The sequence below is a fragment of the Mus musculus genome, chromosome 17 (assembly GCF_000001635.26).
Source record: "Mus musculus strain C57BL/6J chromosome 17, GRCm38.p6 C57BL/6J".
NCBI lineage: Eukaryota > Metazoa > Chordata > Mammalia > Rodentia > Muridae > Mus > Mus musculus.
This window is the reverse complement of record NC_000083.6, coordinates 31,376,172-31,491,128: the sequence shown is the minus strand read 5'-3', so window position 1 is coordinate 31,491,128 and position 114,957 is coordinate 31,376,172. Positions and strand designations below refer to the sequence as shown.

At 49.4% G+C, this 114,957-nt stretch overlaps 1 protein-coding gene and 1 long non-coding RNA gene across 7 annotated transcripts; one reads left to right on the top strand and one right to left on the bottom strand.

Moving 5' to 3' along the window:
- Positions 1–14,819: 14,819 nt before the first annotated feature.
- Positions 14,820–105,024, bottom strand: Pde9a (phosphodiesterase 9A). 5 transcript variants are annotated; one of them, NM_008804.4, is made up of 19 exons: positions 104,773–104,895; positions 76,958–77,028; positions 75,772–75,849; positions 70,841–70,884; positions 47,909–47,963; positions 47,221–47,291; positions 42,678–42,762; positions 37,649–37,727; positions 36,001–36,075; positions 31,968–32,054; positions 31,124–31,228; positions 30,868–30,950; positions 29,402–29,558; positions 24,661–24,774; positions 21,231–21,335; positions 20,320–20,448; positions 19,275–19,370; positions 17,850–17,971; positions 14,820–15,204 (listed from the first exon to the last, which is right to left on the bottom strand). In NM_008804.4, exons 1-18 carry the CDS (start codon positions 104,839–104,841, stop codon positions 17,870–17,872), a joined length of 1,605 nt encoding a protein of 534 aa, NP_032830.3. In that variant the 5' UTR covers positions 104,842–104,895; the 3' UTR covers positions 14,820–15,204; positions 17,850–17,869. The 5 variants fall into 5 exon arrangements, 4 of the variants coding, with proteins under 4 accessions (NP_032830.3, NP_001157220.1, XP_017172808.1 ...); NM_001163748.1 differs by having other exon boundaries at positions 14,820–15,201; XR_001782057.2 differs by lacking the exon at positions 30,868–30,950 and having other exon boundaries at positions 14,970–15,204; positions 104,773–105,024.
- Gm9902 lies at positions 56,007–58,762 on the top strand. 2 transcript variants are annotated; one of them, XR_003952419.1, is made up of 3 exons: positions 56,007–56,208; positions 56,376–56,471; positions 57,949–58,762. It is a non-coding gene; the product is annotated as a predicted gene 9902 (long non-coding RNA). The 2 variants fall into 2 exon arrangements; XR_003952418.1 differs by having other exon boundaries at positions 56,011–56,208; positions 56,376–58,762.
- Positions 105,025–114,957: the final 9,933 nt, after the last annotated feature.

The following is a 114,957-nucleotide window of genomic DNA, read 5'->3' as shown; positions in this document are numbered from 1 at the left end:
CTGGTCTACAGAATGAGCCAGAGCTGCACAGAAAAACCCTGTCTTGAGCCCTGCCCCTCAAAGATTTATAACCTATAAGGGCTGCTGACAGACATGGTCAGACAACCTGAGCTTACCAGAAGAGGCTCAGGCCAGAGAAATCTCTTGGAAGAAACAGGCATCAGTAAAGATGCCTGCATAGGCTCAGATCTCCTAAACTGACCACAGGAGACAGTCTCCACCCTGACAAGCTGCTTGCAGGCTGTGCAGCACACTGCAGATTTCAAGACTCACCCATGCTGGATGTGGGCTTCGGTGATGCAGCTGTCTTTGAGTCATTTCTGCTCCTGCAGTAACCCCAATCAAACTCACCGGCTCACCATGATGGCTTTGGTGGTGTCCTTCCTTACTTTGGGTTGCTGTTGGTACCCCTTCTGGGGTGCAGAGCCATCCGTTCACATTTCCCAGGAACAGTCTCACAACAGGGGTCAGTAACAATCTTGGGTGTTGGTCTTCTGTGTTGTTTGACTCAGGGTGTCTTGGTTCAAGGTTGCTTTCTGTGCTTGAGCTGGCTCTTGAGTTTCCAGAGTGTCTGTCACCAATCTTCCCAGTAGAGGCAGGCTGGGGTTACACACGTGTGCACTGCTGTACGTGGCTCACACCTGGCTTCTGGGGACTCAAACTTAGATAGCTAGGCTGGCCCAGCTGGCACTTCATCCACAGAGCCTCCCAGCCTCTAAGTACGTTCTTTTAATACAGATACTTTCAGTCACACTGTCAGATTTGCCCATGGTTCCTCAGGATGACGTTATGAGAGCTAGCTCTCTCCATTCACTCTTGCTTTAACGTGGCTAGCTGGCAAGCATGGAACAGGAAGGAGGGCCGGGCGGAGAGATGGTCTCCCGTGAAAGCCACGGGACACGAGCTTGTTTTCTTACCTGCGAAATGAAAGCTGAGTAGCTCTCGGCGACTAGCTGTTAGCTTGTCCATTTTTGAAACAGACAATTACAAAACTAAGACTTTGACATGTCCCCAGAAGCTGTAGCTACCGAAGGAACACATCTCTGGATGCCATCAGGCTTGGGCACATATCAGAAGTCTGAGGCTGCATCTGCCCCAGACCAAAAGGCTGGCATCTTGATGCAGAGGGCCAACAGCCCTGATATACATGAATAATGAATAGAACTCGGAGGGCTGGAGAGTTGGCTCGGTGGTTAAGAGCACTTGTAGTCCTTTGAAAGGACCTGGGTTCAGTTCCCAGCACCCATGTGGTGGCTTATAACCATCTGTAAGTCCAGTTCCAGCTGATGTAGCATCCTTCTCAGACCTCAGCAAGTACCAAGCATTCACACTGTACATAGACAGACATGCCGTACACAGGCATACACGCAAAGCAAAACATCCATACATGTAAAATTTAAAGAAGATAGGGCTGGCGAGATGACTCAGCAGTTAAGAGCATTGACTGCTCTTCCAAAGGTCCTGAGTTCAAATCCCAGCAACCACATGGTGGCTCACAACCACCCATAATGAGATCGGACACCCTCTTCTGGTGTGTCTGAAGACAGCTACAGTGTACTAATGAATAATAATAAATGAATCTTTAAAAAAAAGAAAATTTAAAGAAGATGACAATGAAGATGGAGGAGGGGGAAAGGAGGAAGAGGAGGGGGAGGAAGGAGAGGAGGGAGAGGAAGAGAGGGATTTGGAGGAGGAGGGGGAGAGCGAGGGGAGGAGGGAGAGGAGTATCTGCTTTCACTCTGTCTACTTCCCCAATTTCATCTTAGGTGTGCCACCCCCCACCCCACCCCCACCCCCCGTGGCTAGCTGAGGGTCAAATCCACATCTGCTCTCTTCCCATCTGGTCATATCTTCTGGCTAGGGTCACCCTACTTCAGTTTCCCCTTTCCCATATTGAAACCTGCCTGTGTTCCCGTACTCCCTGGCCCCCCGCCCAAGTTGCCGGCTGTGTACATAACATAATGCTATCTGATATGCAAAGGACCTGGACCATAAATGCCAGCCACCGTGTGACTGAATGCTCTCAGAACCATATTAAACAGCCAGAGCTCGGGAGAAATTAATAAGCTTTTTAATTAAAGTAACATGGCCAAAGTGCTTTCATTTCAATAGACAATTGATATAAAATTAATGAGATATTTTACACTATCTCATCGTACTTGAGTGTTAAACCTGGTGGCTTTCTGCTCTTTCTGGGGACCTTGCGAGACACAATAGCTCTGGCCATCTTCATAAAGGAATTGTGCTATAGACCCATGATGGCAGAGGTATGTAGTCACACCGAATGCAGTACTTCACACTGTCACCAAAATACACCAGGGAAGACAGGATCTGCAGTCAGTGGAATGGCCCTGAGGCAAGGTCAGGGCTAGATGGCTGGGCTCTTGAAGGATCTGGAAGCTGACCAAAATCATTGACTTTGCCTCCGAGTGTTGGTCACCCCCAACCTCTTTCTCCCTTAAGTTGCTGTAGGTCAGGGTTGCTTTTAGCAGAAAAACAGAGATGAAGCATCCAAACTGGTAGGGGCAAAAAGAGAGTGGAAGGTGCCGGAGGCTGGGGAATCGGTGCTTGGGAGGATGGGAGGATGGAAAGTTCTAGACAGGGGTGGTGACGGCTGCGTGGCAGTATGAACGAACTCTTAGCAAACTACACCTCAGGTAGTCAAAATGATAAATGTTGTGTTATGTGTACAAAGGATTCCATGCATAGACACACTTTTCCTTGCATGATTGAACTCTAACCGCAGGTAGCCATTTCTAGAGGACTCTGAAAACGCTGACCAAGAGTCTCCAACAACACAAGACAGTCCTGGTCCTCAGTGGCAGTGACATCTGGTTTAGAAGCCCTAGGGACATACCTTTAGTGGACGCCTAAGGCACGTGGGAGCCACATACATCCTGACCTGTTCCCTGCTGAGACAGCACACTCTCAGACGCTACTAGGCAAGGATACCCAACATGGGGATTAAGCTATTCTGCCTAAGAGTGTGGTGAGATTAAGACACCTAAACCTGGCTTCCCAAATTCCACAGCCTGTTGCCATACAAAGAAAAGTCTCTCTCCTTTCCCCCATCTACCCCAAGACACGGTTTCTCTGTGTAGCCCTGGGGGTGGTAGTGGCAAAGTCTTAAAGGAGTCTAGGTTGCTCTAATTTGTTTTGTAGCTGAGGCTAGCCTTGAACTCCTGATCCTCTTACATTTGCATCCTAAATGCTGGGGTCATAGGTGTGCATGCTTCCGCACTTAGCATGGATGACATTTCTGAGGAATTTCTTGACCTCTTTGTCCTCAGGACAAAGGTGTCTGGTGACCTGGATCCAGTCTTCAGCAGGAAACTGGTCGGCTCAATTGGCTTGACCTCTGTCACCAATGTAATTTCACAGTGGTTCTCTGTCCTCTGCTCTGGGGCTGCAAACCTTCAGTTTCTCTTGCTGCATTGAGAGGAGAGCCGTGGTCTCTGGCTCCCTGCAAAGCTCCCTGCCTGGTCCCTGCACCTGCTGAGCTGTTGAGCAGCAGTCTGCCTGGATGAACTTTGATTCCCCACCTCCCACCCTGCCAGGAACTTTTCCTTTCACACACTCTGGCTGTTTAATATGGTTCTGAGAGCATTCAGTCACACGGTGGCTGGCATTTATGGTCCAGGTCCTTTGTATATCAGATAGCATTAAGTTATGTACACAGCCGGCAACTTGGGGGGCGGGGGGGAGCAGGGAGTACTGAAACACAGGCAGGTTTTAACATGGGAGAATGAAGGTCTGAATGTTTGTACACTCAGTCCTTTTCTTTGTTCCCTGTGACCTGTGCTCTGCTGCTTTGGGGAATGATCTAACACTTCTCCTTAATTGTGTGGGAATAATGTTCTTTTTGGCTTTCTGAATTCTAAGAGGAGATAGAGGTCACTTTTATGCATTTTACTGGAGCCAGAGCCTAACAAGGTCCCTCTGTGAGTTCATCTCCTGCGGGATTTCTTCCCTAAGGGTCCTGGATAATGGCAGTCTAACACATCATCCCATAAGCCCACAGCAGGAAAGAGATGGCACAGAAAACTGGGTCACCCAGGAGGGTTTATGAGTCTAGCTTCAAAGATGGGGGAGGTTAGAAAAACCCATTTTCTAACGCAAAGGGCACAGGCAGCTGCTGCTTGCTTTAGGTAGCAAGGCCAAAGAGGAGCTTATTGCTCAGAGCAGGCACATGCGCTGTAGGGAGGCCTGACCAGTGAGCAGCTTTGCTCCTTAGCAAAGGCAAGGACAGAGAGGATCGCAGTTATTCTGCCAGCGAGGGCTACACACCACACGGAGCATCCCACCCACTCAGACACACTCTTTTCCAGCACCGTGAAGTGTGTGCCACGACAGTGTGTCACAGTCAACCAGAGCCCAGGTAACCTAGTTTTAAATGATCCATGGTTAAGAAAGATTCTCAAGGGAAATTAAAACAAAGACTGTGAACTGAGGAGAAATGAAAATACATTGTATCAAATTCAGCCCCGGGGCTCGCAGCTAAAGCCTAGCTGGGAAGGAGATTTACACCGGGAAAACCAGAAGGGAGACAAAAGATCAAGTCTCTTAACTAGACTTCAATCCAGATAAGAAGGACCAAATAATAAACCCAAACAGATCTGAAGAAGGAAATCTAGGAAGTGAAATTAAAAACAACGCAAGAAGTCTGCAACAGAACGGAGCCGGCCCTTTGAAAGGATCAATACGCATCTTGCAGGGCTGAGAAAGGAGAGGACCAAACGCTAATAATAATGGGAATGGAAGAGACTCTGCGGCCGGCCGCAAGGGTGTGACCAAGGGACCCTGCAAAGCACCCACACCTGTAACACTGACAGCTTACAGAGAGGGACCGACTGTTGGAACTGCACAAATTAGCAAATACATCTTCCACAAGATACCGATTTCAAAAGCTCCTTCCACTATGAAATGGAATGATTAAAATGTACCATCACCACTGCCTGGCAGTGGCCGTAAGCCTTTAATCCCAGCACTTGGGAGGCAGAGGCAGGCAGATCTCTGTGAGTTCGAAGCTATCCTTGTCTTCATAGTGAATTCCAGGACAGTCAGACTATGTAAGAGACGATGCGTTTCAAAAGAAATAAATAAGTAAATAAGTGATCCACTTCTTGGGGCTGGAGACATGGTTCAGGGGTTAAGAGTACTGTCTGGTCTTCCAAAGATCTCAGGTTCAATTCCCAGCACCCACATGGCAGCTCACAACTGTCTGCAACTCCAGTTTCAAGGGACCTGTTGCCCTCACAGCAATGCACATACAATAAAATTAAATAAATTATTAAAATGTACCATCAACAGAAACACAGCTCCTGCCTCAAGGGGAAGAGGAGACAGCTTATTCTGGAGCTAAATGTAAATGGCCGTGACCCAGGAACACGAAGTTTACTCTGGATACTACACATTCCAGCACTGTATCAGTCCTGTGAAGTTTTTACAGTAATGGAACAAAGCAAAGCTTAAATCAAGGCTCTTTAGAACACATTTGTGGGAATATCAGATAGACGGTTGGGGTGCGGGGGTTCAGCAAAGCAGGGAACCCCTGCCATGGCCTTGACACTGTTTGAGGGCACTTAGCCTGTGGGTGGGTAGAAGGTAGGGGTCTGTTTGTATGTTCCAGAAAGATTTAACTAATAGTCACAGGCTATTATATCACACACAGAGGTGGCCAATAAATGGCTCTGAGGAGGCTAAGATAACCCAGGATAATTTGGCTCTGGACCAGCAACATTCCAACTCCCCCAGCTCAGAGGTGGCAATGACTCAATCAACCTGATAGAATCTTTACATGGGTGTGGCTTTTTCTGGAACCCTCAGTTCATGGCCCCTCTCTATTCTCTCCCCCCCCCACCCCAAAGCCTATTGTTATTCCAGGCATTTGAAGAGGAACTGGCACCAACCTTTACCCCCTTTTGCAAAAACGCAGAGGAGACAGAAGCCCTTCTCAATTACTCTATGAATTAGTGTTGCTTCACATCAGAGAGACAATAAATGTCCATGTAGAAATCCTTAGCTAAAGACTAGCAACACTTTTATTGATTCTCTGAGAGTTTCCCATCATGTACTCAATCGCAATCCCTCCCATGTCCACCCTGCCTTGTGACTTCCCCCTACCCCCAAAGAAGCAACAAATAAAAAGAAATAAGAAACAAACGAGTTCACTTTGTTTTAACTGCATACTCTCTGGAGGGTGGTTAGACTCCCGTGGCCTGCTCCTAAGATAGAACTGTGTCCTCCGTTCCCACGCCTCCACCAGGAACCATCAATTGTGAAGAGCCACTCTTTGGCATCTTCTTCATTCTTTTGTTTGTTTGTTTTGCCATTTTAGACAGGGTTTCTCTGTGGAGCCCTGGCTGTCCTGAACTCGATTGTAGACCAGGTTGTCCTCGAACTCACAGAGATCCACCTGTCTCTGCCTCCTGAGTGATGGAATTAAAGGCGTGAACCACTACACCCACCTGGCTCATCACTCTCTTAATTTTAAGAGTTCTCTTTGGTGGCTTCCTGCTAAACTGTTACTTTTGTAGGAATAGGGGAGGGGTGGGGCTGGGGTGGGGGAGGGTGAGATAGAACCCCTCCTTAAGCTGCTTTGCCAGGCATTTTGTCACAGCAGTGAGACATAACCGGTACAATGATATGATCGCCCGTGCTGGAAGTCCCAAAGAGTCCGCAAACCCTATGAAACAAAACAGCACAACAAAACCAAAACTTTATCCCTTCCCCAAACGTGTCAGCTTAGTAAGTCAACAGGACACCAGAGAAACGACACAAGTCAGTTATGTTTCTACCAATGAGCATGTGGACAATTGCCAGTTACGGTCTGGGTAATTGTTACATGTCTAGCCTGCCATTTTGTGCTTTTACTAATGGCATAAGGAAACTTTCTCAATACCCTGTTACTAGAATTTTCTGGGCTTTGTGCTTTGTTCTGTGATTGGTTCTTGGAAACCAATCACAACAGAAGTCAGTTAGAACTGGCGCACACCTTTAATCCCAGCACTTGGGAGGCAGAGGCAGGCGAATTTCTGAGTTTGAGGCCAGCGTGGTCTACAGAGTGAGTTCCAGGACAGCCAGGGCTATGCAGAGAAACCCTGTCTCGAAAAACCAAAAGGGAAAAAAACCTGCTTTGTATAATTAGCCACAATAAGCTTGGACCCAAACCAACCACGAGGTAGCACTTCCTGCACCTGTGTATGAACTTTTATTGTATACGCTGCCCCTGGGATGCACCCCAACATAAGAGAGACATCCGCACCAATATAAGAAACTATTTGGAAAAAAGACTTCCATTTTGAGTAGTGGTTGAGTAAAGTTTAAGTTCCCAAGACCTCCCTGGGAACTGACATCCTACTTGGCAGAGAGAGTCATGTATGTGGATAACTGACATCCTGGTTGACAAGTTAAGACATGAATGTAGACAAGGCAAGACCCCTGTCACGTTGAATAGCCCAATCAATGGGAGCAGGATAAGTGTACAGCAAAGATATGTTCCTAAGATAATCCCTTATCCCTAAATCCCGATTGGTGGAATAACACGGCACAGATGTTTGTAGACTTGACTGAGATGGGTGTTCATGTGGTTTGTGAGATGACTCCTGGACCCCAATAGCCTTAAAGGTATATTAGCATATCTCTTCACTCAGGAAAAATAAATATTGAAGTGTAAACCGACAAAGCATGTCTGGACTAGAGACTTAAAAAGTAGAAATAATAATGAAAAAAATAAATATCTAAATGAAAGCAGAGACATACCTTGTTCCTGGGTTGGAAGATCCAGTTTTTCAAGGATGTCAATTCACTCTAAGTTGAAATATACATTTAATTAAATGTCTATGAAGACACAACAAAATTACTGTAACTGTCTTCAGGCACACCAGAAGAAAGAGGGCATCAGATCCCATTATAAACGGCTGTGAGCCACCATGTAGTTGCTGGGAATTGAACTCAGGACCTCTGGAAGAGCAGTCAGTGCTCTTACTCATTGAGCCCTCTCTCCATCTAGCCCCACAACAAAATTTTATAAACACAGGCAAGATAATTCTGAAATACAGGAAGACTGCAATGGTCACTACTGATTGTTAACTTGATAGGGTGTAGAATTATCTGTGAGACAAGTCTCCCGGTTTGCTTATGCAGGGTTATATTATGTTCGATGAGGTGGGACGATTCACCCTAAGGAGTGGGCGGCTCTGCTCCCTGATGGGGAGCCTGGACCCATCAAAATGGAGAAAGTGAGGTGAGCGGAACAGTAGCAGCCGTCACTCTCTGCTCTCTGACTGCATCTGCAGTTGTGACCGGCTGACTCATGTTTCCCTTGTCTCCACCTCCTTACCCAGTCAGTATAAAACTTAGTCTGTATAAAACCTGAAGTTGTTTTTGTCAAAACATTGTATCACAGAGACAGCAGTAAAGACTAGTGCTAGGTAAAGAAGGAGGGGCTGGAGAGAGAGCTTGGTGGTTCAGAACATTGGCAGCAATTCCAGATGGCCTGCATTTGATCTCTAGAACCCATTTGGTAGCTCACAACGGCCCTAACTCCCATGTGAGGGGGCGTCTAGTGTCCTTCTTCTGGCTTCCTTGAGCACTGCACTTACTAGTTTGCAGACCTCCATGCAGGCAAAACACCATCTCAGTTAGGGTTTTATTGCTACAATGAAACACCATGACCAAAAGCAACTTCGGGAGGAAAGGGTTTGTTTACACTTCCATAGCACTGTGTATCATGGAAGGCAGTCAGGACAGGGACTCACACAGGGCAGGAACCCGGGGGCAGGAGCTGATGCGGAGGCTTACTGGCTTTGTCTACATGGCTTGCTCAGCTTGCTTTCTTATAGAACCCAGGACCACCAGCCCAGGATGTGTGGGGCCCTACCCCATCAATCACTAATTACAAAAAGGCCCTACAGGCGTGATTACAGCTCAGTCTTATTGGGGGCATTTTCTCCAATGAAGCTCTCTTCCCTCTGATAACCCTAGCTTGGGTCAAGTTGACATAAAACTAAACAGGCCACACTCATACAAGTAAAAATAAAAAAACGTCTTTTTAAAAAGAGGGCGAAATAACTAAAAGCTTTTTTGAAAAGAGAAAGCAACATGGGAGGAATTAGGTTACCTAACTTAAAGAGCTATTGTCTTGTTGTAACAAAGTTGTGTGATCCTGGTAGATAGAAGTCAATGAGCGGGTTTCCGTAGTGTAGTGTAGTGTAGTGTAGTGTAGTGTAGTGTAGTGTAGTGGTAATCACGTTTGCCTAACATGAGAAATGTCCCCGGTTCAAAACCAGACAGAAACAAAGGTTGTTTGTTGGGCTGGTGTCACTGGGGCTGGAGAGAGAAGAAAAAGTGTCTGAAGACAGCTACAGTGTACTTACATATAATAATAAATCTTTAAAAAAAATCAATGAATGGAAAAGAGCCAGAAAAATCCAGATACAGACGACCACAGGTATGTTCCACTGGCTTCTGAGAAAACAGTACAGGCAATTCCTGTTTTAGTTATATTCATAACTTTGTGATACGCCACCCTGAACAGGGCAACTTATAAAAGAAGGCATTTAACTGTGTTCATGGATGCAGAGAATTAGAGTGACTGCCGTGACTGGTATTTCCACTGAGGAGGAGAGCTTGCCTATAGGCAGTGGGTGGGTGACACACAGAGGCCTCTCCTGCCTGGCTTCTCTCCAGGTGGCACACTCTGCTCAGAATTTATCAGAGAGGACTGTCTGTCTGTCTGTCTGTCATGAGTGTTACCTCCTTAGCGCTGGACACCGGCTGGTGACAGGTGTCCCTGCATACTAACCTGTAGCGGTAACCATCTCCACAGACTGGTGAGCAATCTGTTGCTCATCATATCTTCTGCATGCTCACTGGCAGGCACATCTGGTGTGCTTTGGATTTTTGTTGTTAAAAATTAACTTTAAATAAGGATAATGATGACGATGACAAAACCAAACAGGAAGCCTTGAGTTCTCATTGCCACAAATCATCAGACATTGCACAGCCTAGCTCTCCACCGTACGTGTCCTCCCTGTTCCTGAAGGTCACCCAGATCATCTTTACTTTCATTGTGTCGGCTGGCAGGTCTATAAAACTGCTGGATGCTGGACATCTTCCTCTCTCTAAGCTCCCTTGCTGTCAGCTGTGAGCAAGGTCAGGGAGGTGACATGTGCATGCATGTCCATGAGTGGACATACATGGGCACTTATGTACATGTTTGATACATACCTATAGGAACAGTCTTCTGCCCAGTGATATTTGCAATGTGATTTTTGTCTCCTATGTGACTGTGTAGGTGAGTGATCTCAGATGTCCACCTCCTTCCCTCCCTCCCTCCCTCCCTCCCTCCCTCCCTCCCTCCCTCCCTTCCTTCCTTCCTTCCTTCCTTCCTTCCTTCCTTCCTTCCTTCAGCTCCTAAGAAGTCGTACCCATGAAAATCATCCCTGAAGGTCAGGATCTAGGAAGTTTGTTTGATTTTGTTTTTGTTTTTAAGCTTGATTTTTTTTTTAATGTGAGTACACTCTCACTGTCTTCAGACACACCAGAAGAGGGCATCAGGTCCCCATTACAGATGGTTGTGAGCCACCATGTAGTTACTGGGATTTGAACTCAGGACCTCTGGACGAGCAATCAGTGCTCTTAACCACTGAGCCATCTCTCCAGCCCTGTTTTTGTTTTGAGACAGGGTTTCTCTGTGTGTCCCTGGCTGACCTGGGACTCTCTTTAGGTGGGCCTCAAACTCAGAGATCCACCTGCCTCGGCCTCCCAAGTGCTGAGATTAAAGGAGTGTGCTTCCTGGTTTCCTGGGAAGTGGTTTTTGCAGGGCACCTGCCTACATGAGCAATTTGGATCACCCACAATCAGGATGTAACACTGTGATAGGGGCCCTATATCCTGTGGGTCCAGGAGAAACTGTGTGGAGTAGTTGGTATCTATGCTGACATCTGAGGGGTGGGGGTGGGGGAGACCTGGAGTTCCTGGCTGACTCTGAGATGTGAGGCAGGTCACAGGGCAGTTCCAACGACCGAGGCAGGAAGGAGCCCAGGTAGGACTCTCACCCATTAACCTGGCCAATTCCACATATCTTAGGCATGGCAATGAGACTTAGCATGAACCAGGAGATCCTAGGATGCAGCCCAAACTTCCCACACACGGAGCTCATGGGTGCACCCAGTGCTAGGGGGAGCAGCACAGACAAGGAGAAGACCCATCAGTGACGTTGGTAGTGTGAGGTCTTCAGAAGGGCTGGGACTTACAGCTGGGGAGTAAAAATCCCGGCCTCAGCCCAGGAACAAGGTTGGGTCACCTTAGAGTACACTGAAGGACAATAAGACCAGGAAGGGGAGGGGGGCCCAGGAGGAGGGGTGAGGCTGGATCAAAAGCTTTCAGACAGATGGTTAGGGAAGGCCTTACATCAGGTATTGGAGGAGAGTGGAGACAGAGCGTCCTTCCCCCATCTAGGATGAACTTTATCCAGGCAAGGAGATGGTGTGAGGAGATGCAGGCTAGGCCGGATGATGGGAGTGTCCTGCGTTATCCACAAAGCACTGAGTTCCATTCCCCGGGGGGGCAGGGCATGAGGGAGAGGGACTGAGAGATGGGGAAGAGAAGGAGGGAAGGGGAGCCGGAGGCAGAAGCAGCCCAGGGGAGCAGTCACTTGAAGCCACCCAGAAATGTTTTTTTATCTGGAGCTTCACAGATGCAACTGACCTTTGACCCAGAGTCTGGAACTCTGGGAGTGAACTTTCTAGGGGAGAGGAGGCTGCTGCAGCTGCACAAAGACAGCAGAGGTCGGAAGCAGCAATTTTGTGTCACCTTTGGACAGGTGCTCATTGCCCCTATACACCGTGCAGGGATAGAGCACAGCAGACAGGCTTCCTCCCAGTTCCCAGGCAGGAAGCCAGGTGTCTGGGTGGTCTGCTGCAGCAGGCTCTTGAGGGCCAGAAACGCATCTGTCTTCCCCCGGGGTGAAGAACACGCAGGATTCTGTGTCTCTTTCGTCAGGTGCTACACTCAGTCATTGGACTCCATACCCATGACCTCTTAGTGCCATGCTGGGGCACCAGAACATCCCAGACTGTCGGTTATGAAAATATAACAATAACCACGAGGTTCTGAGTTCAGAAAATAAAGAGCCCCTGTGATCGATAAAGATGGTCCCACGAGGAAAATGAACAAAGGTTTGGTTTCACTGAAGAGGAAAGCTATATGGGCAGTGAACAAACAAAAACTTAGAAAAGGTACAGACCCCATCGCCATCTGCAGTATGCAAATTAAGGGGTGGAGCATCCTCCTTCATAAGGCATGCTGGGAAGCCAGAGGTATGACTAAAGACTATGGGGAAGGGTGGCCCGAGTCCTGCCCAACAAGCTAGAGACTAATTTATCTGAGAAGTGAGCAGGGACGGCTCAGAGAGCTCTGTGGTGGCATAATTAGAGTCTGGTGATGGCGGAAGACTAGCACCGTAAGTTTGTTAGCTGAATGGTTTAAGAGTTGCTTGTGGGGGCTGGAGAGATGGCTCCAGTGGTTAAGAGCACTGACTGCTCTTCCAGAGGTCCTGAGTTCAATTTCCAGCAACCACATGGTGGCTCACAACCATCTGTAATGGGATCTGATGCCCTCTTCTGGTGTGTCTGAAGACAGCTACAGTGTATTCATATATATAAAATAAATAAATGATTCTTTAAAAAAAAAAGAGTTGCTTGTGCAGAGAGGTTACGTTACTGAAGCGATATGGGCAGGTTGGAAGGCATTCGAAGGCTTCCTGAGTGACCCCAGTTAAGTCTCCAGTCTCTGGTCCTCCTGGTGTGGATGGGGCAGTATATATGTTCACAGCTCTTGTTAACCTCAGGCTGGGTGTGACTCTGGGGTCTTGGGAGACTCCCAAGTCCTAATGTCTAAGGACAGAAGCAGGTCCACCAGTCTTCTGCATTCTCCCTACCAGAGCAGAGTCCTAGTCAGTCTACTTTGCTAGCTGGCCACTTACTTAGACTGGTCCCCTTTCCTCCCCTCCCCCATTCATTCCCAGAGGGCTCAGGAATCTCCTACTGCAGTCAGTCAGGATCCCAGGCCTGGGGGCAGGGTCGGGTGGGGGAAGTCCTTGGTGGTAAGGTGGGAAGAGCAGATGGGACTGGAGGGTCTTTTTCTGGTCAGCGTAGCAGGTGACTGTCCTGTCCTGCAGGGTGACAGAGGGCTTCTGAAGTTCCTCTGGATTAAGGTGACAGACAAAAGCAAAACCAAGAAGAGATGAGGGCTGAACCGAGTAGGTCAAAGGAGATGGGAGCAGTCGCTGTGGTAAGAGGCTGAGAGGCTGAGGTGGAGGGCTTGAAATCCAAAGGCCAGCCAAAGGCTAGCCTGGGTTACATGGAAAGTTTGAGGTTAGCCTCAGCAACATGGTGAGGAAAATACACACACACACACACACACACACACACGAGTGTGCATACCCCACAAAGACAGAAAGAGAGAGGGGGAGACAAAGAGACAGAGACAGAGAGACAGACAGAGAGGGACAGAGGCAGAGAGACAGAGAGGGTCACTACCCCCAATGAATTATTCAAAAACGAGAAGTAACATTCTAGAACTCACCCAGAGGGATAGGTGCTTCAAAGAAAGCCAATCCAGTATATAAGGGTCCCAACAGTGGACCAACTTCTCATGGGGTGACCCCTCTGATGGGTCCTCTGGTCCCTCAGGGGAGTAGTGCTGGCCCTGTGTCTCAGGAGATGGCCAGCAGCTTCTCCATGCTTCTTGTAAATTGAGATTTTAGAGTCCAGGTACATGAGAGGACAAGGGAGCCACGTAAGCAGGGTGTGTGTGACTTTGTGGCCTGTAGGGCTCCCTGTGCAGCCACCATGGGACTTGGAATGTCCCCATTGTCTGTCTCCAAAAATGAAGGACAGGGCATCTCTTCTTTTGGAACAGAGTCCCACTGAGAATTTGAGGAGTAAATCCCAATTCCCTGTGGGCATTCAGCAGATGTCACTGTCCAGGTGTGTCGGGGGGGGGGGTCTGTCTGCCACATCACCATTCTGGTACGTGGTACCTCAGCCTCCCTCGCTCCCCAGCTTCTTCTTTCTTCTTCTTTCCCTTTCTTCTTCTTCTTCTTCTTCTTCTTCTTCTTCTTCTTCTTCTTCTTCTTCTTCTTCTTCTTCTTCTTCTTCTTCTTCTTCTCCTCCTCCTTCTCCTTCTCCTTCTCCTTCTCCTTCTCCTTCTTCTTCTTCCTCTTCCTCTTCCTCTTCTCCTCCTCCTCTTCTTTCTTCCTCTTCCCCTTCCTTCCTTCCTTCCTTTCTTTCTTTCTTTCTTTCTTTCTTTCTTTCTTTCTTTCTTTCTTTCTTTCTTTCTTTCTTTCTCAGAAATTCGCCTGCCTCTGCCTCCCAAGTGCTGGGATTAAAGGCGTGTGCCACCACGCCTGGCTCTTTTCTTCTTCTTCTTCTTCTCCTTCTCCTTCTCCTTCTCCTTCTCCTTCTCCTTCTCCTTCTCCTTCTCCTTCTCCTTCTCCTTCTCCTTCTTCCTCTTCCTCTTCCTCTTCCTCTTCCTCTCCTTCTCCTCCTCCTCCTCCTCCTCCCCTCCTCCTCCTCCTCCTCTTCTTCTTTCTTCTTTCTTCTTCTTTTTCGAGACAGGGTTTCTCTGTGTAGCCCTGGCTGTCCTGGAACTCACTCTGTAGACCAGGCTGGCCTTGAACTCAGAAATCCGTCTGCCTCCCAAGTGCTACAATTAGAGGCGTGTGCCACCACTGCCCCGCACTCCCCAGCTTCTGTACACATCACTGATATCTTCCCTCTGTTCATAAACACAGGACACATGCACACCCCTGTACTCGGGCACCGTTCTGACATTTAATGTGGAATTTACATGATCCCTCACATCCCATCCCACGGTTCATCCACATGAAGATTCATCCAAGGGGAAAACCAGAGTTCTTGGAAGCCCGAGTCCAAAACCCAAAGAAAAAAAATACAGACCCATTTCTGTATAAGAATATATTATTTAAAAGACAGTTTAAAAATAAAAATTCTGTACAGCATCGTGAATTCCTGTTTTTATATCAGTGAACAAAATGGTTCTTAGAAAACATGGTCTGTAGCAGGTCATCAGGGGTCGTCTGGGCGTGACCATCCTTGTGTGGAAGATCCTGGGAAGCCTCGCTTGGCTCTGTCCACTCACAGGCCACAATTCATCTGCTCTAACTGGTACAGTCTGCTGGAAAAAGAGGAAAATGGCATGTTTTTCTCTGCTGGGCCTGGAGGGAGATGGCACAGCCACAGGACTGAGTGGGGATTTGAGATGGTAATACCAAACATGCGAGAAGAAAGCAGAAAGACCTGGGCTGGGGAGTGCTAGGAGCCAGCACTGCTCTTGCAGAGGACTCAAGTTCTAGCCCCAGCAAGTACCTGTAACTCCAGTCCCAGGGTATACAATGCCCTCTCCTGTTCTCTGTGGGTACCTGCAGTCATGTGCACATACCTGCACGTGTGTGTACATGTATGTATGTACGTGTGTATGTATGTATGTGTGTGTTAATTTAAAAATAAAATAGAGGTGGAAGGATGGCTCAGTGGTTAAGAGCACTGACTGCTCTTCCAGAGGTCCCGAGTTCAATTCCCAGCAACCACACGGCGGCTCACAACCATCTGTAATGGGATCTGAATGCCCTTCTGGTGTGTCTGAAGACAACTACAGTGTACTCACATAAAATAAATAAATAGGGCTGGTGAGATGGCTCAGTGGGTAAGAGCACCCGACTGCTCTTCCGAAGGTCCAGAGTTCAAATCCCAGCAACCACATGGTGGCTCACAACCATCCGTAACAAGATCTGACTCCCTCTTCTGGAGTGTCTGAAGACAGCTACAGTGTACTTACATATAATAAATAAATAAATCTTTAAAATAAATAAATAAATCTAAAAATCAAATTAAATCAATCAATCTTTCCTATTCTCTCTCTCTCTCTCTCTCTCTCTTTCTTTCTTTCTTTCTTTCTTTCTTTCTTTCTTTCTTTCTTTCTTTCTTTCTTTCTTTCAACAGAAGTAGGGCTGGAGAGGTAGTTCAGGTCTTCCAGAGGACCTAGATTTAATTCCCAGCATCCACATGGTGGATTATAACTGTAATTTTAGTTCCAAGTGATCCAGTGCACTCTTCTGACCTCCACAGGCAACACACACACACACACACACACACACACACACACACACACGCCACACACACAGAGCCAAAGGGGGCTACTAACTGGAGAATGAAAGAGAACCCTCTGGCCAGGACAAGCAGGTGTGGGGGAGGGGCAGGAGCAGAAGGGATAACGGTGCACATGTCTGAAGACACCAGGGTGAAAACCATGACTTTGTATATGAATCTAAAAAATTAATATGATATAAAAGAATGAGGTCGGGGCAGGGAGATGGCGTAACAGCTAAGAACAATGGCTGCTTTTGGGTTCAGGTGCCAGCACCCACGTGGCAGTCCACAAACACCTGGAACTCCAGTTCCAGGGGATTCAATGCCCTCTTCTGACCTCTATGGACTTTAGCACACACATCCTCAGGCAGGCAAACACACGTACACACAAATAAAATAAACTGGAAAAAAAAAAAGAGCTTGTCAGCCATACAACCCACGTGGGCACAATTAAACAATGTCAGTGCCAGTTTCTTCTCAAGAACATGACCTGGCTTTGAGGTTCACTGGATGGACACTGCAGTATGGAACAGCAGTTCACACCACTGCTCAAGTCCCAGTATCGGCATGGTGACATGTCATCAGGCTTACAGATGACAGCTCTGGGGTTCACACACGGCTGCTGCTCAAAAGACTTTACTAAAAAGCACGTCTTAGGCTGACATTTTTGCTGCTTCCCTTTCAAACCCAGCTTCTCCAGCTCCATGCAGAAACCCGAGGCTTATTTCACAGACCTAACAGCCATGTGCTTAGTGAGAGGCTAGGGAGCGCTGGAGCACGAGCTGGAGCAAGCGCTGGCTGATGGGTGTTTGGAGCACTGTGTCAGCAGATGTCAGGGGACATGCTTGTGGTGACGAAGACAAATGCTTTTAAAAAGCTCTTAATACTCCAGATGCACTTCACAGACTACTTCATCTAAAGAGTGGCACACATCCTGATAATTAATCCTTTCTCTATCCAAAGTGTGAACCCTTCCAAATCAGAGCCCAGGTTCTAATTGGGATGCACAGGATTAAAGTTTCACTTATTGGAAAGCGGACTTCATGCTGTGGTTTGACTCTGCCCTTGCCCTCTAAGTGTATCAGGCAATTGATACTTTGTATGTGTCCCTGGAGTGTCCCTGGTGCTTCTGGAGTGTTCTGGTGCAGATGCCCAATCTCCACTGTGAGGTTAAAGGTAAAAACACCTGACTGTACTATTTGGAAGGAGGCTGTAGGAGGCGATTAGGATAGGCAAAGGCATCAGGGTGGATATCCCATGACTCAGTTTCTGGTGCTTTATAAGAAGAAGGTGGAGGACCACACAGACACACACAGACACACACACACACACAGACACACACACACACAGACACACACACACACAGACACACACACACACAGACACACAGACACACACACACACACACACACACACACAGACACACATACACACACACACATGCATACATGCACAAATGCATATACAAACACAAGCAGAAGTGCACACACACATATTCTCTCTTTCTCTCTCTCTCTCTCTCTCTCTCTCTCTCTCTCTCTCTCTCTCTCTCTCACACACACACACACACACACACATACACACACACATGCACATACACACATATATAAACTCACTCATATTGCATGTACCCAGTCCTCCCCACATATAGAACTTCAGTGGCCTCTTACTTACTGCACACATTGAGATGTCCATCAGTTTGGAGGAGAATGGCCTTCACTGTCTTTTGCATCTCTGTTCTTCTCTGTGGTGTTTTCCGGGGCCCCAGATGTTAAGCTCTCTGTCTTCTTCTGCAACTAAGGGAACAGAGGTCAAAGTTAGTCCCTAGAGAGGCCTGGCATCCCTTCCCACTGAGCAGCAGAATGTAGGATTGCAGACTCAGGTCCTCTCAGAGCAATGGCTGATGGGATGGCTGTGATAGCAGAGGCCCCTGCAGCCTTCCTGTGGGAATCTGGCCTGGAATGCACTCTTGCTGTGGCCCTTTGGTGTGTTTTGCTCTTAGCCTTTTAGATTTTCAGAGCTGCCTTGTGCCTGTGGCAGGAGATGCCAACCAGGGAGATTGGGATTGCTGGTCTGTACTTTCAGTCAACCTGTATGAGTTCACCATAGGTCCATAACATGCCTGGCATTGCACACTGGGGATGTGTGTGGCAGATGTGGCTGAGGGGGATGTGACCAACGCCAGGCCACACCTGGGAAAGAAGGCAGAAAAGATGGATATAGAGCCATTCATTACTAGAGAGCCTGGGTAGATGGGTACCGAATAGGAAATGAGATCCCGAGGGGCATGCCAGGTTGGATGGTGGGGTCACGGTGGCCAAAGAGAGGTCTGGAGTGTATAAGAAGTGGGGGAAGTTTTCTGGGTCATGGATGTCCTGGTAGGACCATCAGGTGGGTGGAGAAAGACTACATCTGGCAGCCACATCGGGCAGGAGGTATGAACTGAATCCCTAGTGCCAGGTGTGTGGAAGAAGAGATGCTCACACAGGGGCTAAACAAAAAAAGCCATATTCCTTTTAAGAAACTGTTAAGAGGGTAGTGGCTCCTACCCTCTTTTGGGATTCAGCATCCATAGTGCCCTAAAACCTCTCTATCTTCCAGACCACAGGGGTAGCTGAGTGGCCCTGCGTGCACTGTTTCTGAAAGCAGGGACTTGGGCGCTTGCTTTGTTCCTCTGTCTTTTTCAATGCAGCCCTTACTGAGCAGGCATCCTGGCCGGGAGGAGAACACGGACATGGAGGTGCTAAGAGACACTGCAGAGGCAGTTCTCCAGGGCCACACGGCTGTGTGCTGGCTCTCATTAGCCAGCAGGCTCAGAGGAGCACTGCTGGGGAAGAAACTGCTTTTAGTCTGTGTATGTGTACACTGTCGCTGTCCTCAGACATGCCAGAAGAGGACGTCGGATCCCATTACAGATAGTTGTGTGTGAGCCACCATGGGGTTGCTGGGAATTGAACTCAGGACCTCTGGAAGAACAGTCAGTGCTCTTAACCGATGAGCCATTTCTCCAGCCCAAGGCTTGGCTCCTGCGCCCGGCCTTTGTACTGCCTTCCTGCCAGTCCCTGACCTACCTGCCTGCACCCTCTGCACTGCCTTTACCTCCTTCATGGCATCGTCCAGCTGCTTCAGCTCCTCGTAGTGTTCTCGGGACTCCCAGAGCGGCCGCAGCATGGTCTCCTCAACAACGGGGAAGAGCTGGAGAGCAGAGGGTTCAAGATCAGACCCCACCATCGTGTTAAGCTGTGAAGAACACTGGAGAAGGGCTGTCAGGCCCTTGTGGGTACTTGTGAGCCTCAGGGATATCACTCTCCAGTGGCCTCAAATCAGGGCCTTCAAGAGAAATCCAAGGAGTGTGTGTCTCCTAGCCAGTTCCGAGACCTGGAGACCTCAGTGCATCCTTACCCACCTCCCATCTCAGCCTCTGGCTCAGGTTCCTGTCACTCTTCGTAGGACCCCAGAAAGCCTACAATCTTCTCCTGTTCCCCACTCCTTCCAGTAGGTATGGTCCCAGAGGGGCTTATGATGGGGACAGATCTGATAAAATTCCTGGTGGTAGTCTTAAAAATAGAAACCATGTGGGTGGCTCTGAGATACCCAGGGAATGATGGACAGTGGTTAGAGGTGGGACCAATGGGGTGGCAAAAGATGAGTGTGTGTTTGGGAGCCAGGGACTGGACAGGACCCATAGGCAGCTTAGGACCTGGAAGGTGGAGGCTACAGAGGCTGGGTGATAGAAGGCTAGGATCTGGTTGTGGGTACCGATTCCTGTCGCTCCTTTAAGGTGAGGCCTGGAAGGACAGGAGAGCCAACAGCTGGTACAACTGGCTGAGTCTTAAAGCTGGCAGAGATGGGCAGTGGAAAGTGGGCACCGAGGGCCCGACTCACACACAGGGAGCTCTTTGAAGAGCACGGGGGGGGGGGGGGGCAGAGCATTTAACACAGCTGAAAAGAATGGCTGCCAGGCAACCATCACCATGGCAACAGATGATGAAGCTGTAGAGGGTTCATGCATGCCTGTGTGCACATGTGTTTACTGCTGCTGTACCAACAGCATGTACTCACCATGCATATCCTTAAAGTGCACATGCATGCATGTGTGCACATGTGTGTTTACTGCTGCTGTCCAGGCAGCATGATCACTCACCTTGGTCACTGTTTCAAACATTGGGATCAGGACAAACTTGATGAACCCAATTTGGGCTGTTGCTTTGGTCACTTTGTCTCGGTCCATGAATGGGGCCACAGGAAGGCCTTCGGACTTCTCACGGTCACTCTGCAGGGAACAGAGTGACGGTGACATTGAAGGCATAAAGGCCCGTGGACTTTGGGACACAGAGCAGTCCTGTTCTTAGAAGAACAGTACATGCTGTCTAGCTGTCTAGCTGTGATCCTCCCGACCACACAAAGGCAGTTCAGTGGTGAGGTCCCAGAGCCTGCAGCATAAAGGCTACATATGAGCCAAGGTGAGCAGGTTGAAGCTGTAGGGCCCAAGTCTAAACACAGGCTGAGTGTGTCTGTCTGTCTCAAGGGCATTCCAGGGCAGCTTACAAGGCTGAGCTCAATAGCTCCTTGTCTGCATCTCCCATCCCGTCCTAACCACTATCCTCGTTCATAACTACCATATGAACAATCTTGTTTGGATTCACCATAGCGGCTGCCCCTCCCCTTGGGTCTCACTTCTTGACCCTTAGCCACTTATCTTGAGTCTGCTTCCAAAAGTGTCTATAAGTGGCCATGGCTGGCAGTTCCACCATTATGGTTTTTCTGGTGGTTACAGTCTCACATATACAGTACACCCTAATCAGGGCTGGCCTTGAACTCCTGATCTTCTTGCCTCCCAGCTGCTGGGATTACAGGTATGTGCCGTTGCCATGCCTACTCAGAACAATGCCAAAGCAGAACGCCATTTCTGCCAGATATCTACACAGACAGTGTTGTGGGGGCTGCTGGGGTGTGGCATGCATATGCCAGCCACACTGGTCTGCTTTTTCAAGCGCAGCACTGTCCACAGAGTTGGAAGGGGCACCCATAATCTGATGGCTCCGTGTCTTTTACCTGCATAAAATATTCTTCCAGTAAACAGTCCACCCACGGTTCTGCCACCTCCATGGGACGGACTTCATTGGAGATATCACAGCATTTTATGAGAATCATCTTCAGCTGAAAGGAGACGCTGGCATTTAGGGCGTTGGTAGATACAGCACAACCACCGCCACTGTGTGGGTTGACTGGATCCGCCATCATAAGTGGGAAAAAGAACAGGATGGGCGGGGAAGGGGTGGGGGCTGGGAACTGGGGGGCAGTATTGGCCATCAAGACAAGAGGTTTTCTACCTTGAAGGTTACTTTTCCTTCTTTGTGTTCTCTCTCTCTCTCACTCCCTACCTGTCTCTCCCCCGCTTCCCCCACCCCCCACTGCTGCTGCTGTACTGTACACTAGGATCTTGCAGTCTGAATTTCCCAGATTCCTAGGGAAAGATGGGGACCCATCAGACACACACTTTTAGAATACCAGCTATAAACTGTCATGTTACAAAGCAATGGAGGAGCCACATGCCCTCTCGTGTTTGAAATGGTCTCACTCTACAGCTCAGACTGGCCTTTAGAACTCAAGGCTGGCCTTGAACTCCTTATCTTTTTGCCTTCCAGCTTCTAGGATGACAGGTTATATGGGTCACTAGGTCTGGTTGTCAAAACAAGAACAAAGCAAGAAGCTGCAAATTCAAGGTCTGCCTACGGGGCCAGCAGGGACAATTTGACGAGACTCTCGTCCCAAAGTGCCGAGTAAAAACAGGGTTGGGGACATGGCTGAGTGGTGCAGTGTTTGCCTGTCACACAGTAACTTCAACACCTTGACAAGTTAAGTAATTTTGTGACTGCGGAAAACAGAAGAAAAATATATGGAGGAGACACTGTCTTGTTCCAAACACAGAGCCTTCCTAATCAGCTTGTCTCCATGCCTGGGTCTACATGTCCTGCAGACACATCTCCCATAATGGCACCAAGTGTGTGACTGGAAGTGACTGTGTAGGTCAACTCCTGTCAGCTTTTAAGCCACCCCAGAGCACATGTCCCTTGTAATATTGTCTTGGGCCCACAGCAACCTCTTGGGTGTGGTCTCCCAGGAGGAGGTACCTTCCCCCCAGGAAGGAGGCTGGCTGCTAGCTGGAGCTCATCAGGCCCGGGTCACGCCAGTCAAAGGATTCTGCTGCACACGTTTTTATCCTGAGCTAGCTAGAGAACTAACTGCCTGGATGTGGGGGCTGGGATCCTGGTGCTCTGGCCTTGTGCAAGCACAAACATCACAAGATACTGTGACCTTCCTTCGTGAAAGTGGAGGCCATCATCCAGGCTCTGAGGGTGAACAGGCAGGAACATCTGTCTGAGGCATATAACTGTAGGCTACGGATCCAGGGTCTACTTGCTTTGTTGACAGTCCCATGTAGGAGAGGGAACATGGCCTGATTATGCACACAACCTTGTGTCAGCATAGCAGGGTGGATTAATTCTTTCACTCTGCCTGGGCCTTGAAGGACTTATAGATATTTGCTGTGCAGCCCCATTTTGGGTTCCTGGGCATCCATCCTTCTTTGCCACTCTGTATTGGAACTGGCTCCAATCTAGAGGCAGTTACAAGCTTGGTCTGGCTGGCCTCATGGGGGAACTGCCCCAGACTAGACATTGTGGCCTCGGTAGTGGCTGGGTCAGGCAGTTGCTATGTCTTCAGGCTGTGTTCTGGGCACTTCCACTTCATTGGCCCAGGAGCCTCTGGCAGAGGCGTAGACTTTGAACTCTTTCTCCCAGACCTTTCTTAGTCTCTCCCTGAGCCTTTGGGGACCCTGCAAGTCCATCCAGTCTGATCTTGTCGCAGGGGAGAAGTGGAGCTCTGGGCGGGGGTGGGGGGATGGGGGGTGGTATTCCTCTTGCACTTCCTCATCAGTGGGTGGGTGGGCAGAGCCTAAAGGTGTGCATGCTTTGGTCTGGGTTATCATCCTATCTAGCCACCTGCACAATGGGCAGCGTCCTTGACCTTTTGCATGTCACAAAGTCCTGAAGCTGTCACAGACAGAAGTAAGGTACGCAGGGTGCAGCCACCTTGCTTCCTTTAGCTCCTTACCATCATCCTTCATTCTTGGCTCTTTCCTTAGCAGATCTTACCACGGATCCAACATGGCTGTACAATAGCGCCCCCTTTTGTCTCTGCTTTTGCCTTCTATGCTTTTAGTTACCCAAAAATATATTAAATAGAAAATTCCAGAAATAAAGAGCCCATCTGTTTTAACCTCCTCTGAGCAACATAGAAAGATTTCATTCCCTCCACCCTACCCAGGATGGGGGTCTTCCCTCTGTCCTTGGTCCATTTTGACATGTCAACTGCCTATTATTTACTATGTGGTCCTCTTGTTACTCTGCCTTAGCTTGGTGTTAGGCTCTTCTGTGCCTGGATGTATGAATAAGAAAAAGCATGCTATACACAGGGTTTGGCCTTCCCATGGCTTCAGGCACTCACTGGGATCTTGAGAGGTATCCTCTATGGACAAGAAGACAACTGTACCTCTCTTCTTTCCTTGGAAAGGGGGTGCTCTTGAAGGCCCCAGCTTGGGGAAGACACATCCTCCCACTGTTTAGATATTAGTCACGAGGGCCCTTCCTTCTCTGTATCCCTGTCTGTTTAATGGGATTCAGCATTTTTGGAGTAGTGGCTCCACAAAGGCTCAGAGTCATGGGATGGAAGCCACAAATTAAGCCTTACCTACGAAAGGAACTCTCACCTACTGTCAATCAGTTTGCCTCAAGACGGGCAAAGTGGTGGTATTTGCTTTAAACACATTTACTTTATGTGCATGAATGCTCTGCCTGCATGTATGTATGTATGTATGTATGCGTGTGCAATGCCTGAAGAGGCCAGAAGAGGGCACCAGACACCCCCACCCTACTCCCCCCAGATCTGGAATTAAACATGGTTGTGAGCTGACATTTGAGTGTTGGGAACTGAACCCAGATCCCCTGCAAGAGCATCAAGAGTTCTTAACTGTTGAGTCAGCTCTCCAGCACTATGATACTAGTTTTAAAGAAATTAAATGGCTTAAAAGAGACTTTGGTACATGTCTCTGAAATAAAGCACAAAACAATTAACGTAATCTCTGAATAATGGGATATTAGTTGTTATTTATTTTGTTAACGAGTCTTACTCACTTGGAAATTAATTAATTTTCCAGTGCTGTGGATTACAGGGATGAACACATACTGGGTTTGCATTTTGGTCTTTTGAGAGGGACAGACACTGGACACACTCAGGTCATCTCCTTAAGGAAAGAGGCGGTACTTGAGTCACAGAATACTCTCCAGGAGGTAGCCTTGCCTACTGCTGGCCTGGGAAGGGTTGTGATACTGTAATCCAGTCCCTCCAATACTCCATGGCTAGGTAAGACACTGGGCTCTTGGGGTTTCTCACCCGAGTTCAGCTTTCTAAAGACACAACCTACCAGGGTCAGGTGCTCCTCGTTGCTGTAGTCAAAATTCTCCATCTTTTCTTTGAAAGAATCCATAATTTCAGCATGCCTTGCCATGTCGGTAGCCAGGATCAATGTGATCATCCCCTGGACAGTGAGAAAGAGGACACGGTGTCACACATACCAGAACCTCACACTCTGCTCGGTGCAACCATTGCCCCCACGTCTACAAGCTGCAGATCACAGGCCGACAGATGAGTCATCAATGCTCACTTGTGAAACCAAACAGATTTTAGCCAAGGCTAGAAGTCTCCTAGATTTTGTCACCAAGTCTGCAATTAGCCCTGTTCAGAGCTCACTGATGGGTTTTAGTAATGGGGTTTCCAAGATGGTTTTCCCAGTGCCTCATTTATATGTGACTATGTATAGGTTTTCTAAGTCAGAACATACCTGATAACATTCCCACTCTGAAGTTTGTAAATGGCCTTGAGGCTATAGCCGTGCTGTGGTTTGAACATGGTTGATGCCCTCCTAAACTCACGTTGAAATCTGGTCCCTGCGGTGGCTGTATTACAAGGTGGGATACTTAGGGAGTGTAGGGGTTTAACCCTCACGAAGCATTCATAGTCTTCCCCAACCCACCCAGCACTGGGTTAAATCCACAGAGTGAATTCTCACTCTTGTCTTGACTGTCTGTCTGTCCACATCCCTCACCAGAAACAGAGCAGGTGTGGATACCAAGCTCCTAGACATTCCAACCTCAGAACTGTGGGTGAACACAAACCTCTTCTCTTTTTACATTTCCCAGTCTGTGCAATTTTATAGCAGCTGAAACTAGACTAAGGCAGTTTCTTTGTTAACTAAATACTGGCTTAGGAAAAGTAGCATAATTTGAAACTATAACTTTCATTTCTCCTGCCTACCTAGCTTTCGGTGAATCTACGGTATTCTGCTTGTCTATATGTCCGCCCATCTTTCCTTCCATCCATCATCCATTCACCGTCTAACCATCTGCCACCCACCCACCCTCCAACTCATCCATCCATCATCCAACCATCTGCCACCCAGTCACCCACCCATCCTTCCTTCCATCAATCACCCAAGCATCTGCTGCATGCTCCTCCACTCATCCATCTGCATTCAACTCTTCCATCTATCTCTTCATCCACCTGCCCATCTACCACCAAGCCATCCATCCACCCATTTACCATCCATTTGCCACCACCCACCCATCATCTACTGTCCTATCCATCTATCCATCTATTATTCATCCATCTTTCCACCCGCCCATCATCTATTTGCCCCATCCATCTTCCATATATCTATCCATCCATCAACCATCCATCCATTTATCATCTATCCATTTCTTCATCTATCTATCCATCCACCACCAACCATCCATCCTCATCTATCCATTCTTCATCCATCCATCCATCACCCACCGACCCATCCACCATCCATTCATCTTCCATCTATCTATCCATCCATCATCTATCCATCCATCATCCATCCTCTATCCATCTATCTATCCTCAGTCTATCTATCCATCCATCCTCCATCCATCTTCTATCCATTCATCCATCCATCCATCCATCCATCCATCTAGCACCCTTCCAGCATCCATTCATCTTCGATCCTCTATCTATCTAACCTCTATACGTCCATCCTCTATCTATCCATCATCCATCTATCTGTTCATCTATCCTTTATTCACCCATCATCCATCTAACCTGTCTATCCATCCATCCATCCATCTTCTGCCCATCTATCCACCCATCCATCTATCTGTTCATCCTCTGTTTATCCATCCATCTATCCATCCATCCTCTAACCATCCTCTATCCATCCATCTATCTTGTGTATCCATCTATCCATCCATCCATCTATCCATCCATCCTGTCTATCCACCCACTCACTCATCCATCCATTCTCCACTCATTCTCTATCCATCCATCCATCCATCCATCCATCCATCCTACATCTATCCATCCATCCATCATCCACCCATCTATCTATCCATATCCATCCATCATCTATCTATCCAACCATCCATCTATCCAGCCATTCACCCATCCCACAAACATTTACATAACATCTTCATGCCAGGTGTAGAGCTTCACTCTTCCAGGAAAACAAGACCACCAGCCTCAAATGCTAATGTTGAACAGTCAATATGAAGAATCTCAAATGTGTATTTTTTGTGTGTGACATCACTTTGCATTTTGAATTATGAACTTTTTTCTGTAAAGACTAATATTAATAGGACATTTAGTTATCCCTCAAAATCTTCACTGACAAAACTATTTTGTGTGGGTAAGTGTGGGTGCACATGTGCTGTAATTAGTTCATGTGGAGGCTGGGGGACAACTGTGGCTGTTGGCCCTTGCCTACCACTGTTGTTTGTTGTAGTGTACACCAGGCTACTTTGCCTGTGAGCATCAGGTGATTCTCTTATCTCTGCCTCTTGTCTCCCTGTAGCTGTGCACTTCAAGATGCTGGTACTCCCTGTAACTATGTGATTATAGATGCTAGTACTGCTGCATCTAGCTTTGTTGTGAATTCTGGGGGGTCTGAACTCAGGTTGTCCGACTGTGAGGCAAGTGCTTTACTTATTGACCCATCTCCCTATTCTGTGGTAAAATGTTTTTAAAATGTGGATAAATGATTTTTTTGAGACAAAGTCTTATTTTAAAACTCATAAACTTCTGAAGTAGGCCAAGCCTTGCTATCCCCATGGTGGCCAGCATGAAGAAGATCCTGTTTCTAGGAATTTATTGTCTCCTCACCCAATTAGATGACTCTCCATCTCCTCTTGGGATGCTGCCTGATGTACCTTGCAGGGAAAGCTGCACACTAAGGGATGCCCCATGAGGCCCTGGGCAGTCACTGGGTGGCACTGGTCTGACCCCATCAGGCCCCTGGGCAGTCACTGGGTGGCACTGGTCTGACCCCATCAGGCCCCTGGGCAGTCACTGGGTGGCACTGGTCTGACCCCATGAGGCCCCTGGGCAGTCACTGGGTGGCACTGGTCTGACCCCATCAGGCCCCTGGGCAGTCACTGGGTGGCACTGGTGTGTGTGGCCATTACCCTTCCTCACATTGCCCTTTAGCCACTTCAGAAAAGGCTGGTTATAGTCATCATAACAACCTGTGGCACACACTGATAGGGTGCCTCCATCTGTAGGCAAACATGAAAGAAAGGGCGGAAGCCTACACATAGAGGAGAGAGTGGAGGGGGCTGGACTGGGAATCAGGAGTTCAATATTGACTGTCATAAGCACAACAGTTGGCTTGGAACCTCACAGGGAATGGACAAATAACGAAGTAATGTTTTATGAGGCGGGCTGCTCTTTGACAGAGCCAAGATTGTAGGTTCCCCTGGAGACGAATGAACATCTCCCCTGCATCAGTTCAGCTGTGTCGGGATGGAAGCCAGCCAGCTGAGACTCAAAGGGATGGCAACAGATGATTCCCAGAGGGCCTGGAGATGCTCCCTATGGGCACAGCCTGGATGGTCTTGCTGAGTATTACCAGGTATGGGATATAGTTTCTTGTAGTTCTGGGGTCTGGAAGGCCAGGATGAAGGTGCTGACATGTTCCCATTCTTCCCAAGGGTTGAGAGAAGCCTCCTTCCCGCCCATTATAACTTGTGGCAACCCATGACCTGGCTCTGTCTATACTGGTATCTGCCTCTATTGTCCCATGGCCTTTTACTATGTTCATGTCTCTGCTCTGCTCTGTCCTTTATAAGGACACTTGCCATTGGTTTAGAGCCACAGTCCCACCAGGAGATCCAACTGAAGTAGGTATGTGTGATGGTTTGCATATGTTTGACTCAGGGAGTGGCACTATTAGAAGGCGTGGCCCTGTTGGAGTAGGTGTGTCACTGTGGGTGTGGGCTTTAAGACCCTCATCCCAGCTGCCTGGAAGCCAGTATCCTGCCAGCAGCCCTTCAGATGAAGATACAGAATTCTTAGCTCCTCCTACACCATGCCTGCCTGGATGCTGCCATGTTCCCCTCCTTGATGATAATGGACTGAACCTCTGAACCTGTAAGCCAGCCACAATTAAGTGTTGTCCTTATAAGACTTGCCTTGGTCATGGTGCCTGTTCCCACCAGCAGTAAAACCTTAACTAAGACAAGTTATCCAAGTACAGTATGCCAAGACATCCCCCTTACCCCCAAATAAGGGCTCATTCATAGGTTCTGGGGGTCAGCTACCACTGAGATGACAGGAATCACTCTGGGTCCCTCCATCCCCTGTAAATGACACCAGTGGCTCAGTTATGGTTCACATGGGACTTCTGCATGGGGATGGCGATGTTTTAAGCTACTAGAAGTGTTTGTCTCAGGGCAGGGGTGACTAGGCAGGATAATCTGCTAGTATAGGTCATGGGGGAGATGAATGACCAGGTCCAGTGGGTAGCAGTAGCTGAAGCTACATGGCAGATACCAGCTCTACCAGGTTGCATGTTACATAGGTGCCAGTCCAGAAAGCATACTGTAGCCTTGGGCCAGATATTTCCCTTTCTATTCTCAGCTTCTTCCCTGACTGCAGGGACATAGGAGTCACCTTAAAGGGAGCCCATTAAGGTTGTAATAATAATAGCTGTGACATGCAAGTGACATCAGGGATATATGGCAAAGCCCATCTTCTTGGGGACCACTCTGGGCCCTGGTGGAAGAGTGGGCAACCCTGATGGGCACTGCTGTCACCAAACCTCTGAAGAGTGGAGCTCTGCTCTGAGCCCATGAAGCTCTGGCCCCACATACCTGCCTGATCTGCCTGAAGCCCTCGGGTGGCACACTGGCGAAGATGTTGCACTCAGGTCTTGCCAGGATCTGGAAGGCAATGGCGCAGTGGTGGTTCTCCAGCGGTGAGATGTCGTTGTAGCGCACAGCGAGTTCCGTGCGGGCATTGATCTGGTATCTAGGGTACGTGGAGAGAGCGGGAGGCTCAGACGCATGAACACTGGCTTTGGCATGTCATGGTGTGCGTGGTGGCTACAGAGGCTGGAGGGGCGCACTTAGGACCAGTGACCGGGTACCATCTGCGCACACCAGGAACTTCCTTCTGCTGCACCTGACTATAACTAGATATCCTGTGCCTTTAGGTCTAACCTGAGACCTTAACTCTCTCCCTGAGTGACGTCTTGAAGGTATCAGGGTTCTAAAAACTGCCAGGTTTGTCAGTATAGGGAAAGGCAGGATTTTGGAAAGAAGAAACAGGTTTATTCTCTTAGTGTCTGTCATCTGTCCATCTAAATATACATATAAAACAGAATCTCATTCAGTAGCACAGGCTGGCCTGGAACCTGGCATCTTTTTGCTTCTCTCCCAAGAGCTGAGGCTACAGGAGCACCCCACTGTGCCATTCTAAGGGCTGAGTTTTGAGGGGCGGGGTTAATGCTAAATGAAGAACTTTTTGCCAGCCTCTTGTTGGCAGCTGTGCCGACCACTGAATAGGTAGAATGGTAATAACAGATACGTTCTTGGGACAGCTCTTAAGGAGCACTCACAGCCACAGTTGGCATCTATCCTGTCCCGACCAGCTTTTGAGGACCCACACTGTCCTGACAAATGGTGGCAGTAGCCTCAGGTGCATCTGATGATGATGATGCAGGACCACAAAGATTCATTAGGGAAAAAACAAACAAACAAACAAACAAACAACCCTACGTGTCACTGAATGCAAGCTCACACCATGACGGTGGTCTGTCGGTCACATGTGGTAGCATTCTACCCAATGCAGACAGGAAGGGCTTAGTTAGTGTCCTAGATCTGGGCCCATCCTCTTGGCCTCATTACATGCAAATTCCTTCTGCTCTGTCCCAATGTATTAATCACCCTGCCCCACCCCCAGCCCCCTCTGCCCTTGCCTTTGGAAGCAGCCTGAGGAAGAAGCCTCCTGGCAGAAAATAGTAAGGAGACCTGCTGTCTCCACCTCGGGGAGGGGACAGGCTGCTGCTGCCCTGCACCTCCAGAGCCTGGGCTGACACAAAGGGACTGTGGCTGCCTGTAGGGTTTGGTGGTCTTGGAGGTTCCATTCCGGGGGAGGCCTAGGGCCCTGGACAAAGTCCAAAAGCTGGGAACTGCATCCTGCAGGAATGAGGGATGGGAGTTGGGGGGGGGGCTAGGTTGGCAGCTCTGTCAGAGAGCTGCTCAAGGGACAAGCCGAACTTCCCCTGAGAGAAGGGACACTTTTCAAAGGAGAACCGAGAAAGAAATCCCAAACGTACGTATTGTTGTACCCTGGGTGGTCCAGGTCATGGCAGATGGCTGCAGTCATCAGGACCAAGATGTCCATCTGGGAAAACTTCTCCTGGATCAGGTGAGAGTCAAGCGGTCTGTCCTCCTCATGGGAGGGCAGGAGGGGTGGGCGACAGACTGGGCTGCAGTGACAGGGGAGGACACGGTCCCCCCTGGGCTGGGGGAGAGGAGGACCTGGGTACACAGCAGGGTTAGGGACAGAGGGTAGGGGCTGTCAGGACCCACCTGGAGGCCACAGAGCCAGACCATACTGTACATCATCTGTGTCACACAGAAGCAGTGCCGGAAGTTGTGGAAGGGGTTGTTCCTGTAGTTGTCATGCACACAGAGCTGTGGGGAGGAAAGGGTGAGTCCCCTGAGCTTGGTGTCCCCTGCTCCTCTAAGGCTCCCGGGGTTTTGCATGCTCAAGCCCAAGGCCTTGGGAACTCCCAAGTTCACCAACACGGGACAGCGTGGTCCAGGAGCCCTGCAATCTACTACTACTCTACCATCTGGGACAGTGACTAGGGCATCCCCCAGGTGTCTGCTGAGCCACACTGGCGTAGGAAGTTGGGAGTGAATCAGGGAGCATTTCATCAGAATGTCTAGGACCCCGGGCCTATGGGATAATGAACAGGATTTCAGTTCTTGGTTAGAAGTAACATTCCATGGCTTAGAGAAAGATCTGCTATGAAGTCCTCCATACACCCATCTCACCATGCACACAATGCATAACCCCAGACAAATACGCTCTCGCAAACTCCCAGAGACACACTCTCACACCCACACCACCGCAGAGATATACACCCTCACAATCATATGCATCCTCCCAGGCACATGCCCAGACACACATGACACTTGCAACTCCACACACCCCTGCTTTCGTGCGCTATCTTGTGGGTCTCTTTCTGACGGTTGTACTGTTTCCTTGCTCCTCTGAGGGACATGGGGGGGGGGGAAACAGATGGGACAAATGACCTCATAGGACTTCCTTGATACCAACACCCACTCTACGGAAGCCCACCGCCACCAGGGCATGCAGGGCAGTTCACTCCAGCGTGATAGGGAGGAAGGGACAGGTCCTACTTACCAGCCACCTGCGGAGCGTGATTGGGTTGATGCTGAAGTCCCTGACCAGACCAAGGTCGTGGTACATATGTTCTAAACAGCTCAGCATCTGTGAGAACAGGACCAGGGGTCAGGGGTCAGAAGGAGGAGGTATACCAGTTTCCCCTCGTTCCCATGTACTGTCCTGGATAGTGCCACCAGGGTGACCTGGGAAGGTGAGTTTCAGCCGTGGATGAGAGAATCAAATTTTAGGATCACCCAGATGGACTGTGGGTCTGTGACAGCCTGTAGGTCTCCTGGGAGTGAAGTGATAAGTTCAGAAGCCCATGAGTATTCCAGGCAAGATAGCAACTCTGTGTATGCTGACACTACTTCAGAGGATGTATAATTTGAGCAGAGGACTAAGGGTCAGGAGGAGGCCATCCTCCATCTACCAGTTGACATCCTCCATCCACCTTGGGTGCTCAAGGCTAGATGGAAAGGGCTTTGATGAGCTGAAGTTTGCTCCTCTTATTGGGACTGGAGATGCTTTCTGATGTCTTCTTGATCTGAAGGGTGAACTGCTTGTCTGAACAAATCTCATTTCCAGGAATTTGGTTGTCTGTGGACACTTGGTGGGGGGCGAAACAGACACTGTATTTAATGCCACCAGTCATTTTGCAGGTCTCTGTAGACATCTCCCAGAGTTTTGACATGAACTAAGCCAGCAAGGAATTTGTAACCGAGAGAGCCTGGCGAGAGCTGCTTTGCTCTGGGGAGAAGGTCTCAGCGATTCAGATCTACAGTACAGAGCTGAGTGAGCCAGCCCTGTGGGCACGTGGCATGACCCCAGCAGAGAGCACTTCCGTAGAGGCCACATATCAGTGCTTGCCTGGTCCTGGGTACCAGTGTCCCAGTACCTGCACAGGGCAGTAGTTGTTAGTGCTCTAGCCTGGCCTATTTCCCCTGCATCTGGACATTGAACTGTGTCCCATGGACATAATATATTGAGGCCCCACTGTGACCCTCCAATGTGACCATATTAGGGATAGGTTTTGACAGAGGCAGCTAAGATAAATGTGGCCATCAAGAGAGGGGGAGTCCCAATTTGATCTGACCATGACTCCATAGGGACAGATCAGAACACAGACACATAGAGGTGACTGAGAGAAGATGCTAAGATGAGAGAGAATTCAGGAAAGACCAGCCCAGGATACCTTGACCTTGGATTTCCGGCTCCAGGGCAGTGAGACAATGAGACACTGGCGTTGTTGAAGTCGCCCAGTCTCTGGTGGTTTGCCGCAGCTGAAGCCAAAGGGCTTGTTATGTAATGTGTATGGGCTGGGCATGCCATAGATAAGGTGAAGCTGTGTGGCTACAATATTTCAGTTCTGTCAGGTGAAGAGTTCATTTGGAAAACAGAAAACAACCTCTTATTCAGACCTAGTAGGGCGAGCAGGGCAACTAAGCAGGGGGACTTTAGACTGTCACAGAGGTAGCTGCACATTCATCTTCCTTGAGAACCAACGACTTTGAAGCTGAAGGTCCCAGAAGGGCCTTCCTACAGAGTGACAGATGTTCTGATCTTGGCTTGAGGATGGCTGGTTCTCAGGCTGTAGGCAGCTTCTGTCCAGAACTTCCCGGCCCTGCACCATCCTGGATGTCAGCCCTCAGGACCCTTGGGCTCAGAGGCCCAGACAGTGTTCTGAGCCACCCTGGAGAGATGAAGCATCTGCTATGAAATCAGAGTTGCAAGATACAGAGAGCTGCCAGACTAAACCATCTGCCGCCACTCTGTGATGGATGCAGTAGCTTCGGAGCAGTAGTGACGGTCTGTTTCCTTGACATTCCTCAACCCCAGCTGAGCCAGTCAGCCAGGTGGTTCCCGGATGTGGCCATGAGTACTGAATAAGACAGAGAGGACTTATGAAATGCCAGTGGGTGGCCCTTCAGTGTGACAGAGCAGCAACCTTATTGTGTGCAGCCTTGGGATGGAGTCCCATGGATCAGAGGCAGCAGAATAACATGAGATCATATCCTGGGTTTCAGTTGAGAAGGGCTAGAATACTGGGTAGAGATGTGAATCGATGTGGCATGACACCCACCAGGAAAGACAGGTGAGCCCCAACAGGGCCCCGATGTTCCTTGACATCTCAGGGCTGGGCAGCTGCCCAGCTCCTCAGCGAATCTCCAGTTACACATCACTGCTGCCCACACTTGGATCTGCCAGAGGCATTTCTGGCTTACCACGTGATGGTAGTGAGAAACCGCCAGAAGCATCCTGTTAGCCTCCCTAGCCAAAGCTATGGGTGGTGGAAGACGTCTCACAGCTGGGTCAAGCTGTGAAAGGCACTCACCACGCCCACTCGCCTGCCCGGCAGAGAGCAGCTATGAGTACAGTCTCCAAAGCGAGGGCAGAGGAATCAAGCTCTGTCATAGCCTCGGGGACAACCGTCACCTTCCACCTCGGGTAGCACAGGGCTTGGAGGTCCCACGGAGCAGGTAGTGGTGGCAGAAGAAAACTCAAGCACTGATTTCTATGCAGTCATTCTCATGGGTGACTTTGGCCGGTTAAGGTCAATGACTATGTACTGGGACCTTCCTCAAGGATGTGCCAGAAGCAGGGCTGGCCACCTGCTCTATCTTGGTCTCCTGTATCTGTGCTCAGGGCCGTGTGACCCCACGCTGTCCTAGGAGGACTGCACAACTAAGATGCTGCCTGAACTTTTGATTTCTACATTCCAGCCCCAGCCCTCAGAGCTGGAGGGCAGACCCCTTGGCAGCTTAATTTCTGGTGGCTTGCTGATGGCTGTGCTTCCCAGGAAGTTCTAAGTAAGCTGGGCTGGGTTCTGCTTTTCTGTCTTGTTGTTGAGCGTGTACTTGTAGGGAGTGTGTGTGTGTGTGTGTGTGCACTCCTGTGCTCCTGAATGAGAGGTTCATATAGTATCTTTCTTTATTGCTCTCTGCCTCATAGACTGAGGCAGGATCTATCAACCAAACCCAGAGCTCACTGATAAGACTAAGCTAATCAAAATGCTCAGGCCGACTCAGCCTCCCTCCCGCTGAAATTACAGGCAACAGCCATACCCACCTGATGTCTACATGGGAGTAACAGATTCAAACCCTGGTCCTCACTGTGCACAGCAGGTTCTTTTAGCCACTGAGCATCTCACCAGCCTGTTCTCTGCTTTTCTGGCTAACATGCCCCAGTTAAAGGCCTTCTTACGCCGGGCAAGCAACATGTTGGAAGAAGAAATCTATTCGGGAAATTTGGGCATCCTCTTATCGAGAGGCACAGAGTCCCATTGGCTGTGACTGATCTTGTCAAAGGCAGCAGGGAACATTTTTGCCTATTTTTATATGTCCGTGCTTTAGAAAATCTGGGAAGAGTCCTTAGGTTTTGGCGAGCTGACCATAAAGAGCAACATATTCTTTTAGCCTCCATGTTGGTACTTCCTAGTGAATGAGAAATGTTAAAGAAACAGTTTCCTGTCACAAATGACTCCTTTCTCTGCAAACCTCATATCTCCGCTATCTTGTGTCCAGCTGCCCGGGGGGCGGGGGTGGGGAGGGCTCTGCTGGCGACTCTTCCCATGTCTCCTCTGGAGGCCCCTTTCTACAGGAAATAGGTGTTCTAAGCAACTGCTATGCTCCTGCATGCCTCCATCTTCCCACACCTCCTACAGATGTGGGTGCACCCAGCCCGGGGCCTGGGTCAGCGGGGCATGCTCCGGGAGCAGCCCAGGTGTGGCCTGGGTCAGCGGGGCATGCTCCAGCAGCAGCAGCAGCAGCCTGGGGCCTGGGACAGCTGGACATGCTCCAGCAGCAGTAGCCTGGGAGCCCATGTTTGTTTCCCTTGGGAAAGCCTCTTTCCTTAGGCTCTGTCTCCTGTATCCCCCTGAGCCTATCAAATGTCCATTTAAATTAAAATCTATAGATTTGAATTCAGGGGGTTATAACTTAAAAAAAAAAGACAGGAGAAATGCACAGGAGGGCTAGCCTGGGCTCAGTTCCCATTCATGCAATCCTGAGCAGCTGTTCCCAGTGACCAGGGAACTTGGATGTCCCTCACCTACCTCGTTGGGTTCCCAAAGCCAGACATCAAAGGTGGGCTTCCGTAGGGCTTCGATGGTCTCTGGGGAGAGCAGGTACTGGAAAGGACGGGAGTGGTATGTCAGAAGTCTGACACTGTGTATAGACTCAAGCTTGCCTTACTCTGGAGACTGTCAGTGGACTCCCATCTGTAGTGTCCTGGGCTACAAGGGGCTTCTTAGGGATGTATGAGAGATAGAAATATTCCTTATAAACCCTACAGGAAAACCAACAGAATCAACTAACCTGGACCCCTGGGAGCTCTCAGAGACTGAGCCATTAACCAAAGAGAATGCACAGGCTAGAATGGGGCCTCTGGCACACACATAACAAAGTGCAGTTCAGTCTTCATGTAGTTTGCTCAACGATGTGGGTGTGGCGGGGGGGGGGGGGGGGAGACTGTCATTAAAGCAGTAGCCTGACTGTGGTATCCATTCCCCAACAGGGCTGCTTTGTCTGGCCTCAGTGGGAGAGGATGTACCTAATCTGGCAGAGATTTGATGTGCCAGGGTTGTGGGATATTGGGGGTGGGGTGGGGGGAAGTACCCTCTTAGAGAAGAAGGGGAGGGAGGATGGGGGGATAGGGAGCTCTGTGATGGGAGGGGGCAGGAGGAGGAACAGCAGCATACATAAATAAAAGAAATATTTCCTATATTTGTCACGATAGCAATTTCATGACTACGTTCATCAAAACTCAGATTCCAAGAAGATGATGAGCTCTCAGCTGTCAATCAGATCTCAACAGTAAAAGTTAGGTTTGTCTTGCCGGGAACCACCCCTGGAATCAGCCATGAGCTAAGTCACACACTGGCTGAAGAAGGCCTTGGCCCGAGGTCGGCTCCGCCGGGCACTAAGGTTTCGGGTGAACTGTCAGAACTAAGGTTGATAGTCTAGACATGAGGCAGCAATAGCAAGCCATTCGGGCTAGCCTTCTCCATTTCCCTAAGAAGGGACTGGTGTGGAGGCCAGCTCAGTTTATTCCAGGACTGGGCTGTGTAATCTCCAGAAAGATCTGGGCCCTATTTCCCTTGGAAAGGTATTGATCTCTGGGATGATAACTCAGTGGATGGCTAGGACCCAGATAGAGCAAATCACTGACTAGTGGGCACTGGGGACCTATGGGGGTTTCCAGGAGGACTTGTGGGTGGCCAGCCTAACCGCAGAGTAACTGTGAGCCAGGGCTTAAGCAGAGGCATCTAAAATAACTTAACTCTAGGTCACAGCTACTTGACTAAAAGCTTGGCTTCTTTCAAAATTCACAAAAACTTTTGTGCAAAAAAGTTTTCCATAAAAAAATCTGTTCAGGAACAGGGGAGCCAGTGGTGCAGATTTTAAAGAAGCTTGTTAAAGTTTCTTGGCGGAATGTTTGTATGCAGATGTCTTTTACTGTCAGCTGTGGGTCCAGGAGGGAGCCAGAAGGGCCATTACCTCCATGCTCTGGAATCACTTCTCTAAACAAATGTCCAAGAGAAAAATATCCTGCCCGAGAACCTCCCATCCTTCCTCAGCCAGAGACAGAGATAGAGCGGGGCTGTTGTCACTGTGCAGAGTGATGGGCCAAACCTGGGTTCCCCTGTCCTGATGCTGGGGACACAGAGCTAAATTTGTCCCTGAGCCAGAAATCTATCTTACCTTGGGGTAAGTGGGGACATCACGTCGAGGTGTCAACTTCTTGTTATCCAAAAAACTGTATTTACATGGACAGTTGGTCCTGGAGGGCAGAGGGAGAACTTGGTTACAGCCATGTGCTCTGGCTCAGAGGCACTGTGGGTGCTGCTCAGGACACCAAAGCAAATGGAGCCCACAGCCACCAGCCAGCCCTGGGACCCTTAGCCCCAGCCCTGGAACACATAGACCCACCCCACTGGATTCATCCTGGGAGTATGAGTCACAGGGGCTGTGAGATGCTTGGCTCTCAGTCTGCAATAGGAAACACCCATAAAGCTAGATGCTAATGCAGTCAGAGTTTACTGTTAGTTTAGTTTCTACAACACCTTTTAAAATGGCACAAGTTAAAAAAAAATCTCTTTTTGTCTTCCTTTGTTTTATTTTTGAGATAGGATCTCATGTAACCCAGGCAGGCCTCAGAACTGCTATGTAATCAAGGATGACCTTGATTCTGACCTTCCTGCTTGGTAGGATGACAGAGGTGTCTTACCACCCCCAGTTTACGTGGTATTGTTTAGAGATGGAAGCCAGATTCTCATGCATAGCAGGCAAACACTCCACCAACTGAACCACGTCCCATACTTTTTTTTTTTTTTTGAGATAGGGTTTCTCTGTGTAACATTGGCTGAACTAGAACTCACACTATAGACCAGGCTGGCTTTGAACTCACAGAGATCTGCTTGCCTCTGCCTCCTGAGTGCTGGGCCTAAATGTATGTGCCAGCACTATCCTGCTCACAGCAAAACATTTTTATTCTCGAAGATGCGGCTGGATGTGACGGTCGGTACACACGTGTGATGTCAGCACTCAACCAATGAGGCTGAAGAATCATTTGTCTGCAGCCAGCCAGGGCTATAGTTGGAGATCCTGACTCAAAAACAACAAACAAACAAACAAACTAAACAAAACAACAAACCCAGGAGAAAACCAAAGAGAAATCCCAATGTCTTCCATTTTCTCCCTAAACCCCACACCCTGGAAGCCACTCTGAGAACATCTTAGAGTGTCTTTTCAGAAGGTTCTTTCTTTTTTTAAGATTTATTTATTATTATACATAATTACACTGTAGCTGACTTCAGACACACCAGAAGAGGGCGTCAGATCTCATTATGGGTGATTGTGAGCCACCATGTGGTTGTTGGGATTTGAACTCAGGACCTTTGGAAGAGCAGTCAATGCTCTTAACCGCTGAGCCATCTCGACAGCCCTCAGAAGGTTCTAAGGCATGGAGGACACACATGGCTACACTTCTGAGCCTCCCAACTATATTTGGTGTTGGGTTAAGAAAAAGAAGAGATAAAAACCCTACAACCTGGAGGGTTAAAATTGAATCTACTTATTTTTCACAACATTACAAGTGAAAAAAGATCACAGAGCAGTAGATTAAGTTTCTTTTCCTTCAAAACTAGATGAACACACCTAGAAGGGGAAAAACCCAGGAGTCCAGCTTTGCAATAGATTTCAACTGAACCAGTGACCCCCCCCCCGCCACCCCCCCCCAGCCTCCAGCTGTGTTGTCTGAAGTCTCCCATGAGCCTGTGCGGTTTCCCAGCCTAGAATCATAAATCTTTTCCTTTTGAAACACAGCCTTCAGTTGCCTCTCTCCCAACTGCACCACTTGCAAAACCTACCAGCTTATTGTGACAGTCGCTGTACCAAGGGGATTCTAACAGATTTAGCAAATGTATAGGATTTGCTCTAGGAACCAACAGAAGGAGCCAATCAAGTGCTCCAGTGAAGCCATCTGCACCTCCACCCTGACTATGAGAGGTCCGCTCTGCTCTTGGCTATATAGGGTAACATTGTTTCTCCTTCAGTCTCTCCTATACACACATCCTCACTGTGTTCTGTTCAACGTTCTGTCTTCTGCCTTCCCTGAGAGCATATGGAAGCCCTCCCAGGCAGGAAGCTGACTGCTGGAATCCAGCTCCTTCCTAGCCACTGAGGCCTTGGGGGCAGACTGGGCTGGTAGATGCCTGCTGACCCTGCCTTGGCCAGCCACTTCCCACTCTGAGCCCCGTTGCCACAGGAACCAGCATCCTCCAGCGGGCAGAGCAGCTGGCCTAGTGCCTCTTCTTTTTGTTCTGTCTGGAGCTCATTTTTGCCTCGTTTCCTGGGCTTCCCAGCCTTCCACCCCCCGGGGCTCAGTTCATGGCCAAGGCCATTCGACTGAGACACATGCAGAAGAGTACAGACCTCAAGCCTCAGTCAGTACTCTCTGTCTGCATTACCCTACACCGGCCTTGCAGGATATTCTTTCCCTCCTTGCATGGGAACCACAGCAACCATATTTTCCCAGTAGGATATGTGTGCGCCTCTGCCCTGAATGTGAGCTGGCTATTGGAATCCATTCCTTTCAGGGAAACAGAAACCTCAGTAAGTCTAAGGAGAATACCGTCTTCCCAAGGCTGTGTACAGCCCGTCTCTTGTCTCTAGGTAGGTTCTGGTGGATCCAGCCCCTGTCAGAGTGTGTTCAAAAGTGGGCAAATGTCAGTCTGTCCTTCAGGCTCATGAGCTACTGTAAGCGTAGAGCTAGGCTCTACCTCACCTGGTCTCCTGTCCCTTTGGTTCCTTGAGGAAGGTAGTGTCTGCACCTCTCAAGGGTGCAACTTTTCTCCACAGTCTAGGTGATTTACACAGCCTCATCCTGAGGGGCGGGGAGGGGCTTGATGGCTGAGTGTGCTTCTGCACTTAAAATGGACTCCTTCCATCAATAAGACAGAAGAGGTACCACAAATACTACCTTCTCCATCCTGCATCCTGAACATTAAAGCACTGGCTCAGAATAGAAAAGTGGCTCCAGGTGCCTGAGCCAGGCCAGAGCTTCGCATCTGTTTGCTCATTTGGAAGGCAGAGCCTGAGCATCTCACCCTGTCTCTTTCTTACAAGGGACACCTCCAGTGCTGTCTGCAGAGAATGCTGTCTCTGGTGCCTGTGGAGGCACCAGAGGGCTCTGCTTTATGTCTCTAAACTGTACTTGTGGGGTACAGAGGCACACCCGTCACTGAGACAAGCCAAAAACCCACTCCAGGCAGACTGCCAGCGCTGCTGATGGGGGCTGGCACAGAGGCCACCTGCCCCTGCCTGGTGCTGGGAACCATGCCTTCTGGGGTGATCACAGGCTAAGTGAGGTCTTGGGTCAGAGGCTGTTGCGCTGGTTCCCAGCCTCACTGAGTGTCTGTCCTCCAGGTGACTCTGGTTCTTCTTAGAGGTCATGCATATGGGACTGTCCTGGCCCCTGAAGATCTACGTTCTGTCTTCTGCCTTCCCTGAGAGCATATGGAAGATTTATGATTCTAGGCTGGGATCTATGATTCTGGCTACCTTCACAGGAACAGTGGGAGTGAGCTGATCACTCAGTGTCCTATGGCTGCAAGATTCTTTGCCCTGCCCTTCACCCAAATCTAATGGAACAGGAGCTCCTTGGGCTGGAGGCATGGCTCAGTGGTTAAGAGCACTGATTGCTCTTCCCGAGGTCCTGAGTTCAAATCCCAGCAACCACATGGTGGCTCACAACCATCTGTAATGAAATCTGATGCCTTCTTCTGGTGTGTCTGAACACAGCTACAGTGTACTTATAATAAATAAATAAATAAACAAATAAATCTTTAATAATAATAATAATAATAATAATAATAATAATAATAATAATAAAGAGCTCCTTAACTCTACACCAGCTAGCCACTCCACATGATCCTGAGTGTGACACGGTCCCCATAGAATACCCTGATTTACCTCTCTTCCCTATACTGTGCCCTCTTGGTGACAACCAGGCTGGCCACCATGGTGGGAATCCATGGGGACCACCAGACTTCCCAGTACCCCCTCCCTGCAGGCAAGAGCCACGCCACACTCTCACAGGCAGCCTGAGAGTGTTGTCTCTAGAATGCTTGAGGTTGGGGTCCTCAGACAACTGACATCATTGGTTCAGGACTGGTTCTTAACTCAGGATGCTGCCCTGTAGCTGTAGTTGTGGCTTTGGAGGATGGTCCTACTGACAAGCCATGCTGGAGGCATGCTTTGCTTGGATTATTATTGGTCACTGGTTTCTGAGGATATCACCCTTGAAGGGTCATGTGACCCAGTCCATAGAAATGGGAGTATCCTCTGTGCTCCTCTAACAGAGGGGGCTACCCTTAGGAACTAGGAGACCTTGGGATAAAAACTGGGTACTTGTTCACTATAAACCAAACACCTTTGTCTTTTTATTGGTATCAGTTAGGCACATGCCCTTAACCCCCAACAGAGGCAGGTGGATCTCTGTTAGTTTGAGGCCAGCATGGTCTACATAGTGGGATCCAGGACAGCCAGGGCTAAACAAAGACACAAACAAATAACCCCCCCAATCAAAATAACAAAAAAATGGATACCAAATTCTTTCAAGTATGGAATTTACTGTTACTCGGGGCTCTGGAGAAGAGAAGAGCTGCTTCCCTTGCATGTATGGACATTTTCCAGCCACAAAACCAACCAACCCCTTTATAAGAAAATGTAGGGGTCTGGAAAGACGGCTCAGCAGTTGTGAGCATTTATTGCTCTTGCAGGGGGCTGGGGTTCTATTCCCAGCACTCATGTGGCAGCTCACAACTGCTTGTAACTCTAGTTCCAGAAGTTCTGATGCCTTCTTTTGGCCAGCATGGGCACGAGACATACAAGTGGGACACAGACATGCCTACAGGGAAACACCCATAGACATAAAAATACATCTTCCTGAGTTCAGCTTCTACCAACCACAAGGTGGCTCACAACCATCTGAAATAGGATGTGGTGCATGAAGACAGAGTATATATATAATAGTATATATGTATGTAATATATAATAAATCTTTAAAAATGAAAAGGAAAGAAAATGGGAGAGTAGTTGATGTCTGATACAACAGGCTGTGTTATCCAGGTTGGAAGCAGATCAAGGCACATTAGCCATAGCCCATCCCACGGTTTCCACAGAGCCCTGTCCAGGACCGGCTTCCACAGGCTCTGGATACAGGACTTACCTGCTGTTCCTAGCTGCCAACTCCTCCCGCATCTTTTTAATGTCACTCTTGCATTTTTCGATCTCCACCACTTTAAGTCCTTCCACTGGTGACAAAGAGACACAGACGGGGGGGGGTGTGTTACTGGAGGTAATCGTGGGGGGGGGGCGTCTAGCCAGACTGGCAGCTGAGGGTCCCAGAAGGATGCTGGACATGTGGCAAAGGTATCTCTACCTTCCCACACTACTGATATTGGGGTTCCCTCACCTTCCCACCAGCCAGGAGAGAAACAGGCAAAGTCAAGGAGATGAGGGACCAGACTCAGTCCTATCCCCTATCCCTGGGGTCCCAGCTAACGAATGAGAGTGGCTGCCCACAAGCCAGTAGCCAATCTGCTCCCTCGGAGCTGGGAACAGTTGGAATGCTGCCGGAAGCTGGGTTCTTGAGGAAGAAAAAAATTATGTCTGTAACTTTATGACTGCACCTCAGTTTCCTGCCAAAGGACACTACCCATGGTGTGAGCTATTCCCCTTCCTGCCAATAATTGCTAAAAACACAGCGTGACCCTTTCTAAAGGAAAACAGCCATTTGGGGACTTAGCGGGTTCCTGACAATGCCTCTAACCCAAGAAGAGGAACTGCAGATTGGGTGCATGTGCAAAGGCAACCTGGTGTGACTCAGCCTCCTTCTGGGTTCTCCAGAACTGTCCAAGGCAGTGGCCAACCTGGGATAGGGTTTCATAGGGACACCGTCTCTTCTGCACAAAGGGAAACGGTCAGCCCTGGTCCGGGTGACTTGTTTCTGGGCCAGAGAAGCTTCTGCCTGTCCCATACAAGGCTGGTATGTGCAGACCAAAATGAAGGTCTTTGGCATCAGTGTCTGGGGACAGGGTGGTGGCAGCCTGGGAACAAGTCTAGGTAGCAGCTGTGGGGAACACAGAGGCTAGGCAGGTTTGGTCACCCACTTGGTCACCCTTTCTTTTAAGTGGGGTTCTTCATGCTTTCTTGTATCACTGGCACCCAAAGAAGCTGTTGAAGGCCACTGGACATTCTTCCGAGGGCATCACTCAAGCACCCTTCGTTCCGTAGCGATGAGTTCAATATGGCTGCCACGGTCTTGTGTAAACCTGGTTGTGTTTCTTTGCAGGTTGAAGGCTTGCCTCTGGGACATGGTCGGAACATGAGGCAGATAGACAAGCAGAGCAAGCTGCAGCTCAATCAATCAATCATCAATGTTTAAAAGGCAGAGCATGGAGGAAGGCCAACAGATCCTAGGAGACGTGTGGCAGACTCCACTTGGCATGTATGTGAGAGACCACAGCCTGGCTCTAACGCACAATCTTCCTGTCTTGGTTTGTAAGTGGCTGGGATTAGAGGTGTGACCTGGTGTTCTGTTGTTCATCGCAGGCCCCCTTCAGTCCTCCTACTATCAGATCCTGTAGAAGGAAGCCATGTGCTCCATACTGTGATGTCTTCACAGACCATTGGACTCATGGCCTGACCCAAGTTTCATCCATTAGGGTCCTATGGTGGTTTGAATATGCTTGGCTCAGGGAATGGAACTATTTGGAGGTGTGTCACTTTGGGCGTGAGCTTTAAGACCCTCCTCCTAACCATGGGGGTAGGGTGAGGATGGGGGTGGGCAATGAAACCCTTGTCCTAGCTGCCTGGAAGCCACTCTTCTCCTGGCAGTCTTCAGATGAAGATGTAGAATTCTCAGCTCCTCTTATACCATGCCTGCCTGGATGCTGCCTTGCTCCCACCTGGATGATAATGGACTGAACCTCTGAACCTGTAAGTCAGCCCCAATTAAATGTTGTCCTTTTAAGAGTTGCCTTGCCAGGCTGTGGTGGTGCATGCCTTTAATCCTAGGCAGAGGCAGGCGGATTTCTGAGTTCGAGGCCAGCCTGGTCTACAGAGTGAGTTCCAGGACAGCCGAGGCTATACAGAGAAGTCCTGTCTCGGAAAAAAAAAAAAAAAAAAAGGAAAACCCTAGCTAAGACAGGTCCCCTGTCCCTCTAAGTTTGACCTACAGGTAGGCACAGATATTCCAAGCTAAAGTAGGAGTCGCCCTGAACCATTTTCCATGGCCAGTACCCTGGTGACACAGCCTACATAGGCCTTCTGACATGCTGGCCTGCAGAGTTACCTACTTTGGAATCATGGGAAATGCATGTGGACTTCAGAAGAGGGGAAATGCCTGCAGAGGACCGAGAGGGTGATGGAGTCCCCCTGGAACTGGAGTTACAGAGAGTTATGAGCTACGTGGATGGGTGTCTGGAAATCAAACCCAGGTCCTCTGGAACTGCAGCCAGTGTTCTTAATCGTGGGGCTGCCTCTCCAGCTCCAACTTCAGAAGGGGTTTCTGTGGGCTTCTGTACTTTGTTGCCTCCCCATAAAAATTATTTAAGAGTAAATTCCTAAGGGAGATGTTGGCTCTGTGGAAAACAATTTTACCTTCTTCAACACTAAGAACTCACAGGAACTGTGGACATACTCTCTCTCTCTCTCTCTCTCTCTCTCTCTCTCTCTCTCTCTCTCTCTCTCTCTTTCTCTCTCTCTCTCCTATCTGCAAAGCTAAGGGATGGACTTCACTCCAAGAGGGAATAGAGAGCTGCTTTTCAATGCTTTCTCCTGGGACTGCTCTTAAAGTTTGCCTCAGGCACAGTTCCTGAGTGACACCGAAAGACTGGTTCCAATTCAGTTCAGTATGGAAATTCTGGATTGTTTGCGTACCCTGGTACCTCTGTCTTCTGGCATCAGCTCTGGCTGCGGTCCACACTGGTGTTTAAGTCTTGGTGTCGGTCCAGGGCACGAGTACAAAGAGTAGATGGAGCAGGGATGCCCTGTGTCCCCACCACAACATACCAGGAAGGAAGTGAATAGCTCCAGGCAGGATAGGAGGCAAGGGCCAGGCTGTTCCATGGTTATGAAATCACCTTTGACCCTCCAGTAATCCCAGACTCCTTAAAAGCTAAACATTTACACAGAACGGGGGGAAAAAGTGCTGACAGTCACAGAGGAGAAACGTGTATTTGGTTTAAGGTCAAAGAGCAAGCAGGAAATTCCGTTCACTACAAGGTCAGTGTGGTGTGGGGGTTTACAGCTGGATGTCCCTAACCCTGAGACACAGATAACAGTTAATGACACCCAGATGGGCCTGCGTGTGCACACATGCTTTCCAGTGTGTCTATCCATGTCTTTGTGTATATGTTTGTGCCTGGTTGTGTGTCTATATGGAACAGTGACTCAAGGTGTCTTCCTGGCAGCCTGCCCAGCCACCCAGGGCCAGGATCCTGAGACTACCACTTGATTTAAACAAAAGATCCTTGGCAGATATTAGGTAAAGAACTTGCAATGGGAACATCCTTGATTCAAATGGCAGTGTCCTTACAAGAAACAGACAGGGCATGGACGACAGGATCAGGCGGCAGCCATACTAGCTAGGGAGTGGGAAGGACTAACGGAAGTCAGGTTAGAACGGACTCTCCCTCAGATCCCAGAGGAACCAGCCTTGCTGACACTTCCCAAGCTGGAGCGGTCAGCTTCCAGCACGTTGGAGTGGGCACTGCTGTGACTTACACATGCCTCCTGTGTGCCGTCCTTTGCTGGAGCGGTCACTAACTTTTCTGTGGCTCCTCACCATCCCCAGGTGGGACAAGATAGTCTTGAGGACCCAAAGACCAGCTGACTTGGGGAAAGCCAATGCATGCTGAGAGGTACACACAGGACGGTGGGAAACGTGTACCAGCTTATTCCGAAGAGCCAGGTCTTGTATGATAGAATTTTTTTTTTTTTAATGAGAAGCAATTAAAAAAAATCCCCCCACAAAAAAGCAGCATTTTGTCTTATGAACAGAGTCAGTCACATATGTTTCAGGGGTGCTGGTCTCCTGTTTAAATTTTGTTTACTCAGCCCAAGCTAACAAATCAGGTGCCCAGTTATCACCAGACTGAGCCTGACAGTGACAGAGAACCTGGCTGTGAAGCCGAGGGTGCAACACGGGCTCCATGGGCCTGTGGAGCAGAAGCATCGATCCTTCATCGATCCTGTCACGGCGGATGAGGTGACTTGAAGCTATTTCCCTCCCCAAACCTGGCTGGCTCTTTGGAAATGGAATGGAAACTGGACTTGACTCTCTCTTGCTTGTAGTGGTCAGAAACTGGGACCAAAATGTCACCTCTTCCACACTCTGCAGAAGCAAGCTGCACAGCCGTGTGAAGAGAAGAGAAGACCCCCGCCCCTCCCCCCCTCCTGCCTCATGGAGAGAGGAACAAGAGCTACAGCCCTGGCAGAGCTTCTACCGGGCCAGACAGAGGCCGTTGGGGTTTATGGGTTGTGTTCGGTGCACAAAGCTTCATACAAGCGGTGCTTTAACAGAAACGTGTGCTGAGATCTGCCCTTGGCCAGCCTCTGTCAAATCAGAGTGGCACACAGAAAGCTCGCATTTGCCTTCAGCAACGAACTGCTCACTGTTCTAAGTGGCTGATTCCAACAGAGGTTAAAAGACAACATAAGCAGAAAGGAAAAACAACAACAACAACAACAATAACAACTCCACTCACATTCCACCCGTTTCTCCAGCACGGCCAGGTGATTTGCAACTTCGGCTTTCAGCTCGTTGATCTTAAACGCTCTGGGGGCAAAAAGCAGGGAAAAAAGATAAAACACAAGACCCAGACCAGCAAATGTTTATAGGTCCCTGCCTGGGGTGAGGTCTCCAGGGAGCCTGGGGAGGGGACCAAGACAGCAGGAGGTGCTTTTAAAGAACGAATAATGTCTGGTGTTATTACTACTCTGTCCTGGGCTCTCAGAGTAGACTTAAGCTGGGTTGACCCATGCCTATGCCCTGCCCTGCCCAGTAAGGGCAGCTGTGGGGTGCGATGCCCCATGGTGGTTCAATCATTTGGTTCTAAGTGACAAGAACATACCATACAGAAGTCACTTTGGGAAACTGACAACGGAATTCTAGGGTGTTGGCAAACTAAAGGGAAGCCATCCACTCACATGACAGCATCTCAGTGGGAAACACCCCTTGGTAGAAGGGTGTTTTGTAGATAGCTCTGAGCCTTAGAAGAATGAAGGGGGATGTATTCGCCACCTCCAGAACTCATGTTCTACAAGCGGCCATTGGACAGGGTTTTGGGGATATGGTGAAGGTTTGCTAGGCTGGCTACAGAAACTACAGAGGGCTGACTGGCTAAGGGCCAGCTCCCGTGAGTCTGGAAAGGATGTACAGAGAGCATACGGTACCTGGAAAATTGTTCCGCCACCTGGGCCAGCACGCCCTGGATAAGTTCTTCTCGTTCTACAAACCGAAGAAGAGAAACCAATTGAGGCTGGCAGGACAGCCGTGGAGACAGGCAGGTGGCTAAGGGTACTACTATCCCTGTGTGAGCCACAGGTGCTACTGTGGAAGGATGTTTGGGCTGTCCATCACAGGTAGCAGGGCCTCCCTGGGTACCGGTTTCTCCTCTTCTCTGCTGCCTGCTTGTCCTGGTCCATGGCCAGTGGCCCCAGGGCTGATGTTCTCCAGACACTGCTACAGCTAGATAAGGCAGGCAGGCTTCGGGGGCTCTAAATATGGGCAGCGTTCTCACGGTGCTCGTTTTATGGGGACTATTAGCATGGCAGAGTGGGGTCAATGCGCCAGTGAGTGAAAACATGGTGTTCTCAGGATGGGCCTGCAGAGAGGAAGCGGGCTGGGTGGAGCAGGCCTGGCCTCTTCTGGCTAGCCCTGTAAAACTGGGCTGGGTGGTTGGTTTTACAAGGTTCAGGTCCCAGGCTGATCATAACTTGTCTCTTTCCTATTTCCTGACCAGCCCAGTTCTGGGACTTGCAGACGGTCATGACATCACCCTTTGAAGTGATTCTATCTGTGCTCTTGGGAAGGGGAGACCTTCGTGTCCCAGCTAAGCATTTGTTCATGGCCCCCAAACTCAGAGACTCTAGAAAGGAATTCATAGACTCTTCTTTGTTGGCCTGACGCTTAACTCTCACCAGCAACCAAAACGGAGCAAACCAACTTGTAGGAGTCTGGTCTCTCCTTTTGCTATGTGGATTTTGGCAACCAAACTCAGGTCTCTAGGCTTGTTGGCAAGTGCCTTTAACTACCAAGCCATCTTGTGGCCTCAGGATTTGTTAAATTAAATAAGATGTGTGTGCATTGTAGACTCATATTCTACTATTGATAATAAATCCAGCTCAGCACACCTTTAAATCCCAGGGAGAGTGGGGCAGGAGTTAGCAGGCCAGGTGGGTGAGAAGAGCAAGTTTAAGGTTAGCTTTAACTGCATAACAAGATCCTGTCTAAAATGGAAAGGAGAGGGAAAAACTAAATAATTATTTTAAATAATTATTTTAAAATGTTCATGTCTAGAGGCAGAGGCAGGAGGATCTACCCATGATAAGCCAGCCAGGATGACATAGCAAGACCTTGACTCTAAAAACAAAACAAAACAAAACAAAAACCAACAGAAGAAGTTAACATCTGTTATTAGACTTAAAAAGCGGTTTTTAGGGGCTAAAGAAATCTTTCGGAGGTTAGGAACACTTGCTGTTCCCGCAGAGGACCAGGGTCTGATTCTTAGCACCACACAGAGGCCCACAGTCAACCAGCTACACAAACCTCCAGTCCCAGGGGATCGCATGCCCCTTCTGATCTCCACAGGTATGAGGCAGGTACACAGTACAGAGACAAGCACATACACATTAAACAAACCTTAAAAGCTTCATTCAAATGATCTTTGAAAAGTAACATAGAAAGCTTCCATTTTTTTCAAACATGTTGGGAGGGAAACTTCCAGAACACTAACAATAGTTATCTTTTGTTTATGAGATTCCATTTTGCTATTTTTGATGTCTCAGAGAACCCTTATTTTCTACCACGAACGTATATATTAATTTTACAATGAGAAAGAAGTGTTTTCCCCCTCACATCTTGGTCACCTTCAGTCTAAGGAACAGAACATGATCGGCACCAGAAGTCTCCTTGGGCTCCCTTAGTCGCCGCCCCTCCCCAGGCCACCTCTGTCCTGATCTAAGCAGATGCCGGCTCATGGGCTTCACGGGAATGCAGGGGTGCCGTGCATGTCCTCCCGTGTCTAACTGCTGTCTTAGTCTACTGCGGAGACTGGGTTGCATCGGTGCCCCATAGCAAGAACCTGCCATGAAGGTACATCGATCGTCACCAGGCTCATGACCCTAAAAACTCCAAAATTAGCAAGTCCGGTCATCAGCCGTGAGAATACCATTTCAAGCAGCACAGGGCTAGGCGACACTGTGCTGGCACATGCAGATGGCATGGAGTCCCTTAAGGAAGTTCTGCGGTTGGGGCTGGATGGTATAGCCTGCTATGTGAACCCCGGAAGATGCTTCCGTGTGCGGACACCACACTCCATCTCCGTGCGTCTTCAACAACAAGCTGTTGTAACACCCCCTCCTATGGACATTCAACATGACAGGAGCACTGGCCTGGTCTGATCTATTTCCGGGCGCTTTGTGTTCCCTTCCTACCTTGCTTTTGGCAGGATTTGCTAAGTAGTCCAGGCTGGCCTCTGACTTGGGCTATCTTTATACTGCAGCCTCCCATATGATAGGAGCACGGGTTTCAGCCATTATGCCTCCCCTTCCCCCCCCTTTCCTCCCCTCCCCTCCTCTCCCCTCCCCTCTCCCCTCCCCTCCCTTCCTCTTCTACCCTCCCTTCCTCTCTACCCTTTCCTATCTTCTCCCCTCCCTTCTTCCCTTTCTCTCCTCTCCTCTCCTCTCCTCTCCTCTCCTCTCCTCTCCTCTCCTCTCCTCTCCTCTCCTCTCCTCTCCTCTCCTCTCCTCTCCTCTCCTCCCCTCCCCTCCCCTCCCCTCCCCTCCCCTCCCCTCCTCTCCTTTCCCTTTTTTCCTTCCTAAAATATATTTGCTAGTGTTTATTCACTGGACACAATAAAAACAAAAAACCAAAAACCCAAATCAATCAATCAGTGGTTCTCAACTTCTGGGTCACTAACGACCCTTTCACAGGGGTCGCCTAAGATCACAGTAGTGAAATTACAGCTGGGAAGCAGCAAAGGGATAATTCTATAGTTGGAGGTCACAACATCGTGAAGAATTGTATTGTAGGGTCTCAGCATTAGGAAGGTTGAACCTCTGGCCTAGATCAACCTGTTAAGCCTTCTCTATTTTACTGTGTATAGGCTGGTCTTCTGGTGTCTCGTGACCTTACACTCCCTGTGGGTTCACTTTGAATGCAGGTTCAGTCACCCCAACCCAGCTTCCGGTTGTCTGCCTCCCATCTACCCAGGTGTCAACCCAGATGTCTGCCTTAAACCACTTCCTCCAGCTGACCACCGCCCTCTGGGCAGCTAGATACAGCCTACCTGACTCACCTGCTGCCCCACACCTGGCACACAATGTGCAGCCCTATGCTATGGTAACCATTTCGCCAACACTGGGACCTTTCAGAACTCATGTCTGCTTGCTTTAAATCACCAATTATAATTCCCCAGGAGGAACCCCATGCAGTAATTCTCAGGACACAATAAAGGCATTCACCTACAGGTCACAATAAAGGCATTCACCTACAGGTCACAATAATGGCATTCACCTACAGGTCAAAATAAAGGCACTCACCTACAGGTCACAATAAAGGCACTCACCTACAGGTCACAATAAAGGCACTCACCTACAGGTCACCTTCTGTCTTTGTTCTTATGCTGCTGGCTTCTCTGTATGGCCTACAGTCACCTGTCTATCATAAATAATGGCATCTTTGCCTCAAGCTTGTGTCTCCTAATCATCCAAAAGGGTGCTCCCTACCTAAGACCCAGAACATTTCAAGCGAGTGGGTGTAGATAACCCATGGCCACCTGACTTCACATCCTGTAAGAAGAAAAGTCGTGGCTCAGCTGTTAAGAGCACCGACTGTGGGCTGGTGAGATGGCTCAGTGGTTAAGAGCACCGACTGTTCTTCCGAAGGTCCTGAGTTCAAATCCCAGCAACCACATGGTGGCTCACAACCATCTGTAACAAGATCTGACGCCCTCTTCTGGAGTGTCTGAAGACAGCTACAGTGTATTCACATATAATAAAATAAAAATAAATCTTAAAAAAAAAAAAAAAAAAGAGCACCGACTGCTCTTCCAGTGGTCCTGAGTTCAATTCCCAGTAACCACATGGTGTCTCACAACCATCTGTAATGGGATCCATATGCCCTCATCTGGTGTGTCTGAAGGCAGCTACAGTCTACTCATATACATGAAATAAATAAATAAAATCTTTAAAAGGAAAAAAAAAAAGGCAGGGCGGTGATGGCATACGCCTTTAATCCCAGCACTTGGGAGGCAGAAGCAGGAGGATTTCTGAGTTCGAGGCCAGCCTGGTGTACAGAGTGAGTTCCAGGACAGCCAGGGCTATACAGAGAAACCTTGTCTCGAAAAGACAAAAAAGGAAAAAAAAGCACACAGGTCAGAAAGGAAGAAATAAGCCAGCAGCCCCTGACTGCTGATGCCACGACTCTTTACACAGAACATTCCAAGGATTCTACAAAATGCAACACACACCTCTTCTGGAGCCAACAAGTGAATTTAACAAGGTCATGAGATACACACACAATACTAATAATATGCAAACGATTATATTAAAATTTCAATTGCATTGATAGTTACTCAGAAAAGCTTGAAGACTCAGGCACAAACATAACAAAACATGCAGAATTTATATGCCCCAAGCTCCAAATGTCACTGGAAAAGATACATAAGTAAATAACAACTGGTGTTAATGACCTAGTAAATTTGACACAGCAAAGATGTCAATCCTCCTTAATCCAGTATTGCAGGCTTAAGTTTCTTCCTGTCCCAAAAAAAAAAAAAAAAAAAAAAAACCATGCAGCAAGCTCTTTTGTGGAAATAGATTATTTCACAGGCAAAAAACTCATGCAAAATGTGTTGTCCATGGCTGTAAACCATAACACACAGGGACACAACCTGCAGAGTGTGGAGGAAGTCAGGGACTTCCTAGACGTGACGTCCAAATACACAGGGGAAATCACTAAGCCACTTGATCAAAATTAATTGAAGAATAGTGTTAGGGGGATGAAAAGACAGCCTGAAACCATGCTTCAGGCAGCCACATGCTCAGGGGTAGTTTGCCAACACAAAACAGATTCCGTGTTTTGGTGTATGTGTGTGTGAGTGTGTGAGAGTGTCTGTGTGTGTGAATGTGTGTGTGTGTGTGTATGAGTGTGTGTGTGTGTGTGTATAGACCAGGTCCTGGTCTACAGAACAAGTTCCAGGAAAGTCAGGGCTACATGCAGAGAAACCCTGTCTTGAAAAGTCAAAATAAGTGAAGAAACAAATACATAAAATAAAAATGAAATAAGTAAAAAATAAGTCACGCCCCCCCCCCCCCCCCAAAGGAGAGCAGAAGACAAATCTACAGCTCGGGTGGAGTATTTGCAAGTGGAGTATCGGACCATGATTTGAATACAGTGTGTGGGAAAAGCCATCAGGACTCCACAGCAGAAGACAGCTCAATTTGGAAACAGGCTGTGTGCAGACAGGTGTGAGCATGAGACCTAGGCAGCATCCACAGTCGCTAGAAAGGCAAATCCGAATGCTTATCCCGCGATCAAAAAGGCTGACCATACCCAGGGCCAGGGAGGACTAACCTGGGTCACTCATATCCTGTTGGTGTCATGGGGATTCTGTGGAGAAGTTTGACAGTAGCTGACCTTCCGGGGAAGAGGGCAGGAAATCTATGCTCACCTGTGAGCTAGCCACCTGGCTGGAAATGGTCCCAACCTGGAAACAAGCCAGACACCCTCCTGCGTGACTGGATAAACTAACCCCGCTCCTCTCAGGACAGGGAGTACAGGCAGTCATAAAAAGAACCTCCTTCTATAGGAACAACTTGGATGGGTTAGAGTGCTGGTTCCGAGTGAGGCGGCTAGTCACCCAAATTATGGGTATGACTGTATTTATTCAATGCGCTAAGTGACATTAGAAATCGGGTGATCGGGCTGGTGAGATGGCTCAGTGGGTAAGAGCACCCGACTGCTCTTCCGAAGGTCCGAAGTTCAAATCCCAGCAACCACATGGTGGCTTACAACCATCCGTAATGAGATCTGACTCCCTCTTCTGGAGTATCTGAGGATAGCTACAGTGTACTTACATGTAATAAATAAATAAATCTTTAAAAAAAAAAAAAAAGAAATCGGGTGATCTTGGGTTAGTGACTAACAGGGGTCAGGGAGGAAGTGGTTACCAAGGCGCAGCCGGAGGGATAGGGGTGGGGCTGGGGGTGGAGGAGGGGAGCCACACACAGGAGCATGCCAGTGTGCATAGCTAGCTGGGTCCCTGTGCTGCAGGTTGTGCAAGGTGAGGGGTGGTGGGGGGGTGGGGGTGGGGGGGTGGGGGTGGGGGGGTGGGGGTGGGGGGGGTTTCTCATGTGCATCTGAATGTGAACTCCAAGCCACCTCAGAAGAAAACAACAAAATAAGGAAGCTGGGAGAGATGGTTCAGAGATATGCTGAGTAGCGGTCTGGGACTTGGTTCTCAGCACCAAGCTGTGGCAGTCTCAACTACAGTAACACCAGATCCAGGGGAATCTGACACCCTCTTCTGGTCTCCTTGGGTATAAGGCACCCAGGTAGGACACAGGCATCTATGCAGGCAACAGTCATACATATAAAATAAAAATAAATAGGTCTGGAGAGAAGGCTCAGAGGTTATGAGCACTGACTGCTTTTCTGAAGGTCCTGAGTTCAAATCCCAGCAACCACTAGGTGGCTCACAACCATCTGTAATGGGATCTGATGCCCTCTTCTGGTATGTCTGAAGACAGCTACGGTGTACTTACATATAATAAATAAATAACTTTTCAAAAAGGAGTTAATGAGGGGCTGTCCTTTGGATTTGAGGGATGGAATCTCTCGGGGTTCGAAGCGGCATTTTCATACTTGTATTGGATTCTAGGGGACGCAGGAATCAGGACTTGGGCAGACACCAGTATTCCTGGCTACATTAAGGATGAACCTTAGCCTTAGCCTGTGGTTCTCTTAGGGTGTCTTTGTTCAGAGACAAAGTGAGTGGCACACCCGCTGGGGCCAGAGTCAGGCTGTGACATATACATAATTCAGCACAAAGAGCTCACTAAGCTCTTTGTACTCTTTATACAGAGTGCAAAGAACAGATTCTTTTCCAAGAGAAAAGAGGAAAAGAAAACTCCCGTGTAACACAGCCAGCCAGCCAGCCACATGTCCACAAACACAGCCCTGATTTGGAAGCATTGTCGGCCATCACAGGGAAACACGATAACACTGCTTCCTCCCAGTGGACTTGAAAGCAAGCAAGGAACCTGTGCAGAATCCTCAGGGCAGTATGTGGGCTTGTGGCAAACGCCACTGCCTTCGTTCCGGTCCCTGCTGCCGCCTTGCTGTTCCAGGGTCACTAAGGCCAGCTGACAGACAAGATTTGCCTTAACCTCTCTTGTGGCTTGCCTTTTCCTGGTGTGTCACAGTCTTTGGGACATGGGATGCTCAGGACACCTCCATCGGCCTGGGCATCTGGGGTCTCCCTGTCGTATCTTCCATATGCTTTATCCCGTCGTAATTATAGATGGAGCTTACTAGCACAGATCGAGGGCGTTCACTGTGACATTTCTGCACGTGAACACATTCAAGTTTTGATGGCACCCATCTGTCTTCTCATCCTCTCCTTCTGCTTTCTTAATAATTCTTTCTTTTACCTCCCTGTTCCCTGTTGAATAGATTTCCACATGAGAAAAAGCACGCATTGTTTGTCTTCATTGATGTCTTTATAAAAAGATAAAGAGAGGAGGAATAGGTTTTGGCAGAGGTGTAGTCAGGTATGGGGGAAGGGTGTGCCTCCATGGGCCCATGCCAAGGCATCCCTTCCCCCTGAGGGACCAGCCACACAGACAATGGTATAGTATAGGATAGAGTTTATTCAGGGCATGGAGAGGGGAGTCAAGTCAAGAGGATAGTAGAGGCAGAGAAAAGCAGGGGGGGGAGGAGGAGGGAGAGAGAAGGGAAGGGAAGGGAAGGGAAGGGAAGGGAAGGGAAGGGAAGGGAAGGGAAGGGAAGGGAAGGGAAGGGAAGGGAAGGGAAGGGAAGCAGAGGGGGGAAGGGAATGGGGAGAGGGGGGAAGGGGTGAAGGGTCAGACAGCAGGAGCAAGAGAGAGAGGAGGGGGCAGGCAGCCCCTTTTATAGTGAGTCAGGCACACCTGGCTGTTGCCAGGTAACTGTGTGGTGGAGCTTAGACAAAATGCTAACATTCATTCCCCTCAGGGAGCCTAAAACCCCTGGACTTGGGGGTGGGGGTGGGGCAGTTTCTTTCTAATTGTCAAGTGATTCATCCCTCCCAACCTGGTGGCAAAGCCCATCCCCTGTCAGCACAATTCACCCCGTGGATGACGCTCCTCCCTGCTTCCCAGGCTTCCTGGCACATCCTGGTTAGAAGGAGTTTAGGCGCATGCAGACAGACATTGTGTTTTGAGGACGTCTTAGTAGCTCCGAGAAAAGTCAGCGTTAGTCAAGGATGCTCGTAAGTCATTGCTGCAGGCAACTGTCATCTCCTTGGGATCCCTCTGGACCGCAAAGGTTTTAAACACAGAAGAGAAAGAGTCTGAGGAGAGGGAGTCGGTTTAACTGATGCTGAGCCCTGACCTGCGGGAAGAGCTCGCTGGCATTCACAGGCAATTTGTTTCCTAGGGAAACTCCAGGAGCAGAGAGCAGCAGGCTATGCAGAATAACCGCTGGCTGATGGGACACACCGGGGAGGACTGCCTGGTACTGAGTGCAGCAAAGGTAGGCAAGGGCCTTGTGTTCCAAAGAGCAGCTTCCTCCAGGCTGAGGAGCCTTGCACACAGCCTCGGCAGGCCAGGCAGTTTCTTGCTTGTTGTCGCCTTAGCTCCTGCTGGCTGCTGCTGCGGACTTCCCCAGGCAAGCGTCCACAATAAACGCTGCCTGCCTGGAGCTGGAGATCTCACATGTTAGCTCAGGAGTGCTGAGTTTCATTCTAGGACAGTCTTAGGGGAATCTAAGAGGTCCCTCTTCGAGAATGTTTGGACAACACAGCAGGGGGGGCAGAGGAAACCCAACTCTTATGTCCTCTAAACAGGGGTCTGGAAGTCAATTCTGGGGGAGCCACCGGGGTGTTAGGTTCAAGGTTCCCAGACAGAATCCAGCTGGTAGGATTCAAATAGGCACACATGGGATAGGTGCCCTGCCCTATGGGGTTTCCCCGTGCAGCAGACCATGGCCGCTGAGTCTTAAGTCCGACTCCAGCTTGGGTTATAGGGGAACGAACATTCAAGGAACCTGTCCCTGCCTCGCCCACTTCCAGGAACTGTTTATGTTTCAGACAATTCCTGACCCTGCCCAGGACTCCTGTCATAGAGTGGCAGAAGGACACAAAGATTTGGTTAAAGGGACAGCCAGGAAAGTCTGTCATTCTGTTGCAATTGTACAGGGAATGCTATCTGGGTCAGGCAGGCTGGTGTTCTTTGCATACTGAGCTGAATAGGGCAATAGCTCTGTGGGTTTTTCTGTGCCCTGACCCCAAAGCTGATTTGGACACCTTCCCTCTTCCCTGTCTCAGTCTCCTGCATGGGTGCCAACTTCATCTTAGCTCTCTGACCCTATAGAAAAAGCTTTATGAGTTTCAGGGGCGGTGCGCATGCTGACACACATGGATAATCCTCCAACTGGGGCAGCCGAGGCAGGGAGCCGGTGAATGGGGAGGCCAGCCTGGGTTACACAGTGAGATCCTTCCTGAAATGGAAAATAAGGGACACACACTGCCAAGCCTCACCCAGCAGTCAGTCAGTGATGGCTCACAACTCCACGGGGCTTGCTACTACTCTATTCATATGGCGCGGTGAGCCACAGGCTCAACTGCAAGCAGCAGATGCGGGGTCCCGAGCATTCTCCCAGCTGCATGCACTCAATAGAAACTTCCTAAAGCTCCGAAAAACCGAAACCAAAATGGAGTGAGACCCAAACAACAACAACAACGACGATAGTTCTACCTTTCTTTGGGTCCCATCATCAGTCATCATCATCGTCATCATCACCATCAGCCACCACATTAGGGAAAATAAGCCCCGTTCCTTAGACTCAACGAGACAAGCCTCCCAGGAGCCCTGAAGTCAACAGAAGGTGCAGATATTTTCCCTCTCAGCGCCACCCTCCCCCTATCAGAGAGTGGACTGACTCTCCGCCCTTGCCCTGGGAACCAAGAGGGACCAGACTCACCTCCTGTCCCACTTCTTGTCTCTCCCAGGCCCTGCAGCTGCCCTCCAAACCAGTCTACCTTCTAAACAGCCTGTGGGGATGTGCTAAGACTGGAAGGGGTCACTGGCGGGCTCATTGTTTATGGGCTCCATAAAACTGACATTCAGAGGGAGGGGGGAGGGGGGACACACTTCCTTTATGACCCAGGAGGACAATAAAGTTATATGATTAACAGTGACTTTGCCTGGCCTTCTTAAAGCAACAGGTCCTCGGAGTTCGCCCTGCTGGGAAGTCAGTGTCTCAGCAGCCGGAGGACTGGCAGAGGGCATTTCAGTGACCAGCCCAGCCAAGGTGCCAAGGACTCTGATGTCCTCAAGCCAATGTTGTGGTGATTCGGAGCCATCAGGCATGGGGGTGTGTATACAGCACAGCACTGTTCTTGGGGTGGGGGTGGGAGTCTGTCCCCATCTGTGTGGTCTGCACAACTGTGATCTCAGGCACACAGCATACTTTCTTTCCCTGTGCCCACCCCACCTTCTCAGGATCCTGGGCAGAGGTATACAGAGTGGCAGAGTTCATAACTGCCGGTGCCGGAAGCCACCAAGCTGCCTGCAGCAGGGAATGGAGGAACAGAGATTGGTATCTATGGACAAGAGATGGGAAAGGCAGAGAAAGGGCCCCACTGCACAGGAGCAAGCGAAAGAAGCTGGTCAGAAAGGTTCGAACTACAGGAAAAGGAAAACCATGGAGACAGGGAAGATGGGTGGTGGGAGGCAGCAAGGAACAGTTGAAACACACACACATACAAACACACCACACACACATACACACTACACACGTACACACTACACACATACCACACATATACACACATCACACATACACACTACATACACATACACACACATCACACATATACATACACCACACATACACACCACATATACACACACACCACACATACACACATACACACCATATACACACACACATACACACTAAACATACATATACACACCTCACATACACACATACGCGATACACACTACATACACATACACACACATCACACATATTCATACACCACACATACACACCACACATATACACTACACAAATATACACACACCACAATACACACTACACACATACCACACATATACACACATCATACATACACACCACATATACACACACCACACATACACAGTACACACATATACACCCCCACCACACATACACACCACATATACACCACATATACACACACTACACACATACACACCACATATACACACACACCACACATACACACTACACACACATACACACAACCACACAGTCACACTACACACACCACACATACATACACACACCACACTTACACACACACTACAATACACCCTACACATACATACTTACACACACAGCACAATACACACTACACACACATATACACATACCACACACACACCACACACTATGTATACATACACACACACCACATATACATGCACATCACACCCACCACACATACACACACAACACACATACACACCACATACACACACATCACAAACACAGTATACACACATACACATGCCACACATACATACCACACAAACACGCACACCATACACACTATACACACACTACACATACACACACACTACACACACACACACACACACACATGCACACATCCCCCCACATACATACATACATGCACCACACACACAACCACCAACCACATACACCACATACACACCACACACACACACACACACACACACACATACTCCCTGATAGCCATCTTGGCTTTGATTCTCACATACTAGTCTCAATGATTCCCCACCCTCAGCTTCCTGAGGAGGTGGGACTTTAGGCGCCATCAGACTTCTGGAAGCCGAGGAGGTTAAAGCTATCCATTATGAGGCCACACTGGGGGGACACATGGCACTGTGTAGTTATAAGGACTGGAGAATATGTAAAGCCAAGAGTGGCCCACAGTGAACTGTGGACTCCAGAGAGTATGACAGTATGACACGTCTGTCACTGAGGGTGTAGGGAGAGGGTAGATAGGAACTGCATTTTTTCATTTAATTTTGCTATAAATCTAAAACTATCAAGTCTATTAGTTGGAGATGTGGAAGGTGGAGACCGCACTGCTTATAGCAGCAGCTCCGAGTGATGCTGAAGGTGGCTGAGGAGCAGGGAGCAGAAGTGAGACAGGATGTGGACATCTGTCCAACCAACATGAGAGGCAACAGAAAAGGAAAAACAACAAAACCTGAGATCAGAAAAACAAACAAACACACACACACACACTACCACCACCACCACCACCACCAAACCTCAAGGGGCCTCATGGCCAAGCCTGCATAACTTGATGGTATGACCTCCTGATAGGGAAGGAATTTATTATAGATGTTTTGCTGAACATATCCTGCAGAAGGTGTATGTATGTGTATGCATTCCTGTGTGCATGTGCATGGATCCATGTGTGCCCACATGTGAGTGTGCATGTGTGTGTGCACATATGTGCATGCAGGCATGTGTGCACGCAAGTGTGTGTGTGAGTGTGCATGTGCGTGTGTGTGTGCACCCTCATGAGTATGTGTGTGTATGTGTGCATATGTGTACATGTGTGTGCATGCACATGCATATGAGTATGCATGTGTGCATGAGCACATGCACACCAGCGTATGTGTGTGTGTGTATGTGTGCACCCACATGTGAGTGTGCATGTGTATGTGTGCACGTGCATGCATGCTTGTATATGTATGTGTGAGCCTCTATATTCATGTGGGTAAATGTATGCAAGTGTCTGTGAGTGCACACCCACATGTGAGTGTGCATGTGTGTATGTACATGTGCACATCAGTGTATGTGTGTGTGAGTGTGTGTGTACATGTATGTGTGCACCCACATGTGAGTATGCATGTGCAGGCACACTTATATAAGTGTGTGTGCACATGTGTGTGTGTGCATGTGTGTGCATGTGCGGGGTGGTGCTGGTGAGAGATGAAGACAAAGAGAATGAGGCCAAGAGATGTCTGAGAGAGCACTGCTGACCTAGCAGGGTTATAAGGAGAACTGAATAGCTGGGGGAGGGAAGACCATGGGCTGGAGAAGTTTAGGGTAGGAGGCAGGGTATCAGGAGCTGAGAAGAGCCAGGATGCTAGCGTGGACTCTGAAATGTGTAACAGGTGCTTGTGATACTGAGGGAGCCTGGACCCAGCTCTGGTATCTAACAGGCACCACAGGTAGTCATTTGTCCCTTCTGCCACTGATAAGGGAAAGGGCTCCTTTGGTAGAGGGGAACTGGCTTTACAAATTCCTGAAGTATGCTGGCTTTTGTCTAACTGCCAGAAAACAGGGGCATGGAGTTTCCTTTGTACTGACAAAGTCAACCCTAGCCTCGTCAGTAGATGTGTAACATGTGTGTTCAAAGACAGCCTTGTCTACAAAGCAAATTCAAGGCAATGAAGGGCTACAAAGAGAGACCCTCAGACAGACACCATCCACATCCAGCCAGTCAGTAGCTATAACTGTATCTATTTACGTACCCAGTGCATGCAATACCTCTGGAGGCCACAAGAGGGAGCAAAATCCCCTGGTGCTGGAGTTGCAGGCAGTTGCAAGGTGCCAGGTAGGTGCTGAGAATTGTACCCAGGTCTCCTGGAAGAGCAGCCAGTGCTCTCAACTACTGAGCCGTCCCTCCAGCCCCAACATGACAGATTTTAAGAGGTCAAACTGGTTAGAATATAGGAACTAAAATTGGATCTTCCTACACATGATTGTCTGCATGGCAAATTCTAGACTTTTATTACAAAACAATTACTAAAGAATCAAGCAGTGTTCACAAGACAATGTCAACATACAAACATTCTGATTAGATGTGCAGCCAGTTAGCAATCTAAAACAAACAAACAACCTCATTTATAGACCAGGGAGCAGAAAATATTTGGGAATAAATCTTTTTAAAAGATAATGCAAAATGCCTGTCTCAAAACATTGGCTGAGCTGTTAGATGAGACTTGGGTGGGAAGCCTCAATATAGGAGCGACATCAAGGTACTCTAAATCCATCAATACGTTGAAAGTACTCATAATGTTGTAGATACATTCTTACATTTCTTTTGAAACTGACAATGGAGAAAACAATCAAGTTTTTAAAAATCAACCCAAAAAGAAAGACATGTATGTATGGGGGTCTCCTTGCCCATACTATGTAGTTTGTTTAATACTGATGCTGGGAACAAGGGTGGCTGATGGGAAAGGAGCTGCCTAATGGGTTGGCCTAATGCTGTTGGTATTCTAATGCTAATTTGGGGTTCTCAAGACTGGCATCCCAAGCCGGGCGTGGTGGCACACGCCTTTAATCCCAGCACTTGGGAGGCAGAGGCAGGTGAATTTCTGAGTTCGAGGCCAGCCTGGTCTACAGAGTGAGTTCCAGGACCGCCAAGACTATACAGAGAAACCCTGTCTCGAAAAACAAAACAAAACAAACAAACAAACAAGGACTGGCACTCCAGAGTCGAGATATTGATGTTGAGTGACCCTGCCCCCCAGTTAATTGTGATTGGTGAATAAAGATTCTGACAGCCAATAGCTGGGCAGAGAGAAGCTGAGTAGGGTTAAGGTATGGTGGGTTTGAGAGAAGCAGAGAGAAGCCACTGTGAAACAGAAGAATGTATGGGAGAGGAGAAGCCATGGATTAGCTCAGCCATCAAAGAAAACAAAAACAAAAGCAAAAACAAAAACAAAAACAGAAAAAAGTGGCCATGTGGGCTGGCCAATTGGAGCTAAGAGAAGCCCAGACGGAACATAGAAATTAGTAACTTAATAGTTTTCATAGGAAAGTGGAGGGTAGAGAGCCATGGAGAGAGCAGAGGCAGCAGGATGGGCTTTGAGGGGGAAGAGAGAGACTTCCTTCTAAAACAGAGAGGGGCTGCATTAAGAGAGACAGCTGTCAATCATAGCACCGTGAAGGGCCTGGAGGGAGCAAGGGTCCTCAGAAACAAAGAAAGCTCTTTACTTTGCAGGTTTTCAGGCAACGGCAGGAAGTCCCCACCTCCTGAGTTAGCCTGGCCTTGTCACCATACCAAGGGGCAAGGTGGCATGCACGGGGCAGGACTGTAAATTACCTTATAGTTGCAAGGGGGAAGGGACTGGGCTTGTTTCTCCAGTGGTCTAACCATTCCCAGCAGGACCCACCAGTTCCCACACACAAGGAGGTATTTTTTTCCCCAGGCTACCACACCTGAGTCTTAAAGCAGCTGGTCTGTGATCTAAGAAACAATCAGAGCAGACAGAAGGACAGACAGACAGAGCAGTCACTGAAAGGCTAGAAGGAGCTGTGTTGATTGGCAGTCTGTTTCCGTGAAAGTGCAAGTGTGTCCTGAGCAGGCACACTCTCAGCAGGTCTGGCTGTCACAGCTCCTGCCCGTGTGTATTTAGAGAGAAGGCTGCATGGTGACCTCTCTGTAAATCGATCTTAGATGGATCACAGCTTTAAGACAAAAGCTGAATCTGAGAGAAGACGAGGGAAGCACTAAAATGGCAAAGAAAATGTGTTATTTCCAAATTCACGCACCCCTCTGATGACCTCATTGCTGAGCATGGGAAAGGTTGGGAGGGGGGCGTGAGTGGTGGTGGTGGTGGGGATGGAAAAATACAAGCCGGGGACCCAAGAAAACACAGCTATGTGTGATAGAAGAAAACCACCCGGATTATAGTTTCCTACAGTGAGCCATCATAAAACAACACCAGCCAGTTTAGAAAGTGGCCCAAAAGCTTAGAACAGTTTGCCAAGTAAGATATTCAAATGGCCAGTACATATATAAAACACCTGCCCGACAGCCTGGGAAATGCAAGTGAACCTACACTAGATACAGCGGATCTCATACCTACTGGAATGTCTCAGCTGGTACTGGGTAGCTGTGAAAGACTCAGGAACTGTGACAATGAATGCTGCATCTGCCTACAGCAGTCACCTACTTCCTCAGGAGCCCACAGTCCTTCTCTGCCTCAGCTTCCCCTTTCTCAGAGGACTTCTTGAGATCATCTCAATGCCAGGAGAGCCTGGTTTCATCTCCAGGCATGTGGGAGGGTTAACACACATATAAGGCACATTCTTGCTGCCAGGCTGCAACCATGAAGCAATGTCCACAAGCACGCCCACAGTAAGGCCTTCACAGCGATCAAAGCAGCTGAACCCCACATTAGAAGTGACCCCCCCATGTCCACCCATAGGGACTTAGAGATAAGCATGCTGAGCAGCCCAGAGGTGGGCAAAGGCCTGTGGCACTGAACCAGAGAGTCCAGACAACAAGGTGGGTGAAGCACAATAGGTCTCTGCACGAGTGGCCCTTGAGAGCTGGCAACGCAAGCTGCCGAAACAGGCAGAGATGGTGGCTTCTTATGGAGTGCGTTTGGGGAAGCTTTCAAGGTTGGTGGAAATATCTGTCTTGACTGCATGATGGCTAGCTAGCCTTTATCGAATTCCTCGCTTGGTACCCTGTGGAACTGCGCATTCAGGTTAGATCTGGCTGAATGCTGTGTTCTGCTGGAACTCAGGGATGTCTCAGTACAGAGGGGAGCTGGACCATGCATGGCCCTGAAGCACTAGTAGTATTCAATGCCAGAGCTGTTCTTAGCCAAAAGGAAGCCTGCAGTCAGGACCACCCCTGCTTGCCACCCACATTTCTGGCTGTGGACTGCTTGACGCCCTGGCTGGCTCGCCCGCCCTGGAGGAGAATCATGAGCAAGCAACTCCAGGAACAGTTATATGTTGCATTTTATATGCTGCATCCTCTTTGTTTTTAGAAAGTAGTGCAGGCAAGGATGATTAAGGATGTGTCTATGAAGCCTAAAAGCCTTCGTGCTTTGGGCTGAAATGGCACTAAATATAGAAAATATTATTAAGAAACATTATTGTTGCTCACAAGTAACACATCTGCGTCCAAATTCAGAGCAGGAACTTGGCTTCCGAGCAAAACCAGAGTCCACACTCCAGGTTTGGCCCTGAGGGATCTCGTCCCTGCTCCACTGAAATCCTGCAGTTTTGTTGAGACAAGCTTTTGCCCAGTGGTTTGCCTGGGAGGTTACTTTAAATGATAGCTACCGTTTGCTGAGCATTGCTAAGTGGCCAGCCCTCAATAGGCATTCTGCATAAATTACATCACTTACCCTCTAAAGAGCCCTGCGGAGGTGTCTATTTTAATTCCTATTCTGCACAGGAAATGGAAGAACATGGGGCGAGATAGTTTTCCTAAGGCCACTTCACGCAGCTGGCGGATGAATGCAGCTTCAGATGGGCCCTTTATTCTTGGATTCCTATTTTCAAGTTCAAAGCTCTAAGACTGGGCTCCCACAAAAGGGATCTGCAGATCATTTAGGGAGGTTATGCAGAAAGTCTTCCAAAGGAGGGGAAACAGAGACACGTGCATGAGGAAGTGACCATTGTGGAAGTATGGAGATTGGTACTCTGGGGTCCCTTTGGGCTCCTGCATTGGTGATATCAGGAGACTGTCCTCTCGGAAAAGATGTCTGGAGCACTGGCCATCCAGTACTCCGGGTCTTCCCTGATCAGAGGAAGTCCTCAGGCAGAGGGGACACAAGGATGGAGAAGGATGTGGTTGGTGGGTTTCAGAACTGCCCACTGAGACATGGAGACGTTAAGGCCAGGCGAGGCTGGAGTCCTATGCTTTGCTGGGAACCTTCAGTCCCTTCCCCTCATGTCTGTTAGGTGTCTATAAAGAATGATGGGCTTATTCAACTCCCCGTGTATCTTGAAACAGTAACAATGTTGATGAATGTAACATCCACCCAAAAATACACAGGAAAATTCAGAGCGGTATTGCAAACAATAGCTACAAGCCTCAGGTGTGTCCCCTGATAAATGGGGGTCAAAATGTGGCCCACCCATATGAGGCACCATCAGTTACCCCTAGATTGAATGGTATAGCAACTTTGTACCACACAGATTGTGTGGCCCCCAAGATGTAACCCCAAATGCCACAGTGGCATATCTGAAACATGGGGACTAGGCAGACCTAATAGACTATGCAGGCTAGAGGCTGCCAAAGCCTGGGAGGGGAGGGGAGGGGTAGGAAAGGAAGACTCAGGTGCGGGCTTCCATGGGTGATGGAAACATTTAAGGATAAACAGGATAGATACACAATGACAACCTGTTCCACCGCGGGCTGAACCTTGGGTGTAGCAGCATGCAAATGATGTCTGAGCAAACAGGGAAGCTGAATGCAAATTCCCCGAGGGGTGGACCTCATCCTCTGTCTTCTAAGATAAGCATGCACGCCAGGCTGACAGAGCTGCTTTCTCTAGTCCAAGCGGACCTGGCGGAATGGAATGCTCTGTGTGGCAGGGCCTGGAGTTCCGTGGTGGCACTATAGACATCCCTGAAGCCCTCTCAGGGGTACCTTCTGGCCTCGGATGCCTCTGTTTTAGTCACTGAGACACTAGGCACACAGCGTGTGGGAGCATGCGCAGGGTGCAGTTTCATCCTCAAGGACACACGGCTCCTTTGACCTGGTCTTTCCTAGATCTCCAGCAAAGGCTGCCTCTATCTCCACAAGGAAGGGGGAGGCGGTGTGCCTGTCCCCAGCAGGAATTCTGAGCACTGTATATCACTGGCCACTTGCCACTTGTACCCTGCCCTCTGTCTTTTGGAAACAGCAGTGGTGCCAAGGAAGCTGCTGTAAACAAGGCCCTGGACCTCCCCTGCACTGTAGCCTAGATGCAGAGCATCCTAGCCTTACCCAGTGGTGCTGATGGCATATGCTGATGTAAAGGACTACACAGGACCTGCCTCAACCAGATGGATACCAAACTGGCAGAGTGTGGCTGCACAGGCCTGACCTAGACTCTAGGGGAAGGCTGGGGGAATGGTGGGCATACAGAACCTGCAAGCTCTCTGCAGGGTTCAGAAACTGAAGATGCCTGTCCCCAGGTTGAGTGTGACTCAGTAGTCAACAGCCGCTGTGTCTTGAGAAAACCACGGGCACCCAGCTCTTCCAGGGACCACAGGGACACTACAGGTCCCATTATCTCCACACATTTTGCTTTGCATCTTGCTTTGGGCAAGAAGTGAAACAGGGGTCTGTTTCCCTGTGGCTACTGTGCAGCGTGGCAGCCTCTGCTTTGCCTGAGGGCAGCTCAGACCAGGGTAAGCTTGCGTCTTTCATAGGATCACACTTTGGTCCTATATGGGTCTGAGGGCTCAGGACTGTGGCTAGTATTCAGACATCTTTGTCTCTCGCAGGCAGGCATGCTGCAGTGGGCTGTCAACCACAATGGTATATATTGCCATTGAGAAACGCCTTAATTTGAGCTACTTAAAATAAAAATGATGGACTACGGACACCATTGACATAAAAAAGCCTGTCCGATGGCTTCTGTCACAGCTTGTGACTTTATTTCCCTCATAAAAGGAGAAGCAATCTAGAAGCAGGGACTGTCTCCCAGTGCTAGGGAAAAAGACCCCCCCACCCACACACACACACATACACACACACTCCCTTCTGCTGCCTCCCTTTCTTAAGTTTTGGAAGGTCTGTGTACCCAGCCTTATCTTGAAATCTCAGGCTCAGGCTGTCTCCTTTCCAGCCTCCTGAGCAGCAAGGCAAACACAGACTTCCACATTCACAGAGGTTGTCACATCTGCAGACAGAAGTCAGTCTTCCCTGGCTAAACCCAGCAGGAGCAGTAGAACTCTGTACAATCCGGTGGCCAAGACTGGCCTGCCCTCTCTTCTGGAGTCACGCTAGCTCTTGAGGATGCTCTTCTCTGGGTGTCTCCTGGGTGTTTAAGTATCAAACGGCAGAGCCTGATGATTTTTGCAAGGCACAACCCCTAGGTCTGGTGGGGGCATCCTTTGACACTTGGCAGGAGGAGAACCCCCTGGGAAGGGCAGGTAGAGGCCCCACTGCTGGTGGCCAGTTTTAGAAGAAGAATTCCACTTCCTCTTCTTTGTTCTTAAGCTGTGGTGGGTGTGGCCCGTTTGTTGAGGGGCCAATGGAGCAGCTGACAGGCCTTGACCTCAAGGATGTCTGAGTGGGTTAATTACAAAGGTAGGGTGGGGTTGGGATGGGGGTGGGGGTAGAAGTGAGAGTGGAAGTTGTGCTGGGAAAATAGAAAAATCAAGAATGCCTGAGAATCTGCTCCAAGGGTTGGCAGAATCCCTTTTCTGCCCTTAGGTGCCAGCCATCTCTGGGACACCAACTTTGCCCTCATATGGGTACACTGGAAGAAAGGGTGCCCTGGCACCCAGAGCCTTTTAGGCTGACTAGGAACATGATTGAGGAGATTCGTGAGGGAGGTGCTGACATCTCTGGGGGTAGGGGACAGACACTGCCTTTGAAAACAGTTCTTTCTCATTGCAGAGTTCACATTGGCACAACCAGGTTGATCTGGAGGGCAGAGCAGACCCAGACCTGGCCCATACTTCCCCTGGTTGGTTGCTTCTGTCTCCAAGAGCAGAGACCTGCCTTTTTTTGTTTTGTTTTGTTTTGTTTTGTTTTGTTTTGTTTTGTTTTGTTTTGTTCTCTGTGTAGCTCTGGCTGTCCTAGAACCTACTCTATAAGACCAGGCTGGCCTTGAACTCACAGAGACCTGCCTGTCTCTGTCTCCCAAGTGCTGGGATCAAAGGTGTGCACTGCCACCTCTTGGCCTTTTCTGTTGAGCAGAAGTTTATTGTTGGCCACACTCACTCTGCTGCAGTTCTCAGAGAAGCCACCTTCCCAGGCTCTTCCCTCACTTAAAGGGTGCTCACGCTGATGGTGTGAGGCAGGTGCTTTCTGGTTCTGTCCCACCCTGGCCCACTGAGACGAGTCATCTTTCACTCTGCGTTCACTCCACCATCCTGAAGCTAGGATGTGCACACAAGAGGAGCCTTGGTTCTCTGCAGTGCTGTCTGTTTCTCAAAGTCCTCGGTAACTCCCAGGACCCCAGCTGTGGGAAGAGCTTCAGCAGCTGTGGATCAGCTGCTTGAGTGTGCCCTCTGCACCTGCCCTCCACCTGCCCTCTGAGAGCTCAGCTCTTACTTCCCAAAGGCCCCACTTAGGCTATGCTCTAGCTCCTGTTAGCGAGTCAGAACCTAACTCCAGTATAGCTTGGCTCCAGAGTTACACAAAACCTCATTCTTTGAGAATGTATCAAGATTGACTTTTCCAGCACAAAAGCCATATGTATATGTAGTATATGTATATGATGTATATGTGTATATGATGTATATGAGTCATATGTATATGATGCATATGATGTATTATATGAATATATATATGTGTATATGTATATGGACACACATTTTTGCAGTGGTAGGAATTTAACCCAGAACCTTATACATGCCATGTAACCAACTTTAAGCTCCTGCCGCCTTGATTTCCCTACCAGGATGGACGGTGCAGCCTTGAACTGTGAGCCAAGAGGAACCCCTTCTCCCTCAGCTGCGTTTGTCAGAGTATTTTATCAAGTCAACAGGCGAGACACTAAGCGTGACTCTTCCTCACGCCAAGAAGACTCACGACCCGGTGAGTGTGGGAGTGGCCACCGAGAGCTACTGAGGAGCTGGCCAGAGATGTCATAAAATAAAAATAAAACAGATACTTCAAAGATACGCATGGTCAGTCATCATTAGGGAATCACAAACTAAAGTAAAAAAAAAAAATGCACAAATGGAAACCGCGGCACACTCTACATCTGCAGCCATCAGAGGGACTGACACTTCCAGAGCTCCAAGAAAGGAGCAGCTGCAACAGAGATGCCAGAAAAAGGAAGCAGCAGGCTTGGATGGAGCTAAACTTATACTTGACCCCAGGACTGCACAGCCCCACTCGAGCCCCACCCCCCACTCTTTAATCCATAGCAGCTTGATTCATTAAAAAAAAAAAAAAAACGACCCCAAGGTCACCCGGAAATGAAGGAAAAACATCAGGATGCCCCTTAGCAACTACCAGGCACAGAGGCTGGTGCTCGTGACACCGATGGATCCAAGAAGCCTCATGCAAACTCACTTCCTGGGTCATTTTTTCTGCATGAAACTCTGGAAAGGGGGTTGGGGAGACTGGCACAGTTGGTAAGGTGCCCCCCCACACACACACACACGGTATCCAGGGCTGGATAGGCAGAGACAAGAGAATCCCTGGGATTCACAGGCCAGCCATCCTAGCCTCGTCAGCGAGACCCAGGACAACGAGAGACCCTGTCTCAAGAAGCAAGACGGAACTCATGAGGAGCTGGTTCACAAGGAAGGACATCGACTGGAGGTTCAAGTCTGGGCTCCATACGTATGCGCAGAGTCAGGAATGGAAAACATGTATACCCCTCCTCCCTAACGCCTCACACAAACTCTGGGAAACACAGCCTACTGGACGGTCTCCAAAAGTGAGCCAGCTGTGGACAGAGGCAGCTGACCAAGGGACACAAGAGAATAAATATGCACGGAACCTTGACTTCACCGATGGTGACAGCGACCCGCGCAGATGCTCCAGGATGCATCCAGGTGCTAGCACGCTTGAGCGAGAGCATCTTATTGTGCATAAATCACATACAAATAGAAATGATTTTTTTTTAAAAAAATCCTAAAGGAAATGGGATTCTGTAAGAATCCCATGCCTGGCTGAAGCACCCTTGGGAAACCTTGTGGGTGGAGACCTGACTTTGCAGCTCATAGGAATGGAGATGGGTGTGGGCCTGGGAACCCAGGTAGAATGAGGTGAAATGAACCCCTGATCATGTTGGGGTGGGAACTCAGAGGGGCCACCTGGATGTGAACAGCGTCAGACTCCGCAGTGGTAGCAGATTCAAACACCTATCAATGTGCATTACATCACACGGGGAGGGGGGAGGGGAGGCTGGAATTCTCTCTCTCTCTCTCTCTCTCTCTCTCTCCTTATTTAAAAGGTGATAACAGGGCCTTACCAGACACTTGCTTCACAGCCACAGGTCTCACCTTGTAGGGAGTGCTGTAAGAGAAGAGAGTGTCACAATGAGTAGCTGCCAGAGGCTCTGGCTGCTGCCACCGATAAGCACTCCCTAGGGGGCATTTCAATCCAGTCAGCTGATTTGTTTTATCTTGAGGTGCTGGAGGTGGAACCCCAGGCCCTGCACAGCACAAGCTCATGCTCTGCCACTGAGCTGCACCCCTGACAGACACCCCTTCCCTGCAACCTTGCTGTTCTGAGTTCTCTCATTCGGATGCTTCTCATTTTTAAAAATGATATAAATGACCTGAAGTTCCTTCATAGTGTTCGCATTTGATTATAAGGAAGCAAATTTCTATTGTCGATATAATTAAGAACCAGAGATACATCATCAGGTGGGACCCAAAGACTCTGATATTCTTGCCCAGTTCTACCCCCAAAGCAGTGCAAACTGGCTCCCCCTTGTCTCTGTACACTACTCTGTATTGGAGCTGCTGACCCTGCCAAAACCACACCCCATTCGTTATTTGCCATCCTGTTTGAAGCTATGCAGAAGGCTTGGGCTCTCTGGATGGCAGGATGTTCTGAGAGCCCACTGTGGTAGGAGCTGGCAGTGAACAAGGCTGAAATGTTCCTGTTATGAGCAATGATCTCCTATGTTCAAGTGTGGGTTTCTGAAGGGACAGACCTACTGTTACGGTGTCTGTCTTTGGGATGGGTGACCCGTTCATCATCTCATGGTGCTTTGGCCTGAATGTAACCAGCAAGCAGATGCCACTAGCCAGAGATAAGGGGGGTTTGGACAGAGATCGCAAGACCCTCAGACCACAGACAAAGCTTCCTGGCTACATCTCATGGCCTCCTGCTTTGTCTTGGCTCCTAGTTTCCAAATCCTTGAAGCTCAGTTCTGCAGAGCCAGTGACATGTCTTCCGGGACTGAATAAACTCTTGGCTCCATCTAAATTGAGTTACAGCTTCCTTACTCTCTTCCTGGACACTGTTAATATAATGTAAGTGACATAAACCCTTCCCCCTTTGGAGCTGATAAACGACCTTGGACTTTCATTGCGTGTCTGTTCTTAACTGCCCGGGCACTGGCTTTCCTTATGATGCCCTGGGACGCAGCAGCCTGGCGCCAGCTGGGCATCTATCTGAGAGGCATGTGCACTGAGCGGAGGGATGGCTGTATAACCCTCCTCGCTGGTGCCCGTTTGCTTTACCCAGCAGAAAGCTATGCGTCTCACAACTTGGCTAAAATCGGAAACCCAAGATGTGTTTGTGTTATGTCAGAAATGCACGGTGTCAATTTTGGCCCTCTCCTCTCTCCGTATGCTACACCATATGGCCCCACTCTCCTCATACCATCCAAGCATCTGTTCTCCTTCCCCAGAAAGACAGTAAGGGCAGGGTCCAAGAGACATAGCCGAGAGCTGAACATGACCAGACCTAGAACATTCTTTGGTCAGAGAAAGGAGCCAGATGGGGTAAGGGCCTCTATGAGCAAAACTGTAGCTCCATCTGGCCATGCTCTGATACGTCTGTTCTCACTTATCCTGAGGGACAGGCCACTCGTCAGGTCTTGCCAGCTCCAACCAACTGGCCTTCCATCTCACAGATGTGACTTAAGGTTTGAAACAGATGCAGAGAAACAGCCCAGAAAGCAAGAAGCCGGGAGAGATGGAGACAGTTACACCTCCGGCCGGGATGGAGGTGGCTAGCCAGAAACCTTGGAGACTCCAGGAGTTATGGAAAATCCATCCAGAGGACAGGAAACAGCTCTAAGTGAATGAGGGTTGCCATCTATAGCCAAGTCCCTTCCACCAGTGGGAGGCTGGAACGTGGTGGGGGCAGGGGAGGGGAGTAGGTGACCATGTCCAAGAATTCAGTGCTCTTCAGAGGTGGGGAAAGTTAAAACCGTAAGCACAAGTGATCAGGCATGCAGGTATGTGGCCACCTGCAACCATGGTTGGGCGTGGGTGTGGTTAGGGGTGGGCCTGTGTTTGTGGGGAAGTTGGGCGGGGGTCACACAGATGGAGGAGTATGTGCCTGTACTGTGCCCTCTGAGAATGGTAGCAGCCTGGCTCAGAGGGCCACATCTAAGTCCAGCGGGGTTTCAGGGGTTCCCTTCAGCCCGTGGGTGCTACCCCAGGGTCTGCACTCTAGAACCCTTTGCAAAGCTTCACAAAGACCTGGGTTAATAACTCTTAGAGGGACTTCTGGGTAAACTAGACCCCTTTAAAAGAGCTTGCCAGTTTTAATGTACAGCAGGGGCCACTGTTCAGCTAACCTGGTTTATACCGAGCCACCAGTGTGGGCAGGCAGATGCATGTCTTCAGGACAGACAGGCATGCCTCAAGCAAGGACGCCCTGTGAAGACTGGGATTGGGAATCTCCAGGCCAGACATGTCCTGACCCATATGCCCTGACACACATGGGCCTTCAGCATGGAGGTGACAACCCCTTCCCACCACACAAGCTCAGGACGAGATACTGAGAAGGGGGAAGAGAGGAGGAAGGTGGACATGAGAAAGGACATGGAGACCCTGAAGACAGAAATCTCACACCTTGGGCAAGTGTGGTCCACCATGCATATGTCTGCTACCTCCCTATCTTCCATGTGTCCAAAGGGTGCCTCACCTCTACCTACCCACTGTATGTGGCCACAACCAGACCTAGGTTACATCTGAGCCCACAAATGTGTTGTTCATGTTCCTGCCTCACTCAGCCTTCTGTGTAGCTAGCTCTGTCTCTGTATCCACACCTCTGTCTGTAACCCCCACACACAACAGCACCAGACACCCATCCAACCTCATGCATTTCCATCTTGTCTGCATCTGAGAGGTAGTTTTCAGCATGCCACAAATGATGCGGTGCTCATTATGACCCTTTGGGTGTGTGTGCGTGTGCATGCATTCGTTCATGTGTGCTCTCAAGTGTGTTTCAATGCACATATGTGTGTACATGCATATGTGCATGTGTGTATCTGTGTGTGCATGCACATGTATGTGTGCTCTTGTGCGTGTTTTGATGCACATGTGTGTCTGTGTGTACATGCATGTGTATGTGTGTGCATGTATGTGTGCATTTTGATGCGCACATACACATGTATGTGTGTTATTGTGTTTTCTTGTTCAGGAGGCCCTGGGATCACATAGACACTTGTTCTCTGTTCCCTGTACAGTTTGATTATCTCTGCTAGTTGAATTGTTACATCTGTTATAACTGAATTCAGCAAAACCCACATGGCTTTGTGGGACTGAAACCTTGCTTACACAGACAGGGCATAGAGAAATCCCACCCTCATCATGGCCACTTTAGGAGTCTGGGTGTTGAGAAGAGGGGCCCCTTAGTCCCTTTGTCTTGATGGAGTTCTGGGTCAGGTAGGCTGGAGATGACACACATGTCACACATGTCGCATGTGACTGTCACTGGAGTCTTTGGGGAGCCAATGAGCCACGAGCCTTGTTGGAGTCTGGATCAGAGTGAGGGCCAGTGGGTCTGACTGGAACACTGACTCCTGGGGGCAAGATGAAGGAACCAATTATGCCTAGTGTGGAGATCTGGCCAAGGTTGAGGGCTGTTAGGACCAGTAGCAGCCATGTTCAAGACAAAAAGTATGTCAGCCATAATCACCGGGGCCTCATTGATCTGTGTTTCTGAAAGCACATGTGTGTATACATGTGTGTGTGCCTGTATGTGTACATGTGCGCAAGTGTGTGCATACCTGTGTGCACACCTATGTGCATATGTATGTGTGCATATGTGTGTGTATGTACTCAAGCACACACACACACACACACACACACACACACGCACACACACACGAGCACACGTAATCACTGGGGCCTCACTGATCTGTGTTTCTGAAAGCAGGAAGGAGCTACAGAGTTTCTTTGTGGGTGAGTGTTCATGTTACTCCTATGGGTAGGGAACCACTCTGGAGCTTAGCTGGAGGTCCCAGCTGGCCCATCCCTGAACTCAGATATTGCTTACCCAGAGCAACCAAGGATGTTGGTGTGTCTGCCTGGTATCTGCTTTCTCCTGTGGGCTCAGAGCTGGCCATGGGTTCATCACAGGAACTGTGATGACCAGACTGATAGAGGCCCCCAAACTTCCTCTGAGTCCTGTGGATTGGTGCTCAGGAGGAACAGAGAAGTCCCAGAGGATGCTGAGGACACATCTCCCCAGTGGCTCATTGTCTACCTCCGGTACTCTTCTGAGAGCATATTAAACATTTTAAAATGATTGTGTGTGTGTGTGTGTGTGTGTGTGTGTGTGTGTGTGTGTGTGTGTGTGTGATATGCAGAAGTCAATGGACAACTTTGTAGAATTTGGTCTCTCCTTCCATCTTCATGTGGGTCCTGGGCTTGAACTTGTGTCTTTAGGCTTTCGTGCAAGGGTTTTACCCACTGATCCATTCTGCCAGTCCCAGAGGCTGCATTTGTAAGTTCTGTTTTGCTGAACTGCACAAATGACCTGGAGACTTCAGGGGCTTTCCCAGGCCACCTGGAAAAGTGACATCCTTGATTTCAGGACCCTTCCCATGTCCTCCACAAGGGTCCAGATAACTGGCTCTAGCTGTCCTACCCATTCTCACAAGGGTACACACAGCCTCTGGCTACCTTCAACCTTTTGCCCTCAGCCTCCTACCTCCTATGCACTGAAGGTTAGGAAACCTGAGTTCTCCCACGAGGGTTCCTCAGGCTGGAGCTGTGCTCCTAGCCCAGTCCCCTGTGTCTGCACATGGCCTCCTCACAGGGAAGATGGTTTCCCCAGCAGGAGTGAACCAAGCCTCCGCCTGCCTCCCATCTGCCTCCTTCCCTCTTCTGCTGAAACTTCACACGTCTTAGCAGTAGTAAACAAAGCCAAATTGCAGACTCCCTGGCACACATCATAGACAAGTGAGACACCCCAGGAGGAGTCGCTTACCGCTCTGAATTCGCAGGCATGGTGGGATCGATGGAGACCATGGCGTCGTCTGTGGTTAAAAGGGAGATGGTGGTGTTCCTGCAAAACACTCATGTCAGCTCTGCTCTCCCCCCGCCCCCAAGTTGCACATGGGCCTCAGGTGACCTTAGTTAAGAGCAGGTAGGGGCAGCTGGTTGTCCTGCAGATATGTACCTCCACCCCCTTATCAAGTCAAGTGAAAAGGCCAAGTGCATTCTAAGAGCCTGTCAACTTTTAAATAATTTAAAGTGGGAACTGGAGTGAGGATAATTTATTGGGTTGGGAGATGCTGGGAAGCTGCAAAAACTAGCTTTAGACCAGAGATGGGAACCATTGCTCACCTCAAGGCTTCTGAGCCTGTTCCATCTCTCTCCCATAAAGTGCGGACTTAAATGGTCAAAAACTGTCCCTCTCAGCCTCTCAGCCAGGGGCTTTTGATAAGCTGATACCTCTGCCAAAAGAACTAAGCCCTCTGATCCTCAGCTGTGGATTTTTTTTATAAAATATTTATTTATTTATTTTATATACAGTATATAAGTACACGTAGCTGTCTTCAGACACATCAGAAGAGGGCATCAGATCTCATTACAGATGGTTGTGAGCCACCATGTGGTTGCTGGGGATTGAACTCAGGACCTCTGGAAAAGGAGTCATTGCTCTTTACCACTGAGCTAGTTATCTCTCCAGCCCCCAAGGCTCAGCCTCTAACTAGAAAAGTCCTGTGCTAATACAGGCTAGATTTAGGAAAGAAACTGTGGGGTGGATTTTTTGAAGATTTTGTAGGCTAGGCAACTGCTTTTAGCGCATCTCTGAAATGAGTCCCGTGTCCAATACTCCTGGAAGCAAAGGTACTTAGTTATTTGTGGCCGGGGCAACTCTAAACACAACTGTCCTCCTTCCTCAACAGTGAGCGAAGGCATGAAAGCTGGGAAAACCCAGCTCTGAAGATGGAGCTCTAGCGGAGCTCTGTGGGGCAGCTGGACCCTGGGGTTGGGGCAGCGGTCAAGCCAGGATGGAGCTGGGGTTTGCTTCGCTGATTTGAGAGACATCACAGCAGAAGCCTGGGGGGTTCTTCTGCCCACTAACCCCAACTTGTAGCTTCACCCTCGTCTGGTCTGCTGTGGGGATAACACAACTCTCATCACAGAGCACACGAGGAGATCCTCACCGAGGCAGGCCGGTGGCGATACAGAACAGGTCCATGATGTCACTGGAGTTGCAGTACTTGCTGAAAACCACCTGCAAAACACAGAAGTTGAGCTGGAGAGTTGGCTCAGGGAGTAATGTGCTTCCTACCTAAGAGTGATGACCCAAGTTCAGTCCCTAGAACTCATGTACTCGCTGGTCACCCAGGCCAGTGAGAGGTTCTCCCTCAACAAACATGACACATAGCTTCTGGGGAATATCGGCTAAAGTTGATCTCTGTTTTCCCACAGGCACGTGTGCACATGTGCGGCTACATACGTGAACACATGTGTACACACATGTACATACGTGAAAAAGCACAATCCACAGGCAGTGAGGTAGCAGAGTGCCCACTGGTTTCCATGGAGATACTGGGTTCCACGCGTTCCCTCACCATTCGAAACTGAGGGTTACTTTTCAAAGCTGTGGGCTCTCGGATGCCACGTGGGCACCTTTTCATTTGGTCGGTGTATATGGATTGTGGGAATGCTCAATTCGTTTGTTAGGTGAAAATAAATCGCTTGCCAGCTTCTTTGTGCCTGCAGTGACCCAGGCTGTGTGCGGCACAAAACTGAAAATGAACTTCCAGGGTACTGCAGCACAGCTAGTCTCCAGTCAGCTCGTGGAGAAATTACGGGAGAAACACACTTAAATTTCTTGATCCCCCCCCCCCCTTTAAAAGATTGCCTTTTAGTCTTTGGGAAATGAGGGTCTGGGGCTGAATGACTCGATCAAAAGGGGAAATCACAATCATAAGAAACAGCTGCCAGTCGCTATTTGTCACAGCAAAATGTAAACCATTTGCACTGTGGCTGCACGCTACAGAGCATCCCATCCCCATCCTGCAGGACAGCAAGGGCTTGCCTTGCATCCGCCTGGTATGTACGAGAGCCCTGATGTGATCCTCAGCTCTTTTCCTCTGGTAGCCTATTTTATTATCATCACTGATTTCTTCTTGTACATAATAAATATTAATATATATTATCTCTCTATATATCTATATCATAGCTTTCTTTTTCCCATCCCTCCCTCCCTCTCTCTTCTCCTTTCTCTCTCATCCTGAGGATCAAACCCAGGGCCTCCCATATCAACAGACTGCGGTCAGTGGGACACTGAGCTAATTCACCCAGCCCCTTTCTGAGACAGTGTTACACTGTGGACCATAATTTGAATCCCTGGTCTCCAGCTTTGGAGTGCTGGTACCCCCCCAAGCCCCACTTCCATTCCATAGACATTTCCCCTGGCTCACTGCAGTAAACACCATTCAATTCTCGAGTGTAGGAGAGGACCAGGGCTGATAAGTCAGTTGTTATTTTTGATGCCTGGCACTGTCTCTTCAGCTGAGTTGCTTCTTGTTCTACTTCAAAATAGTGAAATAGAGCAAAGAGATGACCCTCTCCCATTTTGGCCTTACTCTGAAAGGCAGTTTCCCTCATGCGGGTCAATGATACAAAATGATACAAAAGAGGCTTGGATTCATGCCTAGCGCATCCCACCCTTTTGTTTCTGTACCATGGGCCACAGTTGTGATATGCACCATTCATGGCTCTGTCCCAGATGTCCACAGCTCTGGGTGCCATTGCAGCTCTCCTCTGGCCTACCCTAACTCTCACATTTTTTTCTCCCTGGCTGAGTTCTCATCTCATCCTACCCCTGCCACACCCCTGAATTGTGCCATTTTTCTTTGCCTGGCCCTGCTAGCTCCTGTCATCCACAGGGGAGATCCAGCTCTCTGCTGGGCATGGACCGTCCTAGGGCTTGCCTCCTCCCAGGCTGCATCCTGGCTAAGTGTCTTCACTTCGGTCTCTGGCTCCAACCCCATGAATGCTCTTTCTTAGCCCTCCTGCCCTCTTACCCTGCTATCTACACATGGTGGCAGCATCTTTGGTTCCTGCTGTCAGCAGAGCACACTTTTACCCAGTGCCAGTATTTATTATTATTTATTAATTAATTTATTTATTTTACCATGAGCATCCTGGCATGGACCCCTAGGCCACAATGTTGCAGATTTTCTGGCACAGCTAACCAGGAGTCCTGAGTCAGCCTGGGGTTCTAGCCATTCAGCCATCAAGGCAGACCGGGTCTTTCTTGTAGCTCACTCTGCCTGTGCGGTTTGGTTTTTGATGTCTCACACTTGTATGAGCTAGAGGTGGGGGCAGCAAAGGAGGCGGGTATGAAGGCCCTTTTTATGATCCATCTTCCCCGGGAGACTTCCAAAAAAAAACGAGGGCCGGGTAAGAGACTCTTCAAAGTGTGCTTGCAGTCAGAGAAGCAATGGATCCTGGGCCAGCTCAGGGATGCTGTGCACAGCATTTGGGTGAGCGGAGGAATGTATACTTTGTTTTTACTAGGCACAGAGGGGGCCTCTGAGGGGTGGGAGAGGCTACAGGATATTGGATGTGGAGATGCGGACCAGCTATCTCTCTACAGAAGGTCTTGCTCCCCATGGAAGGGGCTTCTCCAGCCCCCCCCCCGAACCTACAGAACTGATCCTAAAGTTGCATCCTCTCTATAGCTGAGAACCACTTACACCAAGGCCTCTCTTAGAGCCCATGTGGTATCCTGTGGGACTCTCTGCCCTCTTCGTTTCTGTAAGTAGGAGAAAACTCCCTGACTTCTTTTGTTTTTACTTTACATTTATTTAGTTCTGAATATGCATGCGTGCCATGGCTGCAAGTTAAGCCCATTTACCTACTGAGCATCTCTCTGGGCCTCACCCGCTTCTTGGTGCCTTTTTAAGTTCTGTAGACTGGGCCCAGAGGCAGCAGCTGTCATCAAGAAACGGCTAGCCTGAGTGACAGATGTTGTTTAAGGTTCTACTGTCAAATTTTGGGATTCTGAAAAAGTGCAGAGGCTGCATTGAGGGGCCACACCAGGAACAGTAAACTTCAGACCTCCATGCCCACCTCCATAGGAAGTCCAGGATGCATAGAACAAACAGAAAACAACAAGGTGAGGCTCTGGGCCATGCCCAGAGGAATTCACTCCAGAGCACAGAATGAACCCCAAGAAGATTTTATTGTGTAGATTTTCTAGCTCCACAAAGAAGCCCTTTTTGTTTCTTTGTAGGCATATATTTTTTTTTAACAAACTGGTAGTTTTTTTTTTTTAACCAAAATGAAACATGTTAAAATAATATCTGTTTTTTTACTGCCATCTCCGCCTCCTCCCCAGATTCAGAAACTTGTATTAAATAGTCTTTCTTTTCCATGGCAACCGGGTTATCTGCTGAGGTTCCTCCAGAGCAGTGGGCTATGCCCAGAAAAGCAGGGGCTACCATATCGGGTCAAAGCTTTGAACTTCCTCTGAGGGGGTGGGTGGGTGGGTGGGTAGTAACCTGCACTGACCCCAAGAAGGTCAGGGTCTTCTCAGTGAAAAGAAACAGCTACACCTTCTTCAGGCCAAGCGCCTTGCCCTGTCCTGGCGATTCTTTGAAATGTCTTTGAGCAGTTTTATAAGGTCTGCCGATGAAGTAGAAAGGAAAGAGGATTTCCTTTGTGCTTGTGCCTTCAAAGATAGGATAGCCAAGATCGTAGGCCTTTAAAAGTTGGAAGGTAACTTCCTCGCCTGGAATGGTGCTATATGCCTACGAGCCCAGCATCTGCGAGGCTGGGACTTGTGGATCATGAATTTGAGTCTGTGACTTGCCTGTGCTACGTGAGACCTGGGGCGGGGGGGTGGGGTGGGGGTGGTGGGGGGGTGGGGGGGACTGGGGGGAGGGAGGGAGGGAGGGAGGGAGGGAGGGAGGGAGAGAGAGAGAGAGAGAGAGAGAGAGAGAGAGAGAGAGAGATTGGTCTTCCAGCCAATCAAATAGAAGGCCCCATGGCACCTGACACTCTTGCTGTTCCTGTGCAAATAGCTGGGCTGGATCTATAGCAGACAGGCTTTGTTCTGGGACCAGGATCTCCCTCCTGACATTGTTTCTGACAAATAGCCTAGGGGAGCTGTATAGAAACTTGGAATGAGCAGAAAAGACTCCTGTGGGGTGCTTCCAGCAGAAAGCAGCGACCCAACATTCGTCCATTCCGTGGCCACAATCGCGTTTTTGAAGTCTTTTTTTGAACTGGAGGCCAACAGGAACTGAGCAGAAATCCTTTGAAACACGGTCCTCTCACGTGAAGGAGAGTCGAGGTTCTTTGGTGTTAATTAGTCTCCAGTGGGGCTAAAGCCAGGAGAGTGTGAGTTGGGAGAAGCCAGAGGGCAGGATGCTGGGATGGTTAGAGTCAGGAGACATCCAGCTTGGACCAACTGTCTCTGACTACCAAGACCAGCTGGCTGCAGTGTGTGGCCGTGGGAGCCTCAGACAGCCTCGTGAGAAAGGGCACAGGAAAGAAACTACATGTTGAGTAATTTTCTAGACCCTTTGTTCCTTACTCAGAAACAGACAGCACAAGGAAATTGAAGTTGAGATTTAAACAAGATACCAAGGCAGCCAGATCCACAGGCATTCATAGTGCCTTCCAGCTTCCGGAGACAGACCGGGGCTGGGGCTCATAGGCAAGCATGGAAAAACCACCCCGAAGTCTTACATGAGGCTGAATGGTCAGCACTGTGATGTTAAAACCTGGACAAGAGAAATGACGAGGAAGCAGAGAGCTTCTTCTCACTGTGAATTGGTTCTTCTCTACCTCAGCTGAGAACTGTGACTGTCACATAGCAGCAGCATCCAGCAGCCCCTCCTCACCCCAGTCTCCATGTTGCCCAGAGTTGGCAGAAGCTGAGCACAATCCAAAGAGTGGAGCAAAGAAACAGGTACCCAGGCATGTGTGTGCTCCCTTGGGTCCAGCCAGGGTCAAGGTTTCATCTCAGGCCACCTGACCTTGAGGGTATACCCTGGCAAGGTATATACTGACCCTGGTTACTTATGCCTGTATTTAAGTCAGCCCCCTGCTGTGGACCTGGTTATAGGCACAGGGCTGGATCCCCAGCCTGAATCACCTTCTCTCCACATTAGATGCTCTTGTATACTGTAAGCAAGGCTGCAGCCACAGGACCCTCAGTTTACCATTCTGTAAATGGGTCAACAGAACCAGGGCGCCCCTGGTCTCTCTGGGAAGTAGTGAACAGAAGGCAAAGGAAAACACCAGGAATGAACCACGGAAGCACGGCTGGCTGAACACCGTGTGGAGGAATATCATACCATCTCGGTTACCCATGAGACTCAAGTCTCCAAGGGTCTCTGAGTTGCCAAATGCAACCAGAGTATCTTCCAGCCACATGATTGTGCAGCACCCGGTTGTATTTTGGTGAGATAATAGTGTACTCCCTGAGGGATTTCTGGGGGTGAGTGGATCTCCTCAGGGCCCACAGCTTCCTTGGGGAGGAGCTACTCTTGACCTGGCAAACTATCATTCAAGGATGGACAAAGCTGTGTATGGTGGAGCCCCTGTGGCTTTGAATAGATGTTTTGGCCCAGCTCAGTGATTCTTGGGCTGCACAGCCTCTTGGGAGTATAAGAAAGCAAGGGGGAGAGGGTCAGGGCTTGGGCTAACTGGAAATCATTGGCCCTGTCAGCTTGGCTGGGTAGAGGCTAGTGGTTCTCAACCTTCCTAATGCTTTGACCCTTTAATGTAGTTCCTCAAGTTGTTGTGACCCCCAACCATAAAGTTATTTTCATTGCTACTTCATAATTGTGAGTCAGCTCCTGTTATGAATCATCACAAAAGTATTCTTGGAGGCAGAGGTTTGTCAAAGGGGACGAGCAAGACCCACAGGTTGAGAGTCACTGGTAGAGACTTTCTGATAAACATCTCTTTGTATGCCTTCTTCCAAAAGATTAGAGAAGCAAGACTTGGAGAGCCACGGTAACCAGGCACGGGGTCCCCTTTCAACAAGCACTCTCTAGATATGTCCCCTGGAGCCTTAGCCCTGGTTCCTGGTGACCCCGTCCCATCATTATGCTGATGGGACTGAGCCTGGGGTTGGGGGCTGGGAGGGTTGGGGGTAGTGCGGAGCCTTCACACTATTTCAGGTAAGTTTTCCTAAGACACTTGAGGTGTGGCCTTGTTGGGAGTGGGTGTGGTCTTATTGGAGGAAGTGTGTCACTGGGGGTGGGCTTTGAGGTTTCAGAAGCTCAAGCCAGGCTCAGCGTCTTTCTCTCTTCCTGCTTCCTGCTGACCCAGATGTAGAACTCTCAGCTCTTTCTCCAGGACCACATCTACCTGCATGCCACCATGCTTCCCGCCATGATGACAATGGACTAAATCACTGAATTGTAAGCCAGCCCCAGTTAAACGTTTTCCTTTATAAGAGTTGCTGTGGTCACAGTGACTCTTCCCAGCACTAGAAACCCTAACTAAGACACCGTCCCTCAGATAACCAGCATGTCACACCAGGGGAACTGGCTGACTTGACAGGCCTAGGTTTTAAGGACCAGGAATCAGACTCCAACCCTGACCCTTCCAGCCCTCGCCCTACCGGAAGGGCCTCTGGATCCCACTCGGAGCTTTCACTTGTGTCCTGGTCCAAAGCACCTATGAGCAGACTCAGTGTCTTGCCCATGGTGGGTGGGTTGGAGGTCAAGCCTTCTCTGGGTTAGGTACTGGGTAGGTGCTCAGGTGATGCCCAAAGCTAACCTGTAAGCCCCACCTGTAAAAGGATCAGGTTTGGATTTTTGCAGCATAAATGTAAAATGAACGCTAAAAATCCACATATTCATATAACTTCTTAAAACGTTTATGAAGAACTAGTTTTAATTCCTAACCCCCACCCCCGACCCCCGCCACCGCCTCAGTTTTTGTAGCAGGGTAAGCTACAAAGGGTAAGCTCTAGTTGGCCTGGAACTCACTGCAGAACAAGCTGACCTTAAACTCAAAAGTAATCCTCCTGCCTCAAACTCCCCAGTGATGGGATTAAAGGCACGCTTGGTTGCCTTCTTAACCAAGTAGTGCTAGACAGCAATCTACCCTAAAGGAGATTTCTGGAAGCCAGGCTGGCTCCAAGGCGTGCAGCTCACAGTAGCTGTTTGGAGAGCTGATGGGAAGAAGCCCCCACTGGCGCATGAGCAAACGTGGTATGTTAGCTTGCATTTGGGTTCCAGACACAAAGAGACTTTGCTGTGATCTCTATCCTGATATCCAGGTTCCATTTATTCTAAAAATGGCTGCCACGGCAGCTGTGACTGTCCCCTCTTCCGAGCAATTAGGAGCCTGTGTGGAAGAGCCAGAATCCCATAGAGAGGGGACCAGGGGCACAGCAGCCAGCCTCTTGCCTGGCACACTTCTGCTGGTGGCTCCTTCGTGAACTCCCTTACCCCGAGGGATCACAGAGCTGCTCATCTCTCTGCATGTCTACCTGAAGCACTTCCCTGAAACTTCTATGCATGTGTCTTGCTGGGCCTAGAAGACGCTTGTTTTGTGTCAGGTCCAAAGGAAACTCCAGTTCCCCAAACTCCAGAAGGCAGTCCCAATTTCCAGCAAGGAGCTTAGCCCCTTATGGGGTGGGGGTGGGGGGAGTTTCTGGTGGTTAGATAAAAGCCAACATTCCTCAGGAACTTGTAAAGCTGAGTTTCATCAAAGGAGTCACGTCCCTCACCTCCAGCAAACTCCGGAGACACATGGCTCTCCAATGAACTATACCTGGGGCATGTCTAGGTCCATGCTGGCTAGCCTCCAGGTTCCCTCCGTCCCAACTCACAAGCACAAGCAAGTTATACAGCTCAGAGACACCACACCAGTCTCCCGGGCCTTCTCTCCTGCCTGCTACTCTTGCTACCTGAAGGTCTTGCTAGTGTTCTATTCTCCACTCCTCCTCCTGGTACTTTATTCTCTGTCCCCTGCGATTCTTCATTATCTCAAAGATAGCCTAGGACGTGTTCAGTCTACTTCTTCGTCTCTCTGCTAATGGACACTTTCAGAATCTTCTGGATGTTCGTTTTCTCTCTCTCTCTCTCTGTCTCTTCTCTATCTCTGACTCTGTCTCTCCCCCTCTCTGTCTCTGTCTCCTCTCTGTCTCTGTCTGTTTCCATCTCCGTCTCCATCTCCGTCTCTGTCTCCACCCCCCCTCTCTCTCTATATATATATATATATAACCTATAATATATATATAGGCTATATATATATAAACCTTCCCCTTAGCCACACCATGTAGCAGTTCTGTGGTCGGCTTACACAGATTGGCCTTAAGCCAGTGACCACCAAAAACTGGGTTTCAAAACATGGCCCTGTGTGGTACTAAAGTTAGGAAATTCTCCCAGGCTCTGGGGCAAGTTCGATAATCAAACAGCAACTGAGGTTTGGGTTGACTTGACAGGCTGGGAAGAAAAACCCAAACCAAGCTTAAGTCTTAGCAGCAGCCCCACAGCAAGCGCCTCCCCCCCCCCCCCCCAACCCTCCAGGGAGCTGCAGTGCCTGGGAACTTCCTCTGTGGTCCAGCTCCGCTCCATTAAGACACACCATCCTGCAAGGCTGGCTGGGAATCTGGGTGACATGAGTTTCACTGAAAGCCCCTGCTACCTTTCAAAACTTTTTTTTTTTTTTTTCCAAATCCATGCTGGGCAGGTCCCACTGAGGAGTTAGCTGCTGGAAAACATACAGCTTTTCATGCCTCATAGTTACCGGAGCCCTGATGGTAGAGTTTTTCAGTCAATTGCCTTAACAACAATGTTTCACCAAGTCTCTTTGAACTCAGAGTAACAAATCTCCAGTAAACCCCTCTTGCTAGGAGCTCTGCAGTCTCTGCCCCAACCCCCTCAGCAGCTTCACAGCTACTGTGGAGGACGACAGCTCAGGGTGCTAGGACCCTACAGTGGCCATTTCTCCTGCTGCTCGATTCCCACGGTCCTCTACCTCAGCCCCACCCCTACCCACAGACCCTCGAATCTCAGATCATTTGAACAGTCTTACCCGTTTGTTCTCTTAACTTGATGGTGGTGTTCATTGAGCCTCTGTGTCAAGCTAGCATTGGGAGGTAATGGGGTCAGAAGTCAACCATACTGGCCCCAAGGGATCAAAGCAAATACTAATGACAATTGAATTGGTAACAAAAGTAAAGGGCAGGTCTCCTGGTGGGAACAACCCAGTGCTTTCTGGGGCAACTGTCATATGTTATCCCTACACCCTGTCCTGTAGAACATTGTTCTCCAAGACTGTCATGGCCTTAGGGCCTTTAAATCAGGGCAGCTGTAATCACAAGGAACCTTTTAGATCTAGCCTATTAAGACTCTTATAGAGGTCTGGAGAGATGGCTTAGCGGTTAAGAGCACTGACTGTTCTTCCAGAGGTCCTGAGTTCAAATCCCAGCAACCCTATGGTGGTCACAACTACCCCTAATGAGATCTGACACCCTTTTCTGGTGCATCTGAAGACAGCTACAGTGTACTTATGTATAATAATAAATAAATCTTTGGGCTGAAGCCAGCAGGGCCGACCAAATTGAGCAGGGTTGACAGGAGCAAGCGGGGCCAATGAGGGAGTGGGGTTGACTGGAGCAAGCAGAGGTCCTAAAAATTCAATTCCCAACAACCACATGAAGGCTCACAGTATACTCATATACATAAAATAAGATAAATAAATCCTTTTTTCAAAAAAAAAAAAAAGTCAGAGGCCAACCTCAAGTATCATTAAAAAAAAAAGACTTATAGAAAGCCAGGAAGGTCATTAGACCCTCAGTGGTGAGCTTGCCCCTTCCTGTGCTGTAGCTGGGCCTGCTGTAAACGGGGGCTAGAGTACACAGGAGGTAGAGGGTTAACTGAGGTGGGGGCTCTGCCAAGCAGCTATGGGGAAGTTGTCATCCATGCTGGGTGAGACTTTCCGTCATATGACTGCTTTGGGGTCACCCACACTATGCCATGTGAGGCTGGACTTGGATGGAATCGGTCCTTCAGCCAGTCATCAGTGCCTATCTCAAGGGGAGCAGACATTTGTTCTGTACTTGGATGGGAATGGGTGGGGTGAGGGCAGCAAGCAGTGGGTTCTAGGCTAGGGATGCCCTGAGGTGACGGGTGTTATAGTGGCTGAGAAGTGAACCTGGCACAGGAGGTGATATGTATGGAACAAATCGGGTCCAGGAATGAGGAGAGCCCAAATCCCCTACGTGAACCATGACACTCTTGGCGCCTAGGGTGTGTTAGTGTGTGTGTGTGTGGGGGGGGGGGTGTAAGATGCCATGCTGGGAAACTGAATGCAGGAACCCTGATCCCACTGCGCTCTCTCTACAGCGTCTTATAAAGTCACCATAGTCTTCAAGAATGGGGGTAACACTACATATGAAGCCACCATAGTCCTTGAGAATGGGGGTAACACTACATATGGGTTCTGAGGTGTTATGGAGGATGGCCAGCTAAGGAACGGGTCTCCGTGCAACCCTAGAGGAGAGCCGTTAGGTAAGGCGCACGGCCTTTGACTCAGAATCCCACTGCCAGGGAGAAATAACAGCAATAGTAAAATAAAAGCATTGACCTCATGCTGGCCAGACATCATTCTGGGACAGCCCGCCGATTAGCTCACCCACTGTCCCAGCAAACCAGGCCACCTCCTGGATTTGCAACCATCCCACTGCTCGGCACAGCACATCGCCAGCTGTTGGGGAAGTTCCTCTGGTACCGTTTACCACAAACACATGGAATGAAAACCATATGGGCAGGGCATTGGTGATGCACGCCTTTAATCCCAGCACTCGGGAGGCAGAGGCGAGTGGATTTCTGAGTTCAAGGCCAGCCTGGTCTACAGAGTGAGTGCCAGGACAGTCAGGGCTACACAGAGCAACCCTGACTCGAAAAAACCAAAACCAACCAACCAAACAAACAACCCCCCCCCAAAAAAAAACAAAACCATATGGGTCTCATAAACAGTGGAATGGTTTCAATTGAGTGCATCTCCAGACAGAACGCTACAAATGCGTTCAAACGGTTCCTCTGAAAGCCGTTTAAGGCAACAGTGGGAAAGTTGCTGATGGGAGGCTGTGTAGAAAAAGAAAGACACACATGCATGCATGCACACCTGCATGAGCACCCTGCAGCCTAGGTCCTGAGGTAGCAACAGAGGCTCTTGGGGCGGTAGGATAATGGTTTCTTTTCTTTTCATTCTGATAATCCTCTGCATATCTCCAGTCTTCTGTCATAAATACACGGTGGCTTTTTATAACCAAGGAGAACTCGCTCCCAAAGCCGAGGCCAGTCTCTGATGAAGGGGCAGCTGTGAGTAAGAGGCTCTGTATGTGTATTAAAAAAAATCTCAAGTGAGGAGAGAGGGTCTTTCTTCTCCATTTTTATTCGGAGCGAAAATTCCTTGGCGCAAAGCCAAGAACAAAAGAAAATTAAGCAGTCAACCAGAGGATGGAGGTTGGGACTTAAATAGCATATGGCTGGGCATGGAGACTGTATGTATGAGCAGGAGGGACCCAGAGAAAATCAGAAGGGAAGAGAGGCATCGGAAGGCACAGACTCCAAAGCAGGGTTGGAGGTTCTTTAGGGAGGCAAGCAGGGTCTGAGCACCGTTTTACAAAGACTGCGGGCCTTGAGAGTGTGCATGCCTAGTGACCTCAAGGGCGTGCAGACCAAAGGGTGCAACAAGGTGTTCCTAATGGTCGAACTGAATTCAGAGAGGGAGCCCTGTGAGTCCACACCTCAGGAGCTCCCACATCTTCAATATTCCAGAGACCCGAGTGTCCCAGGTGACTCTCCTGGTGAGTCACAGGCCACTGTCCACAGGTATTCAGGCCTCTCCAGGCCTGAAGAAGCTAAACAGCCAGGATCATCTTAGTCCAAACAGGGGATTGTCTTAATTTGAGAGCTGCCATGACACAATGCATGAAGGCAAAGTGACCCCAAGGCTGACAGGAGCCTACAGTTGCCACCTGGGCCCCCAATTCCAAACACAAGGCCACACATGCCCTTCCTTATTGCCGATAATACTATACTAAGTGCTAGAAACATGGCTTGCAAAATAAGTGATATTTCAGACATGGTGCTTAATGGCCTATATCTGCTTTAAATATTAGGCCTGTGTACAAGCCTGTGAAAAGAAAATGGGTCAGTTTTGGAAACTGAAGTATAGCCCTTCTGCCCTACACTTCCCAGCCATTAGGGCTGAGGAGGGTGAGACCCTGGCAGCAAGGACAGTCTACAAGCAGAGACTTCTGAGTGCCTGTGGCTGGCTGTGCCCCACCTTAGCAGGCCCAGGACTGGCTATAGCTTGTGCTCTCCTGGTTGTCTCGGATCCCCAGGATTGCTCTGCTCAGGTGCTGGGGTTGTGCACTGGTTCAAGTACATGTATGGCAGTAAAGCAAGGCGAGAGAAATCCGGCACATGGATTCAGGAAGGCTTGAGTAGCGCAGATGTCTGAGTCCTGCTAAGGCTCTGATTCTCCAGATGGAAAGCGAAGACCATCCTACCTTGGCTACAGGCATGCTGTGAGAACTCACCCGTGTGGATCAGAGCTTTACATAGCAACTGAACAGCTGGTGGAGTGGCAACTGTGACTACAGGAAGGGTCACTTAAACCCAGGTATCTCAGCATCTCAAAGACCATTTCACGGGCTGGTACGATGGCACAGCGGTTAAGACTGCTCTTCAGGAGGTCATGAGTTCAAGTCCCAGCAACCACATAGTGGCTCACAACCATCCATAATGAGATACAAATAAAAACAAACCAAACCAAAACAACAACAACAACAAAAAAACCCCTATGTGCTGGAGCAAAAGGGAAAAGGGGAAGGGGGGAAGAGAAAAACCATTTCATAAGCAACAGACAACAAGGACATGTGGCCTCAGCCTGCCGGCTAGGATTTCTGGAAGTTTCCACCAGTGTGGGGCAAAAGAAGGCCAGCTCCAGAATTCTGTCAACAAGTCTGTCCTTGGCCTAAGTGGCCCACTGACCTCTACTGACGAGTCACTGTGTCCCAGTGTGTCCTAAGGGCAGCAGATGCTGGAAGACAGAAGGGCTTAGTAAAAACCATGACAGAGTCAGCAATATTCCAATGGTGGCAGGTGAGCAACCAGTCTGAGCTCCCTCCAGGAGGGTTGAGGTCTCCCCTAGTTTAGCAAGCACGCTCTAGACGGGGAGTTCCTTCCCACAGGCCTAGAGAAGCCCATAGGCATGTGCACAGGGTATAGGTCCTGCCAGCCTCCAAGCTCCAACTCTCAATGAGGACCACTAGGGCACATTTTATGTCCCTTGGTTTTATGCTGTATTTTAATAGTTCTATCAACATTGCCACGGCCATTATTATCAAGAGCTATTGGGGCAGAGACAGTTCTCAAGCCAGAGATGGAGAAGTGGACCTCAGGAGCCTAATATTATCAGCTGGACAGATGTAGGCACGGAAGGATGGAGTAGGTACTGGTCCTGATGCAAGCCTGAGTTGCATGTCTCCGAGCCCGGGATGCCAGATCACCGGTGGTGTCTAAAGCTGGTTCAGTTGCTCTCCATGGGACAGAAGGGGTCTCCCAGTTCTGTGCCACGATATCCCAGCCAGGGTAGGGTTCAGGTCTGCCTGACTCTCGACTGCTGGTATTTAACGCTACATCCTCGGAGTGAGTATTGATTTAGCTCCTTCCTCCGTGGAGAACAAACCAATTCATGGCCCTTTTACTTTGTCCATCACAGACTGATTCATTTTCTAAAGCTTTTGCCAGCTATTAAGCCTTTACATAAGCCTCTGTGGGATTGTTGGGCTTTGCCCATCCCCAAAGCTGCCGGAGCCTCTCAGGCTGGTTGCTGGGTGAGTGAAAACCAGCTGGGCCACTTTCCAGAACACCCAACTCCAGCACAGGGGCGTTGCCTTCACATTTTTGGATGGATTAAAAGGTGTGTGTGTGTGTGTGTGTGTGTGTGTGTGTGTCTGTGTCTGTGTGTGTGTGTCTGTGTGCGTGCGTGTGCATATGTTCTACTGCCTTTACAGTGCCTGAGATACAAGTGTTTAACACGAAAGTATTTAATATCGAGACCAGTACCAAAACTGCATATTCTATCCCCAAATAACATGTTTACCAAAGAAGACATTGCAAGCTATCTATGTATTGTCTGTCCACCCATCTGCCCACCCGCTTACCTGTCTTAACGCCTATCTCTCTGTAATCCATTTATCCATTATCCATCTGCCCATCCATGCGTCATCTATTCACTAACTCTCCTGTCCATCTCTGTCCATCATCAACCTTATCTGTCTCTCTATCCTTTCATTCACTCATCGATTCATCCATTCCACATCATCCACCATTCATCCAAGTCCCCATCATCCATTCATCTAACTCCCCATTATCCATTCTACCACCCACCCATCTACCCACTCACTATCTACACTAACACCTATATCTCCATCCACCCACTTAGTCATTGCCTACCGCTTATCCATCTGGTCTACCATCTATCCAACCATCCATTCACCAACTAGCCTTACACTGCTTATCTATTCACCTACCTAGCATCAGCCACCTTACATCTATCCCATGACACATCCGTCTACCCATCCATCCACCTACCCACCGCCCATCCACGTTTGATTTTTCACCCCCAATTATAAATTCTACATGTAAATTTCAGCACTCCATTCTTCCTGCGCTGTCTCATACTTTGGAGTGCTTAGCAATGATGTCATATCTAAGATGGTTACAGCTAACCAGCAGGCAAATCATGCTGTTTTGTTTGCTAAAATAAAAACTGTATTAGGCCTCATTTCCCTTTCTAATGCAGGAGATATTTTTCTGGTCATTGCGTTTGAAAAAGAGTATGAAATGATAACAGAAATTTCCATTTATTACTGCGTGCCAGACCTATTACTGAAATTATCTCTGGAGGAGGGGTGCTTGGTTCTAGGGGCAAGATCACAGGTGTGCTGAAGTGGAAGGAGGTGAGACTCAGCTGCAGCTCCCCACTCCCGGCCCCACGGGTTCCAGCATCTGCCCTCTGGCCCCACCACTGCTTAGCCTCGCTGTCCAATGGCCTGACCGCCAAGCTCACGGCCGACATTACCTTTCCCCTGTGTTTCATGGTACAACTCTAAATGTAAGGGTTGCTTATTAAGACAAACACAACATGATAAGTGCACAGAAGAAAGCTAACAGCAATCTGCCCTGGTCAGGCCCTAGTGTGGAAACCGATGTCTCCTAGACAGGGGTGGTGACAGTACCCTCTTTTCACCATTTACTGAAACGTGTGGTACTTCTGATACCTAAAACACCCATCTGGAGTGGATACTCTTATTTTGCAGACTCCAAGGCCCAGAGAGTTAAATAATTTTCCCAAAGTCACACATCAAGGGCAAGGGAAAGAAATGAAGGGCAATCTATAGACAGAGTGATGTCCTACAGGACGTGGGATTCAGCGACTCCTGCAAGGGCAGCTGTGAGCTGAACGAGCCCACAGCGCATTGAGCGCATGAAGGAGAACAGCCAAGTCCAGAGCTGCCTACATGAGAAGCTGATGTTCAGCATATACCCAGCCCTAGATATCCTGCCCTCCTCCCCAACCCCCTGTCCCTAGAGAGATCATGAAACGAGAGACCCAGATAGGCCACTGTGTGAGCCAACTTTCCCTTCCTGGAGCAAAGAGCCAGGACAGTCAGCTTACGAAGGGGATGTATGGTTTGCCTTGTAGTTTAGTGGTTCTAGTTTGCAGTTGGCCAGCAGTAAGGCAGCATCCTTGCGGGGCAGTGAAATACATCATTGCTTGCCTTATAGAAATGACATGAAAGGAAGAAAGAGGAGGGCGCCAGTTCCCAACATCTCCTTTGAGAGCACACAACTCCAATGCCCTAAGTACCCCCATTAGACTCCATCTCCTGATGATCCCTCCACCTCCCAATGTTGTCCCAGGCTGGAGACCAAGCTCCAACACATGGGTCTTTGAATACTCATATCCAAACCACACCATCTAGTTGATGGAAATCATAGTTCTGAGGTAGTGTACCAAGACTTTCCTACTCCCAGGGTGGGAACAACGCCAACTCCACCTGTTTCCAACTTCATCCCTGAGGCCAAGAGGTTGGAGCTTGGGGAATACATCAGCCTAGAAAGACCCAATTACACTGCAAAAGGAGTCTAGCGTCAGAGTTTCTGGTCCCATGTCAGCTCTGACCCTGAGCTTGGGACAATGGTGTACTGGCCGGTTTTGTGTGTCAACTTGACACAGGCTGGAGTTATCACAGAGAAAGGAGCCTCCCTTGAGGAAATGTCTCCATGAGATTCAGCTGTAAGGCATTTTCTCAATTAGTGATCAAGGATAGGAGGGCCTATTGTAGGTGGTGCCATCCCTGGGCTGGTAGTCCTCTTGTTCTATAAGAAAGCAAGCTGAGCAAGGCAGGGGAAGCAAGCCAGTAAGTAACATCCCTCCATGGACTCTGCATCAGCTCCTGCCTCCATGTTCCTACCGTGGGTGAGTTCCAGTCCTGACTTCCTTTGGTGATGAACAGCAGTGTGGAAGTGTAAGCTGAATAAACCCTTTCCTCCCCAGCTTGCTACTTGGTCATGATGTTTGTGCAGGAATAGAAGCCCTGACTGAGACAAATGGGTGTGTATTCTTTCACCAAACAGAGTGTGTACTATGCATTCGACATTCTATTATCCAGGAAAACATTCGAGTTGGGAGCATCAGACAATGCTAACAGGCAGATGTTACACCCATCTCTCTGATGAGCTACAACCCCAAAACTCTCTCCAGTAGAAGAGCCTGGTGTCCAGGGCCAAGAAGTGGGAGTGGATGGGTAGGGGAGGGGGGGAGGGTCTGGGGGACTTTTGGGATAGCATTTGAAATGTAAATGAAGTAAATACCTAATTAAAAGAAAGAAAGAAAGAAAGAAAGGAAGGAAGGAAGAAAGAAAGAAAGAAAGAAAGAAAGAAAGAAAGAAAGAAAGAAAGAAAGAAAGAAAGAAAAGAGCCTGGTGTCTATGGGGATCCCATTTTGTGAAGCTGGGCAAGGCCACTCTGACCTGCTGAACCTCCTCCAGCTTCCCAGGTTGCCTGGCTGCCAGCAGACTCCAGGACTTGTGTCTCTGCCTGCCCTGCTTGTCTCAGGATCCTCTGCTTGGGTTGGTCTGTCATGTTTGCTACACTTGTCTCTCTTGTCAAAGCTCTGGGTCACTTTGCCTTTTTTTTTTTTTTAACACTTTTAGTGTCTGAAGCCAATGCCACCGCTATAAATAATGAATCACAGGAGCTAACTAGAAAGAGAGAAAAGGAGATCAAAAGACCAAGAAACGTGCTCTGCAGAGCTCAGGGCACAGGACTGGTTTGTGGGGGGACATTGCTGGGGCTTTCCTAGTGACAATCTGGTGTCCTTCTTCCACCAGGTTGCCCCTAGAATCCTGGCTTCAAGACGGCACCTGAGAACGGAGCAGTATGAAGAAACTGGGAGAATTCTTGAGAGAATCCTTTGCAGCTCTCCTCAACCCAAGACTCAGCAGAGAGCATTGAGACCTCAGGCCACGCTATGGCTTTTCAGTATTTCCCACCAGCTAAAGGCTTGTCTCCAGCTGATAAAGGCATTGAGAGGTAGCAGAACCTTCAGCAGATGTAACCTCATTGGTGGAAGGTTACCTGTGATATGCCCCTGAATGGACACTTGGACTCAGCCTCTTCTCGGCCCGTTCTCTGCTTCCTGCCCTCCAGAAGGAGAGCAACTCTACCCTACCACAAGATGCTCACCGTCATGTCCGATCTCCCCATGGGCCAAAGTGATGGTGCTCAATGGTCATGATGAAAACCTCTAGAAACTTTCCTCCTTAGAAACCGTGATAGAAAGCTGGGGAAGACAGGCAGTCATAAATCCTGCCATTACTAGTTCCAGTGGGAGTGATAAGGAGAGAGCTTCCACTGGACCCACAGGAGGGAGGCGCTGTTTATTCAATGAGCCCAGAAACAGAGACAGACAGTCTTCATGAGTCCCTTGGTCAGAGAAGCAGCAGGAGGATTAAACAGGTAGAGCTTTCCTTCTAGAGGGGGACTAGTGATGGCTTCGTGGCCTGGGTTCCTCAAATGTCACCCTACGCCCATATAGACAGGGTTAGTATGTGTTGCTTTCAGTGTAATTTAAATTCCCCTTAAAGTACTGTGCTCTACCCATCCATCCAGCTAAGGACCATGTCCACACTGGTCCCTCTGTTCTACCTGCCAGGAGCTTCACCATCTCTCCCTTTTGATACCAATGGATAACACCCCTCCTCTACAGATTTGGTATCTGAATAGTTAGGCCCAATAGGCTAGTAGGCATCTGGGGGTGGGTGGGTGGGTGGGGGCTCCTTAGAACCTTTTTGGCTGTAAACATTCTAGGTCTTTGCATTTCCCTTATCTGGCCTTCTGTGAGCCAAGAGGGTGGTGAGGTGAGTGTATGTAGAAAGAAGTCCTGAGTGGGAAGGCATCTGTCTCAGTATAGGGAGAAACAGGCATAAGCAGCCTGGACTACAAGATAGCAGATGGGCAGCCTGGGCTACAAGATAGCAGATGGGCAGCCTGGGCTACAAGATAGCAGATGGGCAGCCTGGGCTACATGATAGCAGAGAAGCCACCACAGATGGGAGGCTTGGGGTCATCATAATATCCCTGGTGACCTGTGTCCATTCCTTTCTTTTTGTCACTTAGGACTCCAGAAGCTGGGAGATTGTCAGGGAGGTACTTGTTTCTACCTCTCCAAAGAGACCCTGGGGGCTGGACTGTGTCTCCCTCAAACCCCTGGACGCCCTGCATTTTAGACTGAGTTCCAGAGACAAGGGCTTCACAAGGTGATGGGAGTCACAGCTGTAGTGGTGAGAATGTTGGAGAGATCTACCACAACTGGTAACCTTCCAGGAGGCGAGCAGGGCACAGACGCACACATACAGAAGGACCCGGGACGATATTGCCTGCAAGCCAAGGAAAGAGGCCTCGGGAGGAACCAGCCTTGCTTGAGACACTATGACCTTGGAACTTCAACCTCCAGGACTCCCTTTCTATACTGAAGCCCCCTGTTCAGTAAGACAAGTCCCCTTTCTCCTCTAAGCTGCTTTGGTCATGGTATTCTGTCATTATAGCCGAAATGTGACTGATTCCCCCCATGCTGCCTCTGGAGGCTCCTCCCTGCACCTGGAGTTGCTGAACTAGTGACTAGTTCATCATTCACCTTAGCGATGATGACACAGACAACATCACCTCCCACACTGGCTTTGAGGGACTCAGCCTAGACACAGGGGCCCAGGGGAGAACTTGTCCCATAGACTGTGGCTGTTCGAATAAGATGTCATCCACTGTCTAGGGTGTTTAAATACTTGATCCCCAGTTGGTGGAACCAATGGAGGGAGTATGCCAATAGGGTGGCTTTTAGAGTTTATGGTTCTTCATTGCTACCACTAGCTTCAGGCTTGCAGTTCCAGGCGTGAACTAGTTCCAGGTGTGAATGGCATCTAGCTCCTGCTACCATGCCTGCTGCTCCCCGGCCATGCCTCTTCTCCACAATGGACTCTTAGCTCTGGACTTGTAAGCCAAATAAACCCTTCTTTCTATAAAGTTGCTTTGGCCTTGGTATTTTGTCACAGCAACGGAAAAGTAATCGATACAGACTCCCAGCTAGCTCCATAGCCAGACTCTAAGCTGTGACTTTCCTGTCCTTTAGCAATGGTGGCACCCTCGGCTCTCAAAGTGAGTCTCAGATGTTTCCAAGAGCACACAGTCAGTTCTTTTTGAGCCTTTAACCACAGCTTAAGCTTTGATTCAGCCACTCAGGACTGGCATGACATTGCTCCATGAGCAGCAGCCTGGGGCTGTGTCCTGAAACCCAGCCTTCCGGGTCATGGGCTCCTTAGGAATGTGAGTTCCAGGCTGAGACACACTGAAGCCCACTAAGCAGTAATGCCAAACGTGCCACTCTTCTGGCTGTGTTTGAGACTAGAGAAACAACTGCAGAGAAAGGCATCATGGGAGACAGCCTGAGTAACTGGTCAACACCAATGATTGCTTAATCAAAACAAACAAACAAACAAACAAAATCAGCTGTATGCTGCTGGCTACCTGACTATAAACGGATCCATGTGGCTACCCTTGGACACTTCTTGTGGTGACTTCTAGACTCTCAGCTCAAACTACTTTGGAGGAACAGCCTGCCCACCATGCCAGAATCCTGGGCCAAACAGATTCTCTACTTCCACCACTCTACAGGTGGGCTCTGTTTTCCCAAAGGCCCATGAAAGGCTGGCCAGTCCCACGAGGCTGTCAGCAAGGGACTGGGAACTTGTCAAGGGGCCAGGTGGCAGTGTGGTAGAGTGGAAATCTTGCTTCCACACAGTCCCTTTCACTGCCAAGTTGGCTTTGCTCGTAGAACCATCACTCAGCTCTTGGGCAATGCTTTCAACCCACAACACACACACACACACACACACACACACACACACACACACACACACACACACACACACAAATGAACCTGAAGCCCACAGCCAGGGATACTAGGTCTGTGTGTCTTATTCTACCCATGCCTTTGGCGGGGCTGTCTTCCTAGCTGGCCTCCACAGTGCCATCCAGTCATGGAGACTGGATATAGAGAGAGGGTACCAGGGCCCAGACATGGTACAGAGTCCATGTTTTACAGAGACCAAGCTGCTTTTCTGCTAGAGAAAGTGCTAGAAGACTGAAGTGCTGGCCACAGGGCACTGAGAGGCAAGGTAGGACTGCTGAGCCATGCATTTAACAATGTTACATATAGTTTATCACAATTAGAAACAAATTAGACAGCAGGTTTAAAGGGCAAAGAATAACAGCTGCAGGGAGTTTCTGTTTGGGGCAGAAGGTCCCAGCGTGTGACTGGAGAAGAGGCCTAGAGGTGTGCAGGGTGAGACAGAGAGGTTATATACAACTGCACACTCCGGTGCTTCCAGCATGAACACCAGCGACCTGCGCTCAGGGTATGCAGATGCACACGCAGGAGATGCAACACCGTGGGCTGTCAGAGGTCATGATCACTTCTCAGACCCTAGGAGTCGGTCAGGCCGCAGAGCACAGTTTCTGTGGGCGGCATTGCCAGGCTGTGGCTAGACTACTGGGAGGCTGAAGCCCCTGTGCTCAGGGCAGGTCTTGAAATGGAGCAGGGACCCTGAAGGAGGTGTTTCTCTGGTGACTCAGTCAGTCCTATCAGCCCTCTTACCCCACCCCCACCCCATCTCTCAGGGAGTGCAGCTTGCTGGCTTACCGGCAGCCTGATTGACCGGATGGGAGGGGGCTTTCTTGTGAAGTGAGGGATACTATGGCATATATCTGCTACTCAGTCAGTCATCTGGGCAGAGTTCAGCCAGGATGCCCCGAGGTGCTCCCATTGCTGGCACTGAGACCTGTCCCAGCATCATCTCTGGTTTAGTGTCAGTTCCACTGGGCATACCTTTCCTACACTCTTGAGGGACTCCACCAGTGACCAGAGTTGTGTTTTACACATTTCTGAGGCCAGATGGGCCTTCACCTGGAATGCAGTCTGGCGAGGTCTCTGGCCCCTTTGACTCTGGGCATGAATTAGTCCCAATAGGTGTGGCTTCTGTAAGTCAGATATGGAAGTGTCTGGAGTGCAGGGTCTTTGGTCCTGTCTTTCTGTTTGTGGCTACTTTGGGGCAAACTCAGTGGCTTGGGGAGAATTGTGAGAGCCAGGCTGTGCCACAGCTTCCTCTGGGACCTCAACCTTGCCAGGTCTCAGGGTGTGAAAGGTCACTTAGGCCCAAAGAGCAGTTGGACATCACCTAGTTCCTCAGGTCTCCACCTGCCCCAAGAGTCACCAGCCTCTGCATAGTCCCTTTGTGGGACTGTCACCACCTTCCCACTTCTCCAGAGAAGAAAATGATTTTCACATCTGTCCTGGTTAGGTTTTTTGGGGGGCTGGGGGGGAGACAGGGTTTCTCTGTGTAGCCCTGGCTGTCCTAGAACTCACTCTGCGGCTGTGACAAACGCCATGACCAAAAAACAACTTGAAAAGGAAAGGATTCATTTGGCTTACCTTCGTGTCACAGTCCATCTCCGAGGGAAGTCTTGGCAGGAACTGAAATTGAAAACTATGGAGAAATGCGGCTTACTGGCTCACCTACCCTGGTTTATGTTCTGCCTTCTGAGTGCTGGGATTAAAGGCATGTGCTACCACTGCCCAGCTTTGTCCTGGTTTTCACTGTCAACCTGACACCACCAAGAGTCCCCTGGGAAGAGAGTCTCAAGGGACTACCAGATCAGATTGGCCTGTATCCATCTCTATGGGGGAATTGCTTTGATTGTTGATTTGAAGTAGGAGGTCCCAGCCCACCATGAGCAGTGCCATGGACAGAAAGGCCTGGACTATATAAGAAAGTAAGCAGAGTTGGGTGTGGTGGGGTACGCCTTTAATCCCAGCACTCAGAAGGCAGAACATAAACCAGGGTAGGTGAGCCAGTAAGCCACATTTCTCCATAGTTTTCAATTTCAGTTTCTGCCAAGACTTCCCTCGGAGATGGACTGTGACCCGAAGCATAAGCCAAATGAATCCTTTCCTTTCTAAGTTGTTTTTTTGGTCATGGTGTTTGTCACAGCTGCAGAAACCAAAGTAGGACACCACCTCCCAGTCGGCAAGAGCAGAATCAAATGCTGCAAGGGACCAGGGACACTGCTCTGTAACCATCAAGAGCAGAGCCATCTCTTTGTGCCACAGGGCAACACCAATGTTTCCAGAGGGCTGCAGTTTATCAGCAGTCACCTCTGACAGCAGCAGGCTGGGTTGGAGCCTGTAGCACCCCCTAGAGATCAAAGGTCATTGGGAATGTTTGGCTTAAGAGGAGCCTCAGGCTTTGCCAGTGCCTGGCAAATACAGAAGTCGATGCTCACAGTCATCTATAGGATGGAACACAGGGCCCCCAATGGAGGAGCTAGAGAAATGATATGAAGGGGTCTGCAACCCTATAGGTGGAACAACAATATGAAACTAATCAGTACCCCCAGAGCTCATGTCTCTAGCTGCATGTGTAGCAGAAGATGGCCTAATTGGCCATCATTGGGGAGAGAGGCCCCTTGGTCTTGCAAACTTTATATGCCCCAGTACAGGGGAAAGCTAGGGCCAAGAAGTGGGAGTGAGTGGGTAGGGGAGCAGGGCGGGGGTGGGGGGTGGCGGGGAGACGGCATAGGGGACTTTTGGGATAGCATTTGAAATGTAAATGAAGAAAATATCCAATTAAAAAAAAAAAGAGGAGCCTCAGATCAAAGCTGGGCACAGAAGAAGGGGCCAGGGACTGGACCAGGACCTTTCTCAGTGACCTTCCAATGTCCCCTTAGGATGCTCCTACTGTGGTCCCATGAGGCCCTTAACAGCAGTTTGCTTATTGCAAAAGAAACTGAACACTGAGGTGATCTTGCTTATCTTCACAGCTAGGTTTGATCCTGGCAGAGACCCAGAGGGCTATCTCAGGCCAGTGGTCAGGATAGACACAGAGCTGGCCATCCATATGGCCTCTACTCCTTCCCTAGCCTCGCACTGGGCCCCTGAAAGACGAGGACACCCCTCTTCTTCTGGCTCACTGCACTCAAGGTGCTGTGCCTGTTATCTGTTTAGAGAGTCTAAGATAGAAACATAGCATAGGGAAACACGTGGGTTGTTCTGCAACTGCTAAGGACGAGCCAAGGGGAGCCACTGGACCTGCTCTGATGAGGGAGAGGACAGCGGATATGAGTAAGAGAAGATGAGGGGCTGGAGAGATGGCTCAGCGGTTAAGAGCACTGACTGCTCTTCCAGAGGTCCTGAGTTCAATTCCTAGCAACCACATGGTGGCTCATAACCATCTGTCATGGGATCTGATACCCTCTTCTGGTTTGTCTGAAGACAGCTACAGTGTACTCATATAAATAAAATAAATAAATCTTGAGAGAGAGAGAGAGAGAGAGAGAGAGAGAGAGAGAGAGGAGGATCAGACAGTAGCAAGACAGCCACTGTGTGTCTGGATGGGCAGGCCCACCTGTTCCAAAGTGAAAGGGCAAGAGAGACTATCCTGGGGAAGGATAGGACAGTCAGAACCAGGGGACACTGTAGGTGGCCCAATGCTTACCACAGGGCCAAGCTGAAGCAGGTACATCCTTCAAACAGCAGAAGGTGGAACCACCAAAGAGATGGAGCCACAGGCTCGGAATGAAGGCTGAGTTCCCGAGGGCCCTGGACAGCTGGAAAAGGCCTAGGCAGGGCAGAGGATGCTAGAGAAGCAGAGAGCAGAGAACCACAGTCCCAGTGAGCGACCCAGTGAGCGACCCAGCAGGCAGGACGGAGGACTCTCAGTGCAGAGGGGAGCTGCACCAAGGAGGAAACCTTCATTGTGGAGACAGCAGGTGAGAGCCTGTCAGGCCCATAAAGGACCAGGTAGGTGGAGCCCAGGAGTGTGGTGCCAAGCCCCAAGCAGGCCTTGGCACCTTGAGCTCTGCACTCTGGCAGGACAAAGGCCAGGCAGCCACATCCCCAGAGACAGACCATTTCTAAACCAGGGGTACTGACCAGCTTCTTCATGCTGCTACTGTGCCCTGCCTGTGGCTTTTCCCATTTCAAACAGAAACAGCTCAGCAAAACTCAAGTGGCTGTTTCCATAGTAAGACCAGGGTTCCAGCTGCAGAGATGGGCTGGAACAAAGCCACAGGCAGCTTAAGGAGAGGCATTACCAGACCAGGGCCCAGGGCCAGGCTCCAACAAAGGCTTCCAAGCATCCCCCTTGCTCAGCCACTGGCTTTTCAACCAACCCAAGGCCAGTTGGCCTGAGGCCCCCCCAAAGGCCTCTTATGCTCCCCCCCCCAAGTCTGCAAACCCAGATCTGGTGAAGCTACCAGGCAGGGGCTCTCTGGCTCCCTGGTTTAAAGTGCCTCATAGTTGTCATCCCTAAGTGGGAATGCTCAGTGTTCTCGTCCTCTGCAGACAAGATAAAGGACCAAGTACTGAGGTCTGGGGGTATGAACCTCCCCTCCCCCTCAAGTAGAAAACTAAGAAAGGGCATAGAGATTTCTCAGAGCAAAGACAGAGGAGGCCTCCTCTCTAGAGAGCACACCCGGGCCCCAACTCCCTGCTTCTTTAACAGCTTCCTTGAGGGTCTCTTGGTTCTCATCTGTGCATCCTGGCGAGCCTAGGAACAGTGGGACAGTAATGTAGGGCCACACTGCCCCTTGGCCACTTGGAAGACTTTAACCCAGTATACCCTAAAGGCTTCTGGGTCTACATGATGGGAGCCTTCCCTATCTTTACAAAGGAAGGACGCCAATCCATGAGGTCCCATCAGTAATACAGACCCTGTTATGTCCTTCTGTAACATGTTAGCCACCTGGAAATAACTTACAGTACCTACCATTGGTGAGCCTGCCATCCCCAGGTCAGAGGGGCAGTGATGGCTCATACAGGCTAATGCAGTACCTTGAGTATCTCCATTTTGCTGGTCCCTAACCTCCAACATCCAACTTTAGGGCGTGTGTGGCTCTCTGGCTACCTGGACTGCATGCCCACCCCTACCCTCACTTCACAGCTGAGAAAACAGACGCAGCAACTAACCTAAGCAAGATGGGAAGTGAAGGTCCCTGGAAGTGAGACCCTGAGGACGCATGGTGTCCACCCACCTAAGGACCCTACAGATTTTACGTAGGGTTTAGGAGGGCAAGTCCTTGGGGCTCTCCTATCTTGTACATGAAATGCCCCAGCGATAGAAGCTAGAATCCACCCCCCCCAAAAAAAATTCTTGCTGTCATCCCTGTTGAAGAAAGCTGGGCGCTGGGTGCATCTGGAATTGTCTCCATACATAAAAAGCAGCACCAAGCAGCTCACACTGGTCCCTTTGAGTCCCACCCTGGTACGACCAAGAGGGCCTGGAGTCTTCTCCCTGAGCTTTGCCGGGCAGGCAAACACTGGCAAAAGCCTTGTCTGCCTGAAGCAGTGATGACCAGGAGTTGGCAGGAGCCATGGGCAAGCTCCTCACCACGATGATAGAAAGCAACGTATAGCCTTATAACATCCCAAGCCTTCTCTGGGGAAGCAATAGTGGCTGGCTTCTTGACCTCCCACGGAGAGGAGATGGAGTGAGTAAATGCAAACCAGGAACAGTTGCACGCTGGGAACTTTCAGATGTGCCCAGCACCTAGGAAGAGGAAACATTTGCACTGGTGTACAAGGGCCCTTCAATATGGATGGGTGCAGGGGTGCAGGGGTGCAGGGTGTGGAGTCTAAGAAAAGGACACAGACACAGAGAAACCCGAAGACTTGGCTGTCACTAGGGGAAAGGTTCACCTCAGCACCCAGTGCTAAAGACAGAGTGCCCAGGATCAGTGATGAGCTGACCACAGTGACAGGGTGGAGGCCCCGCTTGCTCCACCAGCCTCTCCTTCCTGGTGTGAGTACAAAGATGTTTATGAACAGACAGAGACTGAGAGGAGAATAATGCCTCTTGTGTTCTGCAATGTTCCAGGCACTGTTTCTATCTCCCATTTACTCTCATTACAGTCTATAAAACAGATACGACGATCCCATCACAGAGAGGAATGCCAGCCAGAGGAGCCCAGAACTGCAGAGCCAGCACCCACATCAGGTCTGCCTCCACCCAGGGCTATGTCTTTCTAGCCTAGTGTAGGTACCTGTCCCCACCCATCCCAGGCTTGGCTTATAGGTGACCTTTCCAGAGATTACCCAAGTTCAGGTATGTCCACTGGAAAAGCCCACCTTCCCCACAGTGACAGACCAGTCTGATCAGGAGGGCCTAAACCTTTCTTCTACTTTCCGTGCATTGCTGAGCAGCTCTTTGAGGACCTTTGAGGAGAATTTAGGAAGGACCTACCACTGCCGAACAGGTGACACCTTCTCTTTCCTCTTTAAAGAGCTCAAAGAAGTCCAGCAATATGGCTTAATGACAAAGAGTTTGCCTCATATGCATGAAGCCCATCCCTTGCGCCAAAATTAAAACAAAACAAAAAGCTTTAATAAATTCTCATTTAGTGGGATGGGGGAAATGTATGTGTACAGATATGTGCTTTGTATACACACTGTGCATACATGCATGAACACATCTGTGCTCGTGTGGACTGAAGCAGGAAGACACACAAGGAGAGCCCTTCCTTCCTCTGGAAGGGGCGGCTGTTAAATCTCTGTAGTTGTGCCTTTGGAGTCAGAGCCTGCACCTGCCCTTCCTGCTTAAGTAAGAAGCTGAGCAGTGATGCTTGAAGGTGCCTCTCAGGCCACCCCAAGTCACCGAGCCTATCAAAGGGCCCACCTTGGAGGAGGGATGGGACTTCCCATTTTCCCAGGATCAGGCTGAGGAAGGTAGGTTTCTCCTACTGGGGAAGCAAACCAGCCAGCTAGCTAAGAGAGCGCACACCTGAGAAAGGAGGGCCCACACCCAGCAGGCAACCCTCCTTAGCTTCCTTTGCTGAGTCCACAGCAAGCTGCCCGACTTTCCTGAGATGTCCGGGTGCAATTTCCCCCCACAAAAAAAGGCGTTTCCATAGGCACTTTAGGAGGAGCTAATGAGACACCCCCTTCCCCAACCGTCCTCCAGGCCAGCTTGCCCATTGTCCCTTTGTCAAAATCAACAGAAGTCAAGGGCACTCTGTGCCCAGAGAAGGGTCTTTAGAAGGGCTGGGGAGGGCCATGAACAAAAAGGGTCTGTGGCGAACCGCACTCCTACGTGGCTCAAGTTGGTTGGGAGGACAGCGTACGGCACAGTCAAAAGCGGGTCCCTTCAGTCGCCGCGAGGCCACAGGGTGCAGAGGCAGGATCCCCCTCAAGACTGTCACCCTCCACCTGGAACCGGCCCCGCGGGTCTGCACCGCAGGCTGCCGTACCTCCCGGGGCGAGCCGCCAAGATCAGCTTGATCCGTGGGCTCCGAGCCCGCGGTGGGGACACCTGCGCCTATTAGGGCGCACGGAGGCCTCGGAGGGAGGGGGATCGGGGTACCTTCTGGATGCGTCCATCGATGTCTAGGTAGATGGCCTTGGGCCGGTAGCTTGAGGAGCCGGCCCCCATCGCGCCCGCAGCTGCACTTGGACTTTTTCACCTTACTTTCTCGCCGCGGCCGCCGCGCCGGGAGGGCGGGGGCGGGGGGAGGGGCGGGGGCGGCCAGCCAACCAGAGCTGGCAGCTCGCGGCCTCCACACGCCCCTCCTCCCACGGCGCTGGCCCGCCCCGCCCTTCCATCCCCTCCTCTCCCTTCCCTTCCCTTCTTCAATCCCTCCCCTTCTCCATCCTCCTCCTTTCTCTCCAAGGCTCCTCCCAAACGCCTCTCCCCCTCCTCACTCATGCTCAGCTCCTTCGTCCCCACCCTTTCTCCTCACTCTCCCATGTCTGCCCCCTCCCTCCCAGCCTTTCCCCCATTATTCCTGTCTCCCAGGCTCTCCTCTTTCTCCCTCCCACCTCCTCCTGCTTTCTCTGCCCACCTTCCTCTATTCCGTTCTCTCGCCCCTTCTTTTCCTTCCCCTACCCTGCTTCCCTTTCTGCCACCTTTTCCCTTCCCCCTCTCCCCTTCTTTCTCCCTTTTCCTCACCTAGGGTCCCTTCCCACTCTCTCATCTCTCTTCCCCACCTCCCTCCTCCGGCCCTCTCTTTCTTTTCTATCCCTCCCCATCCCCTCCCCTCCCCATCTTCTCCTTTGATTCCTGTCACCTTGACAGCCTGTTTCTAAGGTCCCCTTCATACATGCCCACTGTGCCCTTTAGGGTGATCAGAGATCACCCCTATAGACAGACACCAGTCAGTTAACAGCAGTCATTGGGCTGAGAGCTGTGGCTGTGGCCCAAAGTGCTGGGAAATCAGCTCTCCCTCCCCCCTACTACACCCTCCCCTTTTACACACCCCCATCCTGCAGTAAAGGCCACCCTCACTTAATTTGAATCGGAAGTGGGGAAAGTTCCTTCCCCAAGCAGCCTGTGCATTCCTGGAAGGGCCGGGAAGGCTGTTTCCCTCCACCTGGAGTTGACCGGGCAGCCCCGTTCCTGCCCTTTAAGCAGAGGGAAGGTTGCCCAGTCAACTATCTGTTAGATGCAGCACTTCCCTTACCAACGCCCCCACAACACTCACATATACTTTTGCTATTTTTCATGGGGATTGGGGGGCACATGGTAAGCCTGAAGGGAGAGAATTTCAGGTCTCCTTGGCCTCTGGACACAAATGACTCTCTGGGGCTTTCCTTGTGGGAACAGCTGGAGGAGGGGCTCTGCTGCTTGTTGCTCTTGGAAGCCGCTGTCAAACCGCTGGAGAAGGCGCCTATTGTTTGTCTTGAGTGGATTTCCAGCCACACTGCCCATCTGCTGCTGTCTGGCTTGTGCTGGCTGAGAATGCCTGGGGCTCCTTATCCTATGGGCCTGAGAGGAACCAGCCTCACCAAACAGCCTGGTCCATGGCCTTTTCCTTCCCTCATTTGGCCTTTCTGGTTTTCACCTGGTGGATGGTCATTGGCCTTGCCAAAATGCTCCAGCGCTATTGGAGTCCAGAGCAGGGATGAAGCCGGGGACTTCCAAAAGCAGCATGCATTAGAAGCATAGATACCCTTACTCTCCTCCGCTGGGAGAGACCCAAAAGCAGCAGCCCGTATCCCCGAGGATGTAGGAGGCTTGGGATCCCTGCTACGCCCACTCTGAGGACTCACAAGGTGAAGGAGATAGCCATCTTCCACCTACAGGCTGTCTAGCCCCTGATCACCTTGATGGTTCTAATCCACCCTGGCTGTCTGGGGCCCCTGCCCACTCCCCTAGTATAGCTAAGTAGCCCTAGACAAAGCTTGGCAGTTGAGAATTACTTAAAAGTGACTGGAGTTTTGAGGGTGATGGCACACAGGGCTTTAAGGTGGGGTCTGACACATCTGGATGGTTACAGCTAGATATCTGACTTACAGTAGTGATCTGGTGTCCCCAGAAAACCAAGCTGGTGTTTGTTGTTAGATGAGCCAATGCTATTGGAACTGATGGACAGCCTGTTGTTAGGGCCACCCTGTGCTCTTGTACAGCCTGCTGGGGAGAGCTCTCCACGTGGCCTTTGGGTTTCTTCTCCAAACCTTGCTGTCATCTGGCCTAGTCTTCTGGAACTGGTTCCTTCAAGACCAGATATTTGTCCCCCCAACCCCCACCCCACCCCCGTACAGCTGACCTGAAGCTTGGAGGGTGTGGCTCTGCATGTCTCATACTGTGGGTGTTGGGCACCAGGCAGGTTGGCCCTTCCAAAGGCTAGCTAGCTCTGTCGTCAGAATAACAATCACACCTAATCTTATTTTGCATTATGCAGCTTTCCTCTCAGGAGACCTCTGAACAGACACTTAGTCACCGAGGCAGCAACTGTTACCCAAAGGGGAACGAACACTTGCCCTGTTCCCATTTCCCCCCTGGAACTATGGCTTCTCCTTCACCAATGACTTCTGTATTCAGAACTGTTGCAGGTATTGGGGGGGGGCCTCAGGGGGTATGGAGGTGAGCAAAATTACCAATATCCCTGGGTGAGAAGCATCTTAGAGGTAAGACTCGATGAATAAAACAGAAACACAGGTTATTGAGTAATATCTCATGCCAAAGAGAAAAGTCTTTAGAGAAAGGGAAAAAATGTGGGGACACAGAAGCTGGACTTAACAGGTCACTTGGTCAGCTGGTTACCGGAGTGAAGAGCCTTCCAGCAAACAGTGGCCTCACTCCAAGATCTTGCTCAGGAGGCCAGCAGGATTAGGACCGAGTCACAGGGGGTGGGGGCAGGCTACAGGGCAGACAGGTTCCAATGGCAGCTCCTGTGGCTCCCACAGGTGACTCTAGGTTGCTGTGTATCTATCCGATACAACGTCGTGGGAAGGGCAAAGGAGGGATGTGTCTGGCTAATGGTTTACCAGCTCTCCCAAGTATAGTGAAGGCTCTCCAGCAGAGGCACAAAGTGGGAGGCCAGCCAGGAGGTGGTGATATCGTCCCACAGCATGATGAGCATTTGGTAAGAGAGTAGGGTTCTACAGAGAAATAGGGCCAATAGAAGATTATGTACATTATATTTTTGATTAGTTAGGGTTTCTGTTGCTGTGACGAGACACCATGACTACAGCAACTCTTTTGTTGTTGTTTATTTGTTTTTTGTTTTTTGTTTTTTTTTTTTTTGTTTTTTTTTTTTTTTTTTTTTTTTTGGTTTTTCGAGACAGGGTTTCTCTGTATAGCCCTGGCTGTCCTGGAACTCACTTTGTAGACCAGGCTGGGGCGAACTCAGAAATCCACCTGCCTCTGCCTCCCTAGTGCTGGGATTAAAGGTGTGCGCCACCACGCCCGGCTAACTACAGCAACTCTTACAAAGGACAACATTTAATTGAGGCTGGCTTACAGTTTCAGAGGGTTAGTCTATTATCATGATGGTGGGAAGTATGGCAATGTGTGGGCAGACATGGTACTGGAGAACAAGCTGAAAGTTCTACATCTTGATCCTTGGGCATCAGAAGGGAACCAAGTCACACTGGTCAGACTTAAGCATGTATAACCTCAAAGCCTGCCCCCACAGTAACACACTTCTTCCAACAATGCCGTGCTTCCTAAAAGTGCTTTTTTTTTTTTTTTTTGGTTTGGTTTTTCGAGACGGGTTTCTCTGTATAGCTCTGGCTGTCCTGGAACTCACTTTGTAAATCATGTGTGCCTGATAACCTATCATTAATTGGAAGTAAAAAATGTGTGCCTGATAACCTATCATTAATTGGAAGTATTTTAAATCAAACATGCCTGTCATTTCCCTAACGCACACATTGCGGCATTGACACTTTCCCCTTAGGATCTTGGAGCATTGCAGTTATAATTTCTGCCTAACTTTGATGGGGGATGGCAGAGACTGAAGCAGATTCATCCTACCTGTCCTTAACACGGGGAAAGAGCTGAAGGATGGTTTCTCTCGAATGCATGGGACTCTGGCACTGTACTAAAGGAAAATGTAAAGCTGAACTACCATCTAAGTTCAGGACTGTCGCTTCCTACAATGGGTGTTGGCTCCTGGGCTGGAGACCCAGGAGAGCCAGTGCTGGTGCCTGTCTCTAGTCTAAGTCTGAAGCTTGAGGGCCCAGAGAGCTGCTAACGAACATCCCAAGTACAAGGGCAGGCGGACACCAATGCCTGGCTTAAGCAGGCAGGAAGAACAGAATTCTCTGTCCCTGTTCTCTGTTCTTTTACGTCACTTGATGTGTCAGATGAATCCCACCAGCATAAAGGTGGACAGCCATCCGATTCTACCTCACCCCAGCCCCTGTAAGATGACAATAAGGCATCATGCCCCATCAGACTGACTATTGAACTGACCCTTCTGGGATAGGAAATGATTGATGTCTATGTCCAATGTCTCCATGCCAACCGCCTTCATGGGCAGCCATTATTTCTCCTTTCTGCCAGCCTTCTCTCAGGCCTAGGCATCCCCAGGATTGGGTAAGGGCTGGACTCTCTATGCCTTCTACAGCAGCCCCGGAGGCAGCTAGCTAGTGTCCTGACTTGAATGCAGCCTCAAATGAGTGTCTCAGCATCAAAACCAAACCAGGAAAAAAAGAAAAATCTGCCCCTGCCACATGGCCTGGGGATCCTAAGTTGGGTGAAGGACCCAGGACCTGCCCCTTATCTCTTGGGTTGGCCTTGGAGGTCACTGTTCCTGGGAGGAAATGTCATGACCAAAAGCAGTCATGGGGAGGAAAGGGCTTATTTTGTTTACACTTCCTTATCGAAGTCCATCATCAAAGGAAGTCAGGAACTTAAACAGGGCAGGGATCCGGGAGGCAGGAGCCTATGAACGGACCAATCCTGCTTACCGGCTTGCTCTTCATGGCTTGCTCAGCCTGCTTTCTTACAGCATCCACAACCACAAACCCAGGGGTGGTGTACCGCACCACGGGCTTGGCCCTCTCCCGTCAACCACTAATTAAGAAAATGTCTCACAAGCCTGCCTACAGCTCCATCTTACAGGAGTCTTCTTCCCCGTGGAAGTTCCCTCCTTTTTAGCTTGCGTCAAGTTAAAGTAAAACCATCAGGGGTATTGACTGACCTCAGTCAGAAAGGGGTGTCGAATAGAGGAGCCTTCTCAGGGGTGTGGAATCCTGCTTGTCTCTCCTTTGCAAGGAAGATTATAGGGAAGGGGTAGCTGGGAGCCAGGGTAGTGTTGGCCTCCTCCCCCATTGCCCCCAGAAGTTGTAGTTGAGTCTGGTACCTTCTGATGTCTTTTTGGTGGAGCTCAATCTGTCATTGTCAAAATGATCCATTAGGGTTTTTGTTTTTTGTTTTTTGTTTTTTTTTTCATATTAAGGCTTCAAATAGTAGCTGAAGGGGGAGGAGCCAAAACAGGGGCGCTGGGAAGAGTTATCCAGCCTCTGGTTTCCTTGCCCTCACTAGCTCACTGTGTTTCAGCAAGAGGCAAAGCCACAGTGAGGCAGGACAGCAGGCTCCGCAGTGACTGCACCCTTCCTTGAAGTTGGGATCTGGGAAGGAAGGCTTTAGTATTTGAGGAAAGCCTACAGTGTTTCTCAGCTGAATTTACCCAGGGCCAGTGGCCTGCTTGTCCCTGGTCGGTCTGAACATTGTGCCAGCAGGCTACAGTGATGTCCTTCTGTCTGTCCATCCTGAAGTCTAGCCAGTGTGTCTCATGACTACTGAAAAGAGTCTAGCTGCTTTCTAGTCTACATCTTTGAACAAAGGGGCTACAGAAGGGGCCACATCAATTTCTCAAAGCAAAGTGTGTATTCAGCTTGTGTTTGTTAGGGATGTGCCCCGGTGGAGGTCCCTAGGGGAGGATGGGAGCCTATGAACACACACAGGACACACTGGCTGAGGTTAGGACGTACACGTGTGTGATGCCTCTGTCTTTCAGAGGACTCTGCTGGGTTGGCACAGAAATGTGGATTTGAACACCAGGTCTAAATGGCACAAAGCACCAGATGCTGGTGAGATGGCTCAGTCAGTAACGTGCTCGCCTTGCAAGCAAGAGGACATGAGTTCAATCCTGTCTTTTTTTTTTTTTTTAAGCCTTCTGTGTTGGTGAGGAACTGTAGTCCTGGAACTAGGGAGGCAGAGTTTAAAAAAGGGTGGACTGTGCCCAAAGAATGACACTCAAGATCGTTACCCTTCCTATGTACCTGTCCACGCATCCACACACACACAGAAGCCTGTGCTCTTTGGCCTGATCTGCCCTAAACAGTAATGTTCCGTGGAAAGGCCGGTGTAAACCTTGGGCTTGATTTACTCACTCGGTGACTATTCTTTATGGCCTCTGTCACTACAAATCATGTCCAGCCATAAACATTTCAGAAAAGACAAAGTCCCTCCCAGGCCAGAAGGTAGATGGCCCTGTCTGGGTCACTCATACCAACACACAGAAGTATACAAAGCAGATACCTTGGGCTCTCTTCTATGCTACTAGCCCCCTCGTGCTGGGGACTTGGATTCCTTCGATAAGATGATATGCTTGTGTGATTGTGCGTGCTCTATGCTACTTGTGTTGGCTTGCTTTCTTCTTCCTCCCCTTCTCCCTTCCCCTTCTTCCTTCCCCCTTCTCTATCCTAGTCTTGGTGTTGCCCTAGATGACCTCAGACTCTCAGGTGACCCCTGTCAGATGAGATTACAAGGCCACACCATCATGCCTGGATCATGTTGCTATTCCTAAAAAAAATAATCGGTCTTGAAAATGAGATTTGGGTGGCACATGCTTTTAATCCCAGCATTAGAGAGGCAGAAGCAAAGGCAAGGGACTCCCTGAGTTCAAGACCAGCCTGGTTTACACAGGGAGATCCAGGGTAGCCTAGGCTACACAGAGAAACACACACACACACACACACACACACACACACACACACACACACACACACACACAGAGAGAGAGAGAGAGATAAGTGAATGTATACTTTTTACACTTCATGTGTATTCAAGAGCGTGTGTGTGTGTGTGTGTGTGTGTGTGTGTGTGTGTGTGTGTGTGTATTCATGTATATGAACAGTACAAGTGAGTATGGTGGCCATTACGTCTTCCTTAGCTTCTTTCCACCTTCAAGCCACAGGGCTCCTCCTGTCTCTCCTTGGTAGAATTACAGGTACTCCATGCCTGGCTTTTACATGGGTAAAAGCCTGCTTCTACCTCTCTAATGCTGGTTTTAAACTTAGGTCTCCATGCTTGTTAGCAGGCACTTTACCAAATGGACTTTCTTTCACAGTTCTGCTTTGTATACTTCTGTGTGTTGGATGCAGAAGACACACTTACTGTTTTATATTATATTATTATTATTGCCAAATAACCCCATAAGATGAATAAATTTGTCATCATCCTATGAGCATAAAATATCAAGTGCCATTTGACACACTTTCAGCAAATTTTCAGCACTCCGTGTCCCTTTCCCATCCTGCTGGGAGAAAGACCGAGACTTTCAGTTCTCTGTTCACACGTGCAGAGACTCCAGCCTCGTGCTTCTGGGCCACTCATTATTTTCCAAGGGAGTTAATACACTCTGCTGTTGATCCCGCTTTAAGGTCCTGTGTGTTGTTGATTTTTTACTCACTCCTTCTATAGAGAGGAGATGGCAGCCCTCGGAACAGTAGATAGTTTGCGAATACTTCTTTGCCAGTGTTTTCATCTTTACGATCTATTCATATCGTGACAGTGCATATTTAAGCCACCAAAGCCTGTACTGCTCTTCCCGAAGCTGCACTGGATGTCTCATCGGCTTTAAGAGGCAGTGCCCTTTAAAGTAGGAAATTGAAAAGGCAAAGAGAGAAGTGACCCACATTTTCAGTGGACTTGGCTAATGGACCTGGCAGCCCTGCTGAAGCGATGTCAAGGGGGACAATTATGCTGAGTGCTTGGGACAGGCAGGGATGCCCGTGGGATACAACACCAGGCCAGCTACTGGGACCCAGCCCAGCTGGGTGTGAGACCCTTGTCTAGGGAAGTCCGTTAGGTCTTTTAAGACCCAGCGGAGGTGACTGGCTTGCGGTGGAAATAGAAAACGTTTGCGTCTAGAGAGAGAAGAATTTCCCAGGCAGGGGGGGTGTTGGCGAGGGGGGAAGACCATTTCAGAATTGTTTTCAGCAACGAGGTATTTGTCACAAAACCAAGCAAAAAACAGTCACAAAGCACCCTGAAGTGGCTGATGGGAAAGAGCAGATCTAAACTGATGCAGAGACGTCTAGTGCCCCCTGGGGGTTGAGATGAACATTCCATGCTCTCATGGCTTTGTGGAGCCGGGATGCTTGTGGGTCACCTCAGCCTGACACTTGCTTTGCGTGTTGTGTGAGGACCACCAGGTCAGGGACTCCTTCTTCTGGTCCTTCACTTCCCTTGCTCATGGTCCTCCATGCAGTGCATCCCCAGGGGTTGATCTTTTGTTGTGGTCTGCCCTGCAGTCCTATGCCTTCCTAGGGCAACTTATAGACATAGTTTTATTTTAGAATGTCCTTTTCTCTTGCTACCTCATTCACTATCACCCTTACAGATAACATGATATGGACTAAACAGGATGCATTTAGGAGTGTGTGTGTGTGTGTGTGTGTAAAACAACAACTAAAGAAAAAAAGGCCATAAATTTGAGAGAGAGCAAGGGGGTGCCAGGGAGGCATTGGTGAAAGAAAAGGTTGGAAATGATGTAATTATAATTTCAAATAATTTTAAAAATACATTAAAATAAAAGCATCAGCCGGGCAGTGGTGGTGCACGCCTTTAATCCCAGCACTTGGGAGTCAGAGGCAGGTGGATTTCTGAGTTCAAGGCCAGCCTGGTCTACAGAGTGAGTTCCGGGACAGCCAGGGTTACACAGAGAAACCCTGTCTCAAAAAACCAAAAACAAACAAACAAACAAACAAATAAATAAAAGCATCCCCTACCCAGCCAGGACTTCCCAGATCTCTGACGTGGGATGTCTAAAGCATCCTTTCTAGGTGTTCAGGTTCCTGTCACTCCTGTGAGGCTTTGAATAACGCTGTCCCTCCTGGTCCTCAAATGTGATTTGTCCGTGGAAATGACACGTGGTTCATAGTGTTCAGAGTGACGGAGAAGAGGAGAGATGATGCAGATCTCTCTACCCAGAGCCTGGGACCAAGCCATTGGCTGCAGGAGGGTGTGACTGAGAGCTAGCCTGGAGACACCACAGGGCCTTTAGCAGCAGGTAATCCTGACTTCCTCTGGAGTAGCCTATGATAGGCTGGTGAGGCATCATGGCTGTTATCAATTAACATCCTGCCAGGGTCTCCTGTTGGTCCTGGGAAGTGTGCCCTTGGGTGTTCCACTCTCAACCTCCTCAGCATCCCGCTTCTGAAGATGATTCTGTACACAGCTTATATCCAAGTATGGGCCAAGGCCAACCCAGGATCCAGATGAAACCCCTGGCTGGTCCTGATGCTGAGTCAGCCATCATGTTGCGACCAGCAGGCAAAAGATCTGGTTTCCCAAAGTAGGTTGGAATCCTCATTCTCGCCAGTGCCTCTCTAACTTAACTACACATCTTCAAGAGGAAGGCGTGCCTCCTTCGTCTGCCAGAATGTGTCGAAATACCATCATTACTAGCTTTAGAGGCTACAGTTTGTGTGTATTTTAGCGTGAGGATGACCTCTAGCCATGTATCTTGGACATGAGTGACTCACTTCTAATCCTGCCCTTGGGTTCTGAAGGCATTCTGATAGGATCCCTGACCCATGCCAGTCACTAAGGAGTGAGAGCCACATGAAGCAGGGGTTGATAGGGCCCACACAGCAAGTTCCCTGAGCAGACAGAATCTCCGTGGATTATTGGGTATCTTCCATCACAAAGCTGTGACCAGAGTCATGGATCCTGGATGCAACCTGAGGATCCTCTGCTGCCTTCCTCCCCACTGCCCCACCTACCTTCGCTACCCCACTGGCCCCCTCCCCAGTTGCTTCCCTCTTCCACTGCCTCCCTGCCCCATGCTCCCCCCTCCTCTCCCCCCTCCCCTGCTGCCTTTTCACCCAGATACCTGCAGACCTCACATTTGAGGCTCTACCTTTCTCTGGTCCCAGTGAAGGGAACTCTTGAATTTTGCTACAAAGTAATAGGTCTAATTTGAAGGAAGTGGATGGCCTTCCCCCATCTAGACCATAGCACATGTTTGATGTATGCAGAGAGGGCCAGTCTCTCTCTCTCTGTCTCTCTCTCTTTGTCTCCTCTCTCTCT

Bases quoted from the DNA above. Each gene is read 5' to 3' on its own strand.
- Pde9a (NM_008804.4), bottom strand. From the start codon at position 104,841: ATGGGGGCCGGCTCCTCAAGCTACCGGCCCAAGGCCATCTACCTAGAC. The intron at 21,336-24,660 runs GTAGGTTGTGTC...GTCTCCTTTCAG, and splicing joins ACGAGGAGCACCTGACCCTG to CTGAAGATGATTCTCATAAA. The intron at 20,449-21,230 runs GTAAAAGACACG...TGTTCCCTGCAG, and splicing joins TGGAAGAATATTTTATGCAG to AGTGACCGTGAGAAGTCCGA.